This window comes from Nerophis ophidion, linkage group LG11 (genome assembly GCF_033978795.1).
Source record: "Nerophis ophidion isolate RoL-2023_Sa linkage group LG11, RoL_Noph_v1.0, whole genome shotgun sequence".
In the NCBI taxonomy this organism is placed as follows: Eukaryota; Metazoa; Chordata; class Actinopteri; order Syngnathiformes; family Syngnathidae; genus Nerophis; species Nerophis ophidion.
In genome coordinates, this window is record NC_084621.1 from 58,627,986 (window position 1) to 58,772,164 (window position 144,179).

The following is a 144,179-nucleotide window of genomic DNA, read 5'->3' on the forward strand; positions in this document are numbered from 1 at the left end:
TGTCTCCATTATTCATTGAACAAATTGCAAAAGATTCAGCAACACAGAATTTCCAGAATACTGTGGAATTATGCGATGAAAACAGATGACTTATAGCTGGGAACGGTGTTAGATGTAAATATAAACAGAATACAATGATTTGCAAATCATTTTCAACCCATATTCAGTTGAATATGCTACAAAGACAACATATTTGATGTTAAAAATGATAAACATTTTTTTGCAAATAATCATTAACTTTAGAATTTGATGCAACACGTGACAAAGAAGTTGGGAAAGGTGGCAATAAATACTGATAAAGTTGAGGAATGCTCATCAAACCCTTATATGGAACATCCCACAGGTGTGAAAGCTAATTGGGAACAGGTGGGTGCCATGATTTGGTATAAAAGCAGCTTCCATGAAATGCTAAGTAATTCACAAACAAGGATGGGGCGAGGGTCACCAATTTGTAAGCAAATTGTCGAACAGTTTTAGAACAACATTTCTCAACAAGCTATTGCAAGGAATTTAGGGATTTTACCATCTACGGTCCGTTAAATCAATGGTTCCCAAACTTTTGCAGGCTGGCGCCCCCTTGGCTCCCCAGTGAATTCCTAGCCCCCCCCCCCCCCACCCCCCCCCCCCCCACACCCCTGACACATATGGAAACAAACACCTTTTTCTTGATATTTGGGATGCTGCAATTTGAAAAGAGAAAGGTTAAACACAAATGTGTACTTCACAAATAAAACCCAATTTAGTAAACCAATTTATTTTTTTGCAGTTTTAACTGTTTCAGCAACATAGAATGGTAAATAAACATTCCACCAGTAACCTTCATTGTCTCACACTTAATATTAATGGGATGGATGTGCTTGGTGCAGGGAAATAGGCTTCTCAACATCAGGCTGGAACTCACTAAGAAGAAGTCGTAGATCCCCGCGGTCAGTAATTTTCAGTCGGTTTCTTTGCTTGGAAAGAAGCAAGGTGACTGCACTGAAGCCCCGTTCTACTAAATATGATGTTGGGAAGGCAATAAAGTACATCTTGACCCTGTTCCACAGCACTTGATAGCAGTCAGAGATTATTTTTTGTAACCAAAAATCTTGATATGACTTTTTGAAAATTCTGAACATTACAATCCTGAAATTACAAACCTGAGCTTTTGCTTTTGTAGTCTATGCTGTCGGATCTGACTGGGCCAGAGCGGCGTGTGGTAACCGGACCCTGATGCGTCGTCTGGAGAAATCACTGCACGTAAGCGATGATTTTACGGATTTTTGATTCCTCAGGCTGTACAGCATCAAAAACCGACATCAGTGTGTAAAGGATATCGCCACATGGGCTCAGGAACACTTCAGAAAACCACTGTCGGTAACTACAGTTGGTCGCTACATCTGTAAGTGCAAGTTAAAACCCTCCTATGCAAAGCCAAACCCGTTTATCAACAACACCCTGAAACACCGCCGGCTTGGCTGGGCCCGAGCTCATCTAAGATGGACTGATGCAAAGTGGAAAGGTGTTCTGTGGTCTGACGAGTCCACATTTCAAATTATATTTGGAAACAGAGGACGTGCTGTCCTCCAGAACAAAGAGGAAAATAACCATTCGGCTTTTTATAGGCGCAAAGTTCAAAAGCCAGCATCTGTGATGGTATGGGGGTGTATTAGTGCCCAAGGCATGGGTAACTTACACATCTTTTAAGGCACCATTAATGCTGAAAGCTCCATACAGGTTTTGGAGCAACATATGTTGTCATCTAAGCAACGTTATCATGGACGCCCCTGCTTATTTCAGCAAGACAAGTGTTAAAACAGTGTGGCTTCATAAAAAAAGAGTGCGGGTACTTTCCTGGCCCGCCTGCAGTCTAGACCTGTCTCCCATCGAAAATGTGTGGCGCATTATGAAGCGTAAAACACGACAGCGGAGACCCCGGACTGTTGAACAACTGAAGCTCTACATTAAACAAGAATGGGAAAGAATTCCACTTTTAAAGCTTCAACAATTAGTTTCCTCAGTTCCCAAACGTTTATTGAGTGTTGTTAAAAGAAAAGGTGATGTAACACAGTGGTGAACATGCCCTTTCCCAACTACTTTGGCACGTGTTGCAGCCATGAAATTCTAAGTTAATTATTATTTGCAAAAGAAAATAAAGTGTATGAGTTTGAACATCAAATATCTTGTCTTTGTAGTGCATTCAACTGAATATGGGTTGAAAATGATTTGGAAATCATTGTATTCCGTTTATATTTACATCTAACACAATTTCCCAACTCATATGGAAACAGGGTTTGTATTCTATTCTATTCTATTCTATTCTATTCTATATTTCAACATGTTAAGGGCGGTATTGGGCATTCATTATTCACAGATAATGCAGCTTTAAGGAAACATGCTAGAGATTTTGGTCACATCAGAAATTAAATTAAAGAGTAAGGTGAGGAAAGAAAAAAAAAATAGTGGGGTTTTAATGGTCTTCACACAAAAAAGGGGAGTCATTGCTGAGATGTCTGAGAGAAGTAGAGTGGGGAGCCAGCAGAGCAGCCATGAAAAGTGTTTTATGGCTAGGGTAAGGGTGATTTTACATTATGGATGTATTGTATATGGGTCAGCTGCCAAAAGTGTTTGAAAGAAAATGGAAGCAGTTCAGACACCAGCACTGAGATGTTTTGTGGAGCTTTTATGACAACTCTGATGACAAGTAAGAAACTATGCAGTACTGACCTCTGTATATCAGGTCAAATCAACGTTAGTAACCGATGTTGATTAGAGGTCGTCAAAAAACACGTTGTTTCAATGTTATGTTGAGTCACTTAAGTTCAGGACCCAATTCAACAAGTTCTCAATGTTGTTTTAATGTCTTGTGCCTGCTGGGTATCAGGTAGTGATGGGATCAGCAGTTCTTTTGACTGTACTGAATCACTGGAATCAGTTCCTTAAATTGATTTGTTCAAAAAATTAGTTCACCGAATCACTTCTGCAGCAGCAGTTCTGTGTGCAGGTCGGCGAATCATGAGTCAGTAACACCTTCCCCAGCGGCAGATCTCGGTGTGTGTCAGTTCCCGAACGACACAAGCCCTCAGCACCCAATGAACGACGCGCACAGTGACTGAACGACAGCCTCAATGTGACGTCATCCTCCGCGACACAGTCAGTTCTCTGCGTCAGTACGTTCGCGAATCGCGAGTCCTGATTCTGAATGATTTAGTGAGTGCAGCGCGAACGTGATTCATGTCCTCAGTTCTTGTAGATCCGTGAAGCGAGCCTGAATCTCTCAGCTACAGTTCTGTGGGCCAGAGGGCGACAGACTTGAATTGCTCTCTGCAAACACAAATATTAAATGAAAAAAACCCTTAACAAATGCCAACATAAAAACTAAATGTTCTGTAGCAAAGAAAATGTAAACTTAATTATGCAAACAAAAAGAAAATAAATACCTTCAAAATAAAACAAGTAAACTGAGAGCCAGTAATGCCAACATAAAAACTAAATGTTCTGTAGCCTACATTTAAAAATATAACAAGGAAAACATCAACTTAAATGTGCAAACAAAAAGAAAATAAACAGGCTACCTTAAATAAAACAAAACAAATATTAAACCAAGTGCCAGAAATGCCAACATAAAACTAAAATTTCTGTAGCTTACATTTAAAAATATAAAAATGGAAATATCAACTTAAATATGCAATAAAAAAAAAGTATGTGTAGTCCCGGGCTTCACGGTGGAAGAGGGGTTAGTGCGTCTGCCTCACAATACGAAGGTCCTGCAGTCCAGGGTTCAAATCCAGGCTCGGGATCTTTCTGTGTGGAGTTTGCATGTTCTCCCCGTGAATGCGTGGGTTCCCTCCGGGTACTCCGGCTTCCTCCCACTTCCAAAGACATGCACCTGGGGATAGGTTGATTGGCAACACTAAATTGGCCCTAGTGTGTGAATGTGAGTGTGAATGTTGTCTGTCTATCTGTGTTGGCCCTGCGATGAGGTGGCGACTTGTCCGGGGTGTACCCCGCCTTCCGCCCGATTGTAGCTGAGATAGGCGCCAGCGCCCCCCGCGACTCCAAAAGGGAATAAGCGGTAGAAAATGGATGGATGGATATGTGTAGTCCCTCCCCCCGCCCCCATGATGAGTAGCTGGCTGCGTCGTTCGCCGACGTCGAGGGTTCAGTGAGTCTCAGAATGCGCCAGTTCCACTCATACCGGCATGGTCGCGGCGGAGCTCAACTGAACTGAGAAAGGAACGAATCAGTTCATGAAGTGATTCGGTTCAGTATGTTCACTTAAAAGATGTGTTCGATCGAATCGTTCGCAAACGACTCAACAGGTTGGATGGGGGCCCAAGCAAGCCTGACAGAGTTCCTGATGATGTTAGAGACTTTGTGGGAGGAAAAATAATTACAAAAGGAGCAACAATACGACGATTCAGCAGAGGGATCAGTTCCTGGCAGAGAAAATGGCTCGATATTGTCAGGTAAAATATAATACACCTCATTAAGTCGAGCGCCTGTACAGATTTCAACAGGTACAGAAACGTGTTGCCATGGAAATAGCCAGGCCTGAGTCAAGGTAATGCACCTAAAACAGCATAGATTGTCTATCACATCAAATACTCCGGGGAAAGATTTGTCACAATTGTTGTTCAGGGGAAATTGGCATATTTTTACTTGTTTGAAAACATGTCCGATGGTGAATAAAATGTTTAGTTTTAATGCTCAAATTTATGACTGGATGTTTTAGTTGACTATTGGCTGGAAGTTAATTCATGTTTTGATTGTGCATGTCAGTATATTTGTCACAGATGTAATTAGCCTTATTGAAGTTCGACATGCGTATAAAGTATAAAAGCATGGATTTTCTGTTACCCATAAACTGGTTAATTGAAGGTGTTTTAAAGGGGAACTGCACTTTTTTGAGGGGGACGTTTGCCTAGCATTCACAGCCTTATGTAAGACAAAAACATGTTTTTTTTTGTTGTATGCATCCCAAATTATGAATAAATGGAATCAAAAGTCCGCTTACAATGGAGCCTATGCGAGTTGCTCCATTCTGCCTATAAAAGCCCTTAAACATATACAAACACCTCCATTAAAGTTGTAAATACAATATGTAAGTTTTAATGCAATGTAATAACGGGCATATTTATAATATTTATTATTTACATATTTTGATCATTTTAAGCAATCAAGCAGCATTTCTACTCACAGCAGACTTTATGAGGGCCAAAAAACATAAACAATATCACTTACTTGACGAAGTCTGCTGTCATTAAGATACTGATTGATATATTGTACTGTCGAAATGAAATTAAACAATGGATGTCCGCTAATTTTTTGCAACTTAACGCCAAAAAACCGGAAATGCTGATTATCGGTCCTGCTAGACACCAACCTCTATTTAATAATACAACTGTAACATTTGACAACCAAATAATTAAACAAGGTGACTCGGTAAAAAATCTGGGTATTATCTTTGACCCAACATTCTCCTTTGAGTCACACATTAAAAGCGTTACTAAAACGGCCTTCTTTCATCTCCGTAATATTGCAAAAATTTGCTCCATTTTGTCCACTAACGACGCTGAGATGATTATCCATGCGTTTGTTACGTCTCGTCTCGATTACTGTAACGTATTATTTTCGGGTCTCCCCATGTCTAGCATTAAAAGATTAGATAGATAGATAGATAGATAGATAGATAGTACTTTATTTATTCCGTCAGGAGAGTTCCTTCGGGAAAATTACAATTTTCAGCACAATCCCATTCAAGATCATACAAACATTACAGGGAGACAGAACAGGATCACTGACGGGTCTGCCGGCTTCCAGCGCCCCTTACTAAAAAGATGACATACAGGTAAACAAGGGGGGTGGGGGAAGAAAAAAATAGAAGATTAAAATAAAATTAAAAAATCGGTCTTAGCCTAGGCCCTGGAGTGGGGGTGCAGACCAAGGGAAAAAACAAAACAAAAAAAAAAAAACAACAGCTCATAGCCATAGTACACATCCCTCTTCCATGTGTGTAAGAGGGAAACATCAAACATCAAAGAACACAGAGGACATTAAAGACATTAAAGCAGCAGATACAACCAGACACTTCTACATACAGCTATGAATAAAAAATAAAATAAACATATACACTGTGGGGGCCTCTGCGGTGTTCCACGCCATCGTCTGCTGGGGTGGAGGGAGCATGGCCAGAGACAGAAGCAGACCCAACAAGGCAACCAAGACAGCCGACTCCACTCTCGGCCAGTGTCCAGTCCGCATGGATGAGCGAGGATACGTCCAAGGTGACTGAGGTGTCCGACACCTGCTCACACAGTCAAGACACCGCGAAGCCTCTCCGTCCCAGTAGCTCAGTGCTAGCTCCGCAGCCCTGTCCCCTCATCCGCATCTCCTCCAGTACATCCAAACAGACTCTGGTGTAGCAGAGACCCTGCAGCTGGTCTCCATGGCCAAAAGGCTCCTGGGAGGCAGGATCCAGAAGTCCACAAAAAAAGCACCACAGAGGTCACGAAAGTGCCACCCCTTGTCACACAGTCCCAAAGGGTCCCGGACCAAAATGCAAAAAAATATAATACCACATGAAAACAAGAGGGAAACACAAAAGGATGACACAAGAGCACAGAGCTCCTGTCTACAGCAGCCACTACAGCAGCGCCATCTTGGAAAAAAAAAAATATATATATATTTATATATATATATATATATATATATATATATATATATATATATATATATATATATATATATATATATTTTTTTTTATTTATTTTTTTTTTTTTTGATTACAGTTGGTACAAAATGCGACTGCTAGACTTGACAAGAACAAGAAAGTTTGATCATATTACGCCTGTACTGGCTCACCTGCATTGGCTTCCTGTGCACTTAAGATGTGACTTTAAGGTTTTACTACTTACGCATAAAATACTACACGGTCTAACTCCATCCTATCTTGCCGATTGTATTGTACCATATGTCCCGGCAAGAAATCTGCGTTCAAAAGACTCCGGCTTATTAGTGATTCCTAAAGCCCCCAAAAAAGCCTGCGGGCTATAGAGCGTTTTCCGTTCGGGCTCCAGTACTCTGGAATGCCCTCCCGGTAACAGTTCGAGATGCTACCTCAGTAGAAGCATTTAAGTCTCACCTTAAAACTCATTTGTATACTCCAGCCTTTAAATAGACCTCCTTTTTAGACCAGTTGATCTGCCGCTTCTTTTCTTTTTCTCCTCTGCTTCCCCCTCCCTTGTGGAGGGGGTCCGGTCCAATGACCATGGATGAAGTACTGGCTGTCCAGAGTCGGGACCCAGGATGGACCGCTCGCCTGTGTATCGGTTGGGGACATCTCTACGATGCAGATCCGCCTCCGCTTGGGATGGTTTCCTGTGGACGGGACTCTCGCTGCTGTCTTGGATCCTTTTCGAACTGAACTCTCGCGGCTGTGTTGGAGCCACTATGGATTGAACTTTCACAGCATCATGTTAGACCCGCTCGACATCCGGGGGGGGGGGGGCACATTTGAGGTCCTCTCCAAGGTTTCTCATAGTCATCATTGTCACTGGCGTCCCACTGGGTGTGAGTTTTCCTTGCCCTTATGTGGGCCTACCGAGGATGTCGTGGTGGTTTGTACAGTCCTTTGAGACATTTTTGATTTAGGGCTATATAGATAAACATTGATTGATTGATTGATATTATTACATTCCCTTTCAGATGACGAATGACTCATAATCCTCGTAAAGAAGGGGGATGCAACCAAGCGTCTTATCGTGTTGTTCTTGCCATTTCCGGGTCTAAATTGGTTGTCAAAGTGTCCCAACATGTTGGATTACAATTTCGTCCTTCTGCTATCCAGGTGAGAGAAGTGATTTATGATCTACAATAAAGTTTCACGAGCAAAAGAAGTGAGGAAGCAACTTAGCACTTAATGATTTAAACATTGGCACACGTGCCAGTGATCACGGCACGGCACTGGTCTAAATATTTTGTCTGCGTTAGCGCTTATAACAACAATATCAATATTCAGGTCACAACATGTAATAGGAGGACTGTTGGTGCTTTTTGGATGTGTTTTTATTGGGTTTGATGAGCGGAATAGAGAACTTTCCATTTGCTCCGCTGCAAGCAGACTTTTATATACGTTTATTTATGAGTTAGAATGCATTTAAAAAATCTATTCGTCATAATGATTGTGAATAATCCAAATCAATCCAAAAAGAGTGCAGTTCCCCTTCAAGTACTTAATGCAAATACACATTATGAGGCTGTTTGTCAGTTATTTGAGAACTTTTAAGGAAATGAGTTGATCAAACTCCAAAAATGATTTCCATGAGTAACAATAACTTATCCTAACTTTTTAACAATTTGCTTTCACTGGTATTCAGAGACCTGAAGCTGCAGTGGAAAAAAATGTCCCTTTTCCATTGCGATTACTGTATTTACTCGGCTAAGCTAAGGTTCTACGTTTGCCCGACAGTTTGCCCTGCAGATAACATTTGGTATTATAAACCCCGTTTCCATATGAGTTGGGAAATTATGTCAAATGTAAATGTAAACGAAATACAATTATTTGCAAATCATTTTCAACCCATATTCAGTTGAATATGCTACAAAGACAACATATTTGATGTTCAAACTCATGAACATTTTTTTTTTGCAAATAATAATTAACTTTACAATTTGATGCGAGCAACACATGACAAAGAAGTTGGGAAAGGTGGCAATAAGTACTGATAAAGTTGAGGAATGCTCATCAAACACTTATTTTGAACATCCCACAGTTGTTCAGGCTAATTGGGAACAGATGGGTGCCATGATTGGGTATAAAAACAGCTTCGCAAAAAATGCTCAGTCTTTCACAAGAAAGGATGGGGCGAGGTACACCCCTTTTTCCACAACTGCGTGAGCAAATAGTCAAACAGTTTAAGAACAATGTTTCTCAAAGTGCAATTGAAAGAAATTTAGGAATTTCAACATCTACAGTCCATGATATCATCAAAAGGTTCCGAGAATCCGGAGAAATCACTCCACGTAAGCGGCTTGGCCGGAAACCAACATTGAATGACCGTGACCTTCGATCCCTCAGACGGCACTGTATCAAAAACCGACATCAATCTCTAAAGGATATCACCACATTGGCTAAGGAACACTTCAGAAAACTACTGTCACTAAATACAGTTTGTCGCTACATCTGTAAGTGCAAGTTAAAGCTACTATGCAAAGCGAAAGCCATTCATCAACAACATCCAGAAACGCCGCCGGCGTCTCTGAGCCCGAAATCATTTAAGATGCATTGATGCAAAGTGGAAAAGTGTTCTGTGGTCTGACGAGTTTTTATACCCAATCATGGCACCCACCTGTTCCCATTTAGCCTGCACACCTGTGGGATGTTCCAAATTAGTGTTTGATGAGCATTCCTCAACTTTATCAGTATTTATTGCCACCTTCCCAACTTCTCTGTCACATGTTGCTGGCATCAAATTCTAAAGTTAATAATTATTTGCAAAATATGTGCTCTGCCCCTTTCAAAACAAACTCAGTTAGATAAAACTTCGGTCATTAGTTAGTATGGTAGCACAAAACTTTCTTATCAAGTTTAAAATAGCATCTTAAAGTGAAACATGAATGTGAGGATGGCGTCGCTAGCATGAATGCTACATTAGCATCTGAAAGCGGATCATGAACGTGAGGATGGCGTCGCTAGCATGAATAATACACGTACAGCAAACAGGACAACAAACTATGCTGGCTCAATTTACATGCGCTCACCACATATACATTTAAAAATATATTTTTTTGGAATAGACAGCCACCCATACTTGCCAACCCTCCTGGATTTTCCGGGAGACTCCCAAAATTCAGCGCCTCTCCCGCAAACCTACCGGGACAAATTTTCTCCCGAAAATCTTCCCAAATTCAGACGGAGCTTGAGGCCACGCCCACTCCAGCTCCATGAGAACCTGACTCAATGTTGTGACCCTCTTAAACAGGACAATACTGCCATCTACTGTACATAGAATTTAATGTCTGTTCTGAAGCCCACAGTAAAGAGACGTAACTTCATCACGTCGCCTGGTCATTGACTCCAACCCAATATATTACACCGTCGACGAGCAAAATGAAGAAATACGCTTGTAAGTTCCAAAACGATTGGAAACAAGAATTTCAGTTTATCCAGGAGAGTTCGAAGGGGAAGGGGTATGTTGCCTGTAAATTCTGTAGAACAGACTTCTCCATTGAACACGGTGAACGGATATACTCAGCCATGAACGGTCAGTCAGCAAAGCACAAAGCGTCCGCAGCGCAGCATCGTTCACAACCCAATATTATGGCCCACCTTGCAAAATGGAGACCAATGGTGTATCTTATGCTGAGACAAGATGGCTATGCTGATAGCTGGAAGCAACATCCCATTCTCATTTGCGGATGTCTACAACAAATCCGCGAAGGATGTTCCCGGATTCGGAGATCGCTCGCCAATACGCAAATGGCAGAACAAAGGTTAACCAAATAATGAAAGGTAAGTGTTGTTGTTGTTGTTTCTTAGTAACCAGCAAGCACAGTACAATTTTGATTGATTGATTGATACTTTCATTAGTAGATTGCACAGTTCAGTACATATTCCGTACAATTGACCACTAAATGGTAACACCCGAATAAGTTTTTCAACTTGTTTATGTCGGGGTCCACGTTAATCAATTCATGGTAGTAGAACACATGTGTTTTTATTACCGTGTATTCGATAGGTGCCGTCTAAAATTCAACTATTTATTTTATTTGTATATAAAATAAAATATATATATAGCTAGAATTCAGTTAAAGTAAAGTATTTCATACATACATACATACATACATATATATATATATATATATATATATATGAAGTATATATGAAATACTCGATTTGGTGAATTATACGCCACCCCTCTTAACCACACCCCCCGCCCCAATCACGCCTCCACCCCACCCCCGACTACGCCCCCCACCCCCCACCTCCCGAAATCGGAGGTCTAAAGGTTGGCAAGTATGCAGCCACCGTGTGCAGTGATGCCAATTTGGCAACCTTGTGGCTAATTCTGGCAATTTCTTAATCCCCTTGGTGACTTTTTATGTAAACAGCTACTAATGACAAATCCTGTGATGTTTTCCAAAGTTACTGGAGACTTTTTTGTGTCTTGGATCACTCAAAGGCAGTCAGTCAACTGGTGCTGCTGCTGTGCGAGCAGAGCGGAAAGACCCTCACAGGACCGGAATTGCTGCGATTGGTGCATGCGCCACCATAGTGTACATCAGTACCTAGTTTTCTATGTTACTGCAAAAACTTTCAAAATGTGCGCTTATTCTTACTGCACTTCACTGTCACCAAGTTTTGTGCAATCACTGACTTGCAGTTAAGTAAAACATTTAAAAAACGAATTACATTAAACATCGGGGTATTCTCTGACGCAAATTATATGTATGCAAGCAAATAATAATCTGATAAATCAGGATTAATCACATTGCGAGAGTGTGATTAATCTGATTTTAAAAATAACCACTTGACGATAATAAAATACCTCCGTTTCTGACCTCATTGGTAATATCTTTGATGACCAATTAGATGTGGATTTGTCAAATCATGCCTTTTCTGCTGCATTGTTGTTTACTTTCTGCCTGCTGGCTTGACTCCTTCCCCTACCTCCCCCACCTCAGCACACAGAGTTGCCTCTCTGGTCTCTCATGTCTTAACAGGAGCAAAAAATATATCTACCATCTACGTTTGCCGACACCTGTCACCGCTCGTGTGATTGCTGACGGTGCAGCATAAGGATTTTGCCGCTTTGCTGTGTAAGAAAATAAGAATCCAATAAAACCCTGTGATAGGATGTCAACTGAAAAGCAAACGGTTAGAATAGTTTGGACTTGTTTTGTACTAAAACAAATTCATGCTCAAATAAATTGTTCAGTCTTAACGTAAGATAAGCAGAGGTTTGTAAACCTTCCTGACATATGTCCAACCAGAACTCACACCCAGTATCAGTCTCTTGGAAGACCATCACTAAAGCTGCGCGGTAAGGAAAAACGTAAGAAAGTGACATCACATGGACAAAGATAAGATCTTCTGGAGGAAAGTTCTGTGGTCAGATGAAACAAAAATGGAGCTGTTTGGCCACAAGACCCACCAATAATTTTCGAGGAGAAAAGGTGAGGCCTTTAATCCCAGGAACACTGTCATGGTGGTGGAAGTATTATGCTCTGGGCCTGTTTTGCTGCCAATGGAACTGGGGCTTTACAGAGAGTAAATGGGACAATGAAAAAGGAGGATTACCTCCAAATTCTTCAGGACAACCTAAAATCATCAGCCCGGGGATTGGGTCTTGGGCACAGTTGTGTGTTCCAACAGGACAATAACCCCAAACACACATCAAAAGTGTTAAAGGTATGGCTAAATCAGGTTAGAATTAAGGTTTTAGAATGGCCTTCTCAAATTCCTGACTTAAACGTGTGAACAATCCTGAAGAAACAAGTCCATGTCATAAAACCAACACATTTAGCTGAACTGCACCAATTTTGTCAAGAGAAGAGGTTGAAAATTCAAGCAGAAGCTTGCCAGACGCTTGTGGATGGTATACGAAAAGTGCCTTATTGCAGTGAAACTTGCCAAGGGGACATGTAACCAAATATTAACATTGCTGTATGTATACTATTGACCCAGCAGATTTGGTCACATTTTCAGTAGACCCATAATAAATTCATGAAAGAACCAAAGTTCATGAATGTTTTTTTGTGACAAGAATGTGCTCCAATCACTATCACAAAAAAATAAGAGTTGTAGGAATTATTGGAAACTCAAGACCGCCATGACATTATGTTCTTTACAAGTGTATGTAAACTTTTGACCACGACTGCATGTGTGCAGTACAGCTAAATATGAAGTGCCCTGTCATCCATTATTTGACATGCGCTTTTTCACACAAAACGAAGCCTCCCATGGCTCATGGGACCCTAAATGCAGAGCGTGTGTCTGCATATAGAGAGTGACGGTTGTCCATCCATCCATCCATTTTCTACCGCTTATTCCCTTTCGGGGTCGCGGGGGGCGCTGGCGCCTATCTCAGCTACAATCGGGCGGAAGGCGGGGTACACCCTGGACAAGTTGCCACCTCATCGCAGGGCCAACACAGATAGACAGACAACATTCACACTCACATTCACACACTAGGGCCAATTTTAGTGTTGCCAATCAACCTATCCCCAGGTGCATGTCTTTGGAAGTGGGAGGAAGCCGGAGTACGTGTTCCAGAGAAATATTTATATATTTCGACCGAAAACATTTAAAAAATGCCCGTTTTCAGGCTTTTTTCAACATTGAATTGACCTGTGATGTTATGAATTTGTCACCAATATTTTAAGTGTTCCTTTTAACCTCAATCCCAATATGCCCAGGATTGCAACACTAATTGGAAAACACTTAATTGATGTTTTACTTGTTTCATACAACACTAAAATAAGACACTAGATGGCAGTAAAGCACATTGTCAGAGCATTATTGTCTTACCATGGATAAATCAAGATTGAATTAGACAATACACAGAAACTAGGAAGTAAATGTTTATATACTTCATTACCCAGAAGGCTTACCACCGTAGACAGGAAACGGAAGTAGCTCTGAGCTGCGTGGGAGATCGACAAGTTGATATGTTGTTACACATTGTTTGTTCCTGCACCATTTAAACAAACATTTTGATTTGTCAGTTTACGTGCGTGTTTGAGCGCCGCTCAGAGACAATTTGGCCGAAATATTTGGGGAAGTTGCAGGAATTGAACATAAGGCATATTTTACGGGGATTGGTTGATTTTGCGGGAATTGTCGCAAATTGCCAATTCCTGGTGGGATTGAATTTAGGCCGTCACTGATTTGGCAGAGATTTTGAATGTGGCTGAAACTTTTTCATTCAAGCGTAGCAGTTGCATTTACTCTATGAACAAATACAAAGCACCGATCACTTTGCAGTTCTTTAAATTGCCGGATTATTACCAGAACACTAGAATGTACTTCCCATTTAGTAAACTTAACACAAACTTTAACTTGGACAAAAGCAAATTTGGAATTATTACATGCTGCTTTTCACTTCTCTCTTGGTCACGATTAGACACTTTTGGAGGTTTTCACCCATTCATTTTGTTTGAATTTAAGAGTTGTACTATCTGTACTGTTTTAAACAGTTTATGCTGGAAAATAGTCGTTGGCTGTGTGTTTACATAATGGTGCGTGTGCCTTAAGTATATGCTTGCGCGAGTATACCTCAACCAACATAAGTTAAATTTTAAACTGCAGATTAGGATTCACAAATACACATTGAGATAAGAGCTGGGAGGACAAGCAGTTGGTGAACACGCATGCATCATTCTTTACAAAGTGACATTGCCAACTACTGGCCAGGCATGCATATTACAGCATGCCCAGTCGTTTTTGCAGGTCAGTATTAATTGGTAGCATTTTGAAAATGTGTAAACATACTTTTTAATCATGTAATGTTGGTCATTGATTACACATACTAACTTTTTAACTGAACGTTTGCCAATTTCTCTATCAGAGCTTTAATCTTTTCATGTATTAGTCAGCCATGTTCAATGGAACCCTTAACGTATTTTTTCTTTGTGATAATAGAAGGCAAGGTTTGTGCTGTACTATTTGAGCATCACATATGGTAAAAAAAAAAAAGTACAATCATATTGATCGATTAATTTTTCTCATTTGAAGAGGTCTTATCATCAGAGATTAAATGCAATAGCCAAATCATGTTTGAAGAAGAGCAATGTATACTGTGGTGATTGATTATGCTTATTAGGGGTGTGGGAATTAATCGATTCGAATACGAGTCGAATCGTTTACGTTGTGCGATTCAGAATCGATTCTCATTTTTAAAAAAAACATTTTTTTTTTTTTAATTTTCACATTTTTTTTATTTTTTTATTTTTTTTAAATCAATCCAACAAACCACTACACAGCAATACCATAACAATGCAATCCAATTCCAAAACCAAACCTGACCCAGCAACACTCAGAACTGCAATAAACAGAGCAATTGAGAGAAGACAAACACGACACAGAACAAACCAAAAGTAATGAAACAAAAAGGAATATTATCAACAACAGTATCAATATTAATTATAATTTCAGCATAGCAGTCATTAAAAATCCCTCATTGACATTATCATTAGACATTTATAAAAATTAAAAAAAAGAACAATGGTGTCACAGTGGCTTACACTTGCATCGCATCTCATAAGCTTGACAACACACTGTGTCCAATGTTTTCACAAAGATAAAATAAGTCATATTTTTGGTTCGTTTAATAGTTAAAACACATTTACATTATTGCAATCAGTTGATAAAACATTGTCCTTTACAATTATAAAAGCTTTTTACAAAAATCTACTACTCTGCTAGCATGTCAGCAGACTGGGGTAGATCCTGCTGAAATCCTATGTATTGAATGAATACATAATCGTTTTGAATCGGAAAAATATCGTTTTTGAATCAAGAAACCGAATCGAATCGAAAACATCGATATATTATCGAATCGTGACTCCAAGAATTGATATTTCTCATATTCACTCACCGACGTCCCACTGGGGTGAGTTTTTCTTTGCCCTTATGTGGGCTCTGTACCGCGAATGTCGTTGTGGCTTGTGCAGCCCTTTGAGACACTTGTGATTCAGGGCTATGTAAATAAACATTGATTGATTGATTGATTGAACACATAATTTGCAGACTATAATTACTGGTTGCAAAATATTTTTAACCAAATTAGGTGAAATTAGTTCAGGGGTCACCAACCTTTTTGAAACCAAGAGCTACTTCTTGGGTACTGATTAATGCGAAGGGCTACCAGTTTGATACACACTTAAATAAATTGCCAGAAATAGCCAATGTGTTCAATTTACCTTTAATATATATATATATATATATATATTTTTTTTTTAAATGGGTATTTCTGTCTGTCATTCCGTCGTACATTTTTCCTTTTACGGAAGTTTTTTTGTCGAGAATAAACAATGAAAAAAACACCTAATTAAAAGGTTTAAAAGAGGAGAAAACAGGAAAGAAATGAACATTTCATTTTGAAACATAGTTTATCTTCAATTTCGACTCTTTAAAATTCAAAATTCCACCGAAAAAATGAAGACAAAAACTAGTTAATTCGAATCGTTTTGAAAAAATTAAAAAAAGAATTTATGGAGCATCATTAGTAATTTTTCCTGATTAAGATTCATTTTAGAATTTTGATGACATGTTTTAAATAGGTTAAAATCCAATCTGCACTTTGTTAGAATTTATAACAAATTGGACCAAGTTATATTTCTAACAAAGACAAATCATTATTTCTTCTAGATTTTCCAGAACAAAAATTTTAAAAGAAATTCAAAAGACTTTGGAATAAGATTTAGATTTGATTCTACAGATGTTCTAGATTTGCCAGATTTTTTTATTTTATTTTAATCATAAATGTTAAGAAATATTTCACAAATATTCTTTGTCGAAAAAACAGAAGCTAAAATGAAGAATTAAATTAAAATGTAATTATTATTCTTTACAATAAAAAAAAAACTTGAACATTGATTTAAATTCTCAGGAAAGAAGAGGAAGGAATTTAAAAGGTAAAAAGGTATATGTGTTTAAAAATTCTAAAATCATTTTTAAGGTTGTATTTTTTCTCTAAAATTGTCTTTCTGAAAGTTATAAGAAGCAAAGTAAAAAATAAATGAATTTCTTTAAACAAGTGAAGACAGAGTCTTTAAAATATTTTCTTGGATTTTCAAATTCTATTTGAGTTTTGTCTCTCTTAGAATTAAAAATGTGGTAAGTGCTGCTATTTGAGCTATTTTTAGAACAGCACAGCGGACTACTCATCTTGTCTTTACGGGTTACCTGGTGCCCGCGGGCACCGCGTTGGTGACCCCTGAATTAGATCATCTCCCATGGCACACCCAACTGTATTTCACGTCATATTTATTTCTTAGAATCTAAAACAGGGGTGGGGAACCTATGGCTCTAAAGCCAGATGTGGCTCTTTTGATGACAGCACCTGGCTCTCGGATAAATCTGAGCTGACTTTGCTTAACACGATAAGTAATGAATAATTCCACTTGTAATCACAGTGTTGAAAATAATGTTCAAAATATAAAACGTTCTCATGTATTTTCAATCCATCCATCCGTTGGATGGATGGATTAACGCAAGTTCAAGAAGTTGCGTTAATGGTAAGAAGTTATTTATTTATTATTGGTTAGTGTGGGGCTTGCCCTCCTGGGGGTTCTTCAGACCACCAAGCACCGACCTGAGAGCCTGTTTCAGGGTTACAATATTGTTTTATTTTTCAATAAGTCTCTCAGTTGCTTTCCGGCAATTGTCTTTTTCTCTGTCATCCTTGCTCGTGCTTTGGCTCTGTCACGCCAAATTTCTTCCCCCCTACAACCCCCCCCCCCCCATTTACTTCCGGGGTCATGATTAATACAGACGTTTTGTTAACGCTATATTATAAAAATATAACGCTATATTATAAAAATACAGACGTTTTGTTAACGCTATACTTAAAAAAAAATTAAAAAACAATTTACAAACACAAGCTATGGGATGATGCATTTACTTCCGGGGTCACGTTTCTTCTAATGTCATCCCATAGCTTGTGTTTGTAAATTGTTTTTCACATTTTTTTATAATATAGCGTTAACAAAACGTCTGTATTTTTATAGTATAGCGTTATATTTTTATAATACAGCGTTAACAAAACGCCTGTATTAATCATGACCTCGGAAGTAAATAGGGGGTGGAAGGTTTTTGTAGGGAGAAGAAATTTGGCGTGACAGCTCCAGCTCCAACCCCATCTCTCCTCCTGGCTGCTGCTTATAACAGAGCGACAGTTGATTAGATAACAAGGCCCAGGTGGGCCTTCTACGCACCTATATCGCTGATTTCGAGGCTGATCGTGGCAACACCCCGCTTCGCCGCAGGCCACGCCCCCTCCACAGTTATCGTCCGATTAACACTGTTATTACAAAGAACAAGAGACCTATTATACTCTAGAAATGTTGGCCTTACTTAAAAATGCACACGTTTACTTGTGTTCAGTGTTAAAAAAAAAATATTATATGGCTCTTACGGAAATACATTTTGAAATATTTGACTTCTTGACTCTCTCAGCCAAAAAGGTTCCCGACCCCTGCGATAAGTAATGAATAATTCCACTTGTAATCACAGTGTTGAAAATAATGTTCAAAATATAAAACATTCTCATGCATTTTTAATCCATCCATCCGTTTTCTACCGCATCTGTTCAAGAAGTTGCGGTAATGGTAGGAAGTTATTTATTTATTATTGGTTAGTGTGGGGCTTGCCCTCCTGGGGGTTCTTCAGACCACCAAGCACCGACATTAGAGCCTGTTCCTGGGGTTACAATATTGTTTTATTTTTCAATAAGTCTCTCAGTTGCTTTCCAGCAATTGTCTTTTTTTCTGTCATCCTTGCTCGTGCTTTGGCTCTGTCACGCCAAATTTCCTCCCCCCTACAAAAACCTCCCCCCCATTTACCTCCGGGGTCATGATTAATACAGACGTTTTGTTAACGCTATATTATAAAAATATAACGCTATATTATAAAAATATAACGCAATATTATAAAAATACAGACGTTTTGTTAACGCTATATTTAAAAAAAAAAAAAAAAAAAAAATTACAAACACAAGCTATGAGATGACGCATTTACTTCCGGGGTCACGTTTCCCCTAACGTCATCCCATAGCTTGTGTTTGTAAATTGTTTTTTACATTTTTTTTATAATATAGCGTTAACAAATGTCTGTATTTTTATAATATAGCGTTAACAAAACGCCTGTATTAATCATGACCACGGAAGTAAATGGGGCGGGGGGGTGGAAGGTTTTTGTAGGGAGAAGAAATTTGGCGTGACAGCTCCAGCTCCAACCCCATCTATCCTCCTGGCTGCTGCTTATAACAGAGCGACAGTTGATTAGATAACAAGGCCCAGGTGGGCCTTCTACGCACCTAAATCGCTGATTTCGAGGCTGATCGTGGCAACACCCCACTTCGCTGCAGGCCCGCAGGCCACGCCCCCTCCACAGTTAGCTTCCGATTAACACTGTTATTACAAAGAACAAGAGACCTATTATACTCTAGAAATGTTGGTCTTAAAAATGCACGCGTTTAGTTGTGTTCAGTGTTAAAAAAAATATTATATGGCTCTACATTTTGAAATGTTTGGCTTCTTGGCTCTCTCAGCCCAAAAGGTTCCCGGCCCCTGATCTAAGAAATAAGAAATATGCAAATTGCTGACGTCAGCGCTGAGCCCAGCCCCTGCTGTCATGAGTGTGAGAAAGTCCGTCAGAATGCTAGCCCGCTTTCGGTGCGTAGAGGCGCATCAGGTGCGCGCTCCGCTCAGGCATTACACAAGATTCTTTAAGTGGAAGATTTATTTTTTAATATAACTGTTAGGAATACGTAAAGTATTTCGGAAATCCTCGGCGCCTTTGACCGCGCCGAACTATGAAGACGTCGTAACTGACACCGCGGGTCCGGACTCAGTGATGGATTTACCGGAGGAGTCGCTTTGGCTGGCGGGGGAGCCGTGGAACCTCAGCCGAGCGGAGGAGGACGGGAAACTTTTACTGGGCATCGGCACGGATAACGTCGTCACGCTGCTGGTGTTCGCGCTCATCTTCGTGCTGGGAGTGCTGGGGAACTCCGTGGTCATCACCGTGCTGGCCAGGAGCAAACCGGGAAAGCCGCGCAGCACCACCAACATCTTCATCCTCAACCTCAGCATTGCGGACTTGTCCTACCTCGTCTTCTGCATCCCCTTCCAGTCCACCATCTACATGATGCCCACCTGGGTCCTCGGCGCCTTCATATGCAAGTTCATCCACTATTTCTTCACCGTGTCCATGCTGGTCAGCATCTTCACGCTGTCGGCCATGTCCGTGGACAGGTACGTGGCCATCGTCCACTCCAGGAGGTCGTCCACCATCAGGGTGGCCAAGCACGCCTTCGTTGGCGTGGTGGTCATCTGGGTGCTGTCTCTGGCCATGGCGGCGCCTATCATGTACTACCAGAACATCTTCCACGGCGGGGGAAATCTGACATTTTGCTGGGAAGTGTGGCCGGATCAGAACCAGAAGAAAGTCTACGTGGTCTGCACCTTCGTTTTTGGTTATGTGCTGCCCCTGCTGCTCATCTCCTTCTGCTACTCCAAGGTGAGGAGACCCTTTCAAATGTCATTTCTCAGCATGAAACTGCTTGGATTTGTATTTGGTTGCTTTAATTATTTGTTTACTGCACAGATGTCAAACTCTAGGCCTGAGGGCCAGATGTGGCCCGCCACTTCATTTAATGCAACCAGCATCTTCATTACATTTGTCCCACCAGGCATTCAACGTGGTGCGCCACATAAATTAATGTGGTCCGTCACGTCATTTAAAGTGCTCCGTCACGTCATGTAATGTGGTCAGTCACGTCATTTACTGTGGCCTACCTCGTCATTCAATGTGGTCCGCCACATCATTTATCATGGTCAGTCACGTCATTGAAGGTGGCCTGCCGTGTCATCCAATGTGGTCCGCCACATCATTTATCATGGTCAGTCACGTCATTTAAAGTGGTCCGCCACGTCATTTAATGTGGTCCATAACGTCATTTAATATGGTCTATAACGTCATTTAACGTGGTCCGTCACGTCATTTAATGTGGCCCACCATGTCATTCAATGTGGTCTGCCATCATCTAACATGGTCTGCCACATCATTTAAAGTGGTCCATAACGTCATTTAATGTAGTCTATAGCGTCATTTAACGTGGTCCGTCACGTCATTAATGTGGCCCACCATGTCATTCAATGTGGTCTGCCATCATCTAACATGGTCTGCCACATCATTTAAAGTGGTCCGCCACGTCATTTAATGTGGTCCATAACGTAATTAAATGTGGTCTATAACGTCCTTTAACGTGGTCCATCACGTCATTAATGTGGCCCACCATGTCATCCAATGTGGTCCACCAGATCATTTAATGTGGACCGCCATGTCATTCAGTGTGGTCTGTCATGTCATTCAATGTGGTCTATCATGTCATCCAATGTGGTCTGTCATGTCATCCAATGTGGTCCACCAGATCATTTAATGTGGACCGCCATATCATTCAGTGTGGTCCGTCACGTCATTTAAAGTGCTCCGTCACGTCATGTAATGTGGTTAGTCACGCCATTTACTGTGGCCTACCTCGTCATTCAATGTGGTCCACCACATCATTTATCATGGTCAATCACGTCATTGAACGTGGCCTGCCGTGTCATCCAATGTGGTCCGCCACATCATTTATCATGGTCAATCACGTCATTGAAAGTGGCCTGCCGTGTCCTCCAATGTGGTTCGCCACATCATTTATCATGGTCAGTCACGTCATTGAAGGTGGCCTGCCTTGTCATTCAATGTGGTCCGCCACATCTTTTTACGTAGTCAGTCAAGTCATTGAATTTGGCCTGCCTTGTCATTCAATGTGGTCCATCACGTCATTTAATGTGGTCTGCCATCATTTAACATGGTCTGCCACGTCATTTAAAGTGGTCCGCCACGTCATTTAATGTGGTCCATAACGTCATTTAATGTGGTCTATAACGTCATTTAACGTGGTCCGTCACGTCATTTAATGTGGTCTGCCATCATTTAACATGGTTCGCCACGTCATTTAATGTGGTCTATAACGTCATTTAAAGTGGTCAGTCACGTCATTTATTGTGGCCTCCCTGGTCATTCAACGTGGTCCGCCACATCATTTACTGTGGTCAGTCATGTCATTCAATGTGGTCTGTCATGTCATCCAATGGGGTCCACCAGATCAATTAATGTGGCCCACCATGTCATTCAATGTGGTCTGTCATGTCATCCAATGGGGTCCACCAGATCATTTAATGTGGCCCACCATGTCATTCAATGTGGTCTGTCATGTCATCCAATGTGGTCCACCAGATCATTTAATGTGGACCGCCATGTCATTCAATGTGGCCCGCCATGTCATTCAATGTGGTCTGGCACATCATTTAAAGTTGTCTGACATGTCATCTACTGTTGTCCGCCAGATCATTTAAAGTGGTCAGTCACATCATTAAATGTGGCCCATCTTGTCATTGAACGTGGTCTGCCACATCATTAAACGTGGTCCGCCACATCATTAAACGTGGTCCGCCACATCGTTTAACGTGGTCCATCATGTAATTTAATACGGTCCGTCACATCATTTAATGTGGTCTGCCACATCATTTAACGTGGTCTGCCACATCATTAAACGTTGTCTTCCACATCATTTAATGTGGTTCGTCACATTATTTAGAGTGGTCTGTCACGTCATTTAAGGTGGCACGCCATGTAATTCAATGTGGTCTTCCGCTTATTTTAACGTGGTCCACCACGTTTTATGTAGTACACCACATCAATTAATGTGGCCCTTTTAGGTTAACCACGATTGTGATGACACCCCTGGTTTAATGAGTGCAACTAATACAAATTGATGAGTGCCTGGAACCATAAATATGCAGACAAAGTTTACACACAGCTGCTACAATTGAGCGCACATGAGCGTGCTGGCAGTGTGTGTGAGTGTGTGTTTGCTTGTGTGTGTGTGTGCGTGTCTGTGCGTGTACGTGTTTGTGTGTGGCGGAAAATGGCGAACGCTTTTATTTATTTAGGGATGTTCAATTAGGGTTTTGTGCTGCAGATTCTGACACCAATCATCCATGAGTGAGATTGACCGATCCCAATACCGATACCAATCACATGTATTAACTGTACATTTTTAGATATGGTGACTTTAACAGTATCAATAGAATACTTTCACAAGTTCCTTATTCTCTTCTTCTGTGTGTAACATATTCAGCTTTTTCTTCCAGTGATAATGATACGTAAGATACAAAGAAATACAGTTTATTTGCCATAATGAATTATATTAATAGTATTTTAGAAGAGTGGCTGCACACTATGAATGGAGCTGCCTGTCACTCATGTCGCTAAAAATTAATACAGTGTCAGCCAAAGAGGATCAACGTTGTGATCGGCCTTGAAAAGCATAAATTGGCAATGGCGATCACATATCTTGTTCATGAAAATCGGTTGATTGATCTGCACATCTTTATTTTATTTATATCCTTACATCTTTTACTTGCAAATTTACTGATAATATCTGGTTACTTTCTGTTTTAAAGTGGTTCTATCAACACATTTGTATTTGTCGCCTTTACATTAGTTTTGGGTGATAATGTACATTTGGGTATCTACTATCTATCTAATACCAAGTATTGACAGGGGCAATATTGTTTATACCAATATTGAAACTTATATTTAAATTTTGTAGATAATGAATGATTGCAATTTTGATCACAATTTTGATCAGAAAAAAACAGCATGGTGGTGTAACACAATCAATTAAACATTTAAATGATATCTGAATATTGGCTCTGATTAAAATCCTTTGTCCTTGGTCTTGGTTCCTGAGTTTGTCAACAATGGTTAAAATAACAAAAGATTTGTGAAAGCAAAAATTTTCAATCTAACCATCCTAGTATTGACCATATACAGTCGCGATGAAAAGTTTACATACACTTGTAAAGAACATAATCTCATGGCTGTTTTGAGTTTCCAATACTTTCCACAACTCTTATTTTTTTGTGATAGAGTGATTGGAACACATTGGTCACAAAAAACATTCATGAAGTTTGGTTCTCTTAGGAATTTATTATGGGTCTACTGAAAATGTGACCAAATCTGCTGGGTCAAAAGTATACATACAGCAATGTTATTATTTGGCTACAAGTCCCTTGGCAAGTTTCACTGCAATGAGGCGCCTTTGGTAGCCATCCACAAGCTTCTGGCAAGCTTTTGGTTGAATTTTTGACCACTCCTCTTGACAAAATTGGTGCAGTTCAGCTAAATTTGTTGGTTTTCTGACATGGACTTGTTTCTTTAGCATTGTCCACACGTTTAAGTCAGGTCTTTGGGAAGGTCATTCTAAAACCTTAATTCTAGCCTGATTTAGCCATTTCTTTACCGCTTTTGACGTGTGTTTGGGGTAATTGACCTGTTGGAACACCCAAATGCGCCCAAGACCCAATCTCCGGGCTGATGATTTTAAGTTGTCCTGAAGAAATTGTAGGTAATCCTACTTTTACATTGTCCCATTTACTCTCTGTAAAGCACCATTTCCGTTGACAGCACAACAGGCCCAGAGCATAATACTACCACCACCATACTTGACAGTAGGAATGGTTTTCCTGGAATTAAAGGCCTAACCTTTTCTCCTGCAAACATATTGCTGGGTATTGTGGCCAAACATCTCCTTTTTTGTTTCATCTGACGACAGAAACTTTCCTCCAGAAAGTCTTATTTTTGTCCATGTGATGTCAGAAGAAACAAAAATTTAACAAAACTTTTGACCACGACTGTATATCGCACAACCCTAACTGCAGCCCTATATGCCACTCATATTATACCTTCATTTCTTGCAGGTTTTAAATCATTTGCACAAAAAGCTAAGAAATATGTCCAAAAAGTCTGAGGCATCAAAGAAAAAGGTAAGTAATACACTTAAAAAGAAATAATGAGATTATTACTATTCCATTCTCAAGCCATGTATTGTGTTCACATTGAGTATAATCACATTACTCAATGAAGTCATTCCTCTTCCCACTTGGTAAAGATTATTTTGGTTATTGTATTCATTTAGTTTGATCACGCATACAATTACAAAGTAAAGCATCACACATTGACAATTTTACATTTTCGACATGTCTGAAAAGGAGTAGGAATAAGCAAAGCTTTTTAATCCTACACATGTTTTCACTTCTTATACTCAAACCGTAACACAAACGACCAAATAAGTAAATAAACTAGGGTTGTCAAATTATTGTTTACTCAGATTATACACATTTTAGAATTTGGATTCATCATAATTAATCACAGGTAATTACTAGCTTGCCTGATGGAAATTTGCTTAACAAACAACCCCATTATTTGTACACAAATGCAGTGTTATTGTTAGAATGTCATCCAGGAATGTTTTTAAACGTTTTACTAGAATGCGTGTCACTTATTTTGCACAAAACCTAGTAACGGTTTTATCTGAAGTTATTTCAAACTGTATTTTGGAGTGAAATTTGCCAGCAAGCACACCGGTTGGAGTCTCCTCGCTCATTTTTGTAATGACATATGTATTGAGCTGATCATTGACCGTTTAGCGCTTAAGATAAAAGCTTGTACAGTCAAAATAAAGTACATGATTAATCATGGTGTGTTCATGATTAATGCAATACATATTTTTACCATTAATTACATGAGTTAACTTGTTAATTTTGACAGCCCTAAAATAAACACATAGGTAAAGTTTACATGAACAGATAAGTTGTAATGCACATAATGTGATAAAATAGTTTATGTCTCCATTCATCAATCATTTGCATATGTTTATCAGGATTCTTCTTCTTTTTACTTTGAAAACACATCGATCATATTTGTATATTGTTTGACTTTTTTTTCTCCACCTATTTCATAAAGGAATTACACAAAGTGATATGCTAACAGTGATTCTCAAACTATGGCAAACAAGTAGTACACTGGGTCCATCTAGTGGTACGCCAAATAATCAATTAAATATTCAAACAGTGTTACTGTTCAAACTGTGTGTAATGTCACAGTGGCCAAAAATATTAAATATACCGGTAGTCATTAAAAAAAACCTTTGCTTGGTTTTTAATGAATATTTAGGCCAACTACGCTACTGTGTTTTAATGTTATGATGGTACTTGGAGAGCCTGTTTTTCTTAGGTTGTACTTGCTGAAAAAAGGTTTGAGAACCACTGTGCTAAAGGTTTTAAGTGTTGTATGTGCATACAAATGTTTCAAGTAGATATATATTTCCTCAGGTTATATTTCTCCTATTTTGGGTAGCAGGTTACAGTTTGCTTTGTGCATAATTTTAGTTGCTTGCAAACGTACCAACTCATTGAATTTCAATAACAACTGAGATAATATCATATGCTATTCTTAGTCCAAAAAATGAGAGTGTCCTTATACTTCTTGTATTGTACTAGACATCAGACGTACGTACACAATGTTCTCATGGCATATAGCATGCATTAGGGAACAAATGCAGTCCGTCCGTGTCTTTCAGTGTCCTTTATCAGCACAACAGCAATGAGAAATGTTGAAACACTCACCCGATCCTAGTCTACAATAACGTGAAACTTGGTATTTATGGTATAATTATGTGTCATCTGTGGCACAATGTGTACTGTACTGTACACTCATTTGTCAGTAATTCAGCACACTCCATTGTCATATGAGATGAGGTGGCATCTACAGTCATCCAAAACATTAAAAATGGATATATATTCTTTTGAAGGCACATTAGTCTGCAAAAAGACACAACGAGACAGTTTGCTTATATATATATATCATCAATCAATCAATCAATGTTTATTTATATAGCCCCAAATCACAAATGTCTCAAAGGACTGCACAAATCATTACGACTACAACATCCTCGGAAGAACCCACAAAAGGGCAAGGAAAACTCACACCCAGTGGGCAGGGAGAATTCACATTCAGTGGGACGCCAGCGACAATGCTGACTATGAGAAACCTTGGAGAGGACCTCAGATGTGGGCAACCCCCCCCCTCTAGGGGACCGAAAGCAATGGATGTCGAGCGGGTCCAACATGATACTGCGAAAGTTCAATCCACAGTGGCTCCAAGACAGCAGCGAGAGTCCCGTCCACAGGAAACCATCTCGAGCGGATCAGCAGCGTAGAGATGTCCCCAACCGATACAGGCGAGCGGTCCATCCTGGGTCCCGACGAGCGGTCCATCCTGGGTCTCGACTCTGGACAGCCAGTACTTCATCCATGGTCATCGGACCGGACCCCCTCCACAAGGGAGGGGGGGACATAGGAGAAAGAAAAGAAGCGGCAGATCAACTGGTCTAAAAAGGAGGTCTATTTAAAGGCTAGAGTATACAGATGAGTTTTAAGGTGAGACTTAAATGCTTCTACTGAGGTAGCATCTCGAACTGTTACCGGGAGGGCATTCCAGAGTACTGGAGCCCGAACGGAAAACGCTCTATAGCCCGCAGACTTTTTTTGAGCTCTAGGAATCACTAATAAGCCGGAGTCTTTTGAACGCAGATTTCTTGCCGGGACATACGGTACAATACAATCGGCAAGATAGGCTGGAGCTAGACCGTGTAGTATTTTATACGTAAGTAGTAAAACCTTAAAGTCACATCTTAAGTGCACAGGAAGCCAGTGCAGGTGAGCCAGTACAGGCGTAATATGATCAAACTTTCTTGTTCTTGTCAAAAGTCTAGCAGCCGCATTTTGTACCAACTGTAATCTTTTAATGCTAGACATTGGGAGACCCGAAAATAATACGTTACAGTAATCGAGACGAGACGTAACAAACGCATGGATAATGATCTCGGCGTCTTTAGTGGACAAAATGGAGCGAATTTTAGCGATATTACGGAGATGAAAGAAGGCCGTTTTAGTAACGCTTTTAATGTGTGACTCAAAGGAGAGAGTTGGGTCGAAGATAATACCCAGATTTTTTACAGAGTCACCTTGTTTTATTATTTGGTTGTCAAATGTTAAAGTTGTATTATTAAATAGAGGTCGGTGTCTAGCAGGACCGATAATCAGCATTTCCGTTTTTTTGGCATTAAGTTGCAAAAAGTTAGCGGACATCCATTGTTTAATTTCATTAAGACACGCTTCCAACTGACTACAGTCCGGCGTGTTGGTCAGCTTTAGGGGCATGTAAAGTTGGGTGTCATCAGCATAACAGTGAAAGCTAATACCGTATTTGCGTATGACGTCACCTAGCGGCAGCATGTAGATGCTGAAGAGTACAGGGCCAAGGACCGAACCCTGGGGAACTCCACATGTTACCTTAACATAGTCCGAGGTCACACTGTTATAGGAGACGCACTGCATCCTATCAGTAAGATAAGAGTTAAACCATGACAGGGCTGAGTCTGAAATACCAATTCGTATTTTGATACGCTCTAATAAAATATTATGATCGACGGTATCGAAAGCAGCGCTAAGATCGAGGAGCAGCAACATAGATGACGCATCAGAGTCCATCGTTAGCAATAGATCATTAGTCAGTTTTGCGAGGGCTGTCTCAGTCGAGTGATTTGCCCTGAAACCGGATTGAAAGGTTTCACATAGATTGTTAAACGCTAAGTGCTCATTTAGCTGCTCTGCAACAATTTTTTCGAGGATTTTCGAAATAAAGGGAAGGTGAGACACCGGTCGGTAGTTTACCATGAGGTCTGGATCGAGGTTAGGTCTTTTAAGGAGAGGATGAATAACCGCTTTTTTGAATGCAACGGGAACAGTGCCCGAGGAAAGTGATAAGTTTATAATATTTAGCACTGATGGACCTAATAATACAAAAAGCTCCTTGATAAGTTTCCCAGGAAGTGGGTCAAGTAAACATGTTGTTTGTTTTATTCCATTTACACGTTGTAACAATCCTTCTAATGTTATTTCATCAAAACGAGAGAAACTATTTTGGATATTTGCAGTATCCGCTGTATATACACTCGTATCTGTGTTACTATAACCCCGTTGTAGTTGGGACGCATTGTCTTTAATCTCCTTTCTAATAAGTTCAATTTTCTTATTAAAGAACTTCATAAAGTCATCTGCCGAATGGGTGGAGCTACTGGAAGGAGTCCCTTGTTGGGTTAGCGATGCTACTGTACTAAACAAAAATTTTGGATCGTTTTTATTAATGCGGATGAGATTTGAGTAATAATTAGTTTTAGCTAAGGTAAGCATGCGTTTATAAGTTATTAAACTATCACTCCATGCTTGATGGTGCACCTCAAGTTTAGTCGTGCGCCATTTGCGTTCCAGCTTTCTACATAATAATTTCTGAGCTCTAGTTTCTTCAGTAAACCATGGCGTACGCCTTTTTGGAGCCTTTTTTAACTTCAGCGGTGCTATACTATCATTGGTTTCGCGCAGTGCGTTGTTAAAGTTGTTAGTGAGGTTATCAATAGACCCCACATACTTTGGGAACGGTGCCATTACCGAGGGCAGTAGGTCCGCAAGAGTCGTCGTTGTGGCAGCATTAATGTTGCGGCTGCTATAGCAGTTATTATTATTATTAGCTTGCCGAACATGAGTCTGAACTTCGAATTTTATAAGGTAATGATCGGACATTACTTTAGTATACGGGAGTATCATAACTTTGGAGACGGTGATACCTCTGACAAGCACTAGGTCTATCGTATTACCGCTGCAATGCGTCGGTTCATTTATTATTTGTGTAAGACCACAGCTATCAATTATAGTCTGGAGCGCCACGCACGGTGGGTCCAATGGGGTATTCATATGGATATTAAAGTCCCCCATTATAATTATATTATCGGCGTGCGTCACTAGATCAGCAACAAACTCTGAGAATTCACTAATAAAGTCCGAATAGGGCCCTGGGGGGCGGTAGATAACGGCCAGGCACAGAGGCAGAGGTGTGGCAGACTTCATAGAAAGCACCTCAAACGATTTATATTTATTATTTAAGTTAGGACTAAAGTTAAAGTTTTCGTTGTATATTAGTGCGACACCCCCTCCCCTTTTGAGGTGACGGGCAATATGCGCATTCGTATAGTTAGGAGGGGATGCCTCATTTATCGCAAAAAAGTCGTCTGGTTTGAGCCAGGTTTCGCTAAGACCGATGACGTTAAGGTTGTTGTCTCTAATGACCTCATTGACTAATAACGTTTTGGGAGACAAAGATCTGATGTTTAGAAAGCCCATATTATAGGTAGTGGGCTGTTTTAAGGAGTTGTTGATAAAATTATCCGTAGTAGCAATATTAATAATGTTGCGTTTATTATGCGCAGTGTACTTAAAATAATTACGACCATATCTAGGAATTGATATGACGGGAATTTTCAGATTGTCTACTTGGCGCTGCGATAAACTGAACGCATCATAATTTGCCACCTCAGTAGAACGCATGTCTAACTCTGACGAAGTCATAGATACAGTAGAAAAAACATTTTGTGAGTTGTGTATTATTCTACGAAAATTGCTATGTGTACAGGGATCATCCAGCCTGGCGCTGGCTAGTTCTAACTTAACTGACTCCATACCCAGGCTAGCAGGCTCTGTAATTGCCTGTGACCGGGCTTGCTCTAGTGCAGTTAGTCAAATGTGGCTCAATGCGAAGTCTATGTTCCGAGACAAGAGGATAGCGCCTTCCTGGTTAGGGTGAAGGCCGTCTCTCCTCAGCAAGCCAGGTTTGCCCCAGAAAGAGGGCCAATTATCAATAAACGTAAATCCCTGTTGTCTGCAGAAGCTATATATATCTATTAAGAGTCGCAGTGGTTTTGACAACATCACCCATCTGCAGTGCTAAGCAAAAATAATATGATTTTTTTACATGCCCAACTTTAAGATAATTTTGCAATTTTTGTTGCCAACAAATTAAGTTTGCCTGGCAGAAAAAACACTTGAACTTAAAATAAGGCTACAATTTGCTACATGGGCTTTTCCACATACATGCTACTGATTACCATTAGTTACTTTACATGGCGATTTCAACACTTACAAATATTATAATGGAACATACAACTAAGATGCTCATTACAATCAAACAGCTGGTATGTAATGCAGTACAATACTTACAGTATAAACAGTTTTTTGGCCTCAATATAGGATTAGACAAGCTTCAAGGCATCATAGTCTATGCACTACTCCCATGTAATGCCGTGGAATTACACCTGCAGGCTAAGTCTACAATAAAATATTTGCAAATGAGACTCAGAAATGTAATAAAAAAGCAATATTTAATAACTGGACGAAACAGTTATTATAGTCAGCTCATTTTCAAAAGTTACAATAAATTAAATTATATTTAATTAGTAAAAAAATATCAAAACACACACAAGTACCGAAAATTGTTACTTGGTTCTATTTTTAGGAAGTATGGTATTGCATTTCATTTTTATGCCGATGATTGCCAGATCTATTTTCCCATGGCACAAAACAACACAGTTCAACGTCTCATTGACTGCCTGCACAACATCAAAGTCTGGCTTTCAGCTAACTTCCTGAGTCTAAATGAAGCCAAAACAGAAGTTATGTTGTTCGGTCCAAGTCGCTCTCCCTCCCCCAACGTTGACCTCGGCACTCTGACCCCATATCTCAGCGACTGTGTCACAAACCTGGGGGTAAAGTTCGACTCAGATTTTAAATTCAAAAAACAAATCAGCAGCGTCGTTCAAAAAAGCTTTTATCAATTACGCCAAATAGCGAAAGTGAAACCGCTTCTGTCAGGACATGATCTCGGGAAATGAATTCACGCCTTTATCATAAATCGTTTAGACTACTGCAATGCCCTGTATGTAGGCATTAGCCAGACCTCCCTCGCTCGCCTGCAGCTCGTGCAGAACTCTGCTGCTCGTCAACTAACACAGACCCGCAGACGTGAGCACATCACCCCTATATTAGCGTCCCTTCACTGGCTCCCTGTGTGTTTGCGTTATCGAATGAATTTTAAACTCCTTCTATTTGTTTTTAAATGTCTAAAGAATCTCGCGCCAACATATCTCTCCGACCTCCTTCAGCCTTACTGCCCCACCCGATCCCTAAGATCAGCCGATCAGCTGCTACTGACGGTCCCTGACACAAGGCTGAAGCTTAAAGGTGATAGAGTTTTCGCCGCTGCTGCTCCCAAGCTCTGGAACAACCTACCTCTGAGTGTTAGACAAGCCTCCTCTCTTCCTGTTTTTAAATCTCTTTTAAAAACATACTTTTATTCCTTGGCTTTTAACACTGAGTGATATCCATCCTGCAATGGCGCCCCATTATACACCTGCTGTGAACCTGTTTTTATGTTTCTATGTTTTATTTATTGATTTTTTATCATGTTCTGTTTGTGTTGTGTTGTTTGCTTGGTCCTCCTATTATCTTTTAACCTGCCCATTGTACAGCACTTTGGCTACACCTGTGGTAAATTTTAAATGTGCTATATAAATAAAGTTGATTTGATTTGAGTACTGGTTTCGATTCAAATTGGCCCAGGTAGATACATTTTTTTGAAACACACTGCACATATAACTAAAAATTTGACGACACTTGCTGTAAAGGCTCACTAATTTTGGGGGCTCGAATGCTTTGTCTCACAGTTGGTCTAATAATTGATGGCACTATTTTGTCACCCATTTGCCAACTCTATTAAAGGGGAACATTATCACCAGACCTATGCAAGCGTCAATATATACCTTGATGTTGCAGAAAAAAGACCATGTGTTTTTTAACTGATTTCCGAACTGTAAATGGGTGAATTTTGGCGAATTAAACGCCTTTCTGTTTATTGGTCTTGTAGCGATGATGTCAGAACGTGACGTCACCGAGGTAATACAGCCGCCATTTTCATTTTCACATTACAAACACCGAGTCTCCGCTCTGTTATTTTCCGTTTTTTCGATTATTTTTTGGAACCTTGGAGACATCATGCCTCGTCGGTATGTTGTCGGAGGGTGTAACAACACTAACAGGGAGGGATTCAAGTTGCACCGAAGATGCGAAAGTGGCAAGAAATCTTCCGCCAGACCCCCATTGAATGTGCCGGAGTGTCTGCACATTTTACCGGCGATGCTAAGACAGACATGGCACAGAGATGTATGGATAACCTGCAGATGCATTTGCAACGATAAAGTCAACAAAATCACAAAGGTGAGTTTTGTTGATGTTATTGACTTATGTGCTAATCAGACATATTTGGTCGTGGCGTGACAGCCAGCTAATCGATGCTAATATGCTATGCTAATCGATGCTAACATGCTATTTACGCTAGCATTATGTACATTTGAAACTAGATACCCACATTTAATGCGAAACAAACACTTACCAATCGACGGATTTAAGTTGCTCCAGTGTCACAAGATGCGAAAGTCCTGATCGTTTGGTCCGCACATTTTACCGGCGATGCTAATAAGGCAGCCATGCTATGGGCGACTTCATTAGGTACACCCATGCTATGGCCGAATAGCGTCAATAGCTATTCGCTCAATAGCTTCAGTTTCTTCTTCAATTTTGTTTTCGCTAACTGTCTCCATACTCCAACCATCTTTTTCAATACATCTGTAATCTGTTGAATCGCTTAAGCCGCTGAAATCCGAGTCTGAATCCGAGCTAATGTTGCTATATCTTGCTGTGCTATTCGCCATTGTTTGTTTGTATTGGCATCACTGTATGACGTCACAGGGAAATGGACAGTCGCATCGCAAATAGCGAAAATCAAGCACTTTAAAGCTTTTTTTTTTGGGATATTCTGGGAGATGTAAAATTTTGGAAAAAAACTTCGAAAAATAAAACAAGCCACTGGGAACTGATTTTTATTGTTTTTAACCCTTTTGAAATTGTGATAATGTTCCCCTTTAAAGAGCAAACTAATAGTTCTGACCAAACAAACCTTTCTGCACACTAAAAAACATTAACAGCACAAAAAAGCTTTTTTTTAAAAAAACTTACAGACATAAAATGCGCTCCGTCACATTTTTATCCAAATGCATCTGAATGCAAAGTATGATCGATCATGATTACACTAAAGACTGTGTTCAGATATGCATTAAATGTGTTTCTATGTGTAACCTCATTGAAGTCTCTCTCCAGGCCTGTGAAAATGAATGTTAGTAACAGCTGCTAAAGTCAGGGTGACTCCCAATGCTCTTGTAAAATACTGTTTGTTTAGAAAGTTTGTGTATGGCACTCACTGCCCTCACAAAACAATTTCCACAGCTTTCGAAAGTAATTTAATAGGTCCCTTCCTGTAAGGTCTATGTGCAAAAAAATAGGGCTGTAAAATGTAGTACCTATTTACGGACTTATAATGCAAAAGCACATTTTCTTGCCTCTTCGTACCTGTTTTTGTCTTTTTGGGATCTGCATAAGTGCAGAAATTTTGAAATCAGACCATGGACGCACGGAAGAGATACTTATAAAACAATTTCTCTCCGAACGAGCTGTTTGAATTTTGACCAATTTTTTACGTTTTTCCAATTGGTGACATCAAAAGTTCACCAGAAGAGCTTTGTGCGAGTCCGCCATTGTAGTCTGGCTTAGTCAATAATTTGCATTATTTTTTTTCCTCTGGTTATGGGGCAGACTGGCTCATACATGCACATGCATCCTCTGCTGATGCTATTTCTAATACAAAATAGTATATACAAAACTACAGCATGGCTGGCGGGGTGAATAAACAGTCAAAGTGGAGGCACATAAATAAGTCCGCCCACAAAACGGCACATCCTGAAGAGGCGGTTAAAAAGCGGCTTAAATATGCTCTGTAAAACATAATCCATGCAAAATTTAGACCTAAGAATCACCATTACATGTTATGTAGACCACAAAGAAATGTTTTCAATGTGGAAAAAATATCATAATATGACCCCTTTAATGCAGATTAATCCATCAACATTATTAATCAGATACATATTTTTAACACAACTCATTATGTTGCGTAGGGTGATTAAAAATCCCTGAAACGTCTTGACCAGGCAGTTTATCTTAGTAGTGTTAGCGTCACAAAACTGAACAAAACAAGTCAATATGTAAGCTAAACAGCACATGGGGAAATTTGAGTCCAAACAAAACATGAATGAGCAGTCAACTGACATCAAATGTTTTATGCACACTCAGTGAGAAGTAGTGTTTTTTTCACATAAGCACTGTCATCTTAAAATAGGACATTGATAACACAAAAGTAGAAACAAGTCAGCATTAATGTTGATGAATGTTTTTTTTGTATGTGCACATTGTGCATGTATGGCTGTGAATCTTTGGGCCCCACAAAATTCGATTTGCAGATGATGTGGTCCTGATGGCGTCATCTGGCCAGGATCTTCAGCTCTCACTGTATCGGTTCGCAGCCGAGTGTGAAGCAACGGGGATGAGAATCAGCCCCTCCAAGTCCGAGTCCGTGGTTCTCGCCCGGAAAAGGGTGGAGTGCCATCTCCGAGTTGGGGAGGAGACCCTGCACAAAGTGGAGGAGTTCAAGTACCTAGGAGTCTTGTTCACGAGTGGATCGTGAGATCGGTGCGGCGTCTTCAGTAATGCAGACGCTGTGTCGATCCGTTTTGGTGAAGAAGGAGCTGAGCCGAAAGGCAAAGCTCTCAATTTACTGGTCGATCTACGTTCCCATCCTCACCTATGGTCATGAGCTTTGGGTTATGACCGATAGGACAAGATCACGGGTACAAGCGGCCGAAATGAGTTTCCTCCGCCGGGTGGCGGGGCCATCCCTTAAAAAATAGGGTGAGAAGCTCTGCCATCCCAGGGGAGCTCAAAGTAAAGCTTCTGCTCCACCACATCGAGAGTTCGGGCATCTGGTCAGGATGCCACCCGAACGCCTCCCTAGGGAGGTGTTTAGGGCACGTCCAACCAGTAAGAGGCCACGGGGAAGACCCAGGACACGTTAAGAAGACTATGGCCTGGGAACGCTCGGGATCCTCTGGGAAAAGCTGGACGAAATGGCTGGGGAGAGGAAAGTCTGGGCTTCCCTGCTTAGGCTGCTGCCCCCGCGACCCGACCTCGGATAAGCGGAAGAAGATGGATGGATGGATGGACAATTCGATTTGATTCAATTCTTGGGGGTAATGATTCAATTCAGAATCAAGTCTTGATTCAGGACGATTCTTTATTCAAAATCAATACTTTTTTTCAATGACATTGGGTGCCAGTTCTACGATTTACTACATTCTTCCATGAATTAAATACAAAGCTCTGATACATTTCTATGTTATTTAGAAGAAAACTGGATATCAGTAATAAAATTTACCCAAACATTTAATAAAGGGGTTGAACGGGACAGATTTATCTTTTTTTTTTTTACAAATAACAGTCATGATTCAGTAGAATAAATCATTTTTTTAACACGCCTAATATTCTGTATGTATATTTCTCTCTTTTTTGACTCTTTGCTCATGCAAAATATAATATAATTAATTTGGATAAAAAATTAATATTTGTGATAATTGTCAGCAATTCATTTGATTTATTATTTTTTGGAATTATGTTTTTTCTTTGTTTTCACTGTTTTATGCTTTGCCGCATGTAAAATATGGACTGCAACCTCATGATTACCTCCTCATTGTGGGATAAGTGTGTCTATTGTATCATATCTTATTAAATATATTAATTGTTTGACTGTACACAGTGCACTACAAAACTTGAGACAACTATTTAAATCTCCACTAAGTAATTAAAACATTTATATTCCAATTGTGAATTGTACAAATCAATAAAAGGACAGCTTTACTCATGCCCTCGTTTACCGGGGACAAGCTCATTTTAATTGGCAATTAATTTAGTTTTTTAATGGACTCTTGGCATCCGGATGGGATTAGCGGTAGTTGAGACCCCACAATGGAAACAAGCAAATGCTTTCAGAAAGAGCTTATATAGCAAACAAATACTTTGCAATGATCTGAGTACCACTAACCATGTTCATTCACAACTCCAAACAAGGATTCCACGCTGCCTTTTAAAGCCCTCAGAAGATACTTAGCAGCAGGTGAAACACATACTTGCTAATTACCTGCAGGTAATAATTATGGCGCAGAAGCAGGGATGAAACTACTGCACGACAGCCCAAACTGAACTGGAAGTAGGACCAACATAAAAGGACAAAACAGAAAGTAAACCCAAAACAAGAAAAAAAACACCACACAAATAAACAAGACATGGTCATGACAAAATATAAGTGAAACAATTACTTGGTCACACTGAATTTATGACTAAGTTGATCAGAAATACTTGAACAGCATTTGTAAACAAAAGGGGTGCACGCTCCAGAGATAAAAAAAAAAATACATAGTGTATATATATATATATATATATATGTATATATATATATATATATATATATATATATATATATATATATATATATATCAATCAATCAATCAATCAATCAATCAATCAATGTTTACTTATATAGCCCTAAATCACTAGTGTCTCAAAGGGCTGCACAAACCACCCCGACATCCTCGGTAGGCCCACATAAGGGCAAGGAAAACTCACACCCAGTGGGATATATATATATTAGGGCTGGGCAACGCTTAAAAATTTTAATCGAAGTTAATCGCACTATTTCTCTGATTAATCGCGATTAACTGCATTGTATACGCAAAGCCCAATAATGAATTCAAAAGTAGTGTGTAGTGCACCTTTATTGGAATATTCTCCCACATGAACAAAAGCGCCAAAACATTTGTTGTGCAAACACAATTTAAATCAGTCCTTGTTAAACAGTAGCAGTTAAATAGCATATTTTATGAAAATCAACTCAAAAAATGTAAATACAAACATTTAAGCTTATTACTACCACTGCCAGGGTATTTAAGTTATCCTGTTTGTTATGGAAAATAAATATAATCTACATACAAATCTCTGAGCCACAATCATAACATCTGAACAGGCAATTTCTGAGGTAACAGCAGAAACATTTTTTTTTTTATCAGGGAGCTTATGTTTAAAAAAACTATATTATAGGTAGTGGGCTGTTTTAGGGAATTTTTGATCAAATTATCCGTAGCAGCAATATTAATAATGTTGTGTTTATTCTGCGTAGTGCACTTAAGATAATTATGACCATAACTAGGAATTGATATGATGGGAATTTTCCGATTGTTTGCTTGGTGCTTTGATAAATTGAACGCATCATATACATGGTACTATATTGTGATGTTATGAGCCAGGGAATAAAAGAACTACCCCACCCAGCATGCAACAGGAGTGACGAGCATGCGCGGTAGCCCGGTATAGGTTGTGTCGCCATGACGGCATCTTGTATGTTGTGGTATGCACGCTCTGAAAGCAAACGTTAAGAACTCAGCTAACACTCCTCGTCTGCATTATTGATAAATAGACAGACAACACATATACTCCGCTGCTTCACAGGCCGCTGGATGTAACCGGCAAAGTATTCCCATGCTAGCTAGCCGGTCTAGCAAGCACGCGTCATTCAGTCCAAAACTGCCCGATCTATCCACATCCAGAATTGTCTGGCGGTCGTAAGTGATCCCGGAGTGACCACGCTGTAAGCCAGCCATGAAATTTGCAGAATTGTCCGGTATTTTTGCCAAATGTTCCAGCTTTACCAATAGCCCCTCGACGCCGGGCGACGCCATCTGGTTAAGAAAAGGCGTTAACAAAATAAAAGCATGTAAACAACATACGCAAATGTGCGATAAAATAATTGTCGGTGTTAATAGATTGATGAGTTAACTCATAATTAACGCACTAATTTGCCCACCCCTAATTTATATATATATATATATATATATATATATATATATATATATATATATATATATATATATATATATATATATATATATATGTTTATATATATATATATATATATATATATATATATATATATATATATTTATTTTTTTTTTTTTAAAGGTTTTATTCATTTATTTAATTTAATTTTTTTATATATTTTTTTTTTCCAAGAGAGTTTTTAGTGTAAGTTAAGTTAAAGTTTAAGTATAGGCAATTAAAGTGAGTCATTGAAAAATGTGATATTTACATCGTTTACAAGGAATAGATATTAGTGGTTTCAGCCTGCGTTTCATACTTTATACATTTTGCATTGATTGAACATTTTATTCGGCAAAAAAATGTCAAACAGCCTTGTGGTTAGAGTGTCCGCCCTCAGATCGGTAGGTCGTGAGTTCAAACCCCAGCCACGTCATACCAAAGATTATAAAAATTGGACACATTACCTCCCTACTTGGCACAAAGCACCAAGGGTTAGAATCGGGGGTTAAATCACCAAAATGATTCGCGAGCGCGGCCACTGCTGCTGCTCACTGCCCCCCTCACCCCTTAGGGGGTAGAACAAGGAGATGGGTCAAATGCAGTGGATAATTCACCACACCATGTGTGTATGTGTGTGTGTGTGAGACTATCAGTGGTACTTTAACTAACTCAACAACAGGTCCATCCAAAACATATCTTGTGGTCTTTTTTACGTTGTGGTTCTATATTAATAGACATACAGTAAAAAACGTCACAGAAATAAAGGGGGAATAACACCAAAAAGAACATGTAGTAAAACATGAAATAAATAAAGCAGAAAAAACATTTTTAAAAAGCCATATGTACAACAATGGGTGGGGGAGCTTGTGTATTTGGTGGGAGAACATGGTATTACATCCTTTTATGGGCTCCTGAAAGGTGAATTTTCAGGACTGTTTTAAAAGAGCTGAGCAAACTGCATTTTTGGAGGAACTGGTGCCGTCAAAGGATAATTTACCCTTGTTTTATGGGTGGGTGGTACCAGATCGATGTTAAGGCTCCCTTAGAAGAATGTAAATGCTCAAAAATCAGCTTTAATGATTAAATGTGGATTTTCATGCACAAATTAAAACCCCTCAATGTGACACAACATAGATGATACAGTCATGTGTTATATTGATGGAGGGAGCAAATGAGATGCCAAAAACAATGGTGACTGAATATGCACCAATCCCTGCTAAAGCCCAGGCAGCTTTTTGAAAGTTTCATATCTGGTGACTTGGAGAAGGCATTCGACCGTGTCCCTCGGGAAGTCCTGTGGGGAGTGCTCAGAGAGTATGGGGTATCGGACTGTCTTATTGTGGCGGTCCGCTCCCTGTATGATCAGTGTCAGAGCTTGGTCCGCATTGCCGGCAGTAAGTCGAACACATTTCCAGTGAGGATTGGACTCCGCCAAGGCTGTCCTTTGTCACCGATTCTGTTCATAACTTTTATGGACAGAATTTCTAGGCGCAGTCAAGGCGTTGAGGGGTTCCGGTTTGGTGACCGCAGGATTAGGTCTCTGCTTTTTGCAGATGATGTGGTCCTGATGGCTTCATCTGACCGGGATCTTCAGCTCTCACTGGATCGGTTCGCAGCCGAGTGTGAAGCGACCGGAATGAGAATCAGCACCTCCAAGTCCAAGTCCATGGTTCTCGCCCGGAAAAGGGTGGAGTGCCATCTTCGGGTTGGGGAGGAGACCCTGCCCCAAGTGGAGGAGTTCAAGTACCTAGGAGTCTTGTTCACGAGTGGGGGAAGTGTGTATTGTGAGATCGACAGGCGGATCGGTGCGGCGTCTTCAGTAATGCGGACGTTGTACCGATCCGTTGTGGTGAAGAAGGAGCTGAGCCGGAAGGCAAAGCTCTCAATTTACCGGTCGATCTACGTTCCCATCCTCACCTATGGTCATGAGCTTTGGGTCATGACCGAAAGGATAAGATCACGGGTACAAGCGGCCGAAATGAGTTTCCTCCGCCGTGTGGCGGGGCTCTCCCTTAGAGATAGGGTGAGAAGCTCTGCCATCCGGGAGGAACTCAAAGTAAAGCCGCTGCTCCTTCACATCGAGAGGAGCCAGATGAGGTGGTTCGGGCATCTGGTCAGGATGCCACCCGAACGCCTCCCTAGGGAGGTGTTTAGGGCACGTCCAACCGGTAGGAGGCCACGGGGGAAGACCCAGGACACGTTGGGAAGACTATGTCTCCCGGCTGGCCTGGGAACGCCTCGGGATCCACCGGGAAGAGCTAGACGAAGTGGCTGGGGAGAGGGAAGTCTGGGTTTCCCTGCTTAGGCTGTTGCCCCCGCGACCCGACCTCGGATAAGCGGAAGAAGATGGATGGATGGATGGATATCTGGTGGCTCAATCGAGAAAAAAAGTATTCACTGTGTTGCTTCTCAGCAGAAACATTGTTGTCTTCATAAGTTTCCCATTTCAGACGTCAACTAATCAATAGCACAAAGGCAGTGAGGCAGGAGGAGCTGAAAAGCAAGAAGTTAATTCTGCCTGTGGTGATGGTGTTGTTATACAGACCTCACTGATTGACTCTCAAGGGTATGAGGTGAAGCTGTGGGTGTATTATGAAGGATATTGAAACAAAGCGCTGTTCTTAACTTACCGCTGCTGAAACGGTGGGAACGTCACCATAAATACTTGCAAGGCTGGGTGAGAACCTCATCTTGTTACATTTATTTTTTTTCCAAAGAATGCATTTTTTGCTTATACACAATCTGGACAATAGTCTGGGCACACACATCTAATTAATCAGGCCGTCTGGGATTGTTCTTCTATAATCCAAATTGATTTTTTCTCCTTCCCTTAGCCTTGAAGTCTGGAAGTTTTCTGTTTCAGCATAATTGAGAGCACTGATCTCAACCCTGTCAATCATCTTAAAGGGGCCATTTTATGCAGAACCTAATTTTCTCACCTGCATTTGGGATCCCCATAAGTCTTGAAAATGCGATAACGCACCTTGGAGGCATGGCGGAGATATTTATATAGCAGTTTGGTGACAAATTTTGCCTTAGTTACATTTGGGTATATCTCCATATATGGTAGAGAAGTGGTTCTTAGCCTTGTTGGAGGTACTGAACCCCAGAAGTTTCATATGCACATCCACTGAACCCTTCTTTAGTGAAAAACAAAATGTTTTGTTTTTTTTTTCAAATTCAAGACAAAGTTATACGTTTTTTTTTACCAGTGCACATAAATGAACCGTCCATGAACATCACGTTGTTCAAAGAACAAAACCAACACAGTGCGTGAACTCACAAAAAAATTACACACTTGCAAATCAGATGGAATGTTAGAGGGAACATTGTTTGGTGGTATCCATAATACTTACACTTCTTTTTTATTGTCATTCAAATTTTAACTTAACAGTACAGATACGCCGATAAGGAGACATTTTTATTTACACGATTGATTGATTGATTGAATGAAACTTTTTTTAGTAGATTGCACAGTACAGTATAGCCATCCATCCATCCATCCATTTTCTACCACTAGTCCCTCTTGAGGTCATGGGGGGGTCGCTGGAGCCTATCTCAGCTACATTCAGGCGGAAGGCAGGGTACACCCTTGTCAGATTCAAACACTGATGACATCTATTAAACAGACAAGAAGCAAGGAATCATGCAGAGACAGAGTTCAATTTGGCTCAATGAGGAGACACGTGTTTTGGCTGTACACATCTAAACTACGTTCTAAAAAATCAAACCCGCGCGCCTCCTCTATTTATTAGGAAAATCCCTATTACATCACTGTCGCTGAGGGAAGGGGTAGACTCGACAACTCCAGTTAGACACAATATATGATTATACAAAAATGCAAATATGTTGAACTTGGTGCTATCGCCCAGTCTCTGCTTTGTCTGGTCCCGGAACCCAATGTTCGGTCTTAGTAGTCAGCAGGCCGAGAACTGGTGCCTTCACCTAGTCTCTGATTTGTCTGGTCCCGGTACCCATTTTTCGGCCTTGGCAGTCAGCAGACCGAGTTTGGACAAAACACTGAAAAAAAGAGGCTAGCAATCTCTTGGATTGCTAGCTCTGCACAAATACAGAAATACCACTTCAGCACAAATTGACAATACTTTATAGTAACGGCTCGAGCATAAAGTTATGATGATAATGTATACATAATTATTCTAAAAACCCTGGACAAGTCGCCACCTCATCGCAGGGACAACACAAAGATACAGACAACATTCACACTCACAGTCACACACTAGGGACCATTTAGTACATATTCCGTACAATTGACCACTAAATAGTAACACCCGAATAAGATTTTCAACTCGTTAATTAAGTCGGGGTCCACGTTAATTACTTCATGAGTCTGGTGTGTCTTGACCGCTGCGGCGGAGGCTCTGCCGAACCCTTGATGCCGACTCACCGAACCCCTAGGGTTCGATCGAACCCAGGTTAAGAACCACTGTGGTAGAAGGCTACCCGAGAGGTTTGCACGAGCCCACCATTTTATTCGGTTGTAGTCCAAATTTGTACTCAGTAAGTTCCTTCTTTTTCCCTTGTTTCTTGTTGTGGGGCAGACTGGCTCGTACATGCACATGCATTCTCCGCTGGCGACATTTCTAATACAAAATAGCATATAGTTGTAACATATCTGTCAGTAGAGTCCATATGGAAGCACTAAAAACTACACCTTGGCCTGGAGGAGAACTTCAGCCCACAAAACAGCGAGAAACAGTCAGAAAGCGTCTCTGAAAACCAAATCTATAATAATTTTTGACCAAAGCACCAGCATTTCATGTTATTTAGACCATAAGGAAGTTTTTTAAATGTATAAAAAAATATCATAATATGAACCTTTTAAGGAATGATCTGCAACAAGGATTGTGACACAAATCTTAGACACATTCTGAAACCCTGTAAAGATATTAAGCCGCAGAAGAGGACCCTACTATATGCCAGTAATTATTCCATGTTGACTTCATATTGATAACTTAGGCTGGTGTCCAAATATTTGAGTGCCCAAAATTGTTGTCTCCAAGGGCCAAAGTGAAAATGTGCCAGACACAATAATTTTAATTGTAGGGCAGCACGGTCAGTGAGGACTTCAGCTAGCTCCATATCACCATATACAGTATAACTTTGTACAGTATGTCCCATAGCCACCAGTTGGTGATGTCATCGAGGGCTTAAAGTTTAATCAAAATCAAGGTTTTATTTAGTGCAATAAATAACCGCAAGAGGCTTGGCGGGCGGAGAGCGACTCAGAATGAAGCACAAACAGAGAGGCTCGCTGCTCACCAGTGAGAAGTGCCACAAAGTAACAAAACAAAGGAGGAAAATATTAATATTACAAAGCCAAATGTGTGGGAATATTACAGCTTCAAATTGGATGGGAAATACACGGCCATCAATACGGCAAAACGAGTGAGAATTCCGTGATTAAAGGGAAACATTATCACCAGACTTATGTAAGCGTCAATATATACCTTGATGTTGCAGAAAAAAGACGATATATATTTTTAACCGATTTCCGAACTCTAAATGGGTGCATTTTGGTGGATTAAACGCATTGTGACGTCACCTAGGTAGTCAACCGCCATTTTCTCAAACACATTATAAACATCGAGTCAAATCAGCTCTGTTATTTTCCGTTTTTTCGACTGTTTTCCGTACCTTGGAGACATCATGCCTCGTCAATGTGTTGTCGGAGGGTGTAACAACACGATCAGGGACGGATTCAAGTTGATTTACGTAGAATGTAAATCAACTTGATTTACAAAATGTAGAATGACGCTAACATGCTATTTGGGCTAGTTGTATGTACATTTGTAGCTATATTTGCATCCAGCCTTTCCCTCCACCCACATTTAATGCCAAACAAACACTTACCAATCGACAGATTTAAGTTGCTCCAGTGTCACAAGATGCGAAAGTCCCGATCGATTGGTCTGCACATTTTACCGGCGATGCTAAGGCGGTCAATGTAACAGAGATGCATGGATATCTTGCAGATGCATTTCCAACGATAAAGTCAACAAAATCACAAAGGTGAGTTTTGTTGATGTTATTGATTAATGTGCTTATCAGACATATTTGGTCGCGGCATGACTGCCAGCTAATCTATGCTAACATGCTATTTAAGCTAGCTGTTTGTACATTTGTAGCTTTATTTGCATCCAGCGTTTCCCTCCGCCCACATTTAATGCCAAACAAACACTTACCAATCGACAGATTTAAGTTGCTCCAGTGTCACAAGATGCGAAAATCCCGATCGTTTGGTCTGCACATTTTACCGGCGATGCTAAGGCAGACATGGCCGAATAGCGTCAATAGCTATTCGCTCAATAGCTATTAGCTCAATAGCTTCAGTTTCTTATTCAATTTCGTTTTCGTTATCTGCCGCCATACTCCAACCAACCGTTTCAATACATGCGTAATCTGTTGAATCGCTTAAGGCGCTGAAATCCTAGTCTGAATCCGGGCTAATGTCGCTATATCTTGCTGTGCTATCCGCCTGGATAGCATGTATATCACTGGATGACGTCACAGGAAAATGAACGGTGGCTTCACAGATAGCGAAAATCAGGCACTTTAAAGCCTTTTTTCGGGATATTCCACGATGGGTAAAATTTTGAAAATAAACTTTGAAAAATAAAATAAGCCACTGGGAACTGATTTTTATTGGTTTTAACCCTTCTGAAAGTGTGATAATGTTCTCCTTTAAAATAAAAAATAAAAAAAAAACAACAACATCCGACCTCGTTTTTCCAACTAGAAAAAAATGCCCTTAAAGATGTTCAATATCTGTTTAGGTTTAATTTTTGCTTACAGAGGTGAGTCCATTTTATTTGTGTTTATTTATTGAGGATAACAACGTTATTTACTTTCCACTAGTAGCAAATGGTCTCCCAATTCCTAGGGAAGATTACAAAGGTCTACCCCTTGTTGCTTAATTTGGAGGGTTTAGTCTTTGTTGATGAGGACGAGTAGTGAGAGGTAACATCGGGGTTGGGCCAAAGTCACTATAATATGTTTGTACAACTACAGTACATTTGCTGTCGAGCTAGCTGTGTACAAACAAAACATGAAATGTGGGCTAATACTTTACAGAAACTGTAATATGACTGTTCATGTTTTTTAGTCAGTAGAAATTGGTGTCCTATCGCATTGTATTGTACATTACTAATTCAAAAGCTGTTCCTTTGATGCAGTAACAGGCTTACTTCTTGCCATAGCTTGCTTAGGGCTAATACCGTAGTATGCCGTCACAAGGCGATGTGTTACTACGCGAGCAAAACAGTTCCTTTGTGTTCGCTCTTATAATAACAATGTCGCTACAGTTTGGTTATTATACAGGTCACGGAATATAAATGAAGCATTGTTGGCGGCTTTAGGATGCATTTTCAAGGCGATTTAAAGGCAGAATAGATTGATTCCATTAGCTGCATTGTCAGCCACCTAGAATGAGTTGATTATTACACATCCATCCATCCATTTTCTACCGCTTATTCCCTTTTGGGGTCGCGGGGGGCGCTGGCGCCTATCTCAGCTACAATCGGGCGGAAGGCGGGGTACACCCTTCCGCCCAATTGTAGCTGATTGTAAAAAAACTAAACAAAACGTTGTCTTCTTGTCTCTCATAAGGATTGTAAACATCCATCCATCCATCCATTTTCTACCGCTTATTCCCTTTCAGGGTCGCGGGGGGCGCTGGCGCCTATCTCAGCTACAATCGGGCGGAAGGCGGGGTACACCCTGGACAAGTCGCCACCTCATCGCAGGGCCAACACAGATAGACAGACAACATACACACTCACATTCACACACTAGGGCCAATTTAGTGTTGCCAATCAACCTATCCCCAGGTGCATGTCTTTGGAAGTGGGAGGAAGCCGGAGTACCCGGAGGGAACCCACGCATTCAAGGGGAGAACATGCAAACTCCACACAGAAATTGGCAAAATTCCCAAAAAGTGCAGGGCCTTTTTCGTGGCCCTAAATCAGGGTTGTCAAATAAATTTTCATTGAGGGCCTGGATTGGTTGGCAGCCGAGTGTGAAGCGACCGGAATGAGAATCAGCACCTCCAAGTCCGAGTCCATGGCTCTCTCCCGGAAAAGGGTGGAGTGCCATCTCCGGGTTGGGGAGGAGACCCTGTCCCAAGTGGAGGAGTTCAAGTACCTAGGAGTCTTGTTCACGAGTGGGGGAAGAGTGGATCGTGAGATCAACAGGCGGATCGATGCGGCGTCTTCAGTAATGCGGACGTTGTATCGATCAGTTGTGGTGAAGAAAGAGCTGAGCCGGAAAGAAAAGCTCTCAACTTACCGGTCGATCTACGTTCCCATCCTCACCTATGGTCATGAGCTTTGGGTCATGACCGAAAGGATAAGATCACGGGTACAAGCGGCCGAAATGAGTTTCCTCCGCCGTGTGGCGGGGCTCTCCCTTAGAGATAGGGTGAGAAGCTCTGTCGTCCGGGAGGAACTCAAAGTAAAGCCGCTGCTCTTCCACATAGAGAGGACCCAGATGAAGTGGTTCGGGCATCTGGTCAGGATGCCACCCGAACGCCTCCCTAGGGAGGTGTTTAGGGCACGTCCAACCAGTAAGAGGCCACGGGGAAGACCCAGGACACGTTGGGAAGACTATGCCTCCCGGCTGGCTTGGGAACGCCTCGGGATCACCCGGGAAGAACTGGACGAAGTGGCTGGAGAGAGGAAAGTCTGGGCTTCCCTGCTTAGGCTGCTGCCGCCGAGACCCGACCTCGGATAAGCGGAAGAAGATGAATGGATGGATGGATGAGGGCCACATTGCAGTTACCGTTGCCCTCAAAGGGCCTATTATACAGTATATATATATCTCTTGAAATTTTTAAAAACTGGCAGCTCAGTCACCAGAACCTTACCATAATTGAATTTTTATTTATTTTATTAAATTTTTTTTACAGCATATCATGGTAAATTGAATGGAAAAACAATAGCACTGTTTTGTATGGTAAAATTCATGCAAAGGAGCTGCTAGGGGCTTTCAACTGATCACCACCTGGTGGTGAGGCGGCTTCAATGGTGGGGGAGGATGCCGGACTGACCTGGCAGGCCCAAACACATAGTTAGGGTCTGCTGGGAACTTCTAGTAGAGTCTCCCGTCGGAGAGAGTTTCAATTCCCACCTCCAGAAAAAATTTGAACATGTTACAAGGGAGACGCTGGACATTGTGTCTGAGTGGACTGTGTTCCGTGCCTCTATAGTCGAGGCAGCCGGTCGGAAGCTGTGGCCAAAAGGTGGCTGTTTCCTGTCACGGCAGTAATCCTAGAAAGAACCCGCTACACCAGCGGTGAGGGTTGCCGCCAACCTGAAGAAGGAGTCATATCGGGTCCTGTTGGCTCATGGGATTCTGGAGGCAGTGGAGAGGTACCGACAGGCCAAGCAGTGTGCGGCTTTGGCGTGAAGAATGACACGGCCTCGAAGCAATTCTGGATCACCCTCTGCCGCCTCAGAAGGCGGAAGCAGTGCACTGTCAACACCAAAGGGACGGTGTACTTCTTAAGTCTGCTGGGTGATGTTGTGGATAGGTGGAAGGAATACTTCGAAGACCTCCTCAATTCCACCTACACGTTTTGCAATGAGGAAGCAGTGCATGGGGACTCTGTGGCGGGTTCTCTATTTTTAGGGGCTGAGGTTGCCAAGGTAGTTAAGCTCCTCGGTGTTCTGCCTGGAGTTCCTTAATGCTCTGGATGCTGTAGGACTGTTGTGGTTGACAAGGCCCTTCCAATTCAGGACCAATGCCTCTGGTTTGGCAGACTGGAGTGGTGGTTCCTCTATTTAAAAAGGGGAATCGGAGGGTGTGTTACAACTATCGCGGGCTCACACTTCAGATGGGTGTGCCACAGGCTTTTTGTTGTATGCAGATGACACGGTCATATACTAAATCTAAATCCAAGCACAGCTATCACTTGATCTTCAAAACTTGGAGATCTGCTTGAGGCATTTACTTTCACTCACCCAGGCAGCACTTATCTTTATCAATTCATTAGTTTTGGCAAATCAAACACTCCCTACAACACCATCATATAAATATATTGGTGTGCTTCTCGATTCATGTCTCTCATACAAATATCACAGCTTGAATCTAACAAATACACTTTTTCAAAAGCAAAGTAATGCTAAATAACAGGACAGAGAAAGTTCACAATGAGTTTAAAGGCCTACTGAAACCCACTACTACCGACCACGCAGTCTGATAGTTTATATATCAATGATGAAATATTAACATTGCAACACATGCCAATACGGCCGGTTTAGTTTACTAAATTGCAATTTTAAAATTCCCGTGAGGTATCCTGTTGAAAACGTCGCGGAACGATAACGCGTGCGTGTGACGTCACGGACTGTCAGGAAATATTAGCTCAGCACCAGTTACTGCTAAAAGTCGTCTCTTTGCATCGCATAATTACACAGTAATTTGGACATCTGTGTTGCTGAATCTTTTGCAATTTGTTCAATTAATAATGGAGACTATAAAGAACAATGCTGTTGTTGGAAAGCGGTGTATTGCAGCTGTCTTTAGCACCGAGACACAGCCGGTGTTTCTTTGTTTTTAACACAGAGCGGTCAAGCGAACATGTTTCTCTATGTCAACCAGCATGTTTTTGGATGGGAAAATTGTGATATATATCTTACCGGAGACGTCATTGGATTATTCGTCGTCCTGCAATAGCTGTTTGAAAGGCAGTTGTGAGCTTGGCTCCTCGGCTTCTCTCTGAGACACTGCGTGTTCACCGCAGCCATCCGACCTCGATGTATGTCTTTACAATCTCACTAAAACACTATTAAAACAATAAGCAGATAAGGGATCTTCCAGAATTATCGTAGTAAATGTGTCTAATTACATCTGAAACGCACACACTGGGCCGCCTGGAGCCGTCGCTTCTTATTTTATTTATTTATGTATTTTTTTTCTAGTCCTTTGCTATCAATATCATCATCCATGATTTCATCCTCGCTGAAATTAATGGGGAAATTGTGTTTTCTCGGTTTGAATAGCTCTTGCTGCTAGAGGCTCCCATTAAAAACAATGTGTGGACGTGAGGAGCCCTCACCCTTGTGACGTCATCGTCTGCGACTTCCGGTAAAGGCGAGGCTTTTTTATCAGCACCAAAAGTTGCGAACTTTATCGTCGATGTTCTCTACTAAATCCTTTCAGCAAAAATATGGCAATATCGCGAAATGATCAAGTATGACACATAGAATGGACCTGCTATCCCCGTTTAAATAAGAAAATCTCATTTCAGTAGGCCTTTAAATCAGCGTGCTTTGATTGAGTTAAAAAAACCTGGTGCAGAATTTTTTGAGTTCAAACAACCTGGTGCAGAATTTAAGAATGACAAAAAGCTGGTTCAAGGTACCTTCTGCATACCCTTTATCAGGGTTTAAATGATAAAAACAACCACGTTCGCCATGATCTCAAGCCACTGTTGACAGACTTGCAAGTTAATGATGACTTTCTTTTCAACCAAGTCACTAAATCAACAGGTGATGAAGCAGAAAGACTAAGACACTTTGGCACAATAATAAAAAACAGAACTCAGTTGAAATCTTGGCACAGAGTAAAACGTAATACCGTTGATGATAAGTTACAAGTTAATTGTGTTGCTTTCACAGACGCGACCGCACACATGTATCCTCACTGACCAAACATCTGACCCAAATGGTAAAACATGAGGACAAGGAGACATGATGACAATTAGACACTTGTTAAGACATCTTCGACAACAGCTGGTCCACAGGCCTAACGTCAGCAAAGGTATAATGACTGTGTACAGCAGTCATGTCACATTCATGTCACACAAAAGTCCTGAAAGCCTTCAAGCTATTGTCAATAGTGAATTAGTTAAAGTTGATGATTGGTTCAAATGTAATAAATTATCCTTAAATATGAATAAAACAAACTTTGTTATATTTCGTTCAAATAGATGCCATAAAAGCTTTGATAGGATACTGATTAAAATAAGTGGTAAAGCGATTAAGAGAGTTGAGAGCACTAAGTTCCTTGGTGTATATATAGTTGGGTTCGTACATTTCAAAAACCATATTGAATATTTAATGAATAAATCATCTAAATATGTCGGTCTACTCTAAAAATTGAGGCACTTTCTTCCTCTTTACCCTCTCCTAATTCTGTATCAGACTCTATTTGTTCCACATATAAACTATTGCGATGTTGTACGGTGTACATGACCACCTGACTGACTCCTCAGAGATAATACCCTCAGCTATACAAACCCCGTTTCCATATGAGTTGGGAAATTGTGTTAGATGTAAATATAAATGGAATACAATGATTTGCAAATCATTTTCAACCCATATTCAGTTGAATATGCTACAAAGACAACATATTTGATGTTCAAACTGATAAACATTTTTTTTTGCAAATAATCATTAACTTTAGAATTTGATGCCAGCAACACGTGACAAAGAAGTTGGGAAGGTGGCAATAAATACTGATAAAGTTGAGGAATGCTCATCAAACACTTATATGTAACATCCCACAGTTGTGCAAGCTAATTGGGAACAGTTGGGTGCCATGATTGGGTATAAAAGCAGCTTCCATTAAATGCTAAGTAATTCGCAAACAAGGATGGGGCGAGGGTCACCACTTTGTAAGCAAATTGTCGAACAGTTTTAGAACAACATTTCTCAACGAGCTATTGCAAGGAATTTAGGGATTTTACAATCCACGGTCTGTAAAATCATGAAAAAGTTCAGAGAACCTGGAGAAATCACTGCTCGTAAGCGATGATATTACGGAATGTTGGTCCCTCAGGCGGTACTGCATCAAAAACCGATATCAGTGTGTAAAGGATATCACACCACATTGGCTCAGGAACACTTCATAAAACCACTGTCAGCTACCACAGTTGGTCGCTACATCTGTAAGTGCAAGTTAAAACTCTACTATGCAAAGCCAAACCCATTTATCAACAATATCCTGAAACACCGCCGGCTTGGCTGGGCCGGAGCTCACCTAAGATGAACTGATGCAAAGTGGAAAGGTGTTCTGTGGTCTGACGAGTCCACATTTCAAATTATATTTGGAAACAGAGGACGTGGTGTCCTCCAGAACAAAGAGGAAAATAACCATTCGGATTGTTATAGGCGCAAAGTTCAAAAGCCAGCATCTGTGATGGTATGGGGGTGTATTAGTGCCCATGGCATGGGTAACTTACACATCTGTGAAGGCACCATTAATGCTGAAAGGTCTGTACAGGTTTTGGAGCAACATATGTTGTCATCCAAGCAACATTATCATGGTTGCTTATTTCAGCAAGACAAGTGTTACAACAGCGTGGCTTCGTGAAAAAAGAGTGCGGGTACTTTTCTGGCCCGCCTGCAGTCCAGACCTGTCTCCCATCGAAAATGTGTGGCGCATTATGAAGCCTAAATTACGACAGCAGAGACCCCGGACTGTTGAACGACTGTACATAAAACAAGAATGGGAAATAATTCCACTTTCAAAGCTTCAACAATTAGTTTCCTCGGTTCCCAAACGTTTATTGAGTGTTGTTAAAAGAAAAGGTGATGTAACACAGTGGTGAACATGTCCTTTCCCAACTACTCTGGCATGTGTTGCAGCCATGAAATTTGAAGTTAGTTATTATTTGCAAAAAAAAAAATGAAGTTTATGAGTTTGAACATCAAATATCTTGTCTTTGTAGTGCATTCAATTGACTATAGGTTGAAAAGGATTTTCAAATCATTATATTATGTTTATATTTACATCTAACACAATTTCCCAACTCATATGGAAACGGGGTTTGTAATATCTGCCAGATGGCAATGGGATCAAGCTGAGCAAGATAATGATGTGCCATGGGTGGCTGCACTGTAGTTATATCTTGAGTTGGATGACAAACCTCCTGGAAGCATTCTAGTTATTGCCTCAGGAAGTGAAAGAAAAGCTCACAGGGAAGACTTCCCAATAAATGAGGTGCTCAACTTGATGAGGAGATAATGGAAGCCGAGGCTGTCAAGAAACAAATGAAACTGGAAACAGGCAGACTAGTACATGAATTGAACAAACTGATACAGGCAGACAGTATAATGAAAACAATTGATTGTTCCTCGTGATTTGAAGCCGACTGTGCTAAAACACATGCATGATGATATCGGCCATGCTAGCGAGAGAAGGATTTTATTGGCCATTTATGCAACGTGACGTCAAAGACTATGTAACTCCCCGATGCCAGTGCATTAAGCAGAAAAAAACAAGCATCTCGGAAGAAGCACTGATAGGATACTTAACAACAAGGGCCCCTTTTGAACTTCCATTTATCCATTTCCTACCGCGTGTCCCTTTTGGGGTCGCAGTGGGTGCTGAAGCCTATCTCAGCTGCATTCGGGCGGTAGGCGAGGCCACCTCATCACAGGGCCTACATCAGCAACTAGCAGGTATTTCCTATTCCCTGTTAAGATCCGTACTCCGATCTTCCCATATTATGGTTTATTGTTGCATTTTTGTATCACTCCGTCGTTCTACCCTCTTACTTCCTGTTTAGTCAGTCACCACGGTTGCTCATTGATCCCACCTGCTAATCACGGTTTCTGCACACCTGTCACTTTTGATTATTTCCCTATTTAAGCCCGTCTCTTTTCATTATTCTTTCTGGGTTCATGATTTGCTTTTCACGCAACGAGTTACGCCTGCAATACTTTCATGTATGTATATTCTCGCTAAGCTTTTCACGCTAGCCATTGTTCATTCCAGTTCTCATGCTGAAGTTTTTGTTTTCTCTTTTGTGCCTACGGGTCAGTTTAGTTCTCATACTAGCGTTTTTGGTTTCCTTTTGTTAGCTCCAGTGTTTTGTTTCTTAGATCATTGTTGTAGAATAAATCTGTTAAAACTTACCTTTGCTGTGTTCAATTTTGACGCATCCTCGAGGGAATCGAACCCGGTACCACGATGCCACACGGGCGCAACATTCCCATCTACAAGGGAATCTAATTGAGCGCTTAAATTGGACACTTCTACAGACACTTTGCACGCTGCAAGAGGGAAAAAAATCAGAGTGGAAGGATCATCTACCATAGTCCACGCTTTCAATTGTAAAAGACACAAGGGAATAAATAAATAAAATGGGTTGTACTTGTATAGCGCTTTTCTACCTTCAAGGTACTCAATGCGCTTTGACACTACTTCCACATTCACCCATTCACACACACATTCACACACTGATGGAGGGAGCTGCCATGCAAGGCGCCAACCAGCACCCATCAGGAGCAAGGGTGAAGTGTCTTGCTCAGGACACAACGGACGTGACGAAGTTGGTACTAGGTGGGATTTGAACCAGGGACCCTCGGGTTGCGCACGGCCACTCTCCCACTGCGCCACGCCGTCCCAACAGGTTATAGGAACAGGTTATTCACCATTTTTTTTATTGTAAGGAAGAGACCCACGTTTGCCGATTGATTTGTTACTCTTTGACCTTCAAGCGGAAAAGGAAGTACAATACAGACACAAGTATGCGCAAAAATGGGCTTATCAAATAAAGGAAGCATAAAAATTTGCTTCTGATATCAGTGAAAATAATTCAGCAAAGGAAAAGAAATACTACGATCAACTTGTTAAGGGCATCTGTCTGCTACTGGGTGATAGATAGGGTGCCTGTCAGAAATCTGTCCGAGAGAGAAGGTCCATGTAAACTTTGCGCTTCCTGCGAGAAAATATGTGTTGTTGAAAAAGTTGATGATGCGGAAACTGTGTTCTGCACCTTAACCTTCTGCTAACTGTTAATAAACTGCCATTTAAAAAGGAAAGTCCATCATGTGTCCAAAAAGCCTAACCTGACTCTCGCCAGACCCTTGTAGTTCGCTGAGCTTCACACAAGGGTCTGGGCTCTAGGGCATTGCAAACTCCTTCCAGATAGCAAAACATAATAAGCCAATCAGGATCGCCGGGTGGGATTTCATAAATGTGACGTAGCGCCGAAGAGACTGATTGATTTAAACAACGGCAGCACACAGCCCTCGCTGCCTCGTGTGATGACATTGATTCTGCTATTGCAACTGTTTTGTGGAATCTATCGAATATCAATTATTTAAAAGATGAACAGAGAACGATTTTGAAGCCATGTATTAGTGGCAAGGATGTTTGGGCTCTTCTTCTGACCGGGTTTGGATTTCCCAGCATCGCTTTCATCAGCGTCACAGGTTGATTTCGATGTAACTGGTTGAAGTAGCACGTCATTCAGGATAGCGGACAAGTGGTTTATTCAATCACATACAATTATTATTTTTAAAAAGCCCCTCTTTCTGAAATACATCTCCTATTGCGAACTCCCAGATCAATGTGTAGAGGTCAGCGAACTACAAGGATCTGGCGAGAGTCAAGTTGCAAAAAGCCCAAACATGGGAGAACACAGACCACCACATGCGAAACAATTAATGATAAAACAAAACTTTCAGATAAAGAAGAGGAATTCTCATTTTGCCTCAAAACCATAACCGTTTATGGCCAAAGAGTCAGACCAACAATTTCTCAGCCAAAACAACATAGTGCACAGAGTACTGTTGCCCCAGAGTTTCATCCAAAGGACACGTGCAGGCTAGTGCTCAAACACAGCATCCACATGAATATAAAATGGAAATCGTACCAAAGCCAAGACAGTTTCCTTTGGTAACCCAGACACCACCAGTGGAAGAAGTACTTGATGGACATGCACCAGTGAGGGAGGATGTTGGTGAGGATATGAATTTGGAGGAACATGTAGACAACAGTCATCTAGCTGAGGAGTGATTAGATCAGGGTTCACCAACCTTTTTGAAACCAAGAGCTACTTCTTGGGTATTGATTAATGCGAAGGGCTACCAGTTTGATACACACTTAAATACATTGCCAGAAATAGCCAATTTGCTCAATTTACCTTTAATAAATAAATCTATTAATATATATATAAAAAAATGGGTATTTCTATCTGTCATTCCGTCGTACATTTTTTTTCCTTTTACGGAAGGTTTTTTGTAAAGAATAAATGATGAAAAAAAACACTTAATTGAACGGTTTAAAAGAGGAGAAAACACGAAAAAAATGAAAATTAAATGTTGAAACATAGTTTATCTTTAATTTCGACTCTTTAAAATTCAAAATTCAACCGAAAAAAATTAAGAGAAAAACTAGCTAATTCAAATCTTTTTGAAAAAATTAAAAAGATAATTTATCGAACATCATTAGTAATTTTTCCTGTTTAAGATTAATTTTAGAATTTTGATGACATGTTTTAAATAGGTTAAAATCCAATCTGCACTTTGTTAGAATATATAACAAATTGGACCAAGTTATATTTCTAACAAAGACAAATCATTATTTCTTCTAGATTTTCCAGAACAAAAATTTTAAAAGAAATTCAAAAGACTTTGAAATAAGATTTAAATTTGATTCTACAGATTTGCTAGATTTGCCAGAATAATTCTTTGGATTTTTAATCATAATAAGTTTGAAGAAATATTTCACAAATATTCTTCGTCGAAAAAACAGAAGCTGAATTAAAGAATTAAATTAAAATGTATTTATTATTCTTTACAATAAAAATAAAAAAATCACTCAAACATTGATTTAAATTGTCAGGAAAGAAGAGGAAGGAATTTAAACGGTAAAAAGGTATATGTGTTTAAAAATCCCAAAATAATTTTTAAGGTTGTATTTTTTCTCTAAAATTGTCTTTCTGAAAGTTATAGGAAGCAAATTAAAAAAAATAAATGAATTTATTTAAATAAGTGAAGACCAAGTCTTTGAAATATTTTCTTGGATTTTCTAATTCTTTTTGAGTTTTGTCTCTCTTAGAATTAAAAATGTCAAGCAAAGCGAGAACAGCTTGCTAGTAAATAAATACAATTTAAAAAATAGAGGCAGCTCACTGGTAAGTGCTGCTATTTGAGCTATTTTTAGAACAGGCCAGCGGGCGACTCATCTGGTCCTTATGGGCTACCTGGTGCCCGCGGGCACCGCGTTGGTGACCCCTGGATTAGATGAAGAGGTGTTACCTGTTTGGAGGTCTACCAAAGCAAAGAAACCACGTGAAATTCTCACGAATGAGCACATTTGGAGAACCTTCTTACCAGCTGTGGAGGCCTGGAACAAACTTGAAGTCTACTTATGTTTCATATCCGTGACATTTTACCCATTCAGTCCTGAACCTTATTACTAACAGACACCAGTATTGGCATGTTGAAACATAGAATAGGACTGATAAGACCCTTATAACCCTTGTTACTGGTCCAGATTGCCCTAGGTCTGGCGCTGGTAACATTTACTTCCAGATTAAAAAAAATAACTGTCAAGTTTTGAGTGCTCTCATTACAAATTTGAGCACGGGACATGCCCTTATTATAAGATCTCTCTGGAACATCTCCTTGTCCTGCCTTTTAAAAACAATTTACGAAAAACAAATTTTTTTCATACTTCCACCAAAGTGTCTAACAGTATTTTTTTCCAAATTAGGACATTGGGACAACACATTCTTTTTCACATTTCAAAAAAGAACACAGATTGTTTCTGTTGAACAGCTTCCCCTGTGAGCACTGACAGACCTGATCTGAAGTATTTGTGGATGTGATGCAAGCACGATGGCCCTTGTTGCCTTTCTGCAGGGGTGTCCAAACTTTTAAACTCTGCATTGGACTAAAATTGTCACACCTATGGATCATGTTTTGTTTTGTCATGTTATGTTTTTGTTTTCTGGACTCTTGTTCTGTTTTTGCACTTCCTGGTTTTGTTTGTTTCCATGCCAACCTCATTAGTTTTCACCTGTCACGTCCCTGTTCTCAGCCTCACCTGTTTTCACTAATCATCACAGCTATTTAAGTCACTCTTTTTCTTGCCTTCGTCCTGGGATCTTCACACCAACTTTCATTACCCATGCCGTTCTGACTTTCATTGCCTTACATACTTCATGCCATGCTTTTTGATTCATCCACGCCAAGTAAGTTTTTGTTTGTATTTATGTCTTTGATAGTATCTTTTGTTTGTTTGTAGATAGTATTGCCATTGTGCTGTTTTTGTTCTAAGTTATAGTATAGATTTTTATCCGCCACAGAGCGCGTCCTTGGTTTGCCTTTTTTTTGTATTTTGAGTATTAATAAAATTAAAACTATGTACCTGAATTCACGCCTGGCTCGTCCCATATTCCCTCTGCGTCGAAGGAGCACAAACAATCCAAGTCCAAGCCTGACAAAAATAATTCTTATGTATATGGGCTTCAAGGTGGAAGAGGGGTTAGTGCGTCTGCCTCACAATATGAAGGTACTGCAGTCTTGGGTTCAATCCCAGGCTCGGGATCTTTCAGTGTGGAGTTTGCATGTTCTCCCCGTGAATGCGTGGGTTCCCTCAGGGTACTCCGGCTTCCTCCCACCTCCAAAGACATGCACCTGGGGATAGGTTGATTGGCAACACTAAATTGGCCCTAGTGTGTGAATGTGAGTGTGAATGTTGTCCGTCTATCTGTGTTGGCCCTGCGATGAGGCGGCGACTTGTCCAGGGTGTACACCGCCTTCCGCCCGATTGTAGCTGAGATAGGCGCCAGCGCCCCCCGCGACCCCGAAAGGGAATAAGTGGTAGAAATGGATGGATGGAAATGTAAATCGGTTTCGCTTAGTTATTGCAATAATTTCATTTTGGCTTTATTTGCTAAAAATGAGTTGGACTAACTCATTTTTATTGTGTTGCGAGAATGTACTAAATTCACTGAAACTCAACATTTTGGTTTGTGTTTTCAAGTAACTGACATCCTGTGGTGTTATATTCAAGATTGTTGAATTAAGGATTATTCCACATTAAAAATACCAACCAGGTTTTGTCTGATGTGTTTTATGGGATCAAGGGTGATTTTTAGCTTGCTTAATTTCCAGTAAGTTTTGAGTTGGGCACAGATAAATCAATTTTGCTTAGTAACCAAAATAATTTCATTTTAGCTGTATTTGTTAAAAATTAGTCTGACAAATGTAAAAATTAGTCTGACAAATGTAAATATGGCTTCACGGTGGCAGAGGGGTTAGTGCGTCTGCCTCACAATATGAAGGTACTGCAGTCTTGGGTTCAATCCCAGGCTCGGGATCTTTCTGTGTGGAGTTTGCATGTTCTCCCCGTGAATGCGTGGGTTCCCTCAGGGTACTCCGGCTTCCTCCCACTTCCAAAGACATGCACCTGGTGATAGGTTGATTGGCAACACTAAATTGGCCCTAGTGTGTGAATGTGAGTGTGAATGTTGTCCGTCTATCTGTGTTGGCCCTGCGATGAGGCGGCGACTTGTCCAGGGTGTACACCGCCTTCCGCCCGATTGTAGCTGAGATAGGCGCCAGCGCCCCCCGCGATCCCAAAAGGGAATAAGCGGTAGAAAATGGATGGATGGATGGCTACATATACATACATTACTGTATACATCCAATACATACTGTATATATGTGTACATATACTGTATATGCTGTGGTTTATCCGTTAAACAGTGCTCAATACCGGAGTAGAGCGTAATATTCCTTCAGTCAGGAAAAAACACACGGAGGCTATTTCATCCCCTTTTTTCCTCACCTAAGAAATATGTGTACATATACTGTATATAGATTTAATATTCATATATTTTATACTTATATGATATATATATATATATACATACATACACACCATGTATTTCATACCGAATTGAACAGTACAAACTGAAGTAAAGCAATATTTTCGAGGAGTAATCACAAATACACACATGATGCTTTTTGCCACACGGCAGAGCGTTAATTATAAGGTAACAACAATCCGTTGTACCAAAGTAACACTTCAGCTTGCATTGATTAATGCAAGCTGAAGTGTTATTGACTGAACAACATAACTTCCATTACTTCAACTTTAACCAACTCCCCCACATCAGACCCTGATGACAATGCAATATGAAGTATAAACGATTAAACATTGAATATCAAGAGTATGTGAAAGTTCGACCCCTACCTTGTTTCTTTCCCTGACGACCTCCTTGAAGTTTTGTAATCAATCAGAAATATCAAGTAGCTAAAAAGCGACAAACACGTGGACGTGTGGATAGTGTTTTGCTTATCACACATCATGCACTATAATGTGTAATTTTAATTCATAAATACGTGTTTTATGATGTCCACAAAACTCAAGGAGCAGGAGTTTCATATGTGTCGACATTATTTTTTGTTATAGTTCATTTACACCATGAGTGTGCAAAGTTGTTTGGATTGGGTCCTATAAATTGATGCTGTGCTGCAGTCATTTTCAAGTGAAGCACATGGTCATTGACCATCAGTTGTTCACTTCAATTCAATCCACACGGGAATAAATATGGGCAAAATGTGCGCGGACCAATCTTCTTGTTATACTTATGATGTCTCCCGGGCCGCAGTTTGGACACCTTTGCCCCACTGTATGTGCGTTTGCTGTTTTGATTGTGTTTTTTTTTTTTGTACTGCAGAGTCAGACCCCATTAATTTTAACATGACTGTTGCTTTTAATCTTTCAGGTTTATTAAATTAAATCAAATAAATGATAAATGGGTTGTACTTGTATAGCGCTTTCATGAAAAATGGAGGGGAGATCGACTCGACTGGGCTGGCCAAGATTGGCCCGGGGGCCCCCTCTTTGGGCTTTAGTCCATATTGTGTTGTTTTGGACCAATTTTATTGTTTTATCTTTTTTCTACATGGTTTTGAAGTTATTTCTTGACTTCCTGATACAAAAAAACACAAAGAAAGCAGCAGTTTTTCTTTTTTTAAGGGCTACTTAGTAGTTGTGTTTACCACAATGGCGACTAATTAGTTCTGGAATCAATTGACTGGCTTCTTAGTACTTCTAATGAGCAAGCATGTAATTAGTTTTTTGTCTACAATGACACGCTCCAGCTGCATGACTAACTGTATCGCCTGAAGTAATAGTACCCAGTTCTTTTCTCATATCCACTATTTCATCATGTTAATTGGAAAATTTGATCGCTCACTACCTCGCAGTTAGGAGTCCCAGGTTTTTCAAAAATCTCTCTGTCTCAATTAAAAGTACTGCTGAGAGGAAACCTCGATGTGAAAGAAATCCTACTAGTCTGTAGAATGACCTTTTACTGCAGATGCTGTCTAACTTAGGTGTCTAAACACTTAAAGGGGAAGATTAGCACAGTTTCAGAAGAGTTAAAACCAATAAAAATCAGTTCCCAGTGGCTTATTTTATTCTTTGAAGTTTTTCTCAAAATTTTACCCATCACACAATATCCTGAAAAACGACTTCAAAGTGTCTGATTTTAACCGTCGTTATAGCCACCCGTCTATTGTCCTGACGTCACTGCGTGAAGCCAACAAAAACAAATATGGCGGATAGCACAGAAAGGTATAACATAGTAGCTCTGATTCAGACTCGGATTTCAGCGCCGTAAGCGATTCAACAGGTTACGTATGTATTGAAACGGATGGTTGGAGTGTGGAGCCAGATAGCGAAAACGAAATTGAAGACGAAACTGAAGCTATTGAGCCATATCACAACAGACAGCGGAAACGAGGACGAATTCGGCGATCGCCTTCTAACCAACGATTGCATCTTTTGACCACCGGTGCAACTTGAATCCGTCGATTGGTAAGTGTTTGTTTGGCATTAAATGTGGGTAGAGGGAAAGGCTGGGTGCAAATATAGCTACAAATGAGGCATAATGATGCAATATGTACATACAGCTAGCCTAAATAGCATGTTAGCATCGATTAGCTTGCAGTCATGCCGTGACCAAATATGTCTGATTAGCACATAAGTCAATAACATCAACAAAACTCACCTTTGTGATTTCTTTGACTTTATCGTTGGAAATGCATCTGCTTTGAGTGAAGCAGGATATCCCAAAATACTTACCATTTCTGTCGTGGCATAGCTGTCGTCGGTAAAATGTGCGTCCAATTTCTTGCCACTTTCGCATCTTTTGGCCACTGGTGCAACTTGAATCCGTCCCTGTTAGTGTTGTTACACCCTCCGACAACACACCGACGAGGCATAATGTCTCCAAGGTACGGAAAACAGTCGAAAAAACTGAAAATACCAGAGCTGATTTGACCTGCTGCGTGTAATGTGTTTGAGAAAATGTCGCATTGCTTCACGTTTTGACGTCAGCGAACAATTGAAAAGGCGTTTACATCGCTAAATTCACCCTTTAGAGTTCGTAAATTGGTTAAAAAAAACATATGGTCTTTTTTTTGCAACATCAAGGTATATATTGACGCTTACATAGGTCTGGTGATAATGTATTACCCTTTAAGTCAGGTGGTCACTTTATCGATACTATATCAGCAGACCTCATAGTACATACATTTATTATTTTGTAGTATGGAATAATTTAGAAAACAATGGTAGTTATGAATAACACTAACCTTATGGTTGATGTCCATCCATCCATCCATTTTCTATCGCCTGTCCCTTTTGGGGTCGCGCGGGGTCGCTGGCGCCTATCTCAGTTGAATTTGGGCGGTAGGCGGGGTACACCCTGGACAAGTCGCCACCTCATGGCAGGGCCAACACAGATAAACGGACAACATTCACACTCATATTCACACACAAGGGCCAATTTAGTGTTGCCAATCAACCTATCCCCAAGTGTATGTCTTTGGAAGTGGGAGGAAGCCGGAGTACCCGGAGGGAACCCATGCAGTCACTGGGAGAACATGCAAACTCCACACAGAAAGATCCCGAGCCCGGGATGGAACCCAGGACTGCTCAGGACCTTCATATTGTGAGGCAGATGCACTAACCCCTCTACCACCGTGATGCCCTTTATGGTTAATGTATGCTTTTGAAGTGAAATGTTGACTTGTGTTTGGCGACCCTCGGTGGTCACAATATTTCATTACATTTAGGGCATGGCGCAGTAAGTTGAATGATGCGGACACGTTTTGTTACGGGGCACTTTCTAATACACCTATGCTTTGAAGATGTTATATGTATAAGTAATATGAATTCATATTTATTTTATATTTGTTTGTATTGACGAATGTGGTGTTTTAGCCTGCAATTTTGTGTAATTAATTAATACATATGTCTGGCTTGTGTGCTTAGCTGCTGTGTAGCTGCTAGCTAGCCTAGATACCATGTTTACCTTTTGTAAATGGTTTCACTGAAACACGAGAAACAACTAACCTGTTGTGCTTAATGGAGGACATTTAGATGTTAACTTGCTTTCCAGCTTTGTAAGACTGCTTTTATCAGCGATTTTAGATGCAAGCCTTTCTGATATCACAATATTGGTTTGGGGTACTCCTAGTTAATACGTCACGTAGACGAATGCACAGATTCTTGTTTGCATGGGGACTACTCAGTGGTCTAGTGGTTAAAGTGTCCGCCCTGAGATCGGTAGGTTGGGAGTTCAAACCCCTGCCGAGTCATACCAAAGACTATAAAAAAAATGGGACCCATTGCCTCCCTGCTTGGCACTCACCATCAAGGGTTGGAATTGGGGGTTAAAGCACCATAAATGATTTTTTGGGCGCAGCACTGCTGCTGCCCACTACTCCCCTCACTTCCCAGGGGGTGATCAAGGGGATGGGTCAAATGCAGAGGACAAATTTCACCACACCTAGTGTGTGTGACAATCATTGGTACTTTAACTTTAACATTTTCCTGTACATCATGGACAAAAGTTTTTTTCAAGCTGAAACCTGAGGTATACTATGTCCCATGAACGTCTCTCCGGACTTCATCAGTATCAATCATACAACTGCACAACAGATTTTGTATGATGATGTCATTGATGTTTTTGCATCAAAGAAGACTAGAAAAATCAGGTTTTAGATTGCACTTTACACCTTTGCTATCTAGTCTTACTGCTGGCTAGTGTTACAGATCTGACTTATTGTGTAGAAATGTTCGGAAATAATCACAAAAGTACGCTTCAGTCCCGGCATAGCTCGGTTGGTAGAGCGGCCGTGCCAGCAACTTGAGGGTTGCAGGTTCGATTCCCGCTTCCGCCATCCTAGTCACTGCCGTTGGGTCCTTGGGCAAGACACTTTACCCACCTGCTCCCAGTGCCACCCACACTGGTTTAAATGTAACTTAGATATTGGGTTTCACTATGTAGAAGCGCTTTGAGTCACTAGAGAAAAGCGCTATATAAATATAATTCACACTAATTCACACACCTAACCGTGTTACAAAAAAGATCAATTAGAATAATACATAATATAGGATATAGAGAACATTCAAACCCTTTATGTATTGAATTGAAAATGTTGAAATTCAGCAATACAGTAAATTTGCCAACAGATAAAATTATGCACAAAGCAAACTATAACCTTCTACCCAAGATTGTACAAAACATCTTCTCAACAAAACAAAGGGAAATATAACCTCAGATAAAAATGTAACTTAAAACATTTGTATGTACGTACAACACTTAAAACCTTTAGTTAATATCAATATATGAAAGTAAATCATGGAATGGATTAAGTAAATATATCTAACACTGTACTCATGCAATCCAGTTTGAGAAACTGTTCAAACTCAGTGTTTACCAAATACTAAGAAGAACCATGATAAATATTTTAACCATATTGATAATATTATTCATCTCAAATAAGAAATACAAATTACTTCACAATTTATTTTTTATCGCATTATTCAGGGTGTATATTGGGAATAAATTGAGAACAGGAAGTGAACAAAAGTGTTAGAAATTGCTACGTAGTGGAACATGGGTAGCATTAAATAAACTGCTTATTCCTACTCTTTTTTTAAACATTTTAAAAAGACAAACAGGAAATTGTGATGTATCATGTTGTAATTGTATGCATTTTCGAAATGAAGCTAAACCATAACCATGCTTAACAATAATGTTTTTATTCAATTCATTTTACATTGGTGTTTACATTATATTTACCTTTTTGTATTTAAGATGCTATATAACAAAATATTGTTGTGAGGGGGTTCTTAACCCAGGGCGCCAAACAGGATTAAGTGGAGACCAGCCTTAGGTGTACCTACCTCTCGCTCAGGTCAGCTGGTGTAGGCTCCAGCTCACCTTAATGAGCACAAGTGGTATAAAAATGATGGCTGGACATAGCAATCACTGACTCGCTTGTCAGATCATCATAGGCTGATTCTTTGTGCAGACATATTGCCAGGGATACCAGGCTGTTAAAAACTCAATCACGTCTGCGTAATACTGTCCTCACTGTGGCTGCTGTTGTCCAGCGTGATGAGCCTTGAGATTGCTTGTCTATTATTACATCTATTTCCAATACATGTGATCTGTTGAATTTCAGTCTAAGCTTGTGAAATGTAATTGTGTGCATTGAAAGGCAGCACATGTGGCCTTCATGTTCCCTCTATCATGGTCCCTTTTATGGTCGTTAGCCTTGAATTTTAATTAGCATCTGGAAAGATGGTACCTTTTGGCATTACTGCAATGATTGCTTTGTAATAAAGTCCACAAGGTTTAGATACTAGAGTGGACCATGTTCCGCACCTCTATTGTCGAGGCGGCAGATCGGAGCTGTGGCCGCAAGGTAGTTGGTGCCTGTCGGGGCGGCAATCCTAAAACCCCTTGGTGGACACCAGCGGTGAGGGATGCCGTCAAGCTGAAGAAGGAGTCCTATCGGGTCCTTTTGGCTCATAGGACTCCGGAGGCAGTGGACAGGTACCGACAGGCCAAGCGGTGTGCAGCTTCAGCGGTCGCGGAGGCAAAAACTCGGACATGGGAAGAGTTCGGGGAAGCCATGGAAAACGACTTCCGGACGGCTTCGAAGCGATTCTGGACCACCGTCCGCCGCCTCAGGAAGGGGAAGCAGTGCACTATCAACACCGTGTATGGTGCGGATGGTGTTCTGCTGACCTCGACTGAGGATGTTGTGGATAGGTGGAAGGAATACTTCGAAGACCTCCTCAATCCCACCAACACGTCTTCCTATGAGGAAGCAGTGCCTGGGGAATCAGTGGTGGACTCTCCTATTTCTGGGGCTGAGGTCACTGAGGTAGTTAAAAAGCTCCTCGGTGGCAAGGCCCCAGGGGTGGATGAGATCCGCCCGGAGTTCCTTAAGGCTCTGGATGCTGTGGGGCTGTCTTGGTTGACAAGACTTTGCAGCATCGCGTGGACATCGGGGGCGGTACCTCTGGATTGGCAGACCGGGGTGGTGGTTCCTCTCTTTAAGAAGGGGGACCGGAGGGTGTGTTCCAACTATCGTGGGATCACACTCCTCAGCCTTCCCGGTAAGGTTTATTCAGGTGTACTGGAGAGGAGGCTACGTCGGATAGTCGAACCTCGGATTCAGGAGGAACAGTGTGGTTTTCGTCCTGGTCGTGGAACTGTGGACCAGCTCTATACTCTCGGCAGGGTTCTTGAGGGTGCATGGGAGTTTGCCCAACCAGTCTATATGTGCTTTGTGGACTTGGAGAAGGCATTCGACCGTGTCCCTCGGGAAGTCCTGTGGGGAGTGCTCAGAGAGTATGGGGTATCGGACTGTCTTATTGTGGCGGTCCGTTCCCTGTATGATCAGTGCCAGAGCTTGGTCCGCATTGCTGGCAGTAAGTCGAACACATTTCCAGTGAGGGTTGGACTCCGCCAAGGCTGTCCTTTGTCACCGATTCTGTTCATAACTTTTATGGACAGAATTTCTAGGCGCAGTCAAGGCGTTGAGGGGTTCCGGTTTGGTAACCGCAGGATTAGGTCTCTGCTTTTTGCAGATGATGTGGTCCTGATGGCTTCATCTGACCGGGATCTTCAGCTCTCGCTGGATCGGTTCGCAGCCGAGTGTGAAGCGACCGGAATGAGAATCAGCACCTCCAAGTCCGAGTCCATGGTTCTCGCCCAGAAAAGGGTGGAGTGCCATCTCCGGGTTGGGGAGGAGACCCTGCCCCAAGTGGAGGAGTTCAAGTACCTAGGAGTCTTGTTCACGAGTGAGGGAAGAGTGGATCGTGAGATCGACAGGCGGATCGGTGCGGCGTCTTCAGTAATGCGGACGTTGTACCGATCCGTTGTGGTGAAGAAGGAGCTGAGCCGGAAGGCAAAGCTCTCAATTTACCGGTCGATCTACGTTCCCATCCTCACCTATGGTCATGAGCTTTGGGTCATGACCGAAAGGATAAGATCACGTGTACAAGCGGCCGAAATGAGTTTCCTCCGCCGTGTGGCGGGGCTCTCCCTTAGAGATAGGGTGAGAAGCTCTGCCATCCGGGAGGGACTCAAAGTAAAGCCGCTGCTCCTTCACATCGAGAGGAGCCAGATGAGGTGGTTCGGGCATCTGGTCAGGATGCCACCCGAACGCCTCCCTAGGGAGGTGTTTAGGGCACGTCCAACCGGTAGGAGGCCACGGGGAAGACCCAGGACACGTTGGGAAGACTATGTCTCCCGGCTGGCCTGGGAACGCCTCGGGATCCCCCGGGAAGAGCTAGACGAAGTGGCTGGGGAGAGGGAAGTCTGGGTTTCCCTGCTTAGGCTGTTGCCCCCGCGACCCGACCTCGGATAAGCGGAAGATGATGGATGGATGGATGGAGGTTTAGATATACAGTGGGGCAAAAAAGTATTTAGTCAGCCACCGATTGTGCAAGTTCTCCCACTTAAAATTATCAATCAATCAATCAATGTTTACTTATATAGCCCTAAATCACTAGTGTCTCAAAGGGCTGCACAAACCACTATGACATCCTCGGTAGGCCCACATAAGGGCAAGGAAAACTCACACCCAGTGGGACATCGGTGACAATAATGACCCAGTGGGACGTCGGTGACAACAATGACTATGAGAACCTTGGAGAGGAGGAAAGCAATGGATGTCGAGCGGGTCTAACATGATACTGTGAAAGTTCAATCCATAATGGATCCAACACAGTCGCGAGAGTCCAGTCCAAAGCGGATCCAACACAGCAGCGGGAGTCCCGTTCACAGCGGAGCCAAAAGGAAACCATCCCAAGCGGAGGCGGATCAGCAGCGCAGAGATGTCCCCAGCCGATACACGGGCAACCAGTACATGGCCACCGGATCGGACCGGACCCCCCCACAAGGGAGAGTGGGACATAGGCAAAAAAGAAAAGAAACGGCAGATCAACTGGTCTAAAAAGGGAGTCTATTTAAAGGCTAGAGTATACAAATGAGTTTTAAGGTGAGACTTAAATGCTTCTACTGTGGTGGCATCTTGAACTGTTACCGGGAGGGCATTCCAGAGTACTGGAGCCCGAAATGAAAACGCTCTATAGCCCGCAGACTTTTTTTGGGCTTTGGGAATCACTAATAAGCCGGAGTCCTTTGAACGCAGATTTCTTGCCGGGACATATGGTACAATACAATCGGCAAGATAGGATGGAGCTAGACCGTGTAGTATTTTATACGTAAGTAGTAAAACCTTAAAGTCACATCTTAAGTGCACAGGAAGCCAGTGCAGGTGAGCCAGTACAGGCGTAATGTGGTCTGTAATTTTCATCATAGGTACACTTCAACTGTGAGAGACAGAATGTGGACAAAAAAATCCAGGAATTCACATTTTCGGAATTTAAAAAAATATATTTGTAAATTATGGTGGAAAATAAGTATTTGGTCAACCATTCAAAGCTCTCACTGATGGAAGGAGGTTTTGGCTCAGAATCTCACGATACATGGCCCCATTCATTCTTTCCTTAACACGGATCAATCGTCCTGTCCCCTTAGCATAAAAACAGCCCCAAACCATGATGTTTCCACCCCCATGCTTCACAGTAGGTTTGGTGTTCTTGGGATGCAACTCCGTATTCTTCTTCCTCCAAACACGACAAGTTGAGTTTATACCAAAATGGATACATGGATGATACAGCAGAGGATTGGGAGAATGTCATGTGGTCAGATGAAACCAAAATAGAACTTTTTGGTATAAACTCAACTCGTCGTGTTTGGAGGAGGAAGAATACTGAGTTGAATCCCAAGAACGTCATACCGACTGTGAAGCATGGGGGTGGAAACATCATGCTTTGGGGCTGTTTTTCTGCTAAGGGGACAGGACAATTGATCAGTCTTAAGGAAAGAATGAATGGGGCCATGTATCGTGAGATTTTGAGCCAAAACATCCTTCCATCAGTGAGAGCTTTGAATGGTTGACCAAATACTTATTTTCCACCTCATTTTCATTATTGTAGCCATGTGGATGTTAAAGTTAAGGATGTTTGTGATTTTGTTTGAGGGCACCATAGGGACTTCTGTGAGTGTGTTGGCACAGTAGATTTTTTTTTTTTTTTTACAATTCTATTAAATAGAAAGTTAATCCAGCATCACCCCCATGTAATGTTTGTCTGATACTGTATAGCAGTGGTTCTCAAATGGGGGTACGCGTACCCCTGGGGGTACTTGAAGGTATGCCCTGGGGTACTTGAGATTTTTCAAAAATATTCTAAAAATAGCAACAATTCAAAAATCCTTTATAAATATATTTATTGAATAATACTTCAACAAAATATACTGTGAAAAGAAATGCAACAATGCAATATTCAGCTAGATTTTTTGTGGACATGTTCCATAAATACTGATGTTGAAGATTTCATTTTTTGTGAAGAAATGTTTACAATTAAGTTCATGAATCCAGATGGATCTCTATTACAATCCCCAAAGAGGGCACTTTAAGTTGATGATTACTTCTATGTGTAGAAATCTTTATTTTTTATATGTGAATCACTAGTTATTTTTATATCTTTTTTTCCCAAATAGTTTAAGAAAGACCACTACAAATGAGCAATATTTTGCACTGTTATACAATTTAATAAATCAGAAACTGATGACATACACTCAAAAAAAAAAAGACTCATTGGATGAACTCAATTAAAATGAGGGCAGGATTTCCATCCAACAAATATATGTTGCCCCAACTCAAAATTAGTACATTCTCGCAACACAATAAAAATGAGTTAGTCCAACTCATTTTTAGCAAATAAAGCCAAAATGAAATTATTGCAATAACTAAGCGAAATCGATTTACATTTCCATCCATCCATTTTCTACCGCTTATTCCCTTTCGGGGTCGCGGGGGGCGCTGGCGCCTATCTCAGCTACAATCGGGCGGAAAGCGGGGTACACCCTGGACAAGTCGCCACCTCATCGCAGGGCCAACACAGATAGACAGACAACATTCACTCTCACATTCACACACTAGGGCCAATTTAGTGTTGCCAATCAACCTATCCCCAGGTGCATGTCTTTGGAAGTGGGAGGAAGCCGGAGTACCCGGAGGGAACCCACGCATTCACGGGGAGAACATGCAAACTCCACACAGAAAGATCCCGAGCCTGGATTTGAACCCAGGACTGCAGGACTTTCGTATTGTGAGGCAGACGCACTAACCCCTCTGCCACCGTGAAGCCCGATTTACATTTGTCAGACTAATTTTTACATTTGTCAGACTAATTTTTAACAAATACAGCTAAAATGAAATTATTTTGGTTACTAAGCAAAATTGATTTATCTGTGCCCAACTCAAAACTTACTGGAAATTAAGCAAGCTAAAAATCACCCTTGATCCCATAAAACACATCAGACAAAACCTGGTTGGTATTTTTAATGTAGAATAATCCTTAATTGAACAATCTTGAATATAACACCACAAGATGTCAAAGTTACTTTAAAACACAAACCAAAATGTTGAGTTTCAGTGAAAACAAAACATCAAGAAGTACATTTTACTTTTTATCTCGTTTTTTCAACCAAAAATGCTTTGCTCTGATTAGGGGATACTTGAATTAAAAAAATGTTCACAGGGGGTACATCACTGAAAAAAGGTTGAGAACCACTGCTGTATAGCATTTTTTATTGTGTTCAAAGTGTACAAAACTTCACTAAAATATGGACTTTTGTCAAGGCTGGAACTCCATCCATCCATTTTCTACCGCTCATTCCCTTTCGGGGTCACGGGGGGCGGCTGGCGCCTGTCTCAGCTACAATCCGGCGGAAGGCGGGGTACACCCTGGACAAGTCGCCACCTCATCGCAGGGCCAACACAGATAGACAGACAACATTCACACTCACATTCACACACTAGGGCCAATTTAGTGTTGCCAATCAACCTATCCCCAGGTGCATGTCTTTGGAAGTGGGAGGAAGCCGGAGTACCCAGAGGGAACCCACGCATTCACGTGACACAGAAAGATCCCTAGCCCGGATTTGAACCCAGGACTGCAGGACCTTCGTATTGTGAGGCAGACGCACTAACCCCTCTTCAACTGTGAAGCCCAGGATGGAACTCATTATTCATATTCACATTGCTTCCCATGGAGAACTCTGCTTCACTGTATGAACTTTTCGAGTTACGACGCATGTTCAAGAACCATTTAGGCTTGTGAATCGAGGTTCCACTGTATTTATTTTGAGTCCCCAGCTAATTACTGTAGTGTACTCGTCTGTCTGATTGAATGACAACTGTAACTTGGGGCTAACGAACATGTCCAATGCTACAAACCGGCCCCAACAAGGGTATGATATTCAGCTAGTAGTTAGTGAAATTGACGCCAAACAGCTATTATAGTACAATAAAATGGACACAGTGAGTTGCAAATCAGCTTTGAGCACATGGCAAGTGATATTAAAGTCTATATAAAGTCACTTACTTTGTATTGACGCACACTGCCAATTAAACAATTGACCTGAAGTTCACCTTAACTTTCAGGGCTTGCTGATGCAATGATACGTTCAAAGCCCCCCCCTAGTGTCGTAAAAGTGAACTACACTCAAGCAACCCATCCATCCATCCATTTTCTACCGCTTACTCCCTTCTGGGGTCGCGGAGAGCGCTGGTGCCTATCTCAGCTACAATCGGGCGGAAGGCGGTGTACACCCTGGACAAGTCGCTACCTCATCGCAGGGCCAACACAGATAGACAGACAACATTCATACTCACATTCACACACTAGGGCCAATTTAGTGTTGCCAATCAACCTATCCCCAGGTGCATGTCTTTGGAAGTGGGAGGAAGCCGGAGTACCCGGAGGGAACCCACGCATTCACGGGGAGAACATGCAAACTCCACACAGAAAGATCCCTAGCCTGGATTTGAACCCAGGACTGCAGGACCTTCGTATTGTGAGGCAGACGCACTAACCCCTCTTCCACTGTGAAGCCCAGGATGGAACTCATTATTCATATTCACATTGCTTCCCATGGAGAACTCTGCTTCACTGTATGAACTTTTCGAGTTACGACGCATGTTCAAGAACCATTTAGGCTTGTGAATCGAGGTTCCACTGTATTTATTTTGAGTCCCCAGCTAATTACTGTAGTGTACTCGTCTGTCTGATTGAATGACAACTGTAACTTGGGGCTAACGAACATGTCCAATGCTACAAACCGGCCCCAACAAGGGTATGATATTCAGCTAGTAGTTAGTGAACTTGACGCCAAACAGCTATTATACTACAATAAAATGGACACAGTGAGTTGCAAATCAGCTTTGAGCACATGGCAAGTGATATTAAAGTCTATATAAAGTAACTTACTTTGTATTGACGCACACTGCCAGTTAAAGAATTGACCTGAAGTTCACCTTAACTTTCAGGGCTTGCTGATGCAATGATATGTTCAATGCCCCCCCCAGTGTCGTAAAAGTGAACTACACTCAAGCAACCCATCCATCCATCCATTTTCTACCGCTTATTCCCTTTTGAGGTCGCGGGGGGCCCTGGTGCCTATCTCAGCTACAATCGGGCGGAAGGCGGTGTACACCCTGGAAAAGTCGCCACCTCATCGCAGGGCCAACACAGATAGACACAAAACATTCACACTCACATTCACACACTAGGGACCATTTAGTGTTGCCAATCAACCTATCCCCAGGTGCATGTCTTTGGAGGTGGGAGGAAGGCGGAGTACCCGGAGGGAACCCACGCATTTACGGGTAGGAGATGCAAACTCCACATAGAAAGATCCCGAGCCTTGGATTGAACCCTGACTACTCAGGACCTTCATATTGTGAGGCAGACGCACCGTGAAGCCCTCAAGCAACCCAATGCCACATAAAGAAAACAAGCATTACAGAGACAACAACCTCAAAAAACAAATTTGAATTTTTAATTTGTGTACTGAATGAGACACTTGGAATGTACAGTGGGGCAAAAAGTATTTAGTCAGCCACCGATTGTGCAAGTTCTCCCACTTAAAATGATGACAGAGGTCTGTAATTTTCATCATAGGTACACTTCAATTGTGAGAGACAGAATGTGAAAAAAAATCCAGGAATTCACATTGTAGGATATTTAAAGAATTTACTTGTGGCAAATAAGTATTTGGTCACTTCAACGAGGAAGATCTCTGGCTCTCACAGACCTGTAACCTCTTCTTTAAGAAGCTCTTCTGTCCTCCACTCGTTACCTGTATTAATGGCACTTGTTTGAACTCGTTATCTGTATAAAAGACACCTGTCCACAGCCTCAAACAGTCAGACTCCAAACTCCACTATGGCCAGGACCAAAGAGCTGTCGAAGGACACCAGGAAAAGAACTGTAGACCTGCACCAGACTGGGAAGAGTGAATCTACAATAGGCAAGCAGCTTGGTGTGAAAAAAATCAATTGTGGGAGCAATTATCAGACAATGGGAGACATACAAGACCATTGATAATCTCCCTCGATCTGGGGCTCCACGCAAGATCTCATCCTGTGGGGTCAAAATGATCACGAGAACAGAGAGCAAAAATCCCAGAACGACACGGGGGGACCCGGTGAATGACCTGCAGAGAGCTGGGACCAAAGTAACAAAGGTTACCATCAGTAACACACTACGCCGACAGGGAATCAAATCCTGCAGTGCCAGACGTGTCCCCCTGCTTAAGACAGTGCATGTCCATGCCCTTCTGAAGTTTTCCAGAGAGCACATGGATGATACAGCAGAGGATTGTGAGAATGTCATGTGGCCAGATGAAACCAAAATATAACTTTTTGGTATAAACTCAACTCGTCGTGTTTGGAAGAAGAAGAATACTGAGTTGCATCCCAAGAACACCACACCTACTGTGAAGCATGGGGGTGGAATTATCATGCTTTGGGGCTGTTTTTCTGCTAAGGGGACAGGACGATTGATCCGTGTTAAGGAAAAAAATGAATGGGGCCATGTATCGTGAGATTTTGAGCCAAAACCTCCTTCCATCAGTGAGAGCTTTGAATAGTTGACCAAATACTTATTTTCCACCATACCATTATTTAAAATTCCTACAATGTGAATTCCTGGATTTTTTTCCCACATTCTGTCTCTCACAGTTGAAGTGTACCTATGATGAAAATTACAGACATTACATCATTTTAAGTGGGAGAACTTGCACAATCGGTGGCTGACTAAATACTTTTTTGCTCCACTGTAAATAAAGAATGTGGTATTTACAATATTAACCATGAAAGATAAAACACTAAATATTAAGCACATATAAACGTTGCTCCTTTTTTTACTGCAGACCACCTCCTCGTTCGACATCTTTTACAATCAGGCAAATCAACGAGTAGTAGATAGTAGTCCGTCGCTTTGTTTAGTTATTGTGTACTATTGACTTTGTTTTGCTCAGACAATTGTATGTAATAAAAGAACAAGTTTAAATATTGTGCCGACTCTGTTAAACTGTCAATAGCACTCAGCATAAATACATTTAAAAGTGTACAGTTTACACATGTGATCAGAATCGGCCGATCTCACTCATAGATTATTGGTACCAGCAGCACAACTTCCTGTCCAGAACATCCCTGCTGTTCACCATAAATCAATGCAAAATAAAGTCTTTAAAATCTGATGTTTACTCACCTTTTTCAAATATCCATCAAATAATAAAAGCACTATAATTCTCTGTGCTCATTTCTATTTATGTGTTTTTGATTCCAGACTGCCCAGACCGTGCTGGTGGTGGTGGTGGTCTTCTGCCTGTCATGGCTGCCTCACCACGTGGTCCACCTGTGGGCAGAGTTTGGCACCTTCCCCCTGAACCAGGCCTCCTTCGTGTTACGCGTGGCGGCCCACTGCCTGGCCTACAGCAACTCGTCCGTCAACCCCGTCATCTACGCCTTCCTGTCCGAGAACTTCAGGAAGGCGTACAAGCAGGTCTTCAAATGCCAGATTGCAGCGGAAGACCCGCCGCTCAATGAGGTCCGGGAGATGCGGAGCAAGGTGGACACACCGCCTTCCACAAACTGCACCAATGTTTGACCGTCAAGGTGGGGGATGGGTGCCAGAGTAACACAATAGTGATATTTTCAACAGTATTTCACAAAAGTGAGTACATCCCTCACATTTTTGCGACCATGTTTATTCATGTATATCTTCTTAAGGAAGAATATTATAGATTTTTGATTAGTTAATGTACAGCTTGACTTACTCCATCAGTTCCTCCAGGATTTTGCAGGTTTTTTTTAATGATTGTTGCGGCCTTGCATTGCTGAATTTGCGACAGCTTTTTCAGAAGGTTGCAGAAAACGTTGCTTTTTTTTTGTGGCATTTAAAAAAAAATTTGCTCTGATAGCAGATTTAAAACAAAAACTGCTCGAACGAGGAGAGATTGCCCCCTACTGTGCTGTGTCGTCAGGTCCTCCGTTGTAAACAAACATGCCATTGATCGCTTGGGACTTCCTCACTGTTTCAGAGGAAGACGTTCTGTGTGCTATTTGCAAATGTTTTTTTCTAAAAACAGTCCGTGAGGAGAAAATTAAAGAAGCATTAGGCTTCAACACATTAAACCCTATCATAAGCATCGCTACGGTGGTGTTTTGAAAACCTTCGAAGACGCCACTAAGCAAGCCGAAAATAAAAGTGTACATGAACTACAGTTGATCCAAATTTCAATTTCAATAAGTTACCTGTATCAGAAGAAGCAGGAAGTGATCTTTCCTGGTATCGGCTGGTTTTTATCACACATTTGCCCTTTAATTCCGCTTTTTTTTTAAGTAATAGTATTTTTAAAATGTGTGTCAGGCCGTTAAAATACAAACCTTGTTTCCATATGAGTTGGGAAATTGTATTAGACGTGAATATAAAAGGAATACAATGATTTGCAAATCATTTTCAACCCATATTCAGTTGAATATGCTACAAAGACAACATATTTGATGTTAATACTATTAAACATTTTTTTTTGTGTGCAAATAATCATTAACTTTGGAATTTGAAGCCAGCAACACGTGACAAAGAAGTTGGGAAAGGTGGCAATAAATACTGATAAAGTTGAGGAATGCTCATCAAACACTTATTTGGAACATCCCACAGGTGTACAGGCTAATTGGGAATAGGTGGGTGCCATGATTGGGTATAAAAGCAGCTTCCATAAAATGCTCAGTAATTCACAAACAAGGATGGGGTGAGGGTCACCACTTTGTAAGCAAATTGTCGAACAGTTTTAGAACAACATTTCTCAACGAGCTATTGCAAGGAATTTAGGGATTTTACCATCTACGGTCCGTAAAAATCATCAAAAGGTTCAGAGAATCTGGAGAAATTACTGCACGTAAGCAATGATATTACGGACCTTTGACCCCTCAGGTGGTACTGCATCAAAAACCGACATCAGTGTGTAAAGGACATCACCACATGGGCTCAGGAACACTTCATAAAACCACTGTCAGTAACTACAGTTGGTCGCTACATCTGTAAATGCAAGTTAAAACTATACTATGCAAAGCCAAACCCATTTATCAACATCACAAAAGAACGCCGCCGGCTTCTCTGGGCCCGAGCTCATCTAAGATGGACTGATGCAAAGTGGAAAAGTGTTCTGTGGTCTGACGAGTCCACATTTCAAATTATATTTGGAAAGTGTGGACGTGGTGTCCGCCGGAACAAAGAGGAAAAGAACCATCCGGATTGTTATAGGCGCAAAGTTCAAAAGGCAGCATCTGTGATGGTATGGGGGTGTATTAGTGCCCAAGGCATGGGTAACTTACACATCTGTGAAGGCACAAATAATGCTGATTGGTCCATACAGGTTGTGGAGCAACATATGTTGTCATCCAAGCGACGTTATCATGGACGTCCGTGCTTAATTCACCAAAACAATGCCAAGCCACGTGTTACAACAGCGTGGCTTCGTAGTAAAAGAGTGGGAGTACTTTCCTGGCCCACCTGCAGTCCAGACATGTCTCCCATCGAAAATGTGTGGCAGATTATGAAGCGTAAATTACAACAACAAGACCCCGGACTGTTGAACAACTTAAGCTGTAGATCAAGCAAGAATGGTAAAGAATTCCACTTTCAAAGCTTCAACAAATAGTTTCCTCAGTTCCCAAACGTTTATTAAGTGTTATTAAAAGAAAAGGTGATGTAACACATTGGTGAACATGCCCTTTCCCAACTACTTTGGCACGTGTTGCAGCCATGAAATTCTAAGTTATTTATTATTTGCAAAAAAAAATAAAGTTTATGAGTTTGAACTTTAAATATCTTGCATTCAACTGAATATGGGTTGAAAAGGACTTGCAAATCATTGTATTCCGTTTATATTTACATCTAACACAATTTCCCAACTCATATGGAAACAGGGTTTGTATTTTCCTCCATGTCACACTTTGGACACACCCTGCTAAAACCACCTTAATGTAAGTTCAACAATGTATGTTACACTTTTTGAACCAAAACATACACATCTTAGCTTGGTGTAATATAAAATCTAAACCACTTAAGTTAATTAATTAACAATAATCCTTTACTAATTTTATTTATCCGTCAACTAAGTCATTTTTGAGGGCTTTAGCACACTTAAAATGTGTTATCTTGCAAGAAAAGTTTACACATGTTTATCATGACAGGACGCACGAAAATCATCAAATGTCATGGACAATAAGCCACACAGGTCCTCGCCCATTTTGTTCTTTAAGTCTCAATTTTGGGAAGATTCGGGCCAGTCGCATTTGTTCTTTTTTTTTTTTTTTTTAAGTAATTTCTAAACCAGTATTTGTTAATTTTTTCATTAGAATGTGTCGCAGGTCTATTAAAAATGGCCCCCAGGCCGCACTTTGGACACCCCTGCTTTGGGTGCACGATGTAACCTTAACCATTAAAAACACATGATTGCGACAAATGTAACACAACTCTGTACAAGACATCACAAATGTGTGCATAGTTTACAAAGCAAAAACATGTATCGATTTGATTCTTGGGGGTAACGATTCGCTTCAGAATCCATTCTCGAATCAAAATCAATACTTTTTGAATTACATTGGGTGCCAGTTCTGTGATCAACTACATTCCTCCATAAAATAGATAAACTGATACATTTTTATATTACTTAAAATTAATTATTCCCAAATATTTACGAAATTTAAATAAAAACAAGGCAAGACGATATATATATATACCACATTTCTCTTTGGTAAAATAAATCTGCACAGCAGATATGGGCATCTACATCAACAATATGATTTGACCAAGTGTCTGGACAGGACACATTGAAAATAAATTAATAATTATATATATATTTTTTTTAAACAATTGAAAAATAATTTTGTTTAAAGAATTGTTAAAAATAAGAATGTCGATTAATTTGAAAAAAAAAAAAAATTGACACCTCTAGTATTGTTTCACTTGTTTTATTGACATGTTCTCTGAGTTAATTGGAAAATTACTGTACTGTTAATAGACTTAGACTTCCTTTTTATTGTCATTCAAATTTAAACTTTACAGTACAGATAGAAACGATATTTCGTTGCATTAGCTCATGGTAGTGCAGGATAAAAAAGCAATAAGGTGCATATATAAATAAATAGATTACTGTACATATATTGCACTTTTTCATATGCATCCACGTTTATGGATGTATGTTATATTGTCTTTTTATTCCAGCGAGTTAATCCATTTTGGGGTTAATTGAGGGGATAATTATGATGCATTCAACAGTCTTACGGCCAGAGGGAAGTAGCTGTTACAGAACCTGGTGGTTCTGCTTCGGAGGCTGCGGAACGTCTTTCTAGAGCAGGGGTAGGGAACCTATGGCTCTAGAGCCAGATGTGGCTCTTTTGATGACTGCATCTGGCTCTCAGATAAATATTAGCTGACATTGCTTAACACGATAAGTAATGAATAATTCGGCTGGTAATCACAGTGTTAAAAATAACTTTCAGAATATAAAACATTCTCATGCATCTTAATCCATCAATCTGTTTTCTTCCGCACCTGTTCATTAATGGTAAGAATTATTTCATGTATTATTAGGTAACTTCAGAATAATGTTATTAATAAGAATAATAGACTTATTAAACTCTAAAAATGTTAGTCTTACTTAAAATTGCACACATATAGTTGTATTCAGTGTTAGAAAAAATTGTACGGCTCTCACGGAAATACATTTTAAAATATTTGGCTTTCATGGCTCGCTCAGCCAAAAAGGTTCCCGACCCCTGTGCTAGAGTATAATAGTAAAGTGTTTCTTATTGTCTGCTCTATTGACCATAATTTGTAGGCATTCTACGCGATTGTTTTACAGTTAAAAAGTGTTCATCTTAATTATGAAGTTATGTTACAACTACATCTGTCAACGCTTTGACTCAAACCAAAACACCGCATGAATCATGTATAAACGCAGATCAATTTTAATTAATTGAATTCATTTTTCACGCACTTGCTTACAGTCTTTTTGACAAAAAGGTTTGGTATTTTTTAAAGTCGATTTAAATTACGCTCGCATGTAATTAAGAAAGTAATGGCAGTTCTTAACTTTGTTGGAGGTACCGAACCTCGTTAGTTTCATATGCACATTCACCGAACCCTCCTTAGTGAAAAATAAAATGTTTTTTTTTTTTCAAATTCAAGACAAAGTTATATGTTTTTGGTAACACTTTAGTATGGAGAACATATTCTAAGTAACAAAGACTTAATTTAGAGGTTTTTGGACACTAGGGGAACATATTCTAAGTAACAAAGACTTAATTTGGAGTTATTTGGTTAGGGTTAGAGCAGGGGTAGGGAACCTATGGCTCTCGAGCCAGATGTGGCTCTTTTGATGACTGCATCTGGGTCTCAGATAAATCTTAGCTGACATTGCTTAACACGATAAGTAATGAATAATTCCGCTGGTAATCACAGTTTTGATCGATTGATTGATGGATTGATACTTGTATTAGTAGATTGCACAGTACAGTACATATTCCGTACAATTGACCACTAAATGGTAACACCCGAATAGGTTTTTCAACTTGTTTAAGTCGGGGTCCACGTAAATCAATTCATGGTACGTGTTAAAAAACAACGTTGAAAATATAAAAACATGCTCATCCATTTTCATCCGTCCATCCCTTTTTTTACCCCACCAGTTCAAGAAGTCGCATTAAGAAGTATTTTATTTATTATTGGTTAGCTCTAGAGTAAAAATGTTATTAAAAAGAATAAAAGACTTATTATACTCTAAAAATGTTGGTTTTACTTAAAAATGCATGTATTTAGTTGTATTCAGTGTAAAAAAAATAATACCGTATTTTCCGGAGTATAAGTCGCACCTGTTGAAAATGCATAATAAAGAAGGGAAAAAGCATATATAAGTCGCATTTTTGGGGGAAATGTATTTGATAAAACCCAACACCAAGAATAGACATTTGAAAGGCAATTTAAAATAAATGAATAGTGAACAACAGGCTGAATAAGTGTACGTTATATGACGCATAAATAATCAACTGAGAAGGAGCCTGGTATGTTAACGTAACATATTATGGTAAAAGTAATTCAAATAACTATAACATATAGAACATGCTATACGTTTACCAAACTATCTGTCACTCCTAATGGATAAATCCGATGAAATCTTATACGTCTAGTCTCTCACATGAATGAGCTAAATAATAATATTTGATATTTAACGGTTATGTGTTAATAATTTTACACATAAGTCGCTCCTGTGTATAAGTCGCACACACCCAACCAATGAAAAAAACTGCGACTTATAGTCCGAAAAATATGGTATATGGCTCTCACAGAAATACATTTTAAAATATTTGGCTTTCATGGCTCTCTCAGCCAAAAAGGTTCCTGACCCCAGGGTTAGAGGGTTAGGGTTACAATGAGGCCATGCCGAATTAGGCATTAATAAGTACTTAATAATGACTAGTTAAGAGCCAATATGTTACTAATAACAATAATTAATGGTGAATATGTTCCCCATACTCAAGTGTTACCATCTTTTATTACTGGTGCACAAAATGAACCATGCATGAACATCACCTTGTTCAAAGAATAAAACCCACACAGTGCGTAAACTCACAACAAATTACACACCTGCAAATCAGTGGGACTTCTGCTGTTGCCGTATCCGTAATACGCCGATAGGGAGATTTTTTTTATTGACACGATGAATCGGGTGTGTTTTGACCTCTGCCGAACCCCTGATGTCGACTCACCGAACCCCTAGGGTTTCGATCGAACCCAGGTTAAGAACCACTGCCTTAGGGATATGGCAGTATGACAAAAATGGTTGTTTATCCAACTATATCTTTAGTGATGTCCCTTGATGAATAACAACACAAAGGGTTGCTGTGAGGGTTGTACTTATTTTTGTGAGATGCTGTACAATAGCAGCAAAGACATGTAAATATTCCTTTTTCCACGTAAGCGCTGTTCATTGTGATGATAATTGCACGAGTTGTTTGTGTGTCTTGTTGCCTTCAGTAAGTGAAATAATCTTCTACTGTGTCATTGACTTTGTAATTGAGGAATAGGTAAAATCACAAAGTTATTTGTGAATGTTCGGTTAGTCAAATAAGAACATTTTTATGTGTATATTGTCAATTGTCATTTGTGATTGGCTAAAGCAGACCAATCAATCAGAGTGCTGCCAAACATTGATGCTCGTAGTATGTCAGAGGCTTTGTACCTTATGATACTAAACAAGAGAATGCTAACAATTAGGGATCTTGCAAAATCCCACTATTCGATTCCGGTTCTTGGGGTGACGATTTGATTCGGAATCAATTCTCGATTAAATCCTCAAAATATATCAATTGGTATAAAATGATAATAAAACATTTTTAAAACAGGTTACAAAATCTGCTGACGCATGACGTAAACGCGCAGATATGGCCCCAAAAAAAAGATTTTCAAAACTTCTTTCTTTTAAGAAATATATATCTTTATCAACTTTTCATAATTACAAATTGATTGAGATTCGGAATGAATAAGAATCACAATTCGGATGTGAATAGATTTTTTGGAGCACCCCGACTAACACTGCTCTACTATTCCTGCATTTGATTTTCTTTAATGTGAAATTTTTAAAGTTGAATAAAATGCTCCAAAGCTGGTCATATTCATATTTAAATTTCACTGATGCCAAAACATAAGAAAGCAGATAAACAATAAAGTACCTGTAAAAAATCCATCCGGAAATTAATTTAGCAAACCAAACAAGTCAAAACCATCAGACAGAAGAGGAACTGAACAAGATAAAAAGATGTTGGGTTGCAGACCATGACAGCAATCATAAAACATGTATGAGCTGTGCAATGTATGTCTTACATAACATTCTTACTCCAATACAATTTATAGCTGTACAGAGTTGTTGCCAATTGTACTGATAAAACCAAACTAAAATACTGATACAGTAGGAGGCTTTATACTCAATATACAATCACACTTTTTAACATTCACTGTTCCAATGGGAAAAAAAATATGAAGAAAAAAAACAAAAACATTTTTGAAGTTCATATACAGTTTAGAAACATATAATTGTGCACAGACATGAATACTATTGTCACCTACTGGTATTGTTTTGCTGTAAATTGTCAGTTTAAATAATCACAAAAAAATGACTATGGTTCTGTGGTGATCATCACTTTTTTCCTCTTTGCCATCTTTGGTACCCTAATGTTGTTGTATCACATGCACACACACACACACGCACACACGCACACACGCACGCACGCACGCACACACGCACGCACATACACACGCACATACACACACACACACGCACACACACACACACACACACACACACACACACACTATTGTATTTGTTACCTTCTTGAGATCTCTGAAAATGCCTACCTCTTTAGGACCACCCTAATTTTGGTAGATTAAAACATTTTTTTATGTAGATCTCATTTGGGGCGGTATAGCTCGGTTGGTAGAGTGGCCGTGCCAGCAACTTGAGGGTTGCAGGTTCAATTCCCGCTTCCACCATCTGGTCACTGCCGTTGTGTCCTTGGGCAAGACACTTTACCCACCTGCTCCCAGTGCCACCCACACTTGTTTGAATGTTACTTAGATATTGGGTTTCACTATGTAAAGCGCTTTGAGTCACTAGAGAAAAAGCGCTATATAAATATAATTCACTTCACTCATTTGCACCCCTGCAAATGAGATCTGCATTTGATTTGTTTTTAGTAATGTGCTTAAGGCCGATGACAAACGAGTCACGGATGGCCCCTGTGTCGCACTTTGGGCAACCCAGCTATAAAAACTCTTAAAGGCCAAAATAGTCTTGGTACCGTAGTGCAGTGGTTCTCAAATGGGGGTACGCGTACCCCTGGGGGTACTTGAAGGTATGCCAAGGGGTACGTGAGATTTTTTTAAAATATTCTTAAAATAGCAACAATTCAAAAATCCTGTATAAATATATTTACTGAATAATACTTCAATAAAATATGAATGTAAGTTCATAAACTGTGAAAAAGAAATGCAACAATGCAATATTCAGTGTTGACAGCTAGATTTTTTGTGGACATGTTCCATAAATATTGATGTTAAATATTTATTTTTTTGTGAAGAAATGTTTAGAATTAAGTTCATGAATCCAGTGGATCTCCATTACAATCCCCAAAGAGGGCACTTTAAGTTGATTCATAATTGAATCACATGTTTATTTTTCAACAAGTTTTTAGTTATTTTTTTTTATTTTTTCCAAATAGTTCAAGAAAGACCACTACAATGAGCAATATTTTGCACTGTTATACAATTTAATAAATCAGAAACTGATGACATAGTGCTGTATTTTACTTCTTTATCTCTTTTTTTCAACCAAAAATGCTTTGCTCTGATTAGGGGGTACTTGAATTAAAATGTTCACAGGGGGTACATGACTGAAAAAAGGTTGAGAACCACTGCTGTAGTGTATTTGTTCATCCTATGGTCACATATTAAAGTTAAAGTACCAATGATTGTCACACACACACTACTGCATTTGACCCATCCCCTTGATCACCTCCATATGGGACGCGGGTTGTCTTATATCAGCGCATTAGGTCTTAAAATCAGCTGTTCACCTGGTGTTTTCTTGGGGAGATGAATAGGGAAGTCCTTCTTCAGCTGCCGTCTTGTTTTATCATATAGTGCTACCTTTGCACTTGTCAATGTTTACTTTTGTCTTCACATTAAATCAACAAAAAATCTTGACTTCGGAGCAATGTTCACAGACTCTAGTATTTGGCTCTCTCTATTAAATACAATAGTTCTCCTTATTGGGACCATCATTTCGGTCCTCACTTGTTCACCGGTCCTCATATGGAAGGTACTTTTCCTTGTTGATGTCTCAAGAAGGGTTGAAATACAAGGACACACCCCCACACACACACATGCACAAAAATAGAAAATGCAAATGACTAAAAATCTCATTACACACTACATAATTGTTGGACTATTATGTAAAAGCCGGTGTTTTGGCAAGACGTGCTCCCAATTGAAATTCATGCCCCCCCTGCCTCTGCATAAAAGAAATAATCAGCCTGAGTACAATGGTTGGCCTAAATAACACTACATTTTTGTATTTTGTCATTTAATATAAACATTTCAGACTACAAATAATCAAATGTATGATTTGTTATGTTTTTTTTTTTGCTGGAAAACTGGAAGTACTCCCAGCATGCCTTGCTGCAATTGATTTTTGACATCTTCATAAATCATACATTGGATAACAATTGCACTCACAAGAAAGAATCCTTCAATGTGCAATTAAATTAATGCTGGGGGTGCATGGATTCCAATGTGGAGCATGTCTCGCCAAAACACCGGTTCAACCTTTTTGTGTGACTTATATGTATATTTTTCAGAAATTGTTGGTCAAATTCCAAATTGTACTACATCTGGATTTTACTTTGGAAGTTCCTCCATACTGAATGTTGGGTTGTTTGGGCTTTTAAAGGGATGTACTATACCACATGTTATCGCAGTAGAATAATGTAATATTCCATACTGAACATTTTACTGCTTTTCTGTATTGTCTGAAAAAGAAAAAAAACATTGTTTTTGAAGCCAGTTGCGACAAGAATCAACAATTGTAGTCGCTCCATACTCCCACGTTTCATTGACCAAAAAAAAATCAATGCGGCGAATAAGAGCTTTCCTGCTTTATTCTTGGTTGAATACCTAACTGCATCATTAGAAAAAGTGCGTGTGGTTATTAAGGCTCTATTATAAATACACTAGCTAGCAAAGACACTGACTCACATTAGCGTTGCCTTTTTTTTTTCCTACTGAGCCAGGCTTTTAATCTTGTAAATGACACATACATTAATTGTTAAGCACCCTTTCCTGGTACTTAACACCACAGAAAAAAATATACATGTACATTTTATCAATACTATAAGATTGAATATGCATTTATAAATATTTCATTTCAAAATATAATATATGTAAAAAAAAAAAAAAATCACAAAGTTTGATGCTGATTTGTATAGTAGATAGTAACGTGAAATGTGAAAACATAAAAAGGTGCTCTTTGGATCAGTCGTGGTCAAAAGTTTACATACACTTGTAAAGAAAATAATGTCATGGCTGTGTTGAGTTTCCAATAATTTCTACAATTCTTATTTTTTTGTGATAGAGTGATTGGAGCACATACTTGTTGGTCACAAAAAAACATTCATGAAGTTTGGTTCTTTTATGAATTTATTATGGGTCTACTGAAAATGTGACCAAATCTGCTGGGTCAAAAGTATACATACAGCAATGTTAATATTTGGTTACATGTTCCTTGGCAAGTTTCACTGCAATGGTAGCCATCCACAAGCTTCTGGTTGACAAAATTGGTGGAATTTGGCTAAATTTGTTGGTGTTTTGAGATGAACTTGTTTCTTCAGCATTTTTCACAAGTTAAAGTCAGGACTTTGGGAAGGCCATTCTAAAACCTTAATTCTAGCATGATTTAACCATTTCTTTTCCACTTTTGACATGTGTTTGGAGTCATTGGCCTGTGGGAGCACCCAACTGCGCCCAAGACCCAAATTCCGGGCTGATGATTTTAGGTTGTCCTGAAGAATTTGGAGGTAATCCCATTTACTCTCTGTAAAGCACCAGTTCCATTGGCAGCAAAACAAGCCCAGAGCATAATACTACCACCACCATGCTTGACGGTAGGTTCGGTGTTCCTGGGATTAAAGGCCTCACCTTTTCTCCTCCAAGCACATTGCTGGGTAATCCAGCTCATTTTTTGTTTCATCTGACTACAGAACTTTCCCCCAGAACGTCTTATCTTTGTCCAGGTGACGTCAGATGAAACAAAAATGTACATTGTGTCGCTTACGTATGTAAAATTTTGACCACGACTGTATGTTTATTTGTACCATGCCAGTCGTTTAAATTTTAGACAGCTGGGATCAGCTCCAGCTCACCGAAGACACAACAGGATTCGTTGTAGAGAACGAATGAATGAATAAATGCATCCGCGGTTTATATGATTTGTCTCTGAAACCAATGGAAATGTTAATATTGTTGTTGTTGTTTGAAATGCAAATGTTCTAATCTGTGAAGTCGTCACAATCTGACATTGGTGTTGTAAGTACAGTATAACTAGGCCTCATCGTGCTTGTATTAAACTCTGAAATACATATATTTTGACTCCGTATTCAAAACTTGCTTTCCATGTTTCAAATTCCTTTGTGTTTACTTAGGATTTAAAAGGAATCTCCTCAGGCCAGTTTCCATACAAGGGTTTGTTTTGTCTTTTATTCTCCAGTCAATGTTTGGGACTTCCTTTGGTGTTGCAAAGAGCAAAAATAAAAAAAACATTCCAGCTTCCCACCAGTTGGGTTCCCCCAAGAGTTTGGTTTTTGTTGCTTATACACCAGTGGGGAGTGCTTGCCACCATATAAAGATGTAGCATAACTCATGAAGGACTACTTCAGACCACAACAATTTAGTGAAAAAAGAAAGTTTCTCCAAACAAAACGATGGAGTTTGTAGTTTGTGTTTATTTCATGCACTTAAGTGATATAAGCAAACATGCAAATGGTGCTGCGGTGCACCATGTTTGTTTCGTTGTGACGTTATCATCACTCTATCATGGCCCTTTCTCAAATGTTTTTGCTGACTTTAAAAGAATAAAAGTTGTTCATGTTTTCCGTTGGAATATGTTACCATTTACACATCCTGTTATAGAAACACATTTTTAAGAGCGATCCAAAATTCCAAACAAAAATGAGGTGCTGCCAGCTTTGCCACATGATTTTAAGTGACTCACCAAAGGATCAAATGCTATCCGCTTCAACTCCTTATTTATTTCGTCATGACCCTCCTGGGGGACGGAAATGTTTCCGAAACGCCTTTAATTAAAGGCCTACTGAAATTAGATTTTCTTATTTAAACGGGGATAGCAGGTCCATTCTACGTGTCATACTTGTAAATTTCGAGATATTGCCATATTTTCGCTGAAAGGATTTAGTACAGAACATCGACGATAAAGTTTGCAACTTTTGGTCGCTAATAAAAAGGCCTTGCCTGTACTGGAAGTCGCAGATGATGACGTCACCCGTGTGGGGGCTCCTCACTTCCTCACATTGTTTATAATGGGAGCCTCCAACAAAAAGAGCTATTCGGACCGAGAAAACGACAATTTCCCCATTAATTTGAGCGAGGATGAAAGATTCGTGGCTGAGGATATTGATAGCGAAGGACTAGAAAGAAAAAAAAAAAAAAAGGCGATTGCATTGTGAGCGATTCAGATGTTTTTAGGATAATTTACTAGGATAATTCTGGAAGATCCCTTATCTGATTATTGTTTTGATAGTGTTTTAGTGAGATTTTAAAGATTGTAAAGTCATACCTCGAGATCGGATGGCTGCGCTGAACACGCAATGTCTCAGAGAGAAGCCGAGGAGCCAAGCTCACAGCTGCCTTTTTTGACATGACAGCTGCTGCAGGGCGACAAATAATCCAATGATGTCTCCGGTAAAATATATATCACAATTTCCCCATCCACAAACATGCTGGTTGATTTAGAGAAAACATGTTCGCTTGACCGCTCCGCTTCACAACAAACAAAGAAACACCGGCTGTGTCTCGGTGCTAAAGACAGCTGCAATCCACCGCTTTCCACCAACAGCATTGTTCTTTAAAGTTTCCATTATTAAATGAACAAATTGCAAAAGATTCAGCAACACGGATGTCCAAAATACTGTGTAATTACGCCATGAACAGAGACGACTTTTAGCCGTGTTTGGTGCAGCGCTAATATTTCCTGACAGTCTGTGACGTCACGCGTCCACGTCATCATTCCGCGACGTTTTCAACGAGAAACTCGAGGGAAATTTAAAATTGCAATTTAGTAAACTAAAAAGGCCGTATTGGGATGTGTTGCAATGTTAATATTTCATCATTGATATATAAACTATCAGACTGCGTGGTCGGTAGTAGTGGGTTTCAGTAGGCCTTTAAACATTATCAAAACATGCCAATACGGCCTTTTTAGTTTACTAAATTGCAATTTTAAATTTCCCGCGAGTTTCTCGTTGAAAACGTCGCAGAATGATGACGTGTACGCGTGACGTCACGGACTGTAAGGAAATATTAGCGCTGCACCAAACACGGCTAAAAGTCGTCTCTGTTCATGGCGTAATTACACAGTATTTTGGAAATCTGTGTTGCTGTATATTTTGCAATTTGTTCATCTAATAATGGAAACTATAAAGAACAATGCTGTTGGTGGAAAGCGGTGGATTGCAGCTGTCTTTAGCACCGAGACACAGCCGGTGTTTCTTTGTTTGTTGTGAAGCGGAGCGGTCAAGCGAACATGTTTTCTCTACATCAACAAGCATGTTTTTGGATGGGGAAATTGTGATATATATTTTACCGGAGACATCAATTTTTTCTTGAAAACGTCGCTTAATAATGACGTGTACGCTTGACGTCACGGGCTGCTAGGAATATGAGCGCTGCGCACACACACAGCTAAAAGTCGTCTGCTTTAACGGCATAATTACACGGTATATTGGACATCTGTGTTGCTGAATCTTTTGCAATTTGTTCATTTAATATTGGAGAAGTCAAAGTAGAAAGATGGAGTTGGGAAGCTTTAGCCTTTAGCCAAACAAACACGGTGATTCCTTGTTTAAAATTCACAGAGGTGAAACTTTACTATGGATCAGAGCGGACATGGATCCCAGCCGAATGTCAACCAGCAGGTTTTGGTAAGAAAATTGTGATTAAAAAGTCGCCACTTACCTGATATCAGCTGAGCTTGTGCTGCCCATACAGTTGCCGTCGACTTCCCTGAGACACTGCGCGTCAAGACGTGGACGTACACTTCCGACTATCAGGTACTATTAAACTCACTAAAACACTAACAACACAATAGAAAGATAAGGGATTTCCCAGAATTATCCTAGTAAATGTGTCTAAAAAATATTTGAATCCGTCTCAATTCAATCGCGTTTTTTTTTTCTATCCTCAAACACAAATCTTTCATCCTCGCTCAAATTAATGGGGAAATTGTCGTTTTCTCAGTCCGAATAGCACTTTTTGTTGGAGGCTCCCATTAAAAACAATGTGAATAGGTGAGGAGCCATCAACATGTGACGTCATCGTCTGCGACTTCCGGTAGAGGCAGGGCTTTTCTGTTAGCACCGAAAGTTGCGAACTTTATCGTGGATGTTCTCTACTAAATCCTTTCAGCAAAAATCAATCAATCAATGTTTATTTATATAGCCCCAAATCACAAATGTCTCAAAGGACTGCACAAATCATTACGACTACAACATCCTCGGAAGAACCCACAAAAGGGCAAGGAAAACTCACACCCAGTGGGCAGAGAGAATTCACATCCAGTGGGACGCCAGTGACAATGCTGACTATGAGAAACCTTGGAGAGGACCTCAGATGTGGGCAACCCCCCCCCCCTCCCCCTCTCTAGGGGACCGAAAGCAATGGATGTCGAGCGGGTCCAACATGATACTGTGAAAGTTCAATCCATAGTGGCTCCAACACAGCCGCGAGAGTTCAGTTCAAGCGGATCCAAGACAGCAGCGAGAGTCCCGTCCACAGGAAACCATCTCAAGCGGATCAGCAGCGTAGAGACGTCCCCAACCGATACAGGCGAGCGGTCCATCCTGGGTCCCGACGAGCGGTCCATCCTGGGTCTCGACTCTGGACAGCCAGTACTTCATCCATGGTCATCGGACCGGACCCCCTCCACAAGAGAGGGGGGGACATAGGAGAAAGAAAAGAAGCGGCAGATCAACTGGTCCAAAAAGGAGGTCTATCCAAAGGCTAGAGTATACAAATGAGTTTTAAGGTGACACTTAAATGCTTCTACTGAGGTAGCATCTCGAACTGTTACCGAGAGGGCATTCCAGAGTACTGGAGCCCGAACGGAAAACGCTCTATAGCCCGCAGACTTTTTTTGGGCTCTAGGAATCACTAATAAGCCGGAGTCTTTTGAACGCAGATTTCTTGCCGGGACATACGGTACAATACAATCGGCAAGATAGGCTGGAGCTAGACCGTGTAGTATTTTATACGTAAGTATAAAAGTATAATATGGCATCCATCCATCCATCCATTTTCTACCGCTTATTCCCTTTCGGGGTCGCGGGGGGCGCTGGCGCCTATCTCAGCTACAATCGGGCGGAAGGCGGGGTACACCCTGGAAAAGTCGCCACCTCATCGCAGGGCCAACACAGATAGACAAACAACATTCACACTCACATTCACACACTAGGGCCAATTTAGTGTTGCCAATCAACCTATCCCCAGGTGCATGTCTTTGGAAGTGGCAATATCGCGAAATGATCAAGTATGACACAGAATGGGCCTGCTATTCCCGTTTAAATAAGAAAATCTAATTTCAGTAGGCCTTTAATATTTCTTCATTGATATATAAACTATCAGACTGCGTGGTCGGTAGTAGTGGGTTTCAGTAGGCCTTTAAATTACTATTGAGAACTGGATACTATTAATCCGTGCAATGCACTGTGGGAGTTGCATTTGTAATGTAATCATCTAAGATTAACAGTTAAAAAGGCCCACAAGACTTCAAACAGAGCAGCACTTTAAACACAAGACAGTGGTGCATTATACACACACACACACATATACATACATATATACATATACATATATATATATATATTAGGGATGCACCGAAATGAAAATTTGTGGCCGAAGCCGAATAAAATTTAAACGCTTGGCTGAAGGCCGAATACCAAATAATGCATGCAGTTTTTCACCATTTTTTTTATATTGCATAAATAGCCTAGAATAAATATTTAGACATGTTTTTCAAATAAAGTATTTTTCTATTGAATATTGACATTTTTTAATATTCCAGTAGCCTTTGCTTTTCAAAAAAAGCACAAGGTTTTTCATTTATATTAGGCCTTCAAACAAAACATGCATTCCAAAAAAATAATAAAGTGCATTAAAGTGGATAAACCCACAACAAATGAATTATTGTCCTTCTGGCAAAAGTCTGCTTAGCCACAGTAGATATGCTAATAATGTAAACAGAAGGCTCAAGTAAATCTCAATTAAGTGTGTGCTTGTAACCTCTTACACTTATACAGGTAGCCTACATAACAGGCTAATAATGTAAAAAGAGGCCCCACTAAATCTCAATTAAGTGTGTGCTTGTAACCTCATACACTTATACAGGTACACAACATATCCCAACGTCACCATGTCACTGCACGTTGGTTGATTGCGTCACTGCGTCAAAAAAATTGCGTCACACGCCACTTTTCGGCCTTGTTTTTAACTCATTCCTCCGAAGGCTGAATGTGGCTTTTTTTGCCATATTCAGCCGAATATATTCGGTTACCTATATATATATATATATATATATATATATATATATATATATATCCATCCATTTTCTACCGCTTATTCCCTTTTGAGGTCGCGGGGGGCGCTGGCGCCTATCTCAGCTACAATCGGGCGGAAGGCGGGGTACACCCTGGACAAGTCGCCACCTCATCGCAGGGCCAACACAGATAGACAGACAACATTCACACTCACATTCACACACTAGGACCAATTTAGTGTTGCCAATCAACCTATCCCCAGGTGCATGTCTTTACATATATATATATATATACACACACGCACATACATACATACATATGTATGTGTGGGGAAAAATCACCAGACTACTTAATCTCTACAGAACTGTTTCATGAGGGGTTCCCTCAATCGTCAGGAGATCCTGACGATTGAGGGAAGTCCTTATGAAACAGAGCTTCCCTCAGTAATCTGGTACTGGTCACCAAAGTGTTTTTCCAATAAATACTTTGCCATCTCGTTTCCTCTATCTGGGGGCATGTGTTGACAGCTACGCACCAGTTCTTTAAGTTGACCCTTAGTGTACATTTCCAGATAGCACAAACAGTCTCCTTTGTTGCTTGCGTTTTTCTCAATGCATTGCAGAAATGCTCTGACACAGGTTCTGTACAGTAAAGGATCACCGTCGAAATAGGGAATCTGCCTTGGTGGGAGTAGATGAGATCTTTGCAACGACATTTGCAATGTTGCCATCTCATTTTGCCTGTGCAATAAATTATGTTAAGTGGGGGTGCCATTGGTTGGAGGAGAAATGTTGCATTGCCTTGATTGCTGTACAGGGGGGTCTATGTTGGTTGTAGGGCTATGGTCCTGTACTGCATTCCAAAAGACCCACTGCTGGTTTGGTATTGAAGATGGTGGCTGCGCTTGTACCTGAATGGGTTTAGGGTGTGAAAGTAATGACTGTTGCCCTTGCCAAAGTGTGGGTGGTTGAATGGTAGGTGATGTCCTATATTGTAGTTGCCATGCTGTCAATTGTTGTTGCTCGGATGGATGGTGTAAAAACTGTGGTGGAGTTGGTGGGGAAGCTTGGCTTGGCTGCTGCTGTGTGAGGGGTCGATAGTCTGTAGCCAGGGGGTTGAGAGTGGCCGGTGATTCCTTGGTTCCTTTTAAAAGGCCTACTGAAATGAGATTTTCTTATTCAAACGGGGATTGCAGGTCCATTCTATGTGTCATACTTGATCATTTCGCGATATTGCCATATTTTTGCTGAAAGGATTTAGTAGAGAACATCCATGATAAAGTTTGCAACTTTCGGTGCTAAGAGAAAAGCCCTGCCTCTACCGGAAGTCGCAGACGATGACGTCACCCGTGTGATGGCTCCTCACATATTCACATTGTTTTTAATGGGAGGTTCCAACAAAAAGTGCTATTCGGACCGAGAAAACGACAATTTCCCCATTAATTTGAGCGAGGATGAAAGATTCGTGTTTGAGGATATTGATAGCGACGGACTAAAAAAAAACAAAAAAACACGACTGCATTGGGAGAGATTCCGATGTTTTTAGAGACATTTACTAGGATAAGTCTGGGAAATCCCTTATCTTTCTATTGTGTTGTTAGTGTTTTAGTGAGATAAATAATACCTGAGAGTCGGAAGGGTGTGTCCACGGGTGTCTTGACGCGCAGTGTCTCAGGGGAGTCTACGGCAGCTATGGACGGCACAAGTTCAGCTTTTCTCCGGTAAGAACTGACTTTTTAACCACAATTTTCTCACCGAAATCTGCTGGTTGACATATGGTCGGGATCCATGTTCTCTTGACCGCGCTCTGATCCATAGGAAAGTTTCACCTCCAGGAATTTTAAACAAGGAATCACCGTGTGTTTGTGTGGCTAAAGGCTAAAGCTTCCCAACTCTATCTTTCTACTGTGACTTCTCCAATATTAATTGAAGAAATTGCAAAAGAGTCAGCAACACAGATGTCCAAAAAACTGTATAGCGCTCATACTTCCTAAAAACCCGTGACGTCTTGCGTACACGTCATTACACGACGTTTCGAAGACGAAACTCCCGGGAAATTTTAAATTTTAATTTAGTAAACTAAAAAGGCTGTATTGGCATGTGTTGCAATGTTAATATTTCATCATTGATATATAAACTATCAGACTGCGTGGTGGGTAGTAGTGGGTTTCAGTAGGCCTTTAAGTAGGAGCTCATGCCATCATATGCTGTTTGTGAGGAAGAATAAAAGGCTGGAAGCTTTCAAAACTGCTAATTTTGCATCAGCAGCTGCCAATTGAGCATCCAGGTCCATCATTTCTTTTTTCTTTCTGATTCTTTTCCTCTCCTCTTCCAATTTCCTTTTGATCTGTAGTGACTATTCTTCCAATTTTCCTTTGATCTGTAGTGACTCTTCTTCCAATTTATTTTTTATCTTTTCCTCCTCCTCGACCAAGGCATGTTTTTCTTTTAGAGCTGCAGAGCGGACAGCGAGGGCAGCCCTTTCGGCCTCTGCCGATCTGCGAGCTGAGGAGGTGCTTGATCTACTAGAACCAGAGTTTGTGTGACTGCCATGCGATTTGTCACTTGTAACATTAGAAATGCTGTCATTTGGATTGATTTCGTTTTCCAAATCCTCCATATTTTCCAGGGTTGGTGTTTTTATCCAGATGTTAACATGCACAATACATTCATGTACATTGATTAATTTGGCTTTGTACCATATTTCGTGTTTGATTTGGTCCTCTGCAGGTAGAATTGGTTGCAGGGATTGGTGTGCACTTGCAGCTTCCTTTATAACATTGAGATATTTGGTGAAAGCAGATTGCACTTCCATTTTGTCCTCTCCATTTTCCATCATTTCCATGATATGTTTCTGCATGTTGCTTGCCTTGTTTAATTTGGATCTTCTCTCCCTCTGAAGTGTTTCAATTCTGTGCATTTGGGCTTTCGGTGTCATTTTCACTGCGTTTTTTTACATCAGATGTTTGATCTGTGTCCACCTGTTTTTCCACCTCTGCAGGCTGTGACGGATTTTCAATCATCTCTGAAAGTTCAGCCTGTGAGGGTTCCGTTTGACCTTTAATTGTGTCACCAATTGAATGTGTTACTTTTACAATAGAATAGAATACAATAGAAAGTACTTTATTGTACTTTATTGATCCCTGGGGGAAATTCAGCACCGCAGTTCCAATAAACAATAATAATAATAAATATATGACATTTATTATATCTATAATATATAAGAATAATATAAATATATTCTACATTTAAGTACAGTCAAGGAAAATATGTATTACACCATCTGATGGCTGTCGGTATGAAGGACCTCCTGTGTCGTTCCGTGTTCCATTTTGGGAGTGTGAGCTTTCCACTGAACGTGCTCATTCTCTCCGCAAGGTCCGAGTGTAGTGGGTGGGAGGTGTTGTCCATAATGGCTAGGAGTTTTGCTAGACTTTTCCTCTCTGACACCACCGCCAAAGAGTCCAGCTCCACTCCCACCACGTTACTGGCCTTCTCTACCAACTTGTCCTGTCCGTTAGCGTCCCTCGCTCTCAGCCCGCTGCCCTAGCAGGCTACGGCGTACAAGAAGGTGCCCGTAGAACATCTTCAACATCTTTGTACAGACGTTGAAGGATCCTATCCTCCTGAGGAAGTAGAGGCGACTCTGTCCCTTCTTGTAGAGGGCCTCAACGTGTTTTGTCCCATTCAGTTTGTTGTTGATGTGTATTCCGAGGTATTTATAATCCTCAACCATGTCCACATCGACCTCCTCCATTAACGCATGGTCATGCATTTCCAAAGCATCATATTTGCCTTTCCCAGGATCCATGATTATACTCAACCCACAGTTCAAAATCAGATCAAATGTATGGAAACCTTGTTAATGTCACTCAAAACACCGAACATCAAAACCGCAATTATTCATTAATTATTCGAACCAAAACTGAACGGGCTTGCACAAGGAATCATAAACCACCTTGTATTTGAAATGTACCCACGAACGGGTTGCAATCATGCACAAAACCTCATAGAAAATACCCATTAATAACAATAAATACTAACCACCAATGCATTGGATTTTTGTGTTGTTGCTTGTCTTTGTGTGCATACACACTTTTATGGCCATATATTATACCGTGTAGCGCACTACATACCTTTACTTGATGCTGGCCAGTGACTTGGTTCTTGTCTTCAAAAGATTTTCTTCGAAAACAGTTCAATACCTTCGAAAAGAGTACAAACTTCAAACAGCGCTGCTCAGCTGCTCCAAACGCCGAGGGCCGAGGCCGCCGTGGCTGTTTTTCAATCAGCGCGTCGTCCTCCGTCTGCCTGCCGCTGTGTTGCTCCTGGCTCGAAACGACGATCACGTCCGCTGTCCTCCCGTCTCCTAATCCAAACGAGGCGAAACAGCCTGGACTCCTGTGCGTTGATGCAGTCTAATTACTTCCTGTTTCTAATGAAGTGTCCACTGAGTGTCTTACTGACGTTCAAACTTAGTACCAAAACGAATGAAGACAAAAGTTTTCGACTTAATTGTACAGCCCTTACCTCTGGGCCGATACCGAGGGCGACTGTGTTGACCAGTTTGACACGTGTGAATGATAGAATGTCCAATACTGTAGAACTGTGATTGGATATGGCAATCCGTTTATTTTCAAGCTATCAAATTAAATCAAATGTATGCTATAACACAAAAGGTATTCTGACCTTGGCTGGCATATTTATACAGCGTTGTCACAACAACTCACGGCACGACACGGTCGAAAACTGTTTGTATTCCAATTGCCCTGCCCGTGCTCACACCTGGACCCAATTTAAAGGAGGTTACCATGGTAACCACCCCTATCAACAGTCCCCTCCCTGTCAACACTTCCTGATACCTAACAGGAAGTGGGCGGAGCAATCCACCAAAAAAGGAAATTCCCTCTGGGCTGAGGCCAGCAATCATCCCATCCATCCATTTTCTACTGCTTATTCCCTTTCTGGATCGCGGGGGGCGCTGGCGCCTATCTCAGCTACAATCGGGCGGAAGGCGGGGTACACCCTGGACAAGTCGCCACCTCATCGCAGGGCCAACACAGATAGACAGACAACATTCACACACTAGGGCCAATTTAGTGTTGTCAATCAACCTATCCCCAGGTGCATGTCTTTGGAAGTGGGAGGAAGCCGGAGTACCCGGAGGGAACCCACGCAGTCACGGGGAGAACATGCAAACTCCACACAGAAAGATCCCGAGCCTGGATTTGAACCCAGGACTGCAGGACCTTCGTATTGTGAGGCATATGTATGTATATATATATATATATATATATATGTGGGTGTATATACATACATATACATAAATATATATATATATCCATCCATCCATTTTCTACCGCTTATTCCCTTTTTTGGGGTCGCGGGGGGGGGGGGCTGGCGCCTATCTCAGCTACAATCGGGCGGAAGGCGGGGTACACCCTAGACAAGTCGCCACCTCATCACAGGGCCAACACAGATAGACAGACAACATTCACACTCACATTCACACACTAGGGCCAATTTAGTGTTGCCAATCAACCTATCACCAGGTGCATGTCTTTGGAAGTGGGAGGAAGATATATATATATATATATATATATATATAGAGAGAGAGAGAGAGAGAGAGAGAGAGAGAGAGAGAGAGCGAGAGAGAGAGAGAGAGAGATATCTTTATGTATATATTAGGGGTGTGGGAAAAAATCGATTCGAATACCTTGTGCGATTCAGAATCGATTCGAATTTTTTTTTAAATCGATGATTTTTTTTTTTTTATCAATCCAACAAACCACTACACAGCAATACCATAACAATGCAATCCAATTCTAAAACCAAACCTGACCCAACAACACTCAGAACTGCAATAAACAGAGCAATTGAGAGGAGACACAAACACGACACAGAACAAACCAAAAGTAATGAAACAAAAATTAATATTATCATCAACAGTATCAATAGTTATAATTTCAACATAGCAGTGATTAAAAACCCCTTATTTAAATTATCATTAGACATTTATACAAATTCTAAAAAAGAACAATAGTGTCACAGTGGCTTACACTTGCATCGCATCTCATAAGCTTGACAACACACTGTGTCCAATGTTTTCATAAAGATAAAATAAGTCATATTTTTCAGCAGCCTGCAGAAAATTCTCCACACCTGATGACTAGACACCATCAGCAATACTGAACTCTGACAAAGAACAAATCAGCTTCCGACGAAAGTTTGAAATTAAGAACCGTGGATGGCGCTGGATAGGCCACACTCTGCGTAAGCCCACAAATACCATTACTAGACAAGCCCACATATGGAACTCGCAGGGACAGTCCCAGAATCACCTGGTGCAGAGACCTGGAGGCAGACACCAAGAGCAACTGGAGAGAACGGCCCAAGAAAGAATTGCCTGGAGATCACTTGAAGACGGCCTTTGCCCCAGAAGGGGTAGTCGGCGTAAAAAGTGCATGGTCTCTGCCACATTTATGGTAATGGGTACTAGCGGCTGAAATGTTCTTCCTCCGCCGGGTGGCGGGTCTCTCCCTTAGAGATAGGGTGAGAAGCTCTGTCATCCGGCAGGAGTTCAAACTAAAGCCATTTCTCCTCCACATCGAGAGTAGCCAGATGAGGTGGTTTGGGCATCTGGTCAGGATTGATTGATTGATTGATTGATACTTTTATTAGTAGATTGTACAGTACAGTACATATTCCGTACAATTGACCACTAAATGGTAACACCCGAATAAGTTTTTCAACTTGTTTAAGTCGGGCTCCACGTTAATCAATTCATGGTATGCCACCCAAACGCCTCCACGCACTGTTAATTTTGACAGCAAAATTTGATTTAGTTTTAGTCATAGTCTTTTGACTAAAATGTAGTTTTAGTCATAATTTAGTTATTTAAATTGTTTTAGTTTTAGTCTAGTTTTAGTTGACGAAATATTATAAGATTATAGTCGACGAAAACTACAGTAGATTTAGTCGACTAAAGGGTAATATGCAAACGTTCCCTTCAATTTCTGAAAGTCAAAGCAAAACAGCGGAAAAATCACCGATACAAGTCGTATTTTGATGAAAATCATGTCTCAAATTTAGTATTCCACGAGTAAGCCGTGTAATAAACGGGATAACGTTGAGTGAGTTGTATGTTGTGGAAAATGCTTACCTGTGTGTGGATTTCTGGTTGATTCGACTGTAAATGTCGCTTGAAGTTTGTTGTGTTTTTCCCCGTAATCCTTGCGCTGCATTTCTTACACTGCGTCTTGTTATCTTTGACGTCAAATATAAAATTTCCCCATATGTCTTCTCTCCTCTTCCTCCCCGGCGTTGACATGTTGTCTTCTGCAGCACATTCCCGGGTCAGTCTCAAACGCAAACTACGTTTACGTAACTTCCTTAACACGTCGCTCTGATTGGTTCTCTTCCCAACTCCTCCCGCCTCTTCCTAACGAAATGAGTTCCGATTGGATCTCGTCTCTGGCAGACATTTTCGTCTCGTTTTTATTCATTGACGAATATGTCAATACACCTCGTCATCGTCTTAGTCCACGTGAGTTATTTTTTATTTAGTTATTGTCTCGTTTTAGTCAGAAAAAAAAAGGTTGTTGACGATAACTATGACGAAAAATTTTTGTCAACAAAATTAACACTGGTCCCTTGGCAAGTTTCACTGCAACAAGGCACTTTTGGTAGCCATCCACAAGCTTCTGGCAAATTCTGGTTGAATTTTTGACCACTCCTCTTGACAAAATTGGTACAGTTCAGCTAAATTTCTTGGTTTTCTGTCATGGACTTGTTTCTTCGGCATTGTCCACGCGTTTAAGTCAGGACTTTGGAAAGGCCATTCTAAAACCTTAATTCTAGCCTCATTTAGCGATTCCTTTACCCCTTTTGACATGTGTTGGGAGTCATTGTCCTGTTGGAACACCCCAACTGCGCCCAAGACCCAACCTCTGGGCTGATTATTTTAAGTTGTCCTGAAGAATTTGGAGGTGATCCTCATTTTTCATTGTCCCATTTATTCTCTGTAAAGCACCAGTTCCATTGGCAGCAAAACAGGCCCAGAGCATAATACTACCACCACCATGCTTGACGGTGAGCATGGTGTTCCTGGGATTAAAGGCCTCACCTTTTCTCCTCCAAAAATATATTGCTGGGTTTTGTGGAGAAACAGCCCAATTTATTTTTCAATCCAATCCACTTTATTTATATAGCACATTTAAACAACAATAATGTTTCCAAAGTCCTGCACAGCCATATTAAAAACGATATTAAAAAAAACAATATTATTCTCCACCAATGACTGAATAAAACCAAAAAAATAAATAAATATAAAACCAATATAAAAAAAAACAATATAAAAACAAATATGATTAAAAACAATTTTAAAGGGTAAAATCAATTAAAACAGTAAAATAGAAATCAAAAAGTATAAAAACACAGAGGACAACAGAGGACAGAGGACCACACAACTCACGTAGTGTTAAAAGCCAAAGAATAAAAGTGGGTCTTAAGACGAGACTTAAAACACTCCACTGTGGAAGCAGTTTGAACAAGGAGGGGCAGAGTGTTCCAGAGCTTAGGGCCGACCACATGGACAAAGATAAGACCTTCTGCAGGAAACTTCTGTGGTCAGATGAAACAAAAATGTTCTTTTGACCACGACTGTATGCTTCGTCTACTTCGGGTCTTTTTGTTCCGGTTATTGTTTGTTTTACTTGCCACTAACCACTCGTCCTTATTTGACATCACATCCGTCAGAAACGTCTTCTTTGTTCCGCCCTTTGTGTTCTTGCTACTCTTACTGAGTAGATCAAAGGAAGCTGTTGATTGGATTAAACACTGTTGCCAGATTTGTTTTGAAAATACAGCACAATTTAAATTTGTCAATATCATAAACTGTAAATAAATCACAAATAGCTATTCTGTCCTTTGTTTTTGTCAAAGTAGTTCTCATAATGATGAAAGTTGGCGTTCCATGTTATAAAATATATTAACGGTGGCCAGATAATTGGCGGGAAAAGGAAGCCGACAATTTGTCAGTACAATAGGAATGGGGGGGGGGGGGGGGGGGGGGGAACTAGAAGCAGACAGACCAATTATTTCCGGTTAAGAGATAGAGTCCCTCATACTGAATATTTTTTAGTATTCTAACCGAGCCATGAGCACGAAGGCCAACCAGTAAAGAATGTCAAGTAAAAGCTGTGACAAGGATAAGAAGTCTCTCTTTCAGCCTGACTTTGGCATTCCGTTGAAAAGCTTCAAGTGTGTGAGTACGACGCCGAGCTGTCTTCACCACAACCGTTTCAATGACGTGTGTTAAACATTTGCTTCTGAAAAGACAATGACAGGTATTTTAAGCGAAATGTAAGGTAAATGTGAGCAGAAAGTACAAAAAAAAAACAGAGCACAAGAGAGATGCACACTAATGATGAGCCACCATCGCTATATGCTTTAAAAAAAGGTATAACAGTGTCAACATTTGAGAAAAATGCATGTGAACATAAAGGAGAAGGCATGATGTTCAAGGCCAGGGGTGCCCATTACGTCGATCGCGAGCTACCAGTCGATCTCCAGCCAAGCTTTTAAAAAAAATAGACCTAAAAATTAGTGATCATCAATCTTCACCAAGACGTCACTTAAATGACATTCACGGTACCGGAGGGTCTTGTGAGATGACGCTGGCTGCTGCAAGATCATTATTATGAAAATATGACCGAGAGGAAGGCGAGAAACACTTTTTATTTCAACAGACTCTCACGCCGTACCTTCCGTCAAAACTCTAAAGGCCGACTGCACATTTCCTATCTTCACAATAAAAGCCCTGCTTCATGCCGCCTGTGCTAACTAAATACAGAGTCTCGGAAAACTAGCGTGCACAAGCGATCCGTCAGAAAGCTGGCGTGCACATCACTTGTGCACGCCAGCTTTCCGAAACACTTATTTTGTTAGCGCAGGCAGCATGAAGCAGGGCTTTTATTGTGAAGATAGGAAATGTGCAGTCGGACTTTAGAGTTTTGACGGAAGGGACGGCGCGAAAGTCTGTTGAAATAAAAAGTGTTTCTCGCCTTCCTCTCTGTCATTTTTTCATAATAATGAACTGGCAGCAGCCAGCGTCTTCTCACAAGACCCTCGGGTGCCGTGAATGTCAATCAAGCAAGCTACGGAATTTGCCCCCAATGTTTTTCTTGTAAAGTGTATGGAAGCTGGATGAATTAGATGCCAAAAACCAACCACTTTCATGTGGTATTGTACAGAAAGGACAACATTTTTCTCCTCCATTTGAAAATGTGGGCGTTATCATCATTACTGTCTGATTCCAATCAATGCAAGTCATCAGAATCAGGTAATACACCAACTTATATTCTTGTCTTTGTGAAAGAAAGACATCTATATGTGTTACACATGCTTGTATTATCATTAAACACATTTAACTTGTTTACAAAAATGTCTCTTTCATAAATAAATAAATATAAATGATATATATAAATGAGGTAGATCCCTCGAGTTGGTCAATTGAAAAGTAGCTCGCCTGCAGAAAAAGTGTGGGCACCCCTGTTCAAGGCAAAGTGCACATGTTTGAAATATTGCCTATTATTCACAATCATTATGTGTCAGGACTTGATCAAAAACAGGACTCAGGTGCAGAGTGGAGAACCATCCGGCAGGCTTTTATTTTGAAAGTTTGCTTTTCACCTTCCGAGTCAGGGCAATGTACCAACGGCTATAACCTAACAACTAGGCCAGGGGTCGGGAACCTTTTTGGCTGAGAGAGCCAAGAAGCCAAACATTTCAAAATGTATTTCCGTAAGAGCCATATAATATTTTTTTCAACACTGAACACAACTAAACGCGTGCATTTTTAAGTAATACCAACATTTCTAGAGTATAATAGGTCTCTTGTTCTTTGTAATAACATTGTTATTCGGAAGCTGACTGGGGAGGGGGCGTGGCCTGCGGGCCTGCAGCGAAGCGGGGTGTTGCCACGATCAGCCTCAAAATCAGCAATATACTGTAGGTGCGTAGACGGCCCACCTGGGCCTTGATATCTAATCACCTGTCGCTCTCTTATAAGCAGCAGCCAGGAGGAGAGATGGGGCTGGAGCTGGAGCCAAAGCACGAGCAAGGACAACAGAGAAAAAGACAATTGCTGGAAAGCAACTGAGAGACTTATTGAAAAATAAAACAATATTGTAACCCTGAAACAGGCTCTCAGGTCGGTGCTCGGTGGTCCGAAGAACCCCCAGGAGGGCAAGCCCCACACTAACCAATAATAAATAAATAACTTCTTACCATTAACGCAACTTCTTGAACCGGTGCGGTAAAAAACGGTTGGATGGATTAAAAATGCATGAGAATGTTTTATATTTTGAACGTTATTTTCAACACTGTGATTACAAGTGGAATTATTCATTACTTATCGTGTTAAGCAAAGTCAGCTCAGATTTATCCGAGAGCCAGATGCAGTCATCAAAAGAGCCACATCTGGCTCTAGAGCCATAGGTTCCCCACCCCTGAACTAGGTGAAAAGGTTCCACAAAAAGTAAACGAACCAAAAATCACTCCAAGAGGAAGAAACAAAAAATATCAATCTCCAACTATACTTAGCGTGGAATATAACTATGAAATTTAAAGGCCTACTGAAATGAAATGTTCTTATTTAAACGGGGATAGCAGGTCCATTCTATGTGTCATACTTGATCATTTCGCGATATTGCCATATTTTTGCTGAAAGGATTTAGTAGAAAACATCGAGGATAAAGTTCGCAACTTTTGGTGCTGATAAAAAAGCCTTGCCTTTACCGGAAGTCGCAGACGATGATGTCACAAGGGTGATGGCTCCTCACATCCTCACATTGTTGTTAATAAGAGCCTCCAACAAAAAGAGCTATTCGGACCGAGAAAACGACAATTTCCCCATTAATTTGAGCGAGGATGAAAGATTCATGGATTATAATATTTATAGCGACGGACTAGAAAAAAAAAAAAAGTTTAGAAAAAAAAGGCGATTGCATTGGGACGGATTCAGATGTTTTTAGACACATTTACTAGGATAATTCTGGGAAATCCCTTATCTTTCTATTGTGTTGCTAGTGTTTTAGTGAGATTATATAGTACCTGATAGTCGGAGGGGTGTGGCCACGGGTGTTTTGACGCCAGTCTCTGAGGTAAGTCAACAGAAGCTGATCTCCGGTAAGAGGCGACTTTTTACCACAATTTCCGGTTGACAAGTGGTTGGGAACCATGTTCGCTTGACCGCTCTGATAGTAAAGCTTCACCTCCGGAATTTTAAACAAGGAAACACCTTGTGTTTGTGTGGCTAAAGGCTAAAGCTTCCTACCTCCATCTTTCTACTTTGACGTCTCCATTATTAATTGAACAAATTGCAAAAGATTCAGCAACACTGATGTCCAGAATACTGATTAATTGCGCGATGAAAAGAGATGACTTTTAGCCGCAAATGGTGCTGCGCTAATATGTCCCCTGCAACCCGGGACGTCACGCGTATACGTCATCATTCCGCGACGCTTTCAACAAGAAACTCCGCGGGAAATTTAAAATAGTAATTTAGTAAACTAAAAAGGCCGTATTGGCATGTGTTGTAATGTTAATATTTCATCATTGATGTATAAACTATCAGACTGCGTGGTGGGTAGTAATGGGTTTCAGTAGGCCTTTAACAATAACAAAAACGCACCAAAATAAGGGAGAAACAATGGGCTATAAAACTTCTACACGTGTTACTGATCTAGAAAAATAGTTAACAAAATGACTCAAAAAACAGGAAGAGAAGAAACTGTAAAAATAAACTGAACTCACCACTACGGCTGCAAAACTTTATAAAGCAAAAATCACTCTTGCTTAAGAGGAGAAAAGGAAACTCAAAATACCAACTAGAAAATTCAGGATCAGGATCACTCAAAGCAAGATGAGAATGCAGAGGTGGACGTGGAAGAGAGGCATGATCAAAGCATAATATGGGCAATAAAGTGGACGTTGAATGACATGAAGACTAAACGACTAAATAAACGGATAAAACATGAACATGAAACTGCAGAATATTCGAGCATCACTTTGTGAAGAAATTGATGGGCTGAAAGAAGTAAACATCAGCGATGCTTCGCCACAAGCTGCAACTGCAAGAACTACACAAACTGTGGAGAAGCAGAGCTCTTCAGACCATACTTGCCAACCCTCCCGGATTTTCCGGGGGACTCCCAAAATTCAGCGCCTCTCCCGAAAACCTCCCGAAAGAAATTTTCTCCCGAAATTCAGCCGGAGCTGGAAGCCACGCCCCTTCCAGCTCCTTGCAGACCTGAATGGGGACAGCCTGTTTTCACGTTCGCTTTCCCACTATATAAACAGCTTGCCTGCCCAATCACGTTACAACATCTACGGATTTGAATAAAAAACTGCACACACAAGGAGACGAAGCCGAAGAACGAGGAAGTTACAGCCAGGGCAACGCCGTCTGTAATGGAGTGATTCTATGTTGTCTGTCGCCATCTCCTGGTGAATGTTGGCTATAGCGTTATGGAGTTGCTTTTTGATTGGCCAACGATTTACGTGGTGTTGGGCACCTGACGGCAAGGTGGGAGTCTGTTCTGAAGCCCACAGTAAAGAGAAGTAACTTCATCACCTCGCCTGGTTATTGACTCCAACCCAATATATTACACCGTCAACGAGCAAAATGAAGAAATAAATGGCAGAACAAATGTTACTCAAATAGTGAAAGGTAAGTGTTGTTGTTGGGTTTTTTTTAGTAACCAGCAAGCACAGTACAATTAGTAGAACAACTGTGTTTTTATTACTGTGTATTTGATAGGTGCCGTCTGAAATTCAACTATTTATTTTATGTATATATATATATATAATAAAATAACTATATATAGCTAGAATTCACTGAAAGTCAAGTATTTCACACATATATATATATATCTTGACTGGATTATCCAGAGAATAGTGCTCGATACCGTGGTAGAGCGCAATATGTAGGTGTGGGAAAAATCACAAGACTACTTCATCTCTACAGAACTGTTTCATGAGGGGTTCCCTCAATCATCAGGAGATTTTTTTTTTTTTTTTTCTCCTGATGATTGAGTGAACCCCTCATGAAACAGTTCTGTAGAGATGAAGTAGTCTTGTGATTTTTCCCACAACTACATATATATAGATATATATATATGTCCATCCATCCATTTCCTACCGCTTATTCCCTTTCGGGGTCGCGGGGGCCGCTGGCGCCTATCTCAGCTACAATCGGGCGGAAGGCAGGGTACACCCTGGACAAGTCGCCACCTCATCGCAGGGCCAACACAGATAGACAGACAACATTCACACTCACATTCACACACTACGAAATACTGGAGTTGGTGAATTGTAGATGTAAATATAATCCTCCCCTCTTAACCACGCCCTCCACCCCAACCACGCCTTCGCCCCACCCCCGACCACGCCCTCCCTCTACCTCCCGAAATCGGAGGTCTCAAGGTTGGCAAGTATGCTTCAGACATAATATTATTTGAAACATCTACATTGTTGGAAACCCTTTCGCCCCGTCAGCAGGAATCTGAGGTATACAGGTGTTTCAGCGCTCAACCTGTGAACCTCGCCTGAGTGGGGCAGCAAAAACTGAGCTTCACCAGTAGAAGAGTTTCAACTGTGGACTCTTTTACTCCAAAACCATCTTGAGCTAGACTCGGCTGCTGCGGACCTGACTGGTTGCTTTCATGTTTGGGGACCAGCCCAAGCCTCTGGAGAAAGTAGTGCACAGATTTTGCTTGGAACCTGCATCAGACGATTTCAATGGTTAAGATGTTTGTGTGGACCAGGTCGTGGAATTCAGTTGTTTGGACATGGTTAGTGTCTCTTTACAGGGAACTGTGACCTCAGCAACAATGTTGGTTTTCATGCTTCTGGATACATGGAACCATGTCTGGTCTGGTTGGGTGCAGTCACGTTCTGACGGGAAGACACACTTCCTCTTGAGGTCTATACTGCACGTCTAGTCGGGAGGTGTGTTGCAAAGTAAAACATTGATTTTTAGACAACATGCATAGCCTGCGAGCCTTGTACTTTTCCCTCAGAGGAGGTTATGGCTTTGTGTGGTTGGATCCCATTGATGTTATTGAGTGTACAGGAGACGGCCCTTTAAATGGAAACTAATAAAGCCTTTTGTGTGGATTCAAACATTACACTATGGCTTTCATTGAGGACTTTTTTGAAAAGATATGTGCCAACATTAGATTAAAAAAGCTGTAGTTCATTGTGGAGAGGCGGAGCCAACAGTCCGACAGAGAGGCAGGGCATGCCGGAGCCCAGCCCAAGATGGCGGCGAGGAGGCGGGGATGGCGAGCGAGCGGCGAGGCGGGGCGTGCCGGCAGCGACGCCACATTATTTTTAACACTGTGATTACAAGTGGAATTATTCATTACTTATCATGTTAAGCAACGTCAGGTCAGATTTATCAAAGAGCCAGATGCAGTCATCAAAAGAGCCACATCTGGCTCTAGAGCCATAGATTCCCTACCCCTGGGTTGGAGTGTCCACCCTGAGATCGGTAGGTTGTGAGTTCAAACCCCAGCCGAGTCATACCAAAGACTATAAAAAAAAATGGGACCCATTGCCTCCCTGCTTGGCACTCAGCATTAAGTGTTGGAATCGAGGGTTAAATCTCCATAAATGATTCCCGGGCGCGGCACCGCTGCTGCTCACTGCTCCCCTGTATTCGATTAATGAATCCTCTTGCACTGTTTAATAGGGCAGCAGCCGTGAACGTCGGGGAGAGAGACAACGACAGAACGAGACGAAGTGCATGCAACCCGGAAGAGAGCGAGAGTGAGAGCGAGAGGCAGACGACGCGGGTGACTGAAAAGCAACCCGAAAAATACTTTTCTTATTGGAAAATAAAGAAAGTCAAAACTGCTCAAAGCCAATTTAATTCCATCCATCCATCCATTTTCTACCGCTTAATCCCTTTTGGGGTCACGGGGGGAGCTGGCGCCTACCCCGGCTACAATCGGGCGGAAGGCAGTGTACACCCTGGACAAGTCGCTACCTCATTGCAGGGCAAACACAGATAGACAGACAACATTCACACTCACATTCACACACTTGGGCCAATTTAGTGTTGCCAATCAACCTATCCCCAGGTGCATGTCTTTGGATTAATTAATTAAATAATTAATTAAAGTACCAATGATTGTCACACACACACCAGGTGTGGTGGAATGTGTCCTCTACATTTGACCCATCCCCCTTCATCACCCCCTGGAAAGTGAGGGGAGCAGTGAGCAGCAGTGGTGCCGCGCCCGGGAATCATTTATGGAGATTTAACCCCCAATTCCAACACTTATGCTGAGTGCCAAGCAGGGAGGCAATGAGTCCCATTTTTTTTTATAGTCTTTGGTATGACTCGGCCGGGGTTTGAACTCACAACCTACCGATCTCAGGGTGGACACTCCAACCCAGGGGTAGGGAACCTATGGCTCTAGAGCCAGATGTGGCTCTTTTGATGACTGCATCTGGCTCTTTGATAAATCTTAGCTGACGTTGCTTAACACGATAAGTAATGAATAATTCCACTTGTAATCACAGTGTTAAAAATAATGTTAAAATTATACAATATTCTCATGCATTTTTAATCCATTCATCCGTTTTCTACCGCACTTGTTCAAGAAGTTGCGTTAATGGTAAGAGGTTATTTATTTATTATTGGTTACTGTGGGGGTTCTTCAGACCCCCAAGCACCGACATGAGAGCCTGTTTCAGGGTTACAATATTGTTTTATATTTCAATAAGTCTCTCAGTTGCTTTCCAGCAATTGTATTTCCAGCCCCAACCCAGTCTCTCCTCCTGGCTGCTGCTTATAACAGAGCGACAGGCGATTAGATAACAAGGCCCAGGTGGGCCATCTACGCACCTGTCGCTGCCGGCCCGCAGGCCACGCCCCCTCCACAGTTAGCTTCAGAATAACAATGTTATTACAAAGAATAAGAGACCTATTATACTCTCGAAATGTTGGTCTTACTTAAAAATGCACGTGTTTAGTGTTAAAAACAATATTATATGGCTCTTACGGAAATATATTTTAAAATATTTGGCTTTTTGGCTCTCTCAGCCAAAAAGGTTCCCGACCCCTGCTCTAACCACTAGGCCACTGAGTAGGCCATGTCCTTCCTTGGTGGTCCCTGGAACCCGCACGACAGCGAGAGTCTTTCACATTCCTGTTTCAGTATTATTTGCTCCTACAAGACAGTTTTTCTGTAAATCAATTTTACCGATGCTCAGCAGTCCGCAGGAAAAAGCTCATGTCGCAATTATTGATCCTTTAATAATAAGCATGTGAATGATTAGAGAAAATATAAGACAGTTTGAAATAATACTTTTCCTGCTTTGTTCATGACATCGCGTGCTGGTCGGTGTAAAAACAACCACACGTGAAATTGAAATATTTTTGTATGATAGTAAACAGATATTTTCTTTCCTTTGCTTCACTCTCAGGTCAGTTTGTAATCGTGTGAAATATGGGCACCGAAAACCTTTTAAGAGTAGAAAAAACAATAGACGCAGACGCATATCGAACCCTAGGGGACTGACAGAGAAACAGTGTGACTCACACATAACTCACACAGTAAAAAGAGATAATTGGTGTATGTGTGTAATTGCCTAATGCCTTTCATCTCATAATCAGATATAAACGTTTTCGTGCCAAGCAAAACTGAATCTGTTGGAGCCTATTAATCTTGGGTGTCGATTAAGGTAATCCATCCAGCCATTTTCTACCGCTTATTCCCTTCTGGGGTCACGGGGGGCGCCTTGTCCAGGGTGTACCCCGCCTTCCACCCGATTGTAGCTGAGATAGGCGATTAAGGTAAATGAGTGATTATTTTTAGTCTGTTCTATACACAATTTATTTATGTTTTTGCATAACTTTAATTGTCAGGGTCAGGGTCCTGCTCCTTGTCAGATGACACTCCTGCGATTAGGACTTGAGGACAGCTGGTTGCTGGTGTGTTTACCTTCGTGAATCCAGGGAGTGAGGAATGAAATTAATTGCTAAAATATCTCTAATTTACTTTTCATTATTTTATTTGAAGTGCATCCATCCATCCATTTTCTACCGCTTATTCCCTTTTGGGATCGCGGTTATTTGAAGTCAACCCGGAAATTTTTTTTGTTTATGTGAATGAACATCAGTCATGTTTTAACAATTTTTTCGCAAGTGAGTCAAAGGGTAGAGCGGCCGTGCCAGCAACTTGAGGGTTGCCGGTTCGATTCCCGCTTCCGCCATCCTGGTCACTGCCGTTGTGTCCTTGGGCAGGACACTTTGCCCACCTGGTTTAGACGTGGCTTGGATGTTGGGTTTCACTGTGTAAAGCGCTTTGAGTCACTAGAGAAAAACGCTATATAAATATAATTCGCTTCACTTCAAAGACATCCTCCTTGCTGGCTGCTCGGAAGTTTATCATCATCATTATTTTGTTCAACACTAGAGTACCTAGAACAGAATCAGTTGACTGAAACTAATCAAAAGTGCTTTGGGGTTCTGGAAAGGTTGAATACCACCCATTTAGGTCTACTATAGAATTAGGAGAAACAACAACAGGAAATATACAAAACCCAAAAGCAGTGCAGTTGGCACGTTGTGTTAAATGAAAATAAAAACAGAATACAATGATTTGCAAACCCTTTTCAACTTATATTCAATTGAAACGACTGCAAAGACAAGATGCTTCATGTACGAACGGAGAAACCATTTTTTTTTGTTTGCAAATAATTATTAACCTAGAATTTAATAGCAGCAACACATTGCAAAAAAGTTGGCACAGGGGCATTTTTGCCACTGTGTTACATGGCCTTTCCTTTTAACAACACTCAGTAAACGTTTGGGAACTGAGGAGACCAATTTTTGAAGCTTTTCCGTTGGAATTCTTTCCCATTCTTGCTTGATGTACAGCTTAAGTTCGAGGTCTCTGTTGTGGTATTTTAGGCTTCATAATGCATCACACATTTTCAATGGGAGACAGGTCTGGACGACCGGCGGGCCAGTCTAGTACCCACACTCTCTTACTACAAAGCCACACTGTTGTAATACGTGGCTTGACATTGTCTTGCTGAAATAAGCAGGGGCGTCCATGATAACGTTGCTTGGATGGCAACATATGTTGCTCCAAAACCTGTATGTACCTTTCAGCATTAATCGTGCCTTCACAGATGTGTAAGTTACCCATGCCTTGGGCACTAATACACCCCCATACCATCACAGATGCTGGCTTTTGAACTTTACGCCTAGAACAATCTGGATGGTTATTTTCCTCTTTGTTCTGGAGGATACAACGTCCATGGTATGCAAAAACATTAGGAAATGTGGACTCATCAGACCGCAGAACACTTTTCCACTTTGCGTCAGTCCATCATAGATGAGTTTGGGCCCAGCAAAGCTGGCGACGTTTCCCTGGTGTTGTTGATAAATGTCTTTGGCTTTGCATAGTAGAGTTTTAACTTGAATTTACAGATGTAGCGACCAACCGTAATTACTGACAGTGGTTTTCTGAAGTGCTCCTGAGCCCATGTGGTGATATCCTTTGCACACAGATGTCCCTTTTTGATGCAGTACTACCTGAGGGATCGAAGGTCTGTAATATCATCGCTTACGTGCAGTGTGGTTTCTCTAGATTCTCTGAACCTTTTGGTGATATTACGGACCGTAGATGATGAAATCTCTAAATTCCTTGCAATAGCTTGTTGAGAAATGTTGTTCTTAAACTGTTGGAAAATTTGCTCACGCATTTGTTCACAATGTGGTGACCCTCGCCCCATCTTTGTTTGTGAATGACTAAGCAGTTCATAGAAGCTGTTTTTATCCCCAATTATGGGACCCAACTGTTCCAAATTAGCCTATTCACCTGGGAGATGTTCCAAATAAGGCTTTGATGAGCATTCCTCGACTTTCTCAGTCTTTTTTGCCACTTCTGCCAGATTTTTTAAAAACATGTTGCAGGCATCAAATTCCAAATGAGCTAATATTTGCAAAAAATTAAGTTTTCCCATTCAATTGTTAAGTATCTTGTCTTTGCAGTCTATTCAATTGAATATAGGTTGAAAAGGATTTGCAAATCATTTCATTCTGTTTTTATTAACGATTTGCACAACGTGCTAACTTCACTGGTTTTGTACATTAACGGCACGGAATTTACAGCACAACACACACACACACTGGGCAACACATTGTAAATGATCAAATGTATTTCCAATGTATATACTTGTTCTTATGCTATCAGATCTAATGTAAATAATCAAATGTATTTCTAATGATATACTTCTTCTTATGCTATCTGAACTCACAATGTTCTCTGCTGGCTGTACATATTCTACTAAGTAAGACCTACACTGTTTCAATGTCCATTTCTCTGTTGATGCAATTGTTGATGACTGGAGTACTGATATCAACCAAAGCTCCTCATCCCACCCACCGGATTGTAAATAATGTAAATAATTCAATGTATATACTATGATGATTAACCTTTGTGATGACTGTATTATGCTGATAGTATATATTTGTACCATGAATTGATTAACGTGGACCCCCGACTTAAAGGGGAACATTATCACAATTTCAAAAGGGTTAAAAACAATAAAAATCAGTTCCCAGTGGCTTGTTGTATTTTTTGAAGTTTTTTTCAAAATTTTACCATCCCGGAATATCCCTAAAAAAAGCTTTAAAGTGCCTTATTTTCGATCCCTCAAAGCCACTGTTCATTTTACTGTGACGTCACACAGTCCTGCCAATGTAAACAAACAATAGCGAATAGCACAGAAAGATATAGCGACATTAGCTCGGATTCAGACTCGGATTTCAGCAGCTTGAGCGATTCAACAGATTACGCATGTTTTGAAACGAATGGTTGGGAGTATGAAAGTGTTGAAGAAGAAACTGAAGCTATTGAGCGAATAGCTATTGACGCTATTCATAGCCGTAGCATGGCCGAATAGCTGCGTTAGCATCGCCGGTAAAATGTGCGGACCAAACGATCAGGACTTTCGCATCTTGTGACACTGGAGCAACTTAAATCCGTCGATTGGTAAGTGGTTTTTTCGCATTAAATGTGACTGGAAGGAAACATGCCCTGCGATGAGGTGGCGACTTGTCCAGGGTGTACCCCACCTTCCGCCCGATTGTAGCTGAGATAGGCGCCAGCGCCCCCCGCGACCCCAAAAGGGAATAAGCGGTAGAAAATGGATGGATGGATGGAAGGAAACATAATATAGTTGCAATTGCATCTGCAGGTTGTCCATCCATCTCTGTGCCATGTCTGCTTTAGCACCGCCGGTAAATAACATGTTAGCATCGATTAGCGTAGCATGTTAGCATCGATTAGCTGGCAGTCACGCCGCGACCAAATATGTCTGATTAGCACATAAGTCAACAACATCAACACAACTCACCTTTGTGATTTCGTTGACTTTATCGTTGCAAATGCCTCTGCAGGTTATCCATACATGAGGAAGGACGCAATAGAAAAAGGCTCCGCTTTTGCTACCGGAGTTTTTGTTTATTCTGACCACTGATTTGCGATCACAGCCATAGGAGAGTCACCTGGCATCCTTGACCTCATTTTGGTCAGTTGTGAGGCACTGATACGCTGAAATAAGGCAAGTTGGATGAGACGTTTGCCTCAAGCCATTGGCGCTTTACCGCAACTCAAAGCGGTTGCCTAGCAACCAAAAACAATGGCGAGTTTACAGCTGTTTTAAAGTGCTTCCAACGTCGCAGAGTGTTATAAGTTGACAGACTAACACCTCAAATTGATCTCTGAACAACACAAGGTACGCATTGTCGGAACAACCAAGTTAAACGTGCTACAAGTTGCTAAAGTAACTGCCGTTTAAGACACAAGAGGCACTGACGTCATCAATCTGCCGCTATGCCAAAAGCTAAAGGGAATACGGAAAGCCCGAAATCTTCGGTGTCAGCCGACACAGGACACAACTGGGACCAAGATTTGAGACTGGACACAGGACATGATGGGGAACAACGAGCACTACTAAAAATACTCCATGAATTAAAAGAAGGTTGGATAGAAATGAAAGAAGAAATTAAAGAAATAAAAAAAGAGCTGAAAAAAGCAATGGAAGAACACAAACAAGATGTGAAAAGTCTGCAGCAAAATATTGAAAGTCTGCAAACTCAAATCATCACCAGAAAAAATGAAGTTTCTGATATGTGCCAACAATTGAAGACCTTTCAAGAAGATATGCGCCAACAAATGAAGACCCTTCAAGAAGACAACTACAGGCTGTGGAATATCATAGATGAAATGGAGCAGGATAAACGAATGAATGATATCATCGTGACAGGGCATCGAATTAAACCAAGATCCTATGCGAAGGCTGTGAATAATGTAGGTGAACCAGATGAAATGGATCTTGTCTCGGCAGAACAGCAACTGGTCAACTTTCTGCAATCAAAGGAAATTGAAATCGACATTAATACCATCAAAACATGCATCCCACTGAACAGAAGAGACAACAACACCACTCCAGATGTGCTCGTGAAATTCGTAAACAGAAAATCTAAAATGGCATTGCTGAGACAGGGAAAGAAGCTGAAGGGAACAAATGTGTACATGAATGAGCATCTCACTAAACTTAATGCTGGAATCGCCAAGAAAGCACGCGACTTGAGAAAGCAGGGAAAAATCCAGGGAACTTGGAGCGCCAACTGTAAAATCTACATCAAGCTGAATGGAGGTCCAGAAGCAAGAGTAATTGTTGTCAATGACATCAAAGACCTGGACAAATTTTAAGTTTACACAGCTTCCACAACAACGATGATAATGGACTCTGACAGAAAACAAGCACCTAAACTCAACATCAACACTACTACGCTGCTAGGGACGACTAAAAAAGAAGACCTAGATTCAGGACTGCATCCATCTACACTTATAGAGATTATTGAAACGACATCAAAGATTGTTGAGCAAGGAAATATGGAACTACAAAACTTCTGCAACAAAGAGCACAAAAACCAGGATTTGGAAAACGATATAGATCCAGATACAAAGTTTTTTTCCCACATTAGTAATAATTGTTTTTATTACACAGATGAACAATACAACAGCATCATTAAAAGTGACAACAAATTGTCAATTATTCATTTTAAAAGCAGAAGCTTGTATGCAAACTACCACAATATTAATAACTTTTTGGAACACATCAACGAACCCTTCAAAGTGATCGCCGTCACAGAAACATGGATTGATGATAAAAAAGGAATAGATTTTGATCTGGAAGGATATGAACTAAACTATATTAACAGAACCAACAAAAATGGAGGAGGAGTAGCTGTGTATGTGATGAAGAACCTGAACTACAAAGTGGTAAAAAACATGTCATTTGCTATGGATAATATCTTAGAATGTATTACCATTGAAATATGTCAGGAAAATAGCAAAAACATACTCATCAGTTGTATATACCGATCACCTAAGTCAAGTATAGAAACATTTGAAGAATGGATCAAGGCAACTTACATGGACAATGGTAAAAAAATAATGTTCTTATGCGGTGACTTTAATATTGACTTATTGAACCCTAACAAGCAGAAGTTGATACAATGTACAGCATCAGTTTATATCCTAAAATTTAGGGACGGCGTGGCGCAGTGGGAGAGTGGCCGTGCGCAACCCGAGGGTCCCTGGTTCAAATCCCTCCTAGTACCAACCTCGTCACGTCCGTTGTGTCCTGAGCAAGACACTTCACCCTTGCACCTGATGGGTGCTGGTTGGCGCCTTGCATGGCAGCTCCCTCCATCAGTGTGTGAATGGGTAAATGTGGAAGTAGTGTCAAAGCGCTTTGTGTACCTTGAAGGTAGAAAAGCGCTATACAAGTACAACCCATTTATTTTTATTTATCATTTAAAATCACAAAGCCAAGCAGAATCACGGGACACTGTGCCACGCTTATTGATAATACTTTTACTAATGATTTTGATAATAACACTACAAGTGGTTTACTAATAACCGACGTTAGTGATCATCTGCCAGTTTTTACAATATATGATGGATACTGCAAAAAGAACATGGAAGACAAAAGGACATTTCAAAGACTGTGCACAGAGAAGAAGATGATTGATTTCAAAATGGAGCTACAAAAGCAAGATAGGGACAATGTGTACAATGAAAATGAGGTTGATGAAGCTTATGAACATTTCTTAAACAAGTTCATAATACTTTATGACAAACATTGTCCATGGAGACAACTCAGTAGTAAACAGAGAAAGAATAATCAACCATGGATAACAAAAGGATTAAAAAATGCTTGTAAGAAGAAGAATACACTATATAGTACAAATAACTACAGAGGCAGAAGTTAAGTACAAAAAGTATAAAAACAAGTTAACAAACATACTACGATCATGTAGAAAAGAATATTACAGTGAATTATTGGACAGGAACAAAAATGATATGAGAGCAACATGGGACATTCTCAATAGCATTATTAAAAATGGCACTATCATTATCCATGCGTTTGTTACGTCTCGTCTCGATTACTGTAACGTATTATTTTCGGGTCTCCCCATGTCTAGCATTAAAAGATTACAGTTGGTACAAAATGCGGCTGCTAGACTTTTGACAAGAACAAGAAAGTTTGATCATATTACGCCTGTACTGGCTCACCTGCACTGGCTTCCTGTGCACTTAAGATGTGACTTTAAGGTTTTACTACTTACGTATAAAATACTACACGGTCTAGCTCCAGCCTATCTTGCCGATTGTATTGTACCATATGTCCCGGCAAGAAATCTGCGTTCAAAGGACTCCGGCTTATTAGTGATCCCCAAAGCCCAAAAAAAGTCTGCGGGCTGTAGAGCTTTTTCATTTCGGGCTCCAGTACTCTGGAATGCCCTCCCGGTAACAGTTTGAGATGCCACCTCAGTAGAAGCATTTAAGTCTCACCTTAAAACTCATTTGTATACTGTAGCCTTTAAATAGACTCCCTTTTTAGACCAGTTGATCTGCTGTTTCTTTTCTTTTTCTTCTATGTCCCACTCTCCTTTGTGGAGGGAGTCCGGTCCGATCCGGTGGCCATGTACTGCTCGCCTGTGTATCGGCTGGGGACATCTCTGCGCTGCTGATCAGCCTCCGCTTGGGATGGTTTCCTGCTGGCTCCGCTGTGAACGGGACTCTCGCTGCTGTGTTGGATCCGCTTGGGACTGGACTCTCGCGACTGTGTTGGATCCATTATGGATTGATCTTTCACAGTATCATGTTCTCATATGTTCTCATAGTCATCAGTATCACAGTATCACGTTCTCATAGTCATTATTGTCACCGATGTCCCACTGGGTGTGAGTTTTCCTTGCCCGAGGATGTCGTAGTGGTTTGTGCAGCCCTTTGAGACACTAGTGATTTAGGGCTATATAAGTAAACATTGATTGATTGATAGTACCAACCTCGTCACGTCCGTTGTGTCCTGAGCAAGACACTTCACCCTTGCTCCTGATGGGTGCTGGTTGGCGCCTTGCATGGCAGCTCCCTCCATCAGTGTGTGAATGTGTGTGTGAATGGGTAAATGTGGAAGTAGTGTCAAAGCGCTTTGCGTACCTTGAAGGTAGAAAAGCGCTATACAAGTACAACCCATTTATTTTTATTTATCATTTAAAACCACAAAGCCAAGCAGAATCACGGGACACTGTGCCACGCTTATTGATAATACTTTTACTAATGATTTTGATAATAACACTACAAGTGGTTTACTAATAACCGACGTTAGTGATCATCTGCCAGTTTTTACAATATATGATGGATACTGCAAAAAGAACATGGAAGACGAAAGGACATTTCAAAGACTGTGCACAGAGAAGAAGATGATTGATTTCAAAATGGAGCTACAAAAGCAAGATAGGGACAATGTGTACAATGAAAATGAGGTTGATGAAGCTTATGAACATTTCTTAAACAAGTTCATAATACTTTATGACAAACATTGCCCATGGAGACAACTCAGTAGTAAACAGAGAAAGAATAATCAACCATGGATGACAAAAGGATTAAAAAATGCTTGTAAGAAGAAGAATACACTATATAGTACAAATAACTACAGAGGCAGAAGTTAAGTACAAAAAGTATAAAAACAAGTTAACAAACATACTACGATCATGTAGAAAAGAATATTACAGTGAATTATTGGACAGGAACAAAAATGATATGAGAGCAACATGGGACATTCTCAATAGCATTATTAAAAATGGCACTATCATTATCCATGCGTTTGTTACGTCTCGTCTCGATTACTGTAACGTATTATTTTCGACTGTAACGTATTATTTTCGGGTCTCCCATGTCTAGCATTAAAAGATTACAGTTGGTACAAAATGCGGCTGCTAGACTTTTGACAAGAACAAGAAAGTTTGATCACATTACGCCTGTACTGGCTCACCTGCACTGGCTTCCTGTGCACTTAAGATGTGACTTAAGGTTTTATTACTTACGTATAAAATACTACACGTCTAGCTCCATCCTATCTTGCCGATTGTATTGTACCAATGTCCGGCAAGAAATCTGCGTTCAAAAAACTCGGCTTATTAGTGATTCCTAGAGCTCAAAAAAAAGTCTGCGGGCTATAGAGCATTTTCCGTTCGGGCTCAGTACTCTGGAATGCCCTCCTCGTAACAGTCGAGATGCTACTCAGTAGAAGCATTTAAGTCTCATCTTAAAACTCATCTGTATACTCTAGCCTTTAAATAGACCTCCTTTTTAGACCAGTTGATATTGCCGCTTCTTTTCTTTCTCCTATGTCCCCCCCTCCCTTGTGGAGGGGGTCCGGTCCGATGACCATGGATGAAGTACTGACTGTCCAGAGTCGAGACCCAGGATGACCGCTCGCCTGTATCGGTTGGGGACATCTCTACGCTGCTGATCCGCTTGAGATGGTTTCCTGTGGACGGGACTCTCACTGCTGTCTTGGAGCCACTATGGATTGAACTTTCACAGTATCATGTTAGACCCGCTCGACATCCATTGCTTTCGGTCCCCTAGAGGGGGGGGGGGGGGGGGGGGGTTGCCCACATCTGAGGTCCTCTCCAAGGTTTCTCATAGTCAGCATTGTCACTGGCGTCCCACTGAATGTGAATTCTCCCTGCCCCCTGGGTGTGAGTTTCCTTGCCTTTTGTGGGTTCTTCCGAGGTGTTGTAGTCGTAATGATTTGTGCAGTCCTTTGAGACATTTGTGATTTGGGGCTATATAAATAAACATGATTGATTGATTGATTGACTAAGAGGATTATCCCCATTACTTCTTAGACAGAAATAAACATAATGACAACATAAAGAAGTAGTTGAAAGCTTTAATAACCAGTTTGTAAACATTGGCCCAAAATTGGAAGAAAGATTCCAGACCCAGTTTCAATTGAGGACTATTATGATACCATAGAGCGAAATCCCAACTCCATGTTCCTCAGTAATGTGACACAGGAGGAATTGTGAAAAAATTTAAATCAAAGACTTCAACTGATTGTAACGGAATTGATATGGATACGATAAAAAAGGTGATTGATGAGATCTCAGGACCATTAATGTATATTAGTAACCTATCATTTCAAACAGGTACATTTCCAAACAAAATGAAAATAGCTAAAGTTGCACCAATTTAATAAGACTGGAGATAAATATCTATTTACAAATTATAGACCTGTTTCCTTACTCCACAATTTTCTAAAATCATCGAAAAACTGTTCAATAACAGATTAGAGAGTTCATAAATAAAAATAGAATACTCGAAGAGAACCAATATGGATACAGAGCTAATGTTTCAACTTCAATGGCTTTAATTGAAATCACAGAAGAAATGACCAATGCAATAGATAGTAAAAAAATGTGCGGCAGCAGTGTTTAAGGATCTAACTAAAGCATTTGACACAATTAATCACAATATTTTAATTAAAAAACTAGAACGATATGGCATCAGAGGTTAGTCTTAAATTGGATAAGAAGTTATCTAACGAACAGGAAACATACGTGAAGCTAGGTGAACACACTTCCACAATGCTAAATATTTCCTGTGGTGTACCTCAGGGATCAATACTAGGACCTAAATTATTCAATCTCTATATAAATTACATTTGTAAAGTTACAAGAGATTTACAGTTAGTATTATTTGCGGATGATACAGCAACGTTTTGTTCAGGAGAGAACACACAGTGGATAATACAAATAATAACAGAAGAAATGAACAAATTAAAAAAATGGTTTGACAAAAACAGACTATCATTGAATTTCAGTAAAACTAAAATAATGCTATTTGGTAACAGTAGAAAAGAAAGTCAAACACAAATACAAATAGACGGAATAGAAATTGAAAGAGTAAATGAAACCAAATTTCTAGGTATGATTGATGATAAATTGAACTGGAAATCTCATGTAAAAAATATACAACATAAAGTAGCAAGAAATACGTCAATAATGAATAAAGCCAAATATGTTCTAGACCAAGAATCACTTCATATTCTCTACTGCTCACTAGTGTTACCATATCACCCCGCCTTCCGCCCGATTGTAGTTGAGATCCGATTGTAGCTGAGATAGGCGCCAGCGCCCCCCGCGACCCGGAAAGGGAATAAGCGGTAGAAAATGGATGGATGGCACTTCATTCACTAACAGTGTTACAAAAAAGATCAGTTAGAATAACACATAATGTTGGATATAGAGAACATACAAACCCTTTATTTATTGAATCAAAGATACTGAAATTCCACAACATAGTGGAATTGCAAACAGCTAAGATTATACAAAAAGCAAACTATAACCTGCTTCCCAAAAATATACAACAATCCTTCTCAACAAAAGAAGAGAAATATAATCTTAGAGAAAAATGTCATTTAAAACATTTGTATGCACGTACAACACTTAAGACCTTCAGTATATCAGTATGTGGAATTAAATTATGGAATGGATTAAGCAAAGCAATCAAACAATGTACTAATATGATCCACTTCAAGAAACTCTTCAAACTGGAAGTGTTTACAAAGTACAAAAAAGAAGAACTATGATAAACATTCAAATTTTACTCACCCATTCATTCTCAAAATAATCTTACTTATCTCATCGTATGGAATAAAACTTGCTTCACCAATTATTTATTTGTATCGTGATTACTTATTACTTAAGGATTAAACATTGTGAATACATTGAGAACAGTAAGTGAACAAAAGTTTTAGCAAGTGTTATGTAAAACAAAAGGGGTAGGATTAAATAAGATCTGCTTCTTCCTACTCCTTTTCCAACATGTTGAAAAGAGAAACTGGAAATTGTGATGTATCTTGTCGTATGCTTGCATGTTTGAAATAAACTCAAACTCAAACATCTCTGTGCCATGTCCGCTTTAGCACCGCCGGTAAATAGCATGTTAGCATCGATTAGCTGGCAGTCACGCCGCAACCAAATGTGTCTGATTAGCACATAAGTCAACAACATCAACAAAACTCACCTTTGTGATTTCGTTGACTTTATCGTTGCAAATGCATCTGCAGGTTATCCATACATCTCTGTGCCATGTCCGTCATCGCCGGTAAAATGTGCAGACACTCCGGCACATTCAATGGGGGTCTGGCGGCAGATTTCTTGCCACTTTGGCATCTTCGGTGCAACTTGAATCCCTCCCTGTTAGTGTTGTTACACCCTCCGACAACACACCGACGAGGCATGATGTCTCCGAGGTTCCCAAAAATAGTCGAAAAAACGGAAAATAACAGAGCGGAGACCCGGTGTTTGCAATGTGTTGAAAATGAAAATGGCGGCGGTATTACCTCGGTGACGTCACGTTCTGACGTCATCGCCAAAAGAGCCATAAACAGAAAGGCGTTTAATTCGCCAAAATTCACCCATTTTGAGTTCGGAAATCGGTTAAAAAAATATATGGTCTTTTTTTCTGCAACATCAAGGTATATATTGACGCTTACATAGGTCTGGTGATAATGTTCCCCTTTAAACAAGTTGAAAAACTTATTCGGGTGTTACCATTTAGTGGTTAATTGTACGGAATATGTACTCAACTGTGCAATCTACTAATAAAAGTTTCAATCAATCAATAGAGCAACATCCTGAAAGCATGTAGAATTGTCTCTAATCACCTTCCGGGGAACTTAACAGTATCACATTATACAATTTATTATTATAGATATTTTTTTCATTTCTAATGACTATAGCTGCTGGTGGAAGTAGTTAACAAATTTAGACACATGGTTAAACTAGACTCTGAAGTGAATACTTTGGGCTGCCCAGCATCACCCAGCTCCTACATCCAGTGGCCCACAGGTAAATTGAATTTGAAACCCTTGATGCAAAGCATTATGACCATAAATTTGCATACATTGTTCAAATGCAATGCATTTAATTTTTTCAGTAGCGGCACTAGTTTTTAAGCAAAGCAGCGTTGCGCCTCAAACATGGAGGTCTTGCTGTGTGATTGTACGGGACTTGTATGTGGTCAACATGTTGATGACGGATGCCACAAATTATCTTCGAGGGTCAAGTGGAGGTCATGCCTCTGTGGGCCATGTAATATCAGTTCCAGTCAGAAGTTTACATACTCAATTGTAAACTCTTAATGATTTACTAGAACCATTAAATAGAGTGGAAAAAATGAAAATATTGTTGATGTAATGTGATTACATCGAGTTAAACAATTTAAATGATGTACACAAAGACATGGAGTATGTATTTGCTCGGCTGTTGCAGAGCTATTTATTATGAAAATAATTCAAATGAAATTAGACCATTGATTCTTTAGTGAGGAATAATGTCCTCACACTGTATATTACAAGACAAACAAAACATTCAATTTAAAATGTACAGTAAATCTAATGCCTCACTCTCTAGCAGTCATTAAAGGCCTACTGAAACCCACTACTACCGACCACGCAGTCTGATAGTTTATATATCAATGATGAAATATTGAGATTGCAACACATGCCAATACGGCCTTTTTAGTTTACTAAATTGCAATTTTAAATTTCACGCAAAGAATCCTGTTGAAAACGTCGCGGTATGATGACGCGTACGCGTGACGTCACGGATTGTAGCGGACATTTTGTTCCAGCCCGATCCCAGCTATAAGTCGTCTGCTTTAATCGCATAATTACACAGTATTCTGGACATGTGTGTTGCTGAATCTTTTGCAATTTGTTCAATTAATAATGGAGACGTCAAAGAAGAAAGATGTACGTGGGAAGCGGTGTATTGCAGCTGCCTTTAGCAACACAAACACAGCCGGTGTTTCCTTGTTTACATTCCCGAAGGTAAAGCTTTACTATGGAACAAAGCGGTCAAGCGAACTTGGTTCCCGACCACATGTCAACCGGCAGGTTTCGGTGAGAAAATTGTGGTAATAAGTCGGCTCTTACCGTAATCATGAGCGGAGCTTGTGTTGTTCCTTGTGCACCTGTCAAAGAGGCAGCTGCGGACTCTCTTGCCTCCTTCTACCGGCCGCCCCCGAACGTGGGATGCTTCCACCGTGCAGGAGGGAAAAAAAAAGCTCAGCCCGGCCCGACCGACTGCCTTCGCCTCGTCGAGAAAAGTGGCTTCCCTCAGAGACACTGGCGGTCCCCACACTTGTGGCCACACCCTTCCGACTTTCAGGTACGACTATATAATCCCACCAAAACAATAGTAACACAATAAGCAGATAAAGGATTTTCCAGAATTATCCTAGTAAATGTGTCTAATAACATGTGAATCGCTCCCACTGCCCTGTGTTTTTTTTTCTTCGAGTCTTTCACTCTCACTATCCTCATCCACAAAAATTTCATCCTCGCTCAAATCGTTGCTTTCTTGGTCCGAATCGCTCTCGCTGCTGGTGGCCATGATTGTAAACAATGTGAGGATGTGAGAAGCTCCAAAACCCGTGATGTCACACGCACATCGTCTGCTACTTCCGGTACAGGCAAGGCTTTTTTATTAGCGACTTAAAGTTGCAAACTTTATTGTCGATGTTCTCTACTAAATCCTTTCAGCAAAAATATGGCAATATCGCAAAATGATCAAGTATGACACATAGAATGGACCTGCTATCCCCGTTTAAATAAGAACATCTAATTTCAGTAGGCCTTTAAGTTCAAGTGTAACAGTTGTTCCAGTATCGTTACAATGATTTTAGTGTATTAGACACAATTTGCATTTATAAAACAATAAAACAGATTTTAGACAATCTTGAAGAGAACCTGACTAAGAATACAGCAGTGGTGAAATACCCTTTTCAGTTTTACACACATACAAACATGTACCCATTATTTAAGAATATCTATTCAAAATAAAATGTAACAGATACAAGTATTATTTAGTGCACATAAAATAAGACGTGTAAAGACGGCTTTAGGAAAAAAGCAAGTAAAAATTGCTGACATTGAGCTTTGCCTGTTTTATGTGAGTTAATAATTGTACAGCTACTCATCACATTTATTTGTAATAAAGTTTGATTGTAATTATATTAGTTGGATTTACCAGTAGTAACATACACTCTCAAACCAAACACTGATTATAACAATATATGATTTAACGACAAAAGGAAGTTGCATACAGCATCAGGATTACTATAAACCTAAAAATAAAATGTAAGCGTCAAGTTCATTAAACGGTTTACCAGTTAATAAAAATTGTAAGTAGTTATGTACCAAAATATAAAACTATGTTTATTTTATTTACCATGACACAATGTTTGGACCCAGAAATATCTGAAGATTTTTGAAATGCAAATAGTAAAATTCAACATCCTTATATAACAATTACATCTTATCAAGTAGTCACAGAATTGAATTCATTCTAAGAAACAGCAGTGATTATTTTAGTGCTAGTACTGCAAATAAACTTATTCAAGTTTATCGTTGAAATTCTAATTTCTTGTTAGCAGTGTTCAGTACTCTGTTAGTAGTTTCAGTTAACTTTTTGATTCTGATTAAATTGGACCAAATAAATTGCTAAACAGTATCTTTGCTGTTCATTCTTTCATACTAAGGATGCACAAATTTTTAAGCCAATACAGATAACATCCTGCTAGCAAGACCGATTCTAATAACTTATGTCTTAAATGTCTATTTAACTGTATTTTGTGCATTCCTGGAGGTAAAAGACGTCTTAAAAGGTGGATATGACAAACTGTACCTACAGATTTGTTCTAACCAAATATGGCATCACACCTGAGAAAGAGCTAAGATCACATCCATACATCAGTAGGGATTCTTACGTTCTAATTTCCATCCACCGGTGTGCAGGAGTGTGACGATCACAATGTATTTTGCTAGCAAACATATTTCGGAAAAATAGCAGCAGCTCGTAAGTACAAACCGTGCCTCCAGGTGGTCTGCTGGCCGACACGGTGCTATTTCTTTCACAATGGTGGGTTTGGGGTTTTCCGTATTTCTGAAAACACAACTGTTAATTGTACCTACTGGACCTACTCAGTGGTTAGAGTGTCCGCCCTGAGATCGGTAGGTCGTGAGTTCAAATCCCGGCTGAGTTATACCAAAGACTATAAAAATGGGAGCCATTACCTCCCTGCTTGGCACTCAGCATTAAGGGTTGGAATTGGGGGTTAAATAACCATAAATGATTCCCTGGCGCGGCACCGCTGCTGCCCACTGCTCCCCTCGCTTCCCAGGGGGTGATCAAGGGTGATGGGCCAAATGCAGAGAATAATTTTGCCACACCTAGTGTGTGTGTGTGTGACAATCATTGGTACTTTGACTTTAATCATTGATTTATGTATTCATTTATCTATGGGGTTGCTTCCAGCGGCGTATTGCTGTTGGGGGAAGGTTCATTTTTGTCCTGTCTTGGTGTCTTTGATTGATAGTTTGACATGCGTGGCTGTGGAACACAAATGGAGGAGAGTGGCTCTGCGTCTCCCTGAGTAGCAGAGTAGTACCGTTCTCATCTTATTTTCATGAAGAAATTGCGGATCTCTTTGACCTTAGGGTTGACTCTGGTGGGCTATTTGCACTTCTTAGACAAAGTGGCTCTGGGTGAACGCCTAATTGCTTTTTTGCGGCTGGCGTCTTCATGGGAGTTTAAAGGGGAACTGTACTTTTTGAGCGGGAATTTTGCCTATCGTTCTCAATATTCATAATTCTCAATTCTTATGAGACAATCATACTAGAGTATCTGTAAAGTATTAGCCCATACTTCATGTTTTGTTTGTATGCAGCCAGCCTGACATCGTATGTACTGTAGTTGTAATAACATGCATGACGTGTTGCATGCATCATGATCATAATATAGTGACTTACTCGATGGACAGTTGTCCATTTGGTCCAGCTGGCCGGGGACGTTTTTCCTGTTGATTTTGGGTAAGTACGCCATTTCTGTCGGTATAGCTGGGCTCAAAGTTCCACATTTACATGGTCAAGTCACGCTGACCTCAATCTTTTGGCTTCCAACTGCTTCAGAGTTTCACCTTTTTCTTCATGCTTGCTTTTATAACCAGTAGTTCATCGTCCGTATAGTCAGGTTAAAAAAGAATAGGTTGTTAATCGTCAAAAATAGTCATCTTCCTCGTCTATTACCAAGTCTGCTATGATTACAGCACACTGTTTGTTGCCGTTAGTCGAAAATGCACTTTTATGGAAATAAAATTAACGCGCTGAGGAAAGAAGTTCCCGAAATGCTTAAAATGACCAAAATACGGTAAATACTGTACAAATTACATATTGTTATGAATATGTCTGTTACTACATTATATATATATATTAGGGGTGTAACGGTACGTGTATTTGTATTGAACCGTTTCGGTCCGGTTCGGAGGTGTATCGAACGAGTTTGTAAGCCTTGACAAGCTGCTCTGCTTTCTGCCTCTGTCTGAGCACCCGCATTGTCCCGCCCACACAACCATCTGATTGGTTAAATACAAAGCCAATCAGCAGTGCGTATTCAGAACGCATGTTGTCAATGCTTCAGCGTCGAGCAGATACTTAGCAGCGGACATCGTACTCTCCCCAAATTATAAAAAACACTTCCCAGTCACAACTACTACTAGCATCACTATGAGCCTGTTGACCTTCTAGAAACTTAAACTGCAGCTCAGCTTACTCGCAGTTCTGACTTGAGGTGAAGGCTAATTAGCTTTTAGCATAACGTTAGCTCATTTTGGTGTGTGTGTGTGTGTGTGTTAGGGGCAGCAAAGCCCTGTCTGTCTGTTATTTCATATGAACTAACATGAAGTCCATGGTGTTCAGGGATGAATAGTCTCTCCTATTGCTATTGTACTATTTTTTCAGCTATAGTTACATTAATCATTAGTAATGTAGCAGCCTAGTTTTGAATGGCAAGGTCCCTGCTATCACATGTTGACAAAAATATAACATTTACATAATAAAAGTCTACTACAGGCTTCCCAAATGCTGTAATAAATTAAGCATGATGAATTGACTTGAAACTGTTTAATTTTGCACTTTTTATATGTAGAAGAAAGGTTTTGTCATTTTATTTAATCAAAGCAACAACTTGAGGCAGTTTAATGTGGATTAACATGGGCAGGATTATTATAGTGTTCCCAATGTTAAAAGGATAAACCCATTGTTTACAAATTTGGTAAATAAATAACCAAAAAATTTACATTTTGTTGTTTTCTTACTGTACCGAAAATGAACCGAACCATGACCTCTAAACCGAGGAACGTACCGAGCCGAAATTTTTGTGTACCGTTACACCCTTAATAAATATATATATATATATACTTGAAGCGTGTACATAACAGGTTGACAGTGGGTTTTGAATCTGTTTTAGAGGGTTTTGAAGGCTGCATAGGGTGACTCGCATTAGCCACATTTTGCTAGTGTTTTTATCATCGTTAGAGTCCTTAAAAATAAAAAATTTAATGTGTTCTTGTCTCTAATAATGATTGTGAACAACAGGCAAAATTCCCCCAAAAAGTGAAGTTCCGTTTTAAGGCATGGTTCTGGCTGCGTTTAAAGGACGCAATTCAGGTTTGATGCCTTAAAGTCAGTGGGTTTATTTTTCTTCCTCGCAGAGTGTTTACAGGACATTTGATGTCTTCCTTTGGACGTGTAAAAAGTCAAACACAACCGATGTTTGTTTGAACTGAGGTTTAGTGAGCTTAAGGGAAGTTAGGATCTACTACGGTGTAGGAGCACATGGTTTACTCACCCTAAACCACCTACTGAAGCACAGTATGGGTAATCTTGCCATATTTTTTTAATCGGCTTTATCTGTGTGACGTCATAATTCCTTGTGTCAGGCCGGTAATTTTCATGCACCCCTAGTTAATACTGTATTTTTTTTCAAGTATATTGAGGTCCAATCTGTATATCAGATATAAATCTCCATAAGAAAGTGCCTAACAAAATGTTTTTGTTGCCTTCTTCTTTCCCCCAAATGTGTGAAACAAACCATTTTGTAAACACACAGTGCTAAATGAAAACAAACTATGCTCAAATCTATGGAAACATTCCATACAGGTTGTCACCTTCTAAAAGCATATACCGTATTTCCAAATTTGATTCTGCAACTTGATTGAACGCAGTGAAAACACACTGAGCAAATCAGAAAACCTGCGAGAATATGAGTTAGGGGGGTGTCTATGCCCTAAAACTCCAGCTTCTCTGGAAAGGAGAAAAGGGTTTCTTGAGATTAAAAAACATGAGATGAGTTTTGAGGCCAGTGGTTTTCTCAGGAATGACAGCAGCTTTACTTTCCTCAGAGGGGAATCGATTGCGGTAGATTTCTGGGTAAGACTTTTGGAACTGAAATGAAAAGAGGCGTATTGCATTAGCATCATTTTTGCAGTAGCTTCTTTGGTCATAAGTATAACAGCATACCTGTTTAAGCCTTTTCCTCTTGTCCTTGGCAGGAAGTTCTTTGTCAGCAATCAGGCCTTCGAGCAGCTCCTGCAGCGGAGTTTGGGTGCCAATCACCTTCTGCTCTTCTGACTTCACTCGGCTGATGAGTTTACAAAAAACTGGAGGTGTGCTGAAGTCTGTATCGGAACCTGCATATTTTATCTGGTGGGGAAAAACAGAAACAATTATTGAAATCTATAAGTTGAAGCTCCAGATGCTGTGTTTCAATTTGTTCAGTCTACTCCAATGTCACAGTACACAGGAAGTGAAGTCTGAAGTCTACATACATGTATGTAACAACACGAGCGAGAGACTTTTCCATAGACCAGTGGTTCTCAACCTTTTTTCAGTGATGTACCCCCTGTGAACATTTTTTTAATTCAAGTACCCCCTAATTAGAGCAAAGCATTTTTGGTTGAAAAACAGAGATAAAGAAGTAAAATACAGCACTATGTCATCAGTTCCTGATTTATTAAATTGTATAACAGTGCAAAACTTTGTTCATTTGTCGTGGTCTTTCTTGAACTATTTGGAAAAAAAGATATAAAAATAACTAAAAACTTGTTGAAAAATAAAGAAGTGATTCAATTATAAATAAAGATTTCTACACATAGAAGTAATCATCAACTTAAAGAGCCCTCTTTGGGGATTGTAATAGAGATCCATTTGGATTCATGAACTTCATTCTAAACATTTCTTCACAAAAAAATAAATCTTTAACATCAATATTTATGGAATATGTCCACAAAAAAATCTAGCTGTCAACACAAAATATTGCATTGTTGTATTTTTTCACAGTTTATGAACTTACATTCATATTTTGTTGAAGTATTATTCAACAAATATATTTCTAAAGGATTTTTGAATTGTTGCTATTTTTAGAATATTTAAAAAAAAATTTACGAACCCCTTGGCATACCTTCAAATACCCCCAGGGGTACGCGTACCGTCATTTGAGAACCACTGCCATAGACCCTTAAATTATTATGTATCTTAAAATGAGACCTGTGAGTCGGTTTTCTCCCCAAAGTCAGCTGGCCTTTGACTCCCCTGAAGAGTATGTGGTATTAAACATGGATAGACACTTAAATTAAAGGCCTACTGAAACCCACTACTACCGACCACGCAGTCTGATAGTTTATATATCAATGATGAAATCTTAACATTGCAACACATGCCAATACGGCCGGTTTAGTTTGTTAAACTGCAATTTTAAATTTCCCGCGAAGTGTCCTGTTGAAAACGTCGCGTTTATGTTGACGCGTGTTTGGGACGTTTTTGGTTGTAGCGGACATTTTATTCCAGCACCACTCACAGCTAAAAGTAGTCCGTTTAATCGCGTAATTACACAGTATTCTGGACATCTGCATTGCTGAATCTTTTGCAATTTGTTTAATTAAAAATGGAGACTACAAAGAAGAATGCATTTGGTGGAAAGCGGTGTATTTTGGCCGGCTGTAGCAACACAAACACAGCCGGTGTTTCTTTGTTTGTTGTGAAGCTTTAATATGGAACAGAGAGGTCGAGCGAACATGTTTCTCTACCACACGTCAACCGGCAGGATTCGGTGAGAAAATTGTGGTAATAAGTCGGCTCTTACCGGAGACATGAGCGGAGCTTGCATCCTCCTGCAGCTGTCAAAGAGGCAGCTGCGACTTTCTTGGCTCCTCCATAGCTTCCATCAGAGACACTGGCGGTCACCATACCCCTCCGACTTTCAGGTATGACTTTATAATCTCACTAAAACACTAGTAACACAATAATTAGATAAGGGATTTTCCAGAATTATCTTAGTAAATGTGTCTAATAATATCGGAATCGCTCCCACTGCCCTCATCTTTTTTTCTTCTTTTTCTAGTCCTTCACTCTCACTATCCTCATCCACGAATCTTTCATCCTTGCTCAAATTCATGGGGAAATTGTCGCTTTCTCGGTCAGAATCGCTCGCGCTGCTGGTGGCTATGATTATAAACGTGAGGATGTGAGGAGCCCTCACACCGGTGACGTCACGCGCACATCGGTTTCTACTTCCGGTACATGCAAAGCTTTTTTATTAGCGACCAAAATTTGCTAACTTTATCGTCGATGTTCTCTACTAAATCCTTTCGGCAAAAATATGGCAATATCGCGAAATGATCAAGTATGACACATAGAATGGACCTGCTATCCCGTTTAAATAAGAAAATCTCATTCCAGTAGGCCTTTAACGGGAAAAACATCAAGGTAATGGCAGTTCAAATACTAATAAGCTCTATTACCATGTTTGACTCACTGAAGTAAAAAGATGCAAGCAGGACAAAGAAAACTTGTCTCAGCATGAAAGTCTAACCCCCTATTTATGATTAGCATGAAATCATATCATTCAAGTCCAGAACATGCAAGAAGATGTGTAATCCCATTACTAATCTTGTTGTGGAGATTGGATCATGCCAATCACTAACGATGATTCATTATAAATGTGTGTGCCCCATGTTGTGATGGAAAATAGGTTACATGCTTCTTTTGAAATATGTGTAATTTAAATAAAAGGGGTGAGTTACTACTATAATTAACAGTGACATGATTACAAGGAGTAGTGAACAGGACAACAATTTCAAGAATAGTCACCTTTTTTCATTAAGTTTATAGCAACTGCAAGAAAAGAAAAACATAAAACAGCCGTTGTAATGCTAACACTAAGAGCTAACAAAACCATGCAGCTCACTTCTATATTGTTCTTGTTCTTTTAAATTCACTAATTTATTTTTCCCTATATACTACAGTAAAGACTCAAATATGCATACACATATTATGACAGTGACATAGACCTGAACTCTTCTGAGGTGGGAAAGGTGCTCCTCAACTTGGCAACGCAGCTTGACGGGCACTTGAAAGATTGTACTGTGGTGTTCCATCATGAAAGTCACCAATTTGGAGGCAAGCAGCTCATCCAAGTCCATCTCATCCACAGAGCCCAGTACACAGTGAGAGAACATTTGCACCATCTGTGCATGGAGCAGAACAGGAAATATTATGTAAAAACATCATCTACTATGTAGCATTAGGGTGCAGGACTTCGAAACACTTGGCATAATGCAATGTATATAATGGGAATCAAAACTTCACATCATATAACTCATACCAGACTAGGCCTTGGCGATATACACATTTCATCGATATGTTTTTTTTTTTTTTTGTTAGACACTTTAAAAAATAAAAAACAACTATTTTTTCTCCTCTTGCTCCAGCATACCTCCTTCCCCCTTTTTAAAAAATAAGTTAGCCTTCAAAAAAAGCCTCCATAGGGCCAAAAAAGGGAACTGCCCCTTTTGGGGGGATTTTGCCTATCGTTCACAATCATTATTAGAGACAAGAAGACATGTATATTTTTTTAGGAGAATAAACGCTTGAAAGATGTGGCTAATGGGAGTCACTGTTGTAGCCTTCAAAGTCTTTCAAACAAACGTCAAAACCCTCCATTAACGTTTTATAGACACACTGCAAGTAAATACATCATGTAGAACAGACACGTTCATAACAATATGCAGTATGTACTATATTTACCATATTTTGATTATTCAAGCAATGACTGACTTCTTCCGCGCATTGATTTGTTTTCCATTGGAGCGCACGTCCAACTTTTGGCGACAAATGTGTTTCTGTTTCTAGAAACAAACGTGTGTTCTAATCATGATCATTTTTTAACATATTAAGATTCACAACATTGTATTTTTGAAGCTGAATATACCGTATTTTTCGGCGTATAACTCGCACCTGCCGAAAATGCATAATAAAGAAGGGAAAAACATATATAAGTCGCACTGGAGTATAAGTCGCATTTTGGGGGGAAATTTATCTAATAAAACCCAACACCAAAAATAGACATTTGAAAGGCAATTTAGAATAAATAAAGAATAGAGAACAACAAGCTGAATAGGTGTACGTTATATGACGCATAAATAACCAACTGAGAACGTGCCTGGTATGTTGACGTAACATATTATGGTAAGAGTCATTCAAATAACTATAACAAAAAGAACATGCTATACTTTTACCAAACAATCTGTCACTCCTAATCGATAAATCCCATGAAATCTTATATGTCTAGTCTCTTACGTGAATGAGCTAAATAATATTATTTGATATTTTTCGATAATGTGTTAATAATTTAACACATAAGTCGCACCCCTGGCCAAACTATGAAAAAAAACTGCGACTTATAGTCCGAAAAATACGGTACATAGGTTGAACTACTGCTTATCAAAGCGAATGTGGAACTTGGAGCCATGTTCGTTGGACGAAAAGTGAGTGCTTACCCAAATAAACTGGAAAAAACTTTCCCAGCCATCTGGACTAAATGCAAAACTGTCCATTGAGTGAGTCACTTTAATATTGATCATGATAGGCGCAGCAGACCATGCTTGTTATAACAAATACAGTATATATGCTGTCTGGCTTGCTATGTACAAACAAAACATGAAATATGGGCCAATACTTTACAGATACTGTAATATGATTGTTCATGTTTTTCGTTCAGTACAGATTGGTGTCCTATCAGTGTTGTGCATTACAAAATATAACGCGTTTCGTGTTGTTTGTCTTTTTCCGTAGCTAACTTTTACAACTAATACCAAAAGTATGCCAATGTGTTACGAAGTAAAAAAAAAAAAAAAAAAAAGACTTCCTCTGTGCTTCTACAAAAACAATGTTGCTACAGCTTGGTTATTATACAAGTTACGTAACATAAATGTAGTTTTGTTGACGGTTTTTGAATGTTTTTTAAAGTGATTTAGAGATAGAATTGATTGCTCCCATTAGGTGCATTGCTAGCCATCAAGAACAAAAAACGAAAAACAAAACCTTTTGTCTTTTTGTTTCTCATGAGGATTAAGACCTATAGGCAAAATTCCCCCCAAAAAGTGCAGTTACCCTTTAAACGTTCATTAATCAAGTTAATTTGCAATGTACGTAATTATCATTGTTTTCTGTATTTAAAACTACAATTATTGTCTATAAAATGTGTTTTGTGTTAACAATTTGAAGTGTCTTAAACATTTTAACTGGATTTGCTAATTTTTTTTTATGGGGAAATTGGATTAGTTTTTTGTAGGATTGGGTGGCCAGACCTAATCCTACAAAATAACAAATAGTCACAACTAAAATAGAAATAAACAGAACACCTCTATGACTATTACACTATGACTCCTATATGCTCTGAATATTCTAATTTGAACACTTTATACATAAATTAGCTTTTAAAGAAAATAATATTTTCATATAAATTTAGATCTTAAGGACTGTAGGGCTTAAAAGTGTGACGTGGAAACACAAACCATCAATAATCTTACAGCATCGGAATAACATTTTTACTTAGAGTTCAATGCCAGACACTGTCCTAAAGGTTTTTTTTTTTTTAAACAAGTTCCAAATATGTTGCGAACGTGTGGCATCACTAACTGCCAAGATGATTGTCATGATCGCTCCAGAAAAAAAAAAGATTGGCCCTCGTATGGATTCATCATTCATCACGCCAAGCAACGTTTGTAAGTTTTCCATTATAAATAAAACTGTTTAAACTGAGAAAACCGTCCCACTTGTGAAAAATACATCCGTCGTCTTGTCTTTCAAAATTATTCTGAACGATTGGCAAAAAAAAATTATAAAAAAATGCAGTTCCACTTTAGTAAACTTTGCATCATTTAATTATTCACCGGTATTAAAACTGACTCTGTTGACGAAATACAGATAAGTATTTACTTGATTCAAATCTCTTGTCCATCGGATGTGCTCATAGCTCATGAGTCAATTCTTCTATTTTTAAATTATTTTTTTCCAGGTCGTGACCCTTTGGAATAGATTACAATTTGTCTCTGTATGTTCCCCTTTTTTATTTTTATTTTGTACAATCCATTTAAATCGAGTTTGTCCCTTGCTTATACAACCATAACCACATTGTAAATACTCTAAATAAATTATTCTCAAACTGTGGTTTGTGCACCACCAGTGGTACGCCAAAGTATAACTTGAAAAAAGTAGTGTTTTATTTTCCTATATTCGAACACAGCATTACTGTTGAAACTGTGTACTGTTATAGTGGTCAAAAATATTAAGCATGCTTGTTAAATAAAACTTCTTCTTTGTTTTTAATGAATACTTAGAACTAGTATGCTACTGTATTTTAAACTTGAGTCTCTATGGTGGTACTTGGAGAGTCCCGTGTTATCTGAGGTGGTACATGGTAAAAAAAGTTTTAGAATAACTGTTCTAAATATTTTTCAATATTTTAGTGCAGCTGAAAACTCCTTGTTGCTTATACGTGTTCCCAAAAAACAATACAGAAACCTACGGTCAACTAACTATACGTTCTTATAAAATGTTTTTTTTTTCTTGGGACATCAAAAAGAAAAAGAACATGTTACATATATACTAAGGAATTACTGTTGGCAAAGGAATGCATACCAGTGTGTGGGTGGCAATCGCGTCATTGAATGGAGGCAATTGAGTGTTCTGGGAGACCCGCGCCATGAGTCTCAGCAATAGTTGGAGACGCCTTCGATTGGGCGGCGGCAATAAGAGGGTGCTGACTTGAAGAGCCTCTGTGGCTAAGTCTTGTTCGTGTAGCAAACCTGTCAAGATAGAAAATAAAAACAAGAATCAAGAACAAGGATATAATGTACATTTTTAGTTGTGTACGTAATAAATACAAAAACTCAGGACAGGGGACACTCACTGAGTATGTTGACAAAGACTTCATACAGACGGAAAGTTAGCAAGGGTTCTTTGAGTCTCTGAAAGTAATCAGCTACTGTTTTCAGGACATCTCTCTCAAAACCCATGTACACTGGTTGATTGGCTTCATTTTGGTTAGGCCCTGCCAAAGGAGACAATTCCAATTTTAGTGCCCAAGAGATAAATGTATCAATGACAAATAAATACAGTCAAAAAGTGCCTCTAATTTATGGACCTTGCTTTGCACAATAAAGGCAAAGTCCTGCTGCAACAGAGCCCAAATTGTTCTCGCAAATCTGGAAATCGTCCAAAATATTATATTAAAATATTATTTTGTCAATATAGTGAATGTTCTATATTCTACACAGAAGCTAATACAAACAATAACAGAACAGGGATGGTTTGACAAAGACAGACTCTCCTTGAAACTCAGTACAACTAAAATAATGCTATTTGGTAACAGCAGAAGGCAAAGTCGAACACAAATACAAATAGACGGAGTAGACATTGAAATAGTAGATGAAATAATTTCTTAGGTGTAATAAATGATGATAAAATGAACTGGAAATCTTATACAAACATATTTATAATAATACAACATAAGGTGCAAGAAATACATCAATAATGAATAAAGAAAAATATGAATTGAAAAAAAAAAAATCACTCCATATTCCTTACTGCTCACTAGTGTTACCATATATGAGTTATTGTGTAGAAATATTGGTAAATAACTACAAATGTACACTTAAGTCACTAACTGTGTCACAAAAAAGATCAGTTACAATAATACATCATGTTGGAAGGATATAGAGAATATTCAAACCCTTGGCACTTAATTTCAGGCAATGTGCAATGAAATACATATACATCCATCCATTTTCTACCGCTTATTCCCTTCCGGGGTCGCTGGCGCCTATCTCAGCTACTATCGGGCGGAAGGCAGGGTACACCCTGGACAAGTCGCCACCTCATTGCAGGGCCAACACAGATAGATAGACAACATTCACACACTAGGGCCAATTTAGTTTTGCCAATCAACCTATCCCCAGGTGCATGTCTTTGGAAGTGGGAGGAAGCCGGAGTACCCGGAGGGAACCACCGCATTCACGGGGAGAACATGCAAACTCCACACAGAAAGATCCCAAGCCTGGATTTGAACCCAGGACTGCAGGAACTTCGTATTGTGAGGCAGACGCACTAACCCCTGCTCCACCGTGAAGCCCAATACATATACATTCCTCATTATTTAACTGTTTTGTTATTTTTGAAGCAATTACCTGTTATTTGATATCTCCTTTAAATTACCTAAATGTTACTGAGTCTGTAGTGGTGATCCTAACTTTTGTCATGTTTACATATTACATATATTTTACTAATATGTGCGGTTCCTATTTTAAATAAAGACTTGAAATTGAAATGTATTTATTAAATCAAAAACATGTAACTTCATCTGTATAGCGAATTTGCAAACAGCTAAACTTACTGTATATACAAAGCAAACTATAACCTGCTACCTAAGAACGTACAACAATTCTTCTCAACCATAGGAGAGAAATATAAACTCATAGAAAAATGTAACTTAAAATATTTGTATGCACGGACAACATTTAAAACCTTTAGTATATCAGTATGTGGAATTAAATTATAGAATGGCTTAAGTAAATAAATAAAATAATGAACTAATATAATCCAGTTAAAGAAACTGTTCAAACTCAAATTGTCCACAAAGTACACAGAAGAAAAATCATGATAAACAGTTTGAACTATTAATAACCTTATTCATTTCACTATACGAAATACAACTCACTTCATTATTTATTATTATTTTTTATAGACTTGTATTATTTATGGAGTAAATTGTGAACAAATTGATAACAGGAAGTGTACAAAAATTGTTCGCAATTGGTATTAAATGGAAAAGGGGTAGGATTAAATTAGCTCTGCTTCTTCTTACTCCTTTTTGAACATGTTAAAAAGAGAAACCAGAAATTGTGGTGTATCATGTTGTAACTGTATGCATGTTTGAAATAAACTTAAACCATTTATAATACACACAAAATACAGTGACAAAAAATGGTGATGTTGAACACAAAAACAGTGCATTGAAAAAAAGCACACTTACAGTTAGCCAAACATTTCATTGCTGATATCACCCAGTAGGGCATGTCGTCTGTAAACACAACAGGAAGGTGAAGGATAAAAAATAACAGTCAAGTCATTTAACAAAAAAACCCAACTATTCTAAAAAGTATTACACCATTACCGCTTTTGTTCTCCAACACAACAATGCCCGACTTATTGACCTTAAATACATTATGCACAATGTATTCGCCTTTCACATGTGCTGGATTTAACACGCCATCCAATGTTGTCAGGCCCAACACTCGCTGCAAACTGCAAGTAAAATACATTTGAAAAAAAACAAATATAGGGTGTTGGGAAAAATATTGGACGGATTACATACTGTGCAGCTGTCATTGATTTCCATATGTTGTCGACTTGTTTGGGAGTGATGTCTTTTTTACGAATGAGCTTGCATTCATGCACATCTCCGATGGCTACACTATGCCTTTTGTTCCAAAAATCCGAAGCCTGTTAAAGGAGAGCGAGAGAGCATGTCATATATATTCAGTGCAGATCATATTTATAAATCCAGTCATTTATACAGTACCGGTAATAATAACTTAAACAACAAACTATTTTGGTATCGCCAGCTAATTATGTAAACTTTGTGGTTAAAACATGAGAAACAAGTTGAATGGTAATATAATACTTTCAAAACAAGTAAGCTTGAAAACATTACTGCATTATAACATTGTCAAAAGTATTAATACCAACACCCAAAAAATACAGCAAAACCTGCTTTTTTAAGTATCACCAGTGCCGGATACTGAACGAAAATGTTTCCTCGGCAAGCTGCGTTAATTCTTGGCGTGTTAGCACTGATTCAGCGCTGAAAACCGCCTACTGTCTTAAAAAAATTAGTCAATGTTTTCCATTGTATTTACTTATTCAAGGAGGCCTGTCACTGATGCGGATTTAGCACGTCCAGTTTGCCTGCATTTGTAAACAAATTATAATGGAGTGTGGCAGTGTAGGATAACTGGAGGTGAGGCGTAAGTGCTTCACAACACACCTGGTTTGCCAGAGAATAGGACATACAGTATAATAAATTATCTGCGATGCATTTTAGAGACTCTGCTGTTATATTTAGCAAGTAGAGGTGCATATAAAACTAAAATGAGGTATATCTTGTGTCATGCATTATTTCTTAAATCAAATATAAGTGATCACAAAAGTATTTCCCGCACGAGTGAGAGCGGAAATCCGCCACAAGCCCAGGGAGTGTGCATTACCAGAGCATGCAGAAAACATTCAGAAGTGTGCAACTCAAACTTTAGAATTTGTGTGCTAAAAAAACACATTTTAAAGACACTCTTCCATCATTTGGTAAAACTTTGAACACCGCTGGTTTACTTATTTCACCAGGAAGACAAAGTATGGCCTGTGGGCCATTTATTGAACGCAGCTCTTTTTTATGGGACATTGACACATTCTAGAAATAAAATTAACAAACAAAAATACAGTGAAAAGGCAAATTAATGAGAAAAGGCTGAAATATTCAGACTAAAAATTTTAAAAACAAAGATTTTTTTTCTAAATATATGTTTTTGCCTTTTATTTAGACTACTGTCTTATAACACACTATATTAAAATGAAATTAAAATCAATATTTTTTGTTTTATATACTTATTGTTTGTTTTATATACTCATTACATTACTGAAGGAGACAAGATAACAGTGTAAAAATACTAAATGAACTATTAGGAATGCCTGAAGGAAAGTTCTTATTGTGAGCAATATAGAGGTACTCTGAGCCAGGCTGTATATCAAAATTATTTTTTAGTCAACGTCTTGTGGCTGATGGGAAATAGTGGTGAATGCAACCAGTACAGACTCATTCAAGAAACGGCTAGACATGAATTGGTGGCGCCATAGATTCCTCGCTGTTAACTCCTAATAGCAAGCGCACCTAAATAAATAAATGAATCAATTCAGTTGCACCTATATCAGAAGAACAGATCAGAATAACCACATGATTTCATCCTTCTACATCCGTATCCTAATGCTGATATACTTGAAGGCTGCATGCCGCTGTTTTTTTTAGAATTAGATAGATTTAGATTAGATAGTACTTTATTTATTCCGTCAGGAGAGTTCCTTCAGAAAAATTAAAATTTTCAGCACAATCCCATTCAAGATCAAACAAACATTACAGGGAGACAGAACAGTATAATAGTATTAATAGTATAATAGTAATAGAATGTATAATAGTTTAATATTGTTGATATTCATGACCATATTTCCAATCACATTATTGTTTGATTTAATATTTTAGGAGGCTATAGGCAATGCTGTTCTTTTTTTAAGGTATAAAAACTACCTGGCAGGTGGTAATGCAATTATATGCAAAAAAGTTGTTGAATCACAGTGATCTTAAATACTTAACAGTTTTCAATAGAAACAGTGAATTTAAAAGTACAAAGATTCAGTTTTCATGATATCCAATGAGTATGGAGAATCACAGAAATTCATAGGTATCGGTATTGACTACTGAGATTCTGGTGTCGAGAAAACCCAACTGCATTATATTCTATGGTGGTCACTGGTCAGAGTATTGTGTTTTTGTATGTCTCCAACTTTTTATTCCAGCAAATTTCAAGCACACTGTGAAGGCCAAGAGAAGTGCAACCGTTAGTCTCACCATGCCAGCAGACTTCACAGGCGCCATGTTCTCCTGCTGTGAGAACTCTTCGTAGTCATCCCAGCGAATGAGTCTCGGCAGGTCAGTACTGTCCCTTGACAGAGATCTTGATGGAAAAGACTTAAGGGGGGATAGCGTGGGGAATCTAATACAAACGTGCCAAGTCAATCAAATGTTGCAAAAGTAACCAAGTATTATAGGTTGTGTGTATTAAGTAAGAGTGAGCATGAAAACAACTGTGCACTGTGTAAATGCTCTTTGTATAAAATTGTTTTTTTTTTTATTAAGTGTGTCTAGAAACAACTGAGGCATGAATGGAGTGCACTACTTGGCTACAAAACAGCATTCACTGTTGATTTCAATACATTTATGGTCTAAAAAAAATGTCCATGAATAAACAGGGTTTTATCAGATTGTTTCTGTCATGCAACTTGTTATATTTTTATCAGTCAGTATATATAATGACCAAAGTTACATTTACCTGTACAAATGACTATTGTCTTCAAAATCCTCGGTTCCATGACGTCCCTTGATGTCTTCAACAACGTGAGCCTTAAGAAACTTCCTGAGCAGTTGTAAGGTCTGGTAGCGAGTCACCTCTGGCCCAAAATTGCAGTTATGCCGCAGAAGCTGGTGGAGAAAATCCACGGCCTCGGACCCAGTGAATGTGCAATCATAATAGCGGAAGTGTGCCCAGTGTCGTTTTAACGGCATGCCTCCCCGGAAGAGCTGAATGGTTTCATTCCACTAAAAAACAGGAAGAAGGACATGGATTAGCAATAACTTTGATTAAAAGTTTTTATTGAGGATATGTATTTTGGATATGTTCTAAAAAATACAACATGACACTCAAACATACCTGAAAAATTGTAGCTTATCTTATCTATCCTACCCATTCTTCTTTTCTCTGCAAAACTGCTCAACAATGATCGGTTTACTTCCTGTTTTTTTTAATCTTATATAACATGGTATTCACTTATTTCAGTGCCAAGCTTTTGTCTTAACATAATGCTGGACAACAATTACTAAAACTACTAAAGTGACACTTACAAATACTGTTTGTAGTTTTAAAGTCATTCATCTCTAGTTTTGTTACAAACACTTAGTTGCATTGCTGTATGACAGGGGTCACCAACCTTTTTGAAACCAAGAGCTACTTCTTGGGTACTGATTAATGCGAAGGGCTACCAGTTTGATACACACTTAAATAAATTGCCAGAAATAGCCAATTTGCTATATATATATATATGTATATATATATATATATATATATATATATATATATATATATATATATATATAAATGGGTATTTCTGTCTGTCATTCCGTCGTACATTTTTTTTTCCTTTTACGGTAGGTGTTTTGTAGAGAATAAATGATGAAAAAACACTTAATTGAACAGTTTAATAGAGGAGAAATCAGGACATCCATCCATCCATCCATCCATTTTCTACCGCTTATTCCCTTTCGGGGTGGCGGGGGGCGCTGGCGCCTATCTCAGCTACAGTCGGGCGGAAGGCGGGGTACACCCTGGACAAGTCGCCACCTCATCGCAGGGCCAACACAGATAGACAGACAACATTCACACTCACATTCACACACTAGGGCCAATTTAGAAATCAGGACAAAAAACTAAAATTTAATTTTGAAACATAGTTTATCTTCAATTTTGACTCTTTAAAATTCAAAATTCAACCGAAAAAAAGAAGAGAAAAACTAGCTAATTCTAATCTTTTTTTTTATTATTTAAAAAATAATTTATTGAACATCATTGGCAATTTTTCCTGGTAAAGATTAATTTTAGAATTTTGATGACATGTTTTAAATAGGTTAAAATCCAACCTGCACTTTGTTAGAATATATAACAAATTGGACCAAGCTATATTTCTAACAAAGACAAATCATTATTTCTTCTAGATTTTCCGGAACAAACATTTTAAAAGAAATTAAAAAGACTTTGAAATAAGATTTAAATTTGATTCTAAAGAGTTTCTAGATTTGCCAGAATAATTTTTTTGAATTTTAATCATAATAAGTTTGAATAAATATTTCAAAAATATTCTTTTTCTAAAAAACAGAAGCTAAAATGAAGAATTAAATTAAAATGTATGTATTATTCTTTACAATAAACATCTTTTTTTACTTGAACATTGCTTTAAATTGACAGGAAAGAAGAGGAAGGAATTTAAAAGGTAAAAAGGTACCGGTATATGTGTTTAAAAATCCTAAAATCATTTTTAAGGTTGTATTTTGTCTCTAAAATTGTCTTTCTGAAATAAATGAATTTATTTGAACAAGTGAAGACCAAGTCTTTAAAATATTTTCTTGGATTTTCAAATTGTATTTGAGTTTTGTCTCTCTTAGAATTAAAAATGTCGAGCAAAGCGAGACCAACTTGCTAGTAAATAAATAACATTTTAAAAATAGAGGCAGCTCACTGGTAAGTTCTACTATTTGAGCTATTTTTAGAACAGGCCAGCGGGCTAGTCATCTGTCCTTACGGGCTACATGGTGTCAACGGGCACCGCGTTGGTGACCCCTGCTGTATAATATTGAATTTGAATTTAAAGAACATTTCCTCTTAACTTATGACTTACAAACAGCTTTAAACCATGCGATATGAATGGTACTGTAACCTTTCTTTATCTGGATGCTGAATGGGGAAAAATAAATGGGACGGCGTGGCGCAGTGGGAGAGTGGCCGTGCGCAACCCGAGGGGCCCTGGTTCAAATCCCACCTAGTACCAACCTCGTCACGTCCCCTTGCTCCTGATGGGTACTGGTTGGCGCCTTGCATGGCAGCTCCCTCCATCAGTGTGTGAATGTGTGTGTGAATGGGTAAATGTGGAAGTAGTGTCAAAGCGCTTTGAGTACCTTGAAGGTAGAAAAGCGCTATACAAGTACAACCCATTTATAACGACATCCAGCCATTCATTTTCTACCGATTGTCCCTTTCGGGGTGCATAATGTAAAAAACAAAAGAATAAATGATCCTGTGTTCATTGCATGATTAATGTGACATATTGTTAAATGCGGTCTTCACGGTGGAAGAGGGGTTAGTGCGTCTGCCTCACAATACAAAGGTCCTGAGTAGTTAGGGTTCAATCCAGGGCCCGGGATCTTTCTGTGTGGAGTTTGCATGTTCTCCCCGTGAATGCGTGGGTTCCCTAAGGGTACTCCGGCTTCCTCCCACTTCCAAAGACATGCACCTGGGGATAGGTTGATTGCAGCAACATTAAATTGGCCCTAGTGTGTGAATGTGAGTGTGAATGTTGTCTGTCTATCTGTGTTGGCCGTGCAATGAGGGGGCGACTTGTCCAGGGTTTATATGCCTTCCGCCCGATTGTAGCTGAGATAGGCACCAGCGCCCCCCGCGACCCCAAAGTGAATAAGCGGTAGAAAATGGATGGATGGATTGTTAAATGCATATTTTAATAAAAATGTGGAAATTTACCAAATCAAATAATTTCTTAAAGGGAAATTCATCAGAGTTGATCTTCTACACAAATAAAAGCAGAAGTATAGCATTGCATGTTGTGACAAATCATGCAACGTCTTTATTAAAAGACGTAACTATTTTTTTTTTTTTTACAAAATGATAGATGAAGTGGTTACAGTCAAAGTGGATTAGGCGTAGTACAACAAAGGTTAATGATGATAATAGTTTGAATTGTGATGAGGTGGCGACTTGTCCAGGGCCCCCCGCGACCCCGAAAGGGAATAAGCGGTAGGAAATGGATGGATGGATAGTTTGAATTGAACATTCTAGGCTCTTCGTTGTATATGCATAGAGAGCTCCATTACTTACTCGCACATTAGAAACTTATACAGACAACATTTGCCTTAAGTCCGAGCTTTAATAACTAGATGAAAAACAAACTACCTGAGTAAATCATAATAACCAACATTGTTATGTGAGCGGAGGCTATCTGAAATAACTTTGGTGCCATTTTTTAACGCAACAACATTTTACTCACCAGCTTGGTCGCTCTGTACGGCCCTGCTCCGATAACTCTCCCCTCCATCCCCAAGCGGAAAAAAAAAACTTTATTCTTTCAAAAACATTCACAAAAACTTATTTATGTAAGTTATTTGTGTACTAACATTACGACTCAAACTCCGTGTAGAAACGTTGCTGGTAAACTTTGAATCTTCTACGTCACGTCAGTCGAAGGATGTGATTGGGCGGGAAGTTGACCACGTGATCACGATTAAACCCCCGCCCCCAACGGTGTTGCCGTGGTAACACTACTAACAGAAGTATGCACACAGTTGGGAACATAACATAAAATACATTCCTTGTGAAGTGAGTTACTATACTTTTGTAATTACTTTTGTTGTAGAATGTCCCAAATGAGGAATCGGTGTAATTTATAAATTGAGTAGAAAGTAGCAAGCGATTTCGAAACACAGTGTTTTACTGCCATCTGCCGGTCTAACTATTTATGACATCATCTAAACAAGCTAAAAAATAGGCATTACATGTGTTTTGCTGATTCTAAAGCAGTGGTTATCAACCTTTTTTTCAGTGATGTACCCCCTGTGAACATTTTTTTAATTCAAGTACCCCCTAATCAGAGCAAAGCATTTTTGGTTGACAAAAAGAGATAAAGAAGTAAAATA

The 144,179-nt window shown here is 40.0% G+C and overlaps 2 protein-coding genes across 2 annotated transcripts; one reads left to right on the forward strand and one right to left on the reverse strand.

Annotated features, from left to right (window-relative positions):
• The first annotated feature begins 19,393 nt into the window (after positions 1-19,393).
• On the forward strand, positions 19,394-75,222 carry galr1a (galanin receptor 1a). Its single transcript, XM_061914744.1, has 3 exons — positions 19,394-20,224; positions 24,520-24,585; positions 74,149-75,222. Exons 1-3 carry the CDS (start codon positions 19,559-19,561, stop codon positions 74,467-74,469), a joined length of 1,053 nt encoding a protein of 350 aa, XP_061770728.1. The 5' UTR covers positions 19,394-19,558; the 3' UTR covers positions 74,470-75,222.
• Positions 75,223-121,949: 46,727 nt separating this feature from the next.
• On the reverse strand, positions 121,950-143,714 carry LOC133562307 (DEP domain-containing protein 1B-like). Its single transcript, XM_061916354.1, has 11 exons — positions 143,534-143,714; positions 140,038-140,303; positions 139,557-139,701; positions 137,256-137,383; positions 137,055-137,185; positions 136,914-136,961; positions 134,793-134,933; positions 134,522-134,688; positions 130,891-131,067; positions 128,063-128,245; positions 121,950-127,987 (listed from the first exon to the last, which is right to left on the reverse strand). The coding sequence occupies exons 1-11, from the start codon at positions 143,579-143,581 to the stop codon at positions 127,823-127,825; spliced, it is 1,599 nt and encodes a 532-aa protein (XP_061772338.1). The 5' UTR covers positions 143,582-143,714; the 3' UTR covers positions 121,950-127,822.
• Between the last annotated feature and the right edge of the window lie 465 nt (positions 143,715-144,179).

What these genes read in the sequence shown, in the direction of transcription:
- galr1a (XM_061914744.1), top strand. Translation starts at nt 19,559, where the DNA reads ATGGATTTACCGGAGGAGTCGCTTTGGCTGGCGGGGGAGCCGTGGAAC. An exon ending in TCTCCTTCTGCTACTCCAAG is followed by an intron (nt 20,225 to 24,519) that starts GTGAGGAGACCC and finishes CATTTCTTGCAG; the next exon opens with GTTTTAAATCATTTGCACAA. An exon ending in CTGAGGCATCAAAGAAAAAG is followed by an intron (nt 24,586 to 74,148) that starts GTAAGTAATACA and finishes TTTTGATTCCAG; the next exon opens with ACTGCCCAGACCGTGCTGGT.
- LOC133562307 (XM_061916354.1), bottom strand. Translation starts at nt 143,581, where the DNA reads ATGGAGGGGAGAGTTATCGGAGCAGGGCCGTACAGAGCGACCAAGCTG. An exon ending in CGTACAGAGCGACCAAGCTG is followed by an intron (nt 140,304 to 143,533) that starts GTGAGTAAAATG and finishes CCTGTTTTTTAG; the next exon opens with TGGAATGAAACCATTCAGCT. An exon ending in AGAGGAAAAGGCTTAAACAG is followed by an intron (nt 127,988 to 128,062) that starts GTATGCTGTTAT and finishes TTTTCATTTCAG; the next exon opens with TTCCAAAAGTCTTACCCAGA.